The sequence below is a fragment of the Triticum aestivum genome, chromosome 4B (genome assembly GCF_018294505.1).
Source record: "Triticum aestivum cultivar Chinese Spring chromosome 4B, IWGSC CS RefSeq v2.1, whole genome shotgun sequence".
NCBI lineage: Eukaryota > Viridiplantae > Streptophyta > Magnoliopsida > Poales > Poaceae > Triticum > Triticum aestivum.
In genome coordinates, this window is record NC_057804.1 from 438,007,073 (window position 1) to 438,151,251 (window position 144,179).

Consider the following 144,179-nt stretch of genomic DNA (forward strand, 5'->3'; position numbering starts at 1 on the left):
TGTTGACCACACCGCGCTGAGACCACCACGGCGGTGGATGACGGCGAGGCCTAGCAAGGGGATGACGCGGAGCCGGGGAAGACACGGCAGTGGAAGCCCGCGTGGAGAGGAGTACGAGGGTTCACCGGTTCGGTTGCGGTGTGAGGCTGCCGTCGCCACAGAATAACAGGGGTGTGGGTGAGTAGAGGGATGCCCTGGCCAGCGGTGGGAGTAGTAGGGGGCGCTGAGGCTTGCGCGGCAGCACAGCCGGACACGGGAGGCGGGAGCAGGCGGTCCCGCCGATGCTGCTTTGGCGACTGGAGCAAGAAGATCAGAGATTGAAGAAACACGACGGCCGTTGGATTGACATCCAACGGTTACGTCTACTAGAATCGTTTGTTGACGTATATAATAACTAAAAAAATCTTGCATACGCGTCAACTAAACAGGCCCACAAGTCAGACCACTCCCTCTTTTTTTTAATAATTTATATATAGCTCATGGCAACTTCTTATGCAATTTATTGCAGTCGTTTTTTTTTGTTGGCCAGGGCCAATTTCACATATTTCTGTGGGTTCCAAACTATTTTTAATACCGCAATGTCGAGCCAGATTTAAAGTACTTTGAAGATATATTTAAATTAGGTTAATGCCTAGTGAAATAGGAATCTGAAAATGTGAAAAAATTCAGAAATTATAAAGTAATTGCCAATTTGTCATCTGTTTTTATATTTACAACCCATTTCATATTACGTTCAAGATTTGCAGGCGTCTTGAAAGAGTTGCAGCCCATCAGAGTGTAGAAAAATAAGTAGGCCTGGATTGGGTATTCTTCAGAAAAAATAAACTGGGCTCGTTTTCACAAAGAAAAAATAGCTGGGCTGGTCACATGGTGAACACAAAATATAAGCCTGGGCTAGACGGGCCACAGCCCAGTTCAAACCCTGCTCTGTCTCAACAATAACAAAAAAATACTGCTCGAGTAGCTATGTCCCAGGTGTCAGCCGATCTTGCATTGTTCTCTTGTATATTGACTATATACGCTCACAATGTCGTGGGTCCCAGATGTCAGGAAAACACTAGGAGGAAGCATTTTATTTTTCCATACGCTGATGTGGTGGGCCCCTACTGTCATCCTCTCCACGTGCTTCTGCCGATTCCTGTTGTTTGTTGACCATGTTGACAACGTGAGAGGGGGGCGCCGCGGCGAGCGCACCAAAGCGCGCGGAGGACATCGGTGTTAACAATTTAGGAGACGGTGGGGCGGCGATGCGTGCGCTGAGGCGCAACCAGCCGTGGGAGGCGGAAGCAGGCGGCCCCGCCGGCGCTAGTTTGCTTTTGGCGGCTGGAGGAAGACAGGATTGAAGAAACACGACAGACTATAAAAGCAGCAGGAGTACTTAACAAACTTAAACCAGCAGGGGCACTTAACCACCAAAGCTGAAAGCAGTATAAGTACTTATACAGGTTCAACCGTACAAAGCACGCCTCAAATAGTGCTACTTTGCCTACAGTTAACCAAGGGTGAGACCGTCAAGCCCGAGGACAAGGCCCAGGCGCCACCCCGCGCATCCAGAACCTTCTGAAAGCGGCTTCATCTCGCAATGTGGTCAATAAACAGGATATTCGCTTTAGAGCCATGGAAAAGCATGAACATAATCTTCTGTCCTATTCTCCAAGATGGACGGGCCTTCATTATTGGAGACCACCCATGAATAAGTATCTTTTCACCTCCAAGGGGAATTAAGTAGGTCGACATAAACATCTTGTTGTGACCAAGCGCAAGTCTGACCTGACCATGGTCAGGCATTTGTATAGGAACAATAGAACTGGGCAGTTCCTGTTTCAAGAAGATCACAACTATAAAACTGTGTATAAGCAATAGTTTATGAACAACATATATAACAGAAAACAGCTCGTACCACAAGTTTTTTGACATAGTTGGACCTGTTCAACGAGTGCAGCAGTGGCACACATTTCCCACGTGGCCTTCCACCATTGAAATGCCCCACAAGGACCTCAAGACGATCAATAAAGTGTAGGAACTTGTGGATGTCGATCCAGTCAACTTTAGTGCCATCAATAATAGTCGAGTTATTACAGAGTAACAAACAAGCAGACTGCTTAACTCTGAAAAACCTACACGTGCCACAAATTATAAGAAAATATTAGTTAGAAGTAGCATCTTCGTGAGAGATTCATTGCTACTTCTAAAGTTAAATTGTGATTAGTTAGACAGAATAGGTGGATTAAGAAGTAATCGAGGGAACAAGCAAGAACCAGATACAAAACTAACATGGATGAACAATTGGAACGACGTCGGGGTGGAAGATCGCAGTGAAGATGAGACCAGGTTCTACTATTTCCATCAACATTCGTGCGCCAACTTTCAGTCCGAAACACTTGAGAAAGTTTATCCAAGTTCGGCCATAAAAAAGCAGTGATCTTCTTGGTTCATGAACCCAACTCGGAACTTGTATCCATGGCTTGTCTTCACTATGACCATTAAACTAGTGTATTCAGTTATGGCAAGGCCGAGCTTCTTGAGTACATGTGTTCTGGCAGAGCAAATAATACACTGCAGGAAAAATAATATGAGAACACAACATGTTAAAAAAACCACCCTCCTGGATAGAAAAGAGGATTCTAGAAACATAGTGTGCGCGTTTCAAAATGCCGTGTTAGGATGAGAAGGAACAAGTATGGCGTCTTGTCGAGGGCGCGGAAACCTGTAGGGTACTCGCACTTTGGGCACTGCACATGAAACACACTAGATTCAGTAGGAAGAAAAATGCATCAACGGTGGCGGCTGCCATCCTAGGATTACCTGTGACCAAGGGACTTGCATTTATCGGGGATGAATGAAGAATTCGTACCTGGTTCTCCATGAGAAAACCCTATGCAATCGCCGAGAGGGGGTTTTCTCTGAACAAGCAGACGAGGGAGAAGGGGATTCATGCCCAGTGAAATATTGCCGCTTCATCCGTCCAGCTTAATGCTAAAGCTGGAAAGGGGGGTTGTCATTTGACAGCTCATTGGGCATTACTGCAGTGCTATGACCGGGGTGTGTCTACCATGAAGTTGTGCACTCTAATTTGTGCATATGGCACGTGGACCCTGTTGCCGGTTGCCCCACATATCAGCGAAAGGAAGTAGAAAGACAGAAGTAACTACATACACATAAATATATATAATATATATTTTGACAGAGAGATACTCCCTCTGTAAAGAAATATACAAATCTTTTATATCACAGGCTCACCTTGCCGAGAAATATACTCCCTTTGCAAAGCACGGGCATTATGGGTGTTCAGCTTTTTTATGGGGGTTCAGCTGAGAATATAATACTCAGATAGGCTCACGGTTCTAGACTTTGGGCCGCAGGCCGACCCTGCATGTTTGGGGGCCCATGTGTTCTACCTCAGCTCTTTTCCTATTGCAAGCGATCGGTACGGTGCTGGTTTTAGATGTTGTTGAAAGTGCTAGTTATCGACTAGAGGGGGGTGAATAGGTGATTTTTATGAAAGTCTTCAAAACATGAAAGTTTCGAAGACAAACACGAAATCAGGACCTATAAACATGCAGCGGAAGATGAACTACACTAGGCAAACCATAGTCAGACAAGTATGAAGCTAAAGCATGATGACATATAGCAGCTAGGTAGTAGGATCAGGATGGAAGATAGTGTGAAGCCAATCAGAACAAGTAGTCACACAGTGAAGTCAAACAGGCATAGCAATCAGGCAATGACTTCACAAAGACGAACTGCAAGTAAGGAGAGTAAGAGATAGAACCAACACATTGTGAAGACAAGGATTTGTTCGACCAGTTACAGTTGTTGTGACAACTATATGTCTGGTTAGGGAGGCTGAGATTGAACTCGGAAGACCCTGTCTTCACATTATTCCCCTTGAGCTAAGGACACACAGTCCTCGCCCAATCACTCTAGTAAGTGTTCAAGGTAGACTTCCAAACCTTCACAGACTTTGTTCACCGGCACTCCACAATTACTCTTGGATGCTCAGAACGCGACGCCTAACCGGCTGGAGGATTCACAGTCCTCAAGTGTAACAAGTCTTCAAGTCACTCAGACAGAAAGACTTCAGTGATGCCAAACACTCTTTGGGCTCTGGGTGTTTTGGGCTTTATCCTCACAAGGATTTCTCTCTCAAACTCTTCGAAGGTGGGTTGCTCTCAACGACAAAAGCCATGCACTAACTCTGAGCAGCCACCAATTTATGGTGTAGGGGGTGGGCTATTTATAGCCACTAGGCAACCCGACCTGATTTGTCCAAAATGACCCTGGGTCACTAAGGAACTGACACGTGTCACAACGGTCAGATTTCAAACACACACGACAGCTTGACTTGGGCTACAAGTAAAGCTGACTTATCCTACTCTGGATAAGATTTGCTCTCATTGTCTTCGCTCGAAGACATAGGAATTTGGTTGAGCATCACATCAGTCACTTTGACTTTGTTCACTTGGACCCCACTTAACAGTGCGGTGGTTCCAATGACTCAACAAAGAAGAAAGGAAACAACAAAACTACTAAGTCTTTGTGCTCCATAGTCTTCACTCAATGTCTTATTCTGTCATAGTCTTCAATGTGAATATCTTCACGTACCACCATTATCTTCAATGTCTTCATACATTTTTATGGGTCATCACCGGTAGGTAAACCAAATCAAGGAGGGACTACTACCTATGTTATCCTGCAATTCTCACAAACACATTAGTCCCTCAACCACGTTTGTCGTCAATACTCTAAAACCAAACTAGGGGTGGCACTAGATGCACTTACAATCTCCCCCTTTTTGGTGATTGATGACAAACTGGTTGAAGTTTTCAACGGGGATAAAAATATGTGAAATTGTAAAGGATAAGGTATTGTCTTCGTAAGTAGCAAAAGGCTCCCCCTGAAGATGTGCATATAAACAATTTGCTTTTGGAATGCAAATGCACATGGCAGGTTTTACTTGTGGAGACCCTCTTCAACTTATGAAGACAATTCATCATGCATGATCTGATGTAACGAAGATAATGACATGCATAATGAAAAATGGACGTCTGCGAAATGATTTAAGTGCAGAAGTTATCGTCGCACATGCGGAATTTATCATCGCATCACAAAATCGCAAATAAGTAGTAGACGACCATCGAGTTTAAGTGTTACAACTCAGAAAACCAAATGTATCAAAAGCAAGAGTTGTAAACACGTGGCAAAATATAATGCAACCGCCCATAAGAACCCGCTTGAAGACTATCAACTCATAGCTTCTCCCCCTTTTGTCAGTAAGGACCAAAAAGGGTTGAAGACATTGAGCCTCTACTCGTTCCCAGAAGGAGTAGGAGAAGATGCAGGGTTGGTGTCGAGGTTTGGCGGTGCAGACGAACTTGGAGCAGTGGTGATGCGAGTAGGAGGTGGCGAAGTAGCATCGTCTTGATCATCGATCACACGAGCATTTACAATAGCTGCAGAAGAGGAGTACTCAGAGTCTTCAAGAGATGGAGTGCGCCGCAGAACAACATTTCTGGGCGGAGTGGAATCAAACTTGAATCGCTCAGAGAGGCCATCATCTTGAAGATCTTCCTCAGCACACAGAAGTGCCAGCCCTTTCCATGTGCATCGACAGGTTTCATGAGCTACAAAGGCATTCTTGGTTGCAAGAATGCGAATGCGATTGACGTCAGTCATGATGCTCTGCATCTGGTGCTTGAGACAATCATGATGCCTATCCTGTTTTTGGTGCAGGCCAATGAGAAGTTCTCGGTCATTGAGAACGCGAGATCGCTTTCGAGGCCGTTGAGCAATTGTGCTATTAGTGGCTTCAGTTGGGGCACGGTGAGGTGCACGTGTAGTACCAGCCAACTGATAGACACGAGTGGCAGCCAGCACACCTTCAATGGGCTGAGTGAAGCTTTGACGATCAACATTATGAAGATAAAGTGGCTCTTTGTCAAGCTCTGGATAGATGGCTTCAACAGACATATCAACATCTGGCAAGAAGACAATATGGTTGCGTGCAGATGGCTGATAGTTGAAAGCAGTGTGAAGCTTGATCAGACGCATGATCCATGGAGCATAGAACTTTAAGCCAAAAATGTCAGATCCCGATGCAGCAAGTTGGCGGATGAAGAAATCTTGTGCATTGAAGCTTTTGCCATAAAGAATATGGAAGACCAATGTCTTCATTGCACCTTCTAGCTTAGCCTGTCGAGAATGTCCTTTGATAGGCCAGAGAGTTCGCCTTATGATGTGATAGATTGTGCGTGGCAGATACTCAAGGTCTTCAACAAGGAACTCCATAGGATATTCTGCATCTGGAGGCAATGGCTTCATCATGATCAACATCTGGCTCATGTTGGGTTCAGGCTTGTGAAAGATGCTCTCCACTACTGCAGTGTGAAGCTGACAACCAGGCTCATAGAGATCACCTGGAGTGGGCAGGCCAGTAAGCTCATCAAATGCTCTGGCTTCATGATGGACATTGCCTGTCATCCACTCAAGGACCCAAGTCTTCGGATCCCTGTTGTAGCCTCTGATATGCAAAGTGGCGTAGAATTGCAGAAGCAACTCTTCATTGCAGTGCTCCTTGTCAATGACAAAATGCAGTAAGCCAGCCTCTCTGAAGCAATCAAGAGCTTCTTCCAAGCAGGGCAGGCCAGCTATGGCTTCAGTATCAAGACGCATATGCGGAGATATGCGGCCTTGGTTGTACATAATGCATGAATAGTAGCTGCGCTGCTGATAGCTCCAGAACCGATCAGATGAAATCTTGGGCTTGGTGTAGGGGTTCTTGTCGCTATCGAAGAAGGTGTTGTGGGCAATGAAGCTGTTGACATTGAAGGATCCTGGTGAAGAGGCAGTACCTGGAAATCTGGGCAGTCTTGGCTTTGGCTTCTGAACCTGAGGCCTGTGCTCGACATGGTAGTCAAATTGAGGACCAGCAGCAGGTGGAGGAATCAGAATGGGCCATCTGACAGCTACAAGCTGGCCATAGTTGTATGCTTGCTCGATAGTGTGTGGCCTTGGAGGCACAATAGGAGCAGTGGCATTAACTTCAGGCTGCAGATTGACGACAGGTGCGGCATTGACTTCATTTTCTTGAGGGGCTTCATTGGCTTCATTGTCCATTGGTGCATTGACCACTGTAGGCTCCACATTAGCGTCGGCCATGACAATGTCATTGGCTTCAGGAATATCATGTGTGGCAGCCTCAGGGTTCTCACCCTCCACTTGAGTAGCTGGAGGTTCTGGCATGGACTGGTTCTGTTCATTAACTTATGCTTGTGTTGTAGGGGGAGTAGCGACACGCTCTTCTTCTTGTGTTACCCCGGCTGATGCAGCCGAAGGGTCCTCAACAGCATTGGCTTCAGACACAGGGACCGTCACAGAAGGATTGTCTTCAGGGAACACTTGACGTGCCACTGAGCTTGACAAGTTGGAGTCCTCTTCTGTGATGGTGGTCATGGAGGGCTTCAAGCCTTTGCGAAGCCGTTGGTATACAGGCGACGCCTTTGGCGATGGTGAAGTCTCCATGTAGTTGTCATCATTTGACATGGGGCTGATGACGGGCACACTTGACGGCTGGGGTGTACTTGGTGAGTCTTGTGGGGTAGCTTGCAGGGGGCGATCAGCCCATGATGCATCTTGTGATATTGGCGTCAAAGGACGACCAATGTTGATGAGCTCACTGTTTGTCCGAACAGACGATGATACCAATGGGCGCTCGATCTGAGGAAGTACTGCATCATCTTGAGCAATATCTTTAGTCGCGATGGGGTCAACGACTGGAACTTCTTGAGCTTCAGGAGCCTCTGTGGAAGCAGGCTCATGAACAATCATCCGGCAATCTTGGTTTGCATACGGAAGGGGAACAAAGGTAAGGGGTTCGACAACAAGGGGCTCTGTAGGAGCAGCCCGTTCTCTTCTCTTGGTTTTTCTCTTCTTAGAGGGTGGTTCTTCATTAGTGGTGCCCTTGGTTTTCCGCTTCCTGGCTTCGGCTTCAGCTGCCTTGGTTTTCTTCTGTTCAGAAGCCATTGAAGGAGCCTTGGGCTTCAAGCCGCGCATGCTGGCAGGGAAGACAATGCGTGGTTCTTCCTACCGTGGTTCCTCAGTTTGGGCTTCAAATGACTTCTTTTTCTTGGCAGCCATTGAGGGGTCAATGCCAGGGCGGCCAAGTGCCTTGCGCTTTTCAGCTTCATTGTAGGCTTGAACGCATTTGTCAGCGAGTGCTTTCATGCGCTCTCTTGAGCCTTTGGCTTCCTCACGTCTCTTTCGAAACGACTCCTTGAGGTCATTGAGCATCACCTTGAACTTTTGCACATTAGCCACATTCAGCCTGGCGACATGCTTCTTGAACTGTTCCTTCTTGAAGTCGATCTTTCGCTTCAGTTCAATGATGCGCTGAGCCAGAGCGAGTTCAGGAGCTATGGCGCCTTGAAAAGCGACGCTGACGCCAATGGGAAGCTGAAGGTCATCAAAGCTGACCTCCTAATTATCAAACCACTCATCAATGAAGTTCTTCAGAATGTTGACATCAAAGAGGGGCAGATCGTTGAAGATCTCTGCCTCTTGCTTGCTCTTGATCAGCTGTTCCAGAGCATCTTCACCAAATTCTTCATCAGAAGACATGTCAATGGGTTCAGACACATTCCTCAGAATGGCAGCAGGCATCAGTGCTTGACTCAGTTTCTGAACGGGTGCCTTCTGAGGCTTCTCATGCCTCTTGGAGATATGAGAGAGATCTTCAGAGTCATTGCTTGGAGCAGAAGGGGCAGTTGCCAATGGCTTCACTCTTGAAGCTTTTGGAGCAGCAGATGATTTTGAAGCTTTGGACTTCTTTTGCTTCTTAGGCTTTGGAGGAGGAGGTGGAGCTTCGTCAGTGTCAGCATCATCATCATCAGAATGATCCACCTTGGCACCACGAACAGTAATGTGAGTGATGAGGCCAGCAAGATTGTAGAAGGGGCCAATCATGTTTTCATTGGCTTCACGGGTGCCATCACCCGAGGTGCGGAGGGACCAAGTTTGAAGTCAAGACCCAGATCCTTCTTGTTCGCAGCAGCAGAGTTTTTGGCAAACTGGTAATTGCACTTGAACAAACTATCTTCACGACACCTAGTGAGGACGGATCAGCATTCTCAGGCTGTGGTCCGCGCACCATGCAAGGATAGAAGCCTTGCTCAATAGCTTCAGCCTGATTCCTGGGTGGAAGATTTCTGTACAGAATATCATTCCAGGGTGCCTTGATGGCATTCTTCTCTGCATATTCCTTGGTGATGAAGCGGTATATGAACCACTCTTCTGCCCAATATCTTCGAATCCATTGGATTCGATTCTTGCGTTCAGTATAGGTTTCCTCTGGATCAGTTTTGTACATCTCATGCAAATCTGGTGGTAAATCCTTGGAGGTGTCACCACGATGCTGTCTGCCTCCCTTTCTCGCTGATTTTCCAGTTGCCATGAAGTGTAAACTGAAAGGCTTCAGTACTTTCAAAGGCTTCAAACGGCTGGACTGACAGGAACTAGCTTCAGGTGAGTTGATGTGACTTTGCAAGAACTCTGCAAACGAATGCAGACTATGAGAACCAAGGGATTCTCCCATGGACATGTACCTGTGACAGCATTAAAGGTGCGAGGGAAGGGGACGAGGTCATATGCATTCTCAGAAGATTTTGAAGATAAATCAGTTTGAAGACATTGACCTCATAACGCGAAGACATTCACTTATATGATGAGAGTTGGTTCCAGAGTTGTACAAATCCAAGAATAAGTACAAGTGAGGAATCTAACTTGTCAAGAAGCATAAGTGAATATACTAGGCAGAATATGAGATGCAGAAAGAGATAGATCCATGTTCGAAGATCTAGAAACCACTTTTGGTAGGAAGGGATGAATCTATCGGATCAAAAAGACGGTAAAAAGTAAACTTTTATTACCACACGATGAACTGCTAGACGGATCGAAGATGGATGCCGGGCAGTTCGATCTCCCATGCCCTAACTTGGCGACAGAAGACACCTACGGCGACGGCGGAGAAGACGAGGTCCGCAGCCGGCGTCGAGGAGGTCGCGATAGCTAAGCGCTTCATCGTCGACGTCGTCGAGAGCTATCATAGGTGCTAGGGTTTGCGGGAGATGGATAAGGAGGAAGAAGGATTTTGACCAAGATGGGACAGGCATTTATAAGGATAGAGATAGCACAACGCAATTACGCAGGTGCCCCTGGTAGTTCACATCTGATGGACACATGGCAAACATGCAACTTATTGAAACTTGTTCCACGTCTCACGCACACCTGGATTGTCGGGGTGGTCATTCCGAATTCTCCGGGTTCAGGCAAAAAGGATATGTCATTAAAGCTATATATAAATGTTTGTCTCTGTATCTTCTGCTGACAAGGACGCAGAGAAGACATTCGACAGTTTCAACAGAATGCATATGATTTGGATAGATAGAGCTTGAGATAGAAAGCATAGAGGGATTAGGGTCCGATCACATTCACTTAGTTCAAAAGATTCAAACAAGAACACATAGCCATAAGTGAATGCTGTAGAGGATAGAATACAGTATATATATATATATATATATATATATATATATATATATATATATATATATATATAACAGTGTAAAGACAAATCAGTAACCATGAAGTCAAATTAATGTTGAAGTTAAATCATTGCAAAGACTTTGCAAATATGACACCATGAGGAAACACTTCATAAGAGTTTGGTGGTGGCGTTACCCACCGTATAGGAAGTATTAGACCCAGACATGGCGCACAATTATTGTGGCACTCTGAAGTCAATTTCCATGTTAATGTATTCACACTTAGAGTGTATGTCTTCATTGATTGAAGATATACATTACTTTGTGTGTTGCACATCCAAGTCATCAACCTGCATAAGTGTTAGGATGTGTGCCTAATCACAGGACATTCGAGGATTCCAAGATATTTAGCTCACACCGCAACTTCCAAAACCTTTTCTCATCCAAGGGCTTAGTGAAGATATCAGCCAACTAATCTTCTGTTTTGACGTGAATGATATCAATATCTTCTTTCATAACATGATCTCTAAGGAAGTGATGACGAATCTCAATGTGCTTTGTCTTCGAGTGCTAAACTGGGTTATTGGCAATCTTGATAGCACTTTCATTATCGCAGTAGAGTGGCACATGCTTCAGATGAATGCCATAGTCCTTAAGAGTTTGCTTCATCCACAGAAGCTGAGCGCAGCAAGATCCAGCAGCAATGTATTCAGATTCAGCAGTTGAGAGTGATACACAGTTCTACTTTTTGAAGACCAATAGACAAGAGATCGACCCAGAAAGTGACATGTGCCTGATGTGGACTTGTGATCCACCTTGTCACCAGCATAATCAGCATCCGAAAAACCAACCAGATCAAACTCTGAGCCCTTTGGGTACCATAATCCTAGTGTTGGGGTGTAAGCCAAATATCGAAGAATTCGCTTCATAGCTAAGTGATGCGACTCCTTTGGTGCCGCTTGGAATCGGGAACACATGCAAACACTAAGCATGATATCTGGCCTAGATGCACATAAGTAAAGTAAAGAACCAATCATGGAGCGGTATACCTGTTGATCGAAATCTTTACCATTGACGTCGGGGCTTAGATGACTTTTGGTTAGCATTGTCGTCGTGTATCCTTTGCAGTCTTGCATTCCAAACTTCTTCAGGCAATCTTTGAGATATTTTTCTTGAGATATGAAGATGCCGTTGCGTTGCTGACGGATTTGAAGACCGAGAAAGAACTTCAGCTCTCCCATCATGGACATTTGATATTGTTCTTGCATCATGTGAGCAAATTCGTCACTGTATTTCTTGTTGGTGCAACCAAAGATAATGTCATCCACATAGATTTGGCACACAAACAGTTCACCATCATATGTCTTCGTGAAGAGAGTGGGATCTAGAGAACTAGGTTTGAAGCCTTTGCTCTTCAGGAAGTCTTTGAGTGTGTCATACCAAGCACGAGGGGCTTGTTTGAGGCCATATAGTGCCTTATTGAGCTTGTATACCATATCAGGATGTTTTGGGTCTTCAAAGCCAGGTGGTTGTGCAACATATACTTATTCTTCAATCTTTCCATTGAGAAAGGCACTCTTCACATCCATTTGATACAGAAGGATGTTATGATGATTTGCGTAGGCTAGCAGTATGCGAATGGCTTCGAGCCTTGCCACTGGAGCAAATGTTTCATTGAAGTCAATTCCTTCAACTTGTGTGTATCCTTGAGCAAAGAGTCGTGCTTTGTTTCTGACTACTTGACCATGCTCGTATTGTTTGTTGCGATATATCCATTTTGTGCCTATTATGTTGTGCTTGCGAGGATCAGGATTCTTGACTAATTCCCATACATTGTTCAGCTCAAACTGTTGAAGCTCTTCTTGCATAGCTTGAATCCATTCAGGTTCCATGAAGGCTTCAGCAACTTTCTTGGGTTCAGATATTGAGACAAATGCAAAGTGCCCACAGAAATTTGCTAGCTGTTTTGCTCTTGAACGAGTGAGTGGACCAGGTGCATTGATGCTATCGATTATCTTCTCAATCTGTACTTCATTTGCAACACGAGGATGAACTGGACGAAGATTTTGCTCCGGCTGAACATTGTCATCATTTGGAGGATTGTCTTCAGGCTGAGCAATGTATTCAGGTTGATCAAATGCAGAAATAATGAGTTCCTCTTCAGTCTAGGCATCTGATGGTATGATCTCTCCTATTCCCATTAGCTTGATTGATTCACTGGCAGGTACTTCATCTAGCACATTTGGCAGGTGCTCTCTTTGCGAGCCATTAGTTTCATCGAACCGCACATCCATAATTTCAACCACTTTATAGTGAAAGAGGTTGAAGACTCTGTAGGACTGCGAGTCCTTTCCATAACCAAGCATAAAACCTTCATGTGCTTTTGGTGCAAATTTTGAAGTGTGATGTGGATCCTTGATCCAGCACCTAGCACCAAATACTCTGAAGTAGCTTACGTTTGGCTTCTTACCAGTTAGGAGCTCATAGGATGTTTTCTTCATAAGCTTGTGAAGATAAACACGGTTGATGACATGACATGTAGTATCAATCTTCAAGCCAAAATTTTCTTGGAGTCTTGTATTCGTCAAGCATCATTTGAGCCATCTCAATAAGGGTTCTGTTCTTGCGCTCCACGATGCCATTCTGCTGAGGTGTATAGGGAGCAGAAAACTCATGAGTGATGCCTAAGGTGTCAAGATAGAGGTTGAGGCATGTGTTCTTGAATTTTGTGCCGTTGTCACTCCTAATGTGCTTGATCTTGACGCCATAGTTTTTCATGGCGCGGTTGGCGAAGCGTCTGAAGACATCCTGCACTTCAGTCTTGAAGAGAATTATGTGCACCCAAGTGTATCTTGAGTAATCATCAATAATAACAAAACCATAGAGACAAGCAGTAGCAGTGAGAGTAGAGTAGTGAGTGGGACCAAACAGGTCCATGTGGAGCAACTCAAAAGGTCGAGATGTAGTCATGATTGTCTTCGAGGGATGCTTGGCCCATGTCATCTTCCCAGCTTCACAAGCACCACATAGATGATCTTTCTTGAACTTGAAGTCTTCGATGCCATGACGTGCTTCTTCTTGGCGAGAGTGTGTAGGTTCCTCATGCTAGCATGCCCTAGCCTCCGATGCCAGAGCCAACACTCTAAAGACTTGGCGAGAAGACATACGGCCATCTGTGGTCCTGCTGAGGAATCTACCATGTACAGATCATCTTTCCTGTACCCTTCGAAGACTAGAGACTTGTCAGATTCCATTAGTACAAGGCAACGATATTTTCCAAACAGCACAATCATGTTTAAGTCACAAAGCATTGAGACAAACATTAAGTTGAAACCAAGGGATTCAACAAGCATTACTTTGTCCATGTGTTGATCCCTTGAGATTGCAACTCTACCTAGGCCCAATACCTTGCTTTTACCAGTGTCAGCGAATGTGATGTGACTTTTATCACATGGACGTAAGGTTAAGTCCATGAGAAGACTTCGATCACTAGTCATGTGGTTGGTGCATCCGCTGTCCATAATCCATTCTGTACCACGAGGTATAGTACCCTACAGTGCAGTTAGGAGGATAGGCTTCACAAAGAGTGTTGTGAAGCATAAGTATTTGAAGCACAAATAGGATTATCAAAGCTCAGATCCAGGTTAGGACTTATAGTATGACTGGCAAGCGATTCAGATGTGAAATACATAGTATGACTATTTTATCATGCGTCCCTTAACGTGTTTTAGGTCCCCAACAATAGCATCGGACGCCTTGATTACAGGCTGGAGACCATTCTCTGCAAAATAAGATTAATTCTTCTTAACCACCCACATCTTCAGGGGTGGATTAGAAGCAATGAGTCTAAGTGCATCATCTGAGAATTTTGGCTTTGGAGCCCGGGCAAATAGCCTTGTAGGAGAAGCATGATACTCATATGAATTAGCAGAGAAGTTCTTAGTTCTATGAACATAGCGATTTGAAGACACACGCTCATATTCATAAGTCTGAGTATGGTTTCCCTGCAAAAGATTGGCGTTAGGGTGACTCAGGTGAGTCCTGTATCTGTATGAAGCCTTTGGGCCATATGAAGCCATAGGTCTGGGGTTTGTCTTCTTCCTTGGTGGTGTCATGATGACATTCACAGGAAGGTTCTCGATACACTGCTTAGGTACCCAGATCTTCTTCATAGGTGGTCCATTCCTGCAATTAGTACCAATATACCTGGCAAACACGTCACCATTCTGATTCTTAAATAGTTTATAGTTTGCATCAAAGGATTCATCAATGATAGTAGGGTTAGCACAACTGAAACCAGATAGGGTGGATGGATCTACTGAAGGTTCCTTTGCAGCAACCCATGTGGTTTTGGGGTACTACTCAGGCTTCCAATACGACCCGTCAACATTCATTTTCCTCTCGAACCCAATACCCTCTTTTCTAGGGTTTCGGTTCAGAATATGCTTTTTGAGGACATCACATAATGTCTGATGCCCTTTGAGGCTTTTGTACATCCCTGTCTCAATCAGTGTCTTCAACCTGGCATTCTCATCAGCAATAGTAGTGGTATCCTCAATAGAGGGGTTAGTTACCACATCAGCAGTTGAAGATATTGCAACAGGAGCAGTAGAACATCCAGCAACAGAAACAGCATTATCACGCTCAATGCATTTTAAACATGGAGGTTCAAATCCTTCCAGAGCGGGACTGATCTGTTGAGCGTGGAGTGACTCGTTCTCCTTTTGAAGATCTTCATGATCCGATCTCAATTTCTCAAGTTCCTGCTTCCTTTGAAGATAATCGTAGGAAAAGCTTTTCTTGTGTGATGAAGACTTGGAAGAGGACTTGGAAGAAGATTTTGAGTATTTCTTCTTCTTCTTGTCATCAGAATCATATTCCTTGCTCTTCTTCTTTTTCTTCTCATTGTCCCACTGTGGACACTCAAAGATGTAGTGGCCAGGTTTCTTGCACTTGTGACAGGTTCTCTTCTTGTGGTCTTGGGAAGAAGCTTCATCATTTCTTGAGCTGGATCGTGAAGACTTTTTGAAGCCTTTCTTCTTAGTGAACTTCTGGAACTTCTTCACAAGCATAGCGAGCTCCTTTCCAAGGTCTTCAGCTTCACCAAAACTGCAGTCAGATTCTTCTTCATACGAGGAAACAGCCTTTGCCTTCAAAGCACGAGTTCGGCCATAGTTGGGACCATAGATATCTCTTTTCTCAGATAGCTAGAACTCATGTGTGTTGAGCCTATCGAGTATGTCAGATGGATCGAGTGTCTTGAAGTTAGGGCGTTCTTGAATCATGAGAGCTAGAGTGTCAAATGATCTATCAAGAGATCTCAGAAGCGTCTTGACGATTTCATGCTTGGTGATCTCAGTGGCGCCGAGAGCCGGAAGCTCGTTTGTGATGTCAGTGAGACAATCAAACGTGACCTGAACATTTTCATTGTCATTTCTCTTGAATCGGTTGAAGACGTTGCATAGGACACTGATTCTTTGATCTCTCTAAGTTGAAATACCTTCATTGACCTTGGAGAGCCAGTCCCAGACTAGCTTCGAAGTTTTGAAAGCACTCACACGGCCGTACTGCCCTTTGGTCAGATGACCACAGATGATGTTCTTCACAGTAGAATCGAGTTGAATGAACTTCTTGACATCAGTAGGGGAGACACCTTCACCAGTCTTGGGAATGCCATTTTTGACGACATACCATAGATCGACGTCAATGGCTTCAAGATGCATACGCATCTTATTCTTCCAGTAGGGATATTCAGTGCCATCGAAGACAGGGCACGTAGCGGAGACTTTGATTATCCCTGTAGTCGACATAGCCAAACTCCAGGTGGTTAAACCGAATCACACAGAACAAGGGAGCACCTTGCTCTGATACCAATTGAAAGTGCTAGTTATCGACTAGAGGGGGGTGAATAGGCAATTTTTATGGAAGTCTTCAAAACATGAAAGTTTCAAAGACAAACACGAAATCAGGACCTATAAACATGCAGCGGAAGATGAACTACACTAGGCAAACCATAGTCAGACAAGTATGAAGCTAAACCATGATGACATATAGCAGCTAGGTAGTAGGATCAGGATGGAAGATAGTGCGAAGCCAATCAGAACAAGTAGTCACACAGTGAAGTCAAACAGGCATAGCAATCAGGCAATGACTTCACAAAGACGAACTACAAGTAAGGAGAGTAAGAGATAGAACAAGCACGTTGTGAAGACAAGGATTTGTTTGACCAGTTCCAGTTGTTGTGACAACTATACGTCTGGTTAGGGAGGCTGAGATTGAACTCAGAAAACCGTGTCTTCACCTTATTCCCCTTGAGCTAAGGACACACAGTCCTCGCCCAATCACTCTGGTAAGTCTTCAAGGTAGACTTCCAAACCTTCACAAACTTTGTTCACCGGCAATCCACAATTACACTTGGATGCTCAGAACGCGATGCCTAACAGGCTGGAGGATTCATAGTCCTCAAGTGTAACAAGTCTTCAAGTCACTCAGATAGAAAGACTTCAGTGATGCCAAACACTCTTTGGGCTCTGGGTGTTTTGGGCTTTATCCTCACAAGGATTTCTCTCTCAAACTCTTCGGAGGTGGGTTTCTCTCAACGACAAAAGCCGTGCACTAACTCTGAGCAGCCACCAATTTATGGTGTAGGGGGTGGGCTATTTATAGCCACTAGCAACCTGCCCTGATTTGTCCAAAATCACCCTGGGTCACTAAGGAACTGACACGTGTCACAACAGTCAGATTTCAAACACACGCGATAGCTTGACTTGGGCTACAAGTAAAGCTGACTTATCCTACTCTTGATAAGATTTGCTCTCATTGTCTTTGCTCGAAGACATAGGAATTTGGTTGAGCATCACATCAGTCACTCTGACTTTGTTCACGTGGACCCCACTTAACAGTGCGATGGTTCATATGACTCAACAAAGAAGAAAGGAAACAACGAAACTACTAAGTCTTCGCGCTCCATAGTCTTCACTCAATGTCTTCTTCTGTCATAGTCTTCAATGTGAATATCTTCACGTACCACCATTATCTTCAATGTCTTCATACATTTTTAGGGGTCATCACTGGTAGGTAAACCGAATCAAGGAGGGACTACTACCTGTGTTATCCTGCAATTCTCACAAACACATTAGTCCCTCAACCACGTTTGTCGTCAATACTCCAAAACCAAACTAGGGGTGGCACTAGATGCACTTACAGCTGTCGCAAGGTGAATACACAAAATTGAATAAAGCATGGCAGCTATTAGAATGAAATCGAACGATAGTTCCTAACCAGCAATCAGAGTTGCAATTCTATCAGCGATATACCATGTGATAAATAATATTGTCGTACTACTTATACACACAGGACACTTGTTTCACCATGCCAGATTATTACATCAAAATCTCTCGGAGGATATATCAGTTCGGCAGTTGCGTGCTGCTACTGAAGAATTTTAAAGTTGATTTGGACCAGCTCTCCTTGCCGAGAAAGTTTGATTTTGACATCATCCCCTACCGCAAGATATGATTTAGATTTGAACCTTGACCATCCTTTAGCATCAATCATCATGCGACCATCCTTTGTACTTACGGTATATTGAGCAGGTTCATTCACACCAAGGCTGCGCATGGTAAGAGAAACTCGGTCGCGGTCGCCCAGATTGTTGAACGACTCCCTCGTTGCTCTAGGAATTACATGTTTGCAAACAAGAAGACATACCCAAACAGTTAGATCAACACAATGAATCATGTGAAACAACATGGAAAGAAAAAAGAATGAAGCACTTGGGCGGCCAATGCTTACCAACAAGGTGGACAAGTCGGTTTTTGTAAGGACTTTGGTATATGAAGTGTGCACTGTAGCCCAGTCTGTTGTCGGTGCAACTGCACGGGCCGGAGAAGATGCAACTGCAAGTGTTGGTGTAGGTGCAGAAGCCGGTGCTACTGCCGGAGATGGTGCTCCTTGTAGAGTTGGTGCCGGTGTCGGAGCAGGTGCCGGTGTCGATGCCCGATCCTCCGGTAGATCAGACTGATCCGCTGATGCGGTCGGTGCCCAATCCTCAGCTGGATCAGACTGAGTTGCTGCCGCTGTCAGTGCTAGAGCAACTACCGGTGCTCGATCCGTTGCTGAAGGTGGTACCGATGTGCGAGACAGCGGCGATCGTGTCTAGTCTGCTATGATCAGCTTTGTAACTTGACTAGGATCCGTGACCGTGATCCAGTTTTTTTCTTCATTTCTTTTAAACGCGAGAAGGACTAATTGTGGCGTTTTTGTTAAACCAAACTGCAGTTCATCATAGGGATTCAGCTTGTACTCAGATAACAGACTGATCCAATTATTTCCAGTAATATAAGTGATGGACAGTGCCTTTGTTACTGACACGACATAAGAAGTGAAACCTGCAAAAATAGCCATCATAGAGCAAACCAAACGGTTTATTCTGTGATGAATGTCACATGGCAAAACCTGCATCGTAAAATTGCAGGAAAAGAAAGAAAACATGAGATTAAATCAATAAGATTTAGACAGTAAATCAATAAGATTTACTTGATGTGACACGAGTGAATCCTTACCAGGAAATCACTATGTTGAAGTACTAAACAGAAGATTGATCGTCCAACTACGCATGGCATGCAGGGGCCCTGCCTACTCCCACAAGCAGGATAGTCCAAAGGTCGTGACAAATCGTATGGACCGAACATCCATGGGACTGGAAATCCTGGTGGGTGTGATAAACCCTGCAATGCATACAGATATTGGAGTGTAACCATAATTGATAAACCGTCCTCACAAAAAATATGACCTGGATACTTCAAAATATACAGACTGAATTGAGTGGACAGACATTAACATAGACCGTCCTCAGGGCCGACCACACACCAAAAGCGGTAGTACTAATAAACAATACATGGTTCACAAACACAAATCAAGTACTGAACAATAGTACTTACTACAGACAAGCAAAGTTGCACTAACTAAACTCTACAGACTATTTCTTGCCACCGACCTACGGGATGAACCCCGCATAACTGACTAGGCCATGGACTTCATGTGAGATGTCTACATGCACCACCACCATCTTGTCAACCTTGGAGAATCTAACAGAGTGGTCTTTCCACTAATAAACATGATGATGAAGACAGGCCGCATCAGATTTGTTGGGAAGCTTTACAAGAACCACACCCTTCGTAATTGAAGGCACAACCAGGAAATTGGTGTGGTCAAGTACAGCCTCGAGAACACGCCTGACAACAAAGCTACAGGAAAACACTAGTTCAGGACACGTGGCGACAAGGACACAGCAGCTAGATAGTTCAGCAGTAGAACTCATCATCAGGTCTTCCAGTTCACACGGCATGACTTTGAGAACTTCATCTCCACTGCGGACCTAGTTCTAATTCAAACAGAAACCATATTTTATTACTACCTCCATTCAGAAATATAAGATGAATTTCAATATTATAAGCAATATATGACTACATATACGCACAGAAATGAGTGAACAAAGACATTAGAACATGTCTTCAAAGGCATGAGAGCAGAGGGATTACTTGTAATATCCATAACACAAGTTACTGAGGCAAATATACCCTCTTCAAAGGTAGCATTGATGTTCATAAAGTACTCCCTCCATCCCAAAATTCTTGTCTTAGATTTGTCTAGATACGTATGTATCAAGTCACATTTTAGTATTAGATACATCCGTATCTAGATAAATCTAAGACAAGAAATTTGGGACCGAGGGAGTAGTTGAAAGTAATCTATACAAAATTAGTGTCAATCTCTCGCATGTTTTGGTCAAAAGAGGAATTTAGAACCGTCATTTGGCACACCAAAATCACATGCAAGATCACCCAGAAAGTTGTACTACCAGTACTAGTACAGCATGTTAGATGAAAAAACACGATCAAGATCGAGAAAAAGATCGTCAACAAGAGACATTACCTGGACTTGCTTAATGAGGGATCCCGAAGAGGGGGGCTTGGATAGAGCGATGGCTTTGAGCTTGTCTGCAGTAGTCTCGGCGGGGTGCTTGCGCTTCTTCGTACCATGAGCCTCGACGGTTTTCGCCACAGCCATAGACATCACGTTGGCCGGTGCTCCAGCGTCCATCCAAGAGAGGAAGCTGAGAGAGAAGAGTGAAAGGAGGAACGAGATGAGGGAGAAGCGAAGCGAGTGGGGGTTTTCTTCAAGAGAGGAAGCTGAGAGAGAAGAGTGAAATGATGGTTGCTTCATCCGTCCAACTTACTGCTAGAAAGGACGGGGTTTTGTGATTTGGCGGCTCATTGGGCATTACTGCGGCGGTTCGATCGGGGTAGTCTACCATCACTCTACTACGGAGTAATTTAGTGCATGGCTGGTGGACCCAGGTGCTGGCTGTCCCACACGTCGGTGAAAGTGAGTAATTTAGTGCATGACTGGAGGAGGATCCGCATGGTAGAGCGTGTCCACTGTTTTCCTGAAGAAGAAAAATGATTACAGGAAGCATTTCCACTCTTACGACGGAGGAGTGCGAAACACGACAGCCACTTGAACATACACAGTGCTCCTACTACTAGGCATGTGCAGTGGTTCATACGTCAGTACTACACAATCTTGTTGCTAGTGTAGTAAGATATGACGATAACAAATGATGTTGTGCGCATGTCAACTACTCCTATATGTAACATAGTACCGCTTTTTCGACTGTCCGGTCGAGAATGAACGGTGAGATCAATGTTAACAGAACTAGGTCCACAACGCATGGAGAGTACAGTGCTACAGTACTCCATGAAACATGAACCATATGAAGCATGAATAGTGCTAGGCAGGGTGTATGAAGGGTGCACGGGCTGGGAGCAAAAGTTCCCTTCTCGACCCACTTTTGGGTGTTTGGTAGGGTGCATGAAGGGTGCATGAGTCCACACTAGTAGGTTGACAAAAATACACAAAGAGGAAACAACTATATTGAGATGAGAATGCAACCAAACACACCTACACGCTTTGTGCTACAGTGACTGATCTGCACCGTCTGAGTTTGATCCAACGGTCATGTTGCACCGAGACATGGACATGCCCATGCAGAGGGCGCCTAAACCACCGAAGTCCCTCTGCTTCTCGAGGCGCACAACATTGGTGATGCAGGGTGCAATCGCTCGCAGAGCCCGCTCCCGGTCGACGGGAGCCAGCTTGTTAAAGACGGCATCCAATGGCACGAATGGATTCCGGTGATGGAGCCCTGAAAGGATTCGCCCGGCAACGGCGATGGCAGCCCGCAACCCCTCCTTGTCCGTCTCAACCCCCACCATCGCGCGGAGATGGCTCAGCTCCTCAGAGATATAGGTTAAGGAGACCAGGTTAGGAAGCCGCAGCTCGTTGAAGTCGACCGGATGGTCGAACGGGTTTAGCCCGATGGCCAGCATCGTCGCGCTGGCATGACAGTAGGCATCACGCAGGCGCAACACGTGCGTGGCAACTTGGTTCACCAAGTGGCTAAGGCGATCCTGGACCTCGTCACGATCGGCCCGCTCACGCTCCAGCCAGCTCCCCTAACGGCCTATCGTATCTCCCGCTTTCTGTAGCAACGCTGCCGACGCCTCGAGCATCTTTGTGGTGGACGCCTGCCGCTTTTGAAGCTCCATGAACTCCCACACATAACGGAGGAGCATGGCACTCCTCTCCTGTCTCCTCCTTGAGCTCACGGAGCTCCACGTCCTTGGCCCTAAGCTCCGCATCCTTGGCATAGAGCTCCTGTGCCAGGCGCCTCACCTCGGACTCCATGATCTGCTGCGCTGCCATGGCACCAGGTAGAAGCAATGGGGAGAGGAAGCAAAGGGGGCGAAACGGCTGAAAGGCAATGCAATCTACGGGAAGGCGGAGGGAGCCAGCCGAGGAGCGGGGAATCTTTTGGTTTTCACCACGGTAAAACACCAGTCGATGACTTCTCACATCATGGAGCAATGGGTTTTACAGGCGGAGTCATCGTGACTAATTGCTGTCGCGCCTGCTCCCGTCAATCAAAAAATTAAAAATCCTGCCGCGCATGCTCCCGTCAATCAAAAAATTAAAAATCCTACCGCACCCAAACAACCCAAACACCAGAGCAACGCCGCGGTGGATATTTAAATTTACCAGCCAGCAAGTAGATAAAAAAAGGGGTGAAAAAAGAAATGTGGCGGCGGCCTAGCTAATCGGTCGAACTAGCCCAACTAGCTAGCCACCGTGCTTCACTGATGTACTCGGCGGGAAAGGTGGTCTTTCGTGATTTGATGACTCATTTACTTGCTTCAGCGCCAGGACCGAGGAGGACCCAGAAAACGCGCGGTAGGGCGTCCCACGTCAGGAAGAATATATGCGTGCACCACCCGGGAGGACCCCGAAACCGCACAGTAGGGTGTGCCATGTCTCGGCATGGAGGAAAAATGCGCGTGTAAAAATATACTGTATCAGACGTAGTACCTATGGTTCGACCTCGGGACCCAGCCAGTCGGTCGAAAACACCCCACTAGCCACATAGCTTCATCATGCAAACGTGGCACGGAGGATAGATGTGGTTAGCTCCGTCTCGACCAGCCACAACTTCTCTTGTTCTAGGCGATTCTTCTATTTTCCAAGCTTTTTTTAGTTGTAATAACTAATAACACCACGGCAAGCTAGCGCCGCTCTTCGTGTGTGCCCGTGCAAAGGTTAGACGATGGAGAGAAGAGAGATTGAGATCGCAGACCTGGGACCCACCAGTAAGTGAGACAACGGTCATGCACGTGTTGACGAGGCACTCCCTCTACTCTACTCAACGCAAGTACTGTATAAAATCAAGTTATGGGACAAAGCCAACAACTATTTGTTTTTTCAGGCTATCGACTTACGCTTTGTAGTCCAGGTTGCCAGTTCGAATCTCGTCTTTCAGATTTGTTAGTTTTAGGTCCAAATTTGATTAATGACAAGTGGGACCCCCATGTGTTGTTCCTATGTTTCAGTGTAGGATGGTTTTTTTGAACAAACACTTTGTGCGGTTAGACAAGTAAAGGCACGAGTTACACGTATTTTGCAAGTTTACGAACAAAAATGATAGCGGCATAGAATATCACATCCACCCCGCAGCTTAGATACTATGGTGATACGAGTTTTTACAACGTTGGAAGTGAGATCCAATGGCTTGGGAGTAGTCTTTGTAATTATGCGCAAATTTCCAAACTCTCGTGTGTGCCGCTGCATCTTCGATCCAACGGCTCCCTGGTGCTCATATTAGGTGCTCCCCGTAGCTTAATTACCCGCTACGGTGATATGAGCATCTAGGTCGTATGATCAGTGATCAGATGGCGCATGCGTAATACTTGTACTTTTTGCGCATTTCCCAAACTCTATCAGCCGTATATTGCAAAAACATTCAAACCTCCTAGTATGGGCCGTTAGATCTCAGTGAACTCGTATCACCATAGAATCTACGGTGCAGGAAGCACCTCATACTCTCCCGTGCGAGAAAACATAAAGTGCTATCGTAGCTTGGATGCTATGGTGATACGAGCTTGGAGTTCGTTTGATCTAAGATCCAATGGCATCTGAGCAGTCTTTGTGCTTGTAAGCAGTGGCCGAACTCTTTTGGGGCTTTTCTGCAAAAAACCATTCGAACCACCGAGGAGGTGTTGGGTCACAAATCCAACGCCTCCGAAGAGCTTGTATCACCAAAGCATCTAAGGTGTGGTAGCACATGATATTCTTACATACAGGAGAATATGATGTCCTCCTTCATCTTAGATGCTACGGTGATACGAGCTTCGAGGTCGTTGGATATGGGATCAAAGGGCATCTGAGTAGTTTTTGTATAAATTGTGTGCAATTCTCAAACTCATCAAGGTTTCCTGCAAAAATATTAAGATACATCATGTGAGCTGCGATATCTCAGATCTACAAGCTCCAAGCAACTCGTATTGGCATATAGCATCTAAGGTATGGGAGCACATGATATTCTCCCGGGGAGGAGGGGTGGGGGTGCATAACCAATTGGTGGTTGGGAGGGTGGGGACAAATATAATCTAAACAACCCTAAACAGAGCTCCACAATTTTATCTAAGGTCAAGGGGTTGACCCCCGACAATCATAGCTCCGCCTAAACACAACATTTGCATGTACTTTAGTACTAGACTTAATATTCATGTTTCAGTTTCATGTTCATTTTAAATATTGAACTGAGGACCATGGATGTCTTACATTTTACTCCCTTCGTTCCTAAATATTAGTCTTTTTAGAGGTTTCAAATGGACTGGCACATACGGATGTATATAGACATATTTTAGAGTCTAGATTCACTCATTTTGCTCCATATGTAGTCACTTGTTGAACTCTCTAAAAGACTAATATTTAGGAATAGAAGGAGTATTTTTGAATTCGTGCCATACATGCATGGTCTAGAAAAATAGATGCACTATACTTATTGGATTGTTGTTGTGTTCGTGCATGTGTGTTTGTGTGTGTGTGTGTGTGTGTTTGGTCATATGCTTGATACATACAAAGTTTTCTCACCTCCATATTGTTCATCTTTTAAATTTCAATTTGCATTGGAAAACTTACTAGGGATACCATGAAATGTGAAATCCACGTTGAGATCACTATATCACAAACTCACTCTAATTCAACAACTCGTCATAAATCAATTATCACGTTGAGATTAGTATTTGCAAGATAAATACGGGTATTGTAATACACATAAATTTGTTCGGCAATTTAAAAGGTTCCTTTCGTATTCTCGAATGGTAGGACCCAACGGCGTACCAGCCAGACCTTGGCTCATGTTGATCCTAAAAAAATTAAAAAAATAAAAATCGGGCCCGTGTCCTTTGGTGGCGTGCGTGGTACGCACATTAGGCAACCCCAACCAGTCGAGCCTCAGCGTTTCAAGTCGAAATATCTGGTGGCCAGAATTCCAACCCTAGGAAATTCCCCTCATGTCCCCGGTCCATAATGACTACCGATGAACAACGGAGGGATGCTTTAGTAACTAGACAACATTACCTACCATGCCGAGCACGGTTCAATTCCCTCGGTCGTCGCTCGTCAAGGTCACCCGTCAACTGCATTGCCTAGTACTACTACGACTACACCAAGATGAGCACAAAATTGAGCCTGTTTGGTCGTGCCTAGTACTTGAGTTAATATATCAGGCAATGCACTGGTACGGAGGGATTATCCTTTTACTCTGCATATGTAACTTGTCTGAAGTCTAACTAAGCAAAATGTTTGACCAAATCCTTTCTTAAGAAATACAACAAGACATATGTACGGCTTGAAAATTTATTGCATGATGCAGGTTATGATATTGTTTCGAATCCTGGATCTTAAATTTCAGAAAATCCAAAAGTGAGCATAAATTCTTGAAACTGAGCATGGTCACATGATATGGCACAAATATTACTTCGTAAGTTTTTTGTTCAATTTGAGACAAGCTGCTTATGACAAGTTGCACAAATGAAGAGCCAAGGTATTTTGGAACAAAGACCTGTCACGTTAAGGCGAATGCTTTCACTATTGAAACCATGGGCGTTTACGTGCCGCCACGAGTCCCCGCTTCTCATCGGCAGGTGCCGTCCGAGCAAGCGTGTGAGTCAACGGGAGGCATGCGAGCAGACTGCTGCGCCGGCTGTCAGGGAGGCGTGCGAGCAGACCGCTATGCAGGCTCACCGGGAGGCGAGCCCTTTGACCAGGCTCTGCCGCCCACCGTCGTCCCAACTGCTCCCACTTTTAATGTCTCCGGCGCTGCAGTTTAAAATCAACCCTGCACTACCCGGTATCGCTACAATCTTCTCTCTTCCTCTCCGATTTTCCTGTCGTCTACCTCCAACTAGCCTGACCTAAACGTACGCCATGCCGCATCACGATGGTCTGCCCTTAGTGTTCCAGTTTCCTGAGGAAGACACCCAGCCGGAGTCTCAAGAACATAAGGCGCTTTGGGATGAGCTTGAACTGGCCTTGCGGGAAGACGTCGCACCTGTCCCCGCTCCCGTTCTGGCTCCCGTCGCCCCGACTGCGCTAGTGCCCATCCCCGTGTCATTGATGGGATGGGAGCCGCACATTGTCGTCGAGCTTGATCCCATGGGGTTCCACGAGGTTCCCCCCCCCCCCGAGTTTCACGCGCCCGTGCACCTGCCAGTGCATGCGCCTGCGCGTGCACTGACGCGCACGCCCGTGCCGGTGCCCGTGCACCCGCCAGCGCATGTGCCTGCGCGTGCACTGACGTGCGTGCCCGTGCTGGTGCTCGTGCACACGAATGTCGCTGTCGCGCCGTTGATAGCGCCTGTCCCCGCGCGGGTGTTGTAGGACCTTGAAATATGTCTAGAGGGGGGTGATTAGACTACTTTACCAATTAAAAACTTAACCTTTTCCCAATTTTAGAGTTTGGCAGATTTTAGCTATCTTAGGACAAGTCAAGCAATCATCACACAATTAAAGCAAGCATGCAAAGAGTATATAGGTAGCGGAAATTAAAGCATGCAACTTGCAAGAAAGTAAAGGGAAGGGTTTGGAGGATTCAAACGCAATTGGAGATATGGATGTTTTTGGCGTGGTTCCGATAGGTGGTGCTATCGTACATCCACGTTGATGGAGACTTCAACCCACGAAGGGTAACGGTTGCGCGAGTCCATAGAGGGCTCCACCCACGAAGGGTCCACGAAGAAGCAACCTTGTCTATCCCACCATGGCCGTCGCCCACGAAGGACTTGCCTCACTAGCGGTAGATCTTCATGAAGTAGGCGATCTCCTTAACCTTACAAACTCCTTGGTTCAACTCCACAATCTTGTCAGAGGCTCCCAAGTGACACCTAGCCAATCTAGGAGACACCACTCTCCAAGAAGTAACAAATGGTGCGTTGATGATGAACTCCTTGCTCTTGTGCTTCAAATGATAGTCTCCCCAACACTCAACTCTCTCTCATAGGATTTGGATCTGGTGGAAAGAGGGTTTGAGTGGAAAGCAACTTGGGGAAGGCTAGAGATCAAGATTCATATGGTAGGAATGGAATATCTTGGCCTCAACACATGAGTAGGTGGTTCTCTCTCAGAAATGGTAAGTTGGAAGTGTAGGTTTAGTCTGATGGCTCTCTCCACGAATGAAGAGGAGGTGGAGGGGTATATATAGCCTCCACACAAAATCTAACCGTTACACACAATTTACCAAACTCGGTGGGACCGATTCAACAGACTCGGTCAGACCGATTTAGTAAACCTAGTGACCGTTAGTGATTTTCGGTGGGACTGACATGCAACTCGGTGAGACCGATTCGGTTAGGGTTAGGGCATAACGTAATCTCGGTAAGACCGATTACACAAACTCGGTGAGACCGATTTTGGTAATAAGCTTTCCAGAGAGTTGGTCAGGTAAACTCGGTGGGACCGATTTGCTCTTTTCGGTGAGACCGAAATGTTACAAAAGGGAAACAGAGAGTTTACATTGCAATCTCGGTGGGACCGATCGCTCACTTCGGTTAGACCGAAACGTTACGAAGGGAAACAGAGAGATTACAATCCCATCTCGGTGAGACCGAGATCCCTATCGGTAGGACCGATTTGCTTAGGGTTTGTGGCAGTGGCTATGACATTTGAAATCGGTGGCGCCGGGTTGGAAGAATCGGTGTGACCGATTTTGGCTTTGGGTTTAGGTCATTTGTGGATGTGAGAAAGTAGCTGAGGGTTTTGGAGCATATCACTAAGCACATGAAGCAAGAGGCTCATTAAGCAACACCTCATCCCTCCTTGATAGTATTGGCTTTTCCTATAGACTCAATGTGATCTTGGATCACTAAAATATAAAATGAAGAGTCTTGAGCTTTTGAGCTTGAGCCAATCCTTTGTCCTTAGTATTTTGAGGGATCCACTTTCATCATCCATGCCATGCCATTCATTGAGCTTTCCTGAAATAATAGTCTTGGAATAGCATTAGCTCAATGAGCTATATGTTGTTATGAATTACCAAAACCACCTAGGGATAGTTGCACTTTCAATCTCCCCCTTTTTGGTAATTGATGACAACATATAGATCAAAGCTTCGACAAATGATAATAAGATTAAAAACATCGTCGCTTTGAGAAGTATGTGATAAGCAAGAGCTCCCCCTAAATTTGTGCATAGTTTAAAATTTGCTTTGGACTGCAAATGCACAAGGAATTAGGCTCATGGGTTACTCTTCCATGTCACATACATCTTGGTGGAGCGCTCAAAATGATAAGTATTGAATACATGCACTCATCACCAAGCAAAGTGAATGATCACATAAGATAGATAAGATAATATCATCAAACATGCATAAGTGTAGCTTATGATCAAACACATGATCATCAATGTCTCACAAGAATAGCATAGTATCTCAAGCAATCAAAAGCAAACAAGTTTGAACCACCAAAGCAAGAGAGAATAAAAGCAACACACTCTCTCTCTCGAAGCCTATGATCTATACATTTTTCTCCCCCTTTGGCAACAAGTTACCAACAAAGTTCATAGAAAATGCATAGTGCTAGATCGACTCTCAGGCTTGATCTTCAGTTGGTGGTGTAGAGATGGCTCCTTGGACGAAGGCTTCTGTTGATGTAGAGGGTGCTGGAGTTGATGCTGGAGCTGGTTGCACTGGAGCTGTAGGAGTTGTAGCTGGTGCAGATGATGTTGCTCTAGTGTCTGGCACTGGCACATCAGCTGACCTCTGAGCTCTAGGCACTCTCGCAAAGACATTAGTGGTAGTCTTACCCTTCCTCTCCTGCATGTCATCCTGCAGTTTCTCCAGAACTGTCTGAATCTCAGTTACCTTCACATCAAGATCATGAAATTTGAGTTCCATGATTCTCTCCAGGCTCTCCTGATTTTGAGTGAGGGTGGCCAATCCCTTCTCAATCCTCAGAGATGATGCTATCAAGTAACCAAGCTGCTCTTGCTTGTTCTTCAAGAAATACTCAGATGCCTCCTCTTGAGTTGGCATCTTGGCAGCCTTCTCCTTCCTTGCCTTCTCCTTCTTCTCTTGAGCTTGAACTGATGATGGATCATCCTCATTCATGACAACCTCATTGTCTTCAAAGTCTAGATAGAGTGAAAAATGTTCCCTATCCAATAGATATTTGCCAGTTCCCATCTTTGAGTTAATCAACTCCTGAATCTGAGGGGCATATCCACAACTCCTCTTCTGATCTGCTGCAGTCCTCTTAATGGTTTCAACTATAAGGCTCATGACTTTGAATTTCTGTGGCACATCAAATAAATGCAACATATTGATTGCATGCCCTCTGATCATGTTGTGGTCACCAGACTTAGGCAATAGAGTGTGCCTTAGGATCCAATTGATTGTAGGCAGCCCTAACAGAAGAAAGTGGACTGATCCAAAAGAGAAAGTCTCTAGGGCTTTGTCTAGGATATCCTTGTACATATGTGCCATGGTATTGTGTCCCATTTTCTTTTTGGCATATACATCCAGATCATCATCATTTTCCTTTGGGGCATTTATCAGTTTTTCCCACTCCTCAACAGTTGACTGGTACCTTGTACCTTCAGACATCCAAACTATTCTCCCATCTAGATAGAAGTGTGATGTGGAGTAGAATTGCATGATAAGTTCATCATTCCAGTTTGTGAGCTTTTGCCTAACAAAGTCTGCAACTCCACAAGCAACAAAGCTGTCTTGCACTCCAGGATAGTGCTCTTCATTTTCCTTCATGTAGGTCCAGTCGACCCACCTCATATCACACACAATGGGCTTCTTGTCCAATAAGATTGTCTCATAGAAGTCCTGTTGTTCCTTTGTATGGAACCTATAATCAACAGTAGTTCTTCTTCTTGTGGCATATGCATCTGCCATCCTCCATAGCCTCAACCCTGAGTCTTTTCTGATGTTCATGTCCTCAGCCACAGGATGGGCATCATTGTGGTCTGGTATCTTAGGCTTGAGCTTCCTTAGAACTTGTCCTTCTTCATCTTCCTCCTCAGCAACCTCAGGCACTGGGGCCTTGTTCTTCTCAGCAGCTGGAATACTCCTGGTATTCCTCTTTGGTGCAGACTTGGCCTTGGGGGCAGCTTTGGGTGCTTCCTTGGGCTTAGATGTTGCAGCCCCTGATCTAATAGCATCTCCCATAAGCTTTGGTGCCTTTGGTGCTGGTGCAGCAAGCTCTTCTTCTTCTTCCATCATGGAAGGTTGACCAACAACTCTGGCCATGGTCTTCTTGACCCTTTCCTTCCTCTTCTTGCCTTCAGCAGCTGGCTCTTTGGGATCAGGCTTTTCAGGCAGTTGAGTTGATGCTCTGGCTTTGGACATTGGTTGTCTTCCTGCAGGCCTTTTGATCTTCATGCCTGGCTTTGTATCCTTTGCTGAGCCATACTCCTTTTTGAGCACTACCTTCTTGGAGGTAGCCTCATCCTCTTCAGCTCTATAATCCACATCTTCAGAGTCTAAAGTTCTCTTCTTCCTTTTCCTGGTAGCAGCCTTAGGCAGGTTGCTAGGAGTACTTCTGCTACCTTCATCTGAAGTGCTGGAGGGACTAGTGCCCTCACTCATGTGAATCTGCTCTGCTGACCTGTTCTGGCTGTCACTCTGGTCTGACATGCTGCAAACACTGACTGCTGACCCTGTGAAGAGTTATAGATGAGATAGAGTGGATGAGCATCACAAAATGCAGAGATTTTTGCAAAAGAATGATTCAAAAATTTAGTTTTAGTTTTCCACAGAAAGCATTTCAGATCAACCGATTTTCAAACTCGGTGATACCGAAGCAGTTTTGGAACCTAAACTGATGAACTCGGTTGGACCGAGTCACAGTTCGGTGGCACCGAGACTGCTAGGGTTTCACAAAGTCCTAAAATCGGTCGCACCGATTAGCAATTCTCGGTCAGACCAAGAGTTACTAGTGCAATGGCATAAGTCAAATCGGTGGGACCGAGTTTTTCAACTCGGTGGGTCCGAGATGGTTTCGACGGAAACCTAACCCTAAATTTTCAAATCACATCTAATCTACGGATTGCATTGACTGGATAGGAGTGTTTCAATCGTGGCAAGAATCAATAAGAACACAATGTGCTAGGAATCGGACGAGGATAGCACAGTGATCGAGTCCATACCCTAGTGCGGCGATGAACTCGCTACGGCGGCAACGACGGGGTTGAATTCCATTGACGGTGGCAGAGACCAGCGACAGGAGGCGGCTGGCGACGAGGAGACGATTCGGAGACCTTGGAGGCAGAGCGAGCTATTGCGCGGGCGAAGGGGTTCGGAGGAATTTCCAAATTTTTGCCCGTGACTATATATAGCCCGACCCTGTCGGTGTGACCGAGTGGAACAACTCGGTGGCACCGAGATGCATAACTGTGTTCAGTTACAGCAACTCGGTGTGACCGAAAAGTTCAAATCGGTTGCACCGAGATTGAAGACCTAGATCGACTTAGTGATCTCGGTGGGACTGAAATGGAGGAATCGGTCAGACCGAGAATCACAAAGAAGTTTTGGAAGTTTAAGTCTATGACGAATCGGGGACTCCGAGTGCTCCTCACACAGAGTGGTTCGAATCTGACTTGATCAAATTTTGTGATGTAGCATGAATAGAGTTTGAGACGAGAAAAGCATAGATAGCTAGAGAAAGTTCTTAGGCATTCTTGTCCATCCACTTGGCCAAAAGAAGAAAGAACCAAACAATCAAAACAACAAGTGGATGTCCTTGAATGAGTAAAATATGCACCAACATGCTCACACAATAAGATAGCAAATGAAATATGTGGCAAAGCATGCACAACCAATTCTAGCATCTATCAAACAATTGGCGATGACTAGGTCATCTATATATGAGTATATTGACTTAGGAGTCAAATGATAAACATTTGATCATAGGTCATACTCATCGTTTAAGCTCAAGTGGGGTTACCACTTTTACATAATGCATTGATGTGTTCACACCATTAGAGTTGCTTTGACTCAATTCTTAGAGTTAAGCTCCCCCTAGATGTGAGATCCCTTTTAGAGGGATGAACTAACCTTGGGTTTTGTCGATGATGACTTCATGTAGGTGTTGAAGATGTGGATGCTCAATGTTGATGTAGTCCATTTGGAGCAATCCTTTGGAGTGAGTTGCACTTTCAACTTGCCTACATGGGTTAGTCCCACAAGGAACAAACAAGAATATCCAAAGACATAGAGTGATGCACACACAAGATGATGTCTATGAAAACATTAGGTTACCTTGTCCCTTGCCTTACCAACATGAGGGTTTGTGACTCCTTGAACTAGTGCAAGATGTGGAAGTTGATTGCACTTGTCATTGCCATAATGATATGAGTGAAGAATGTTGGCGGAGTCACCCTCAAGAACTCTCTAGTTCTTCTTCTTCGGGATCCACATCATCTTGATGGGAATCCATGGAGTTGTAGTTGTACTTGATGAAGTAGAACTTGACGTAGTCTTGGGAACCCACTTGAACGAGGCTTTAGGTGCTTCTTCAAATGCATCAATCTCTTCTTGAAGCTTGTCCTTGCCTTTGTTCTTGTGGTCTTGTGGTGGAAGATCATCTTGAGCTTGTGTTCCCTTGAAGGAAGTAGGATCATACTTCTCTTGTTGAGGAACAAACTTCGTCTTGGGGTATTGATCTTCTTCCCACTCAACTCCATTGGCATTGAACTTTCGTTCAAAACCAACACCTTGATTCTTCCGGTGTCTTCCTTGCTTGCGTACAATTTCCTCGAATTGCTTACTCCCGGCAAGGCTCTTGTAAACACCTTTCTCTATAATTCCCTTCAATAAGCTATTTTCTTGCTCAAGTGTAACTTGGCTAAGAGAATCATTAGTGGAATCAAGAGAACTACTAGAAGCAACAATATTGGATTTGACATTATTATTGTTACTACTAGAGGAAGTATCTTTCTTGTACTTGTTACTAGACTTGACTTGAGGCATGTAAGTAGATAGGAGTAAACGCTTGGCAATGTAAGAAGAACTTTTCTTACGGAGATCATCATTGATTGCTTTTAAGAACTCATGCTCTTGCTCAAGATTGAGCTTTTCAAAGCGTAACTTCTCATGAGCCCTTAAAAGTTCTCGATGATCTTCGAAGATAGTTTCATGAGCCAACTTAAGAGTGTTTAGTTCTTTAGTTAGAAGCTCAATTTTCTCCTTATCATTGTCATTCGTTTGATTAGCATGATTAATTGACGTTTCATCATAGTATTCATCACTAGAGTTGTCAACAAGTAAATCATCATCCACAAGCAAGTCATCTTCATCACTATTGAAATCAACATACTCAGGATGTGTTACCTTTGGACCTTTGGCCATGAAGCATCTTCCAATTCCTTCATTTGGTGAATCAAATATGTCGTAGGAGTTGGTTGACACAAGTGCTAGACCGGCAACACCTTCATCTTGAGTATATTCGGAGTCGGAGTGATAGCTTCTCTCGGAGTGATGGTCGGAGTCGGAGCCGGATACCCATTCACCAACATGAGCTTGATGTCTTCGTTTTGTGTAGCTCCTTGATGACTTGTCCTTCCTTTCCGAATCCTTTCTTCTCCATGAGGGTCTTCATTAATAACGATCATCTCTACTCCTCCTCTCTCTTGGTGGTGATTCTTCTCTTTTGCTTCTTCTTTTTGGAGAATCTTCTCTTCTTTTGTAGGGTGTCGTACACTCATTGGAGTAGTGTCCAGGCCTTCCACAATTGTAGCAATTGCGCTCTCGACTAGAAGATCTTTTGTCATGATAAGACCTTGACTTGGAGCTTCTTTCTTTGCTTCTGCTCTTGTAGAATTTGTTGAAGTTCTTCACCATTAAGCTCAATTCTTCATTGAAGGTTTGTTTCTCACTTGATGATGTGGGGGCTTCACTTGAGGCTTTGTAAGCACCACTTGACTTGTTGTGAAGTTCCTCCTTATCCTTGAGTGACATCTCATGAGCAACAATTCTTCCAATGACTTCCGTTGGCTTGAGATCTTTGTAGTTTGGCATCATTTGGATCAATGTGCACACGGTATCATACTTTCCATCCAATGCTCTTAGGATCTTCTTGATGATGAATCTGTTGGTCATCTCTTCACTCCCTAAGCCGGCAATCTCATTTGTGATAAGTGCAAGCCTAGAGTACATTTCAGCGACACCTTCACCATCCTTCATTTTGAACTTGTCAAGCTGACTTTGGAGCACATCCAACTTGGATTCCTTGACGGATTCAGTACCTTCGTGCATATCAATCAAAGTATCCCAAATTTCCTTTGCATTCTCAAGACGGCTGATTTTGTTGAATTCTTCGGGGCACAATCCGTTGAAGATGATATCACAAGCTTGAGCGTTGTATTGCAGCATCTTCAATTCTTCCGCATTAGCTTCACGGTTTGGCTCTATCCCATCAAAGAATTCACCTTGCAAGCCAATACAAATAATTGCCCAAACGGCGGGGTTATGTCCGAGAATATGCATTTTCATCTTATGCTTCCAACTAGCAAAATTAGTACCATCAAAGTAAGGACCTCTACGGTGATAATTTCCCTCGCTAGACGCCATACTCTCCTAGGTTGTGAAACCAAGGCTATGACCACCAAAAGCTATGGAAATCAAAGCAAATGGAGACAAAAGCTCTTATACCACTTGTAGGACCTTGAAGTATTTCTAGAGGGGGGGTGATTAGACTACTTGACCAATTAAAAACTTAACCTTTTCCCAATTTTGGAGTTTGGCAGATTTTAGCTATCTTAGGACAAGTCAAGCAATCATCACACAATTCAAGCAAGCATGCAAAGAGTATATAGGCAGCGGAAATTAAAGCATGCAACTTGCAAGAAAGTAAAGGGAAGGGTTTGGAGGATTCAAACGCAATTGGAGACACGGATGTTTTTGGCGTGGTTCCGATAGGTGGTGCTATCGTACATCCACGTTGATGGAGACTTCAACCCACGAAGGGTAACGGTTGCGCGAGTCCACGGAGGGCTCCACCCACGAAGGGTCCACGAAGAAGCAACCTTGTCTATCCCACCATGGCCGTCGCCCACGAAGGACTTGCCTCACTAGCGGTAGATCTTCATGAAGTAGGCGATCTCCTTGCCCTTACAAACTCCTTGGTTCAACTCCACAATCTTGTCGGAGGCTCCCAAGTGACACCTAGCCAATCTAGGAGACACCACTCTCCAAGAAGTAACAAATGGTGCGTTGATGATGAACTCCTTGCTCTTGTGCTTCAAATGATAGTCTCCCCAACACTCAACTCTCTCTCATAGGATTTGGATCTGGTGGAAAGAGGGTTTGAGTGGAAAGCAACTTGGGGAAGGCTAGAGATCAAGATTCATATGGTAGGAATGGAATATCTTGGCCTCAACACATGAGTAGGTGGTTCTCTCTCAGAAATGGTAAGTTGGAAGTGTAGGTTTAGTCTGATGGCTCTCTCCACGAATGAAGAGGAGGTGGAGGGGTATATATAGCCTCCACACAAAATCTAACCGTTACACACAATTTACCAAACTCGGTGGGACCGATTCAACAGACTCGGTCAGACCGATTTAGTAAACCTAGTGACCGTTAGTGATTTTCGGTGGGACTGACATGCAACTCGGTGAGACCGATTCGGTTAGGGTTAGGGCATAACGTAATCTCGGTAAGACCGATTACACAAACTCGGTGAGACCGATTTTGGTAATAAGCTTTCCAGAGAGTTGGTCAGGTAAACTCGGTGGGACCGATTTGCTCTTTTCGGTGAGACCGAAATGTTACAAAAGGGAAACAGAGAGTTTACATTGCAATCTCGGTGGGACCGATCGCTCACTTCGGTTAGACCGAAACGTTATGAAGGGAAACAGAGAGATTACAATCCCATCTCGGTGAGACCGAGATCCCTATCGGTAGGACCGATTTGCTTAGGGTTTGTGGCAGTGGCTATGACATTTGAAATCGGTGGCGCCGGATTGGAAGAATCGGTGTGACCGATTTTGGCTTTGGGTTTAGGTCATTTGTGGATGTGAGAAAGTAGCTGAGGGTTTTGGAGCATATCACTAAGCACATGAAGCAAGAGTCTCATTAAGCAACACCTCATCCCTCCTTGATAGTATTGGCTTTTCCTATGGACTCAATGTGATCTTGGATCACTAAAATATAAAATGAAGAGTCTTGAGCTTTTGAGCTTGAGCCAATCCTTTGTCCTTAGTATTTTGAGGGATCCACTTTCATCATCCATGCCATGCCATTCATTGAGCTTTCCTGAAATAATAGTCTTGGAATAGCATTAGCTCAATGAGCTATATGTTGTTATGAATTACCAAAACCACCTAGGGATAGTTGCACTTTCAGGTGCCAGTGCCCCCCTCGGCGGCATGGATGGCCGCCGTCAACCGCTTCCTTGCACCAACGCTAGTCGCCTCCTCCCGCCAGTTGACTCATTCCGAAGTCGAGAACATTTTGGCCTTCCTTGAAGCTAGGCCAACGTCCAGGAGTATGCCAACAACGGCGCAAGACGCCGCCGTCGCCATCGGTTAGTGGCCCGACGACACACAAAGCATGGCAGAGGAGCCGCTTCCCACCGCAAGACACCCCCGCCATCGCCGTGTAATCTAAATTTGCCATGAAAACGTTCGGACTGCCATGCTTAAAATCCAAACGTTTATCATTTCTGTTTATTTTATATCGATCGTCATATAATTTAAAGTCGGAGTCAGACTGAATGAAATCTATGGTTTGATCGATTGAATGTTCTGCTAGAGCCGTATCAGAATAAATATAAAATGTCATCAAGCCACATGTATTCCTTGTCATCCAACGACCTAGACTGCTTCAATGTCGAGCGCTCAACACGTTTAGCGTGCAGTTAATTTCATGCCAAAAATAGTTCTAATCACATAATAACACGCAAATAATATCCTAGTACTTAATATCCGCACGCACTTAATATACTTCCAAATTAACATGCATTGCACGTACACACTGACTAGTGCTACTAGTACATGAAACTGGTGCCGTGACTTGTGAACGCGTCCAGATATGGTCAACGGCAACATCGCCCGCGAGTTCTTCCTGTTAGCCCGTGCGTCTAAACGCAGAAGGGGAGGAGAGAGAGAGCACACATGGAACCCACCAGTAAGTGAAGGCGAATAGTGATAACCCACAAGTGTAGGGGATCGCAATAGATTTCAAGGGTAAAGTATTCAACCCAAATTTGTTGATTCGACACAAGGGGAGCCAAAGAATATTCTTGGGTATTAGTAGTTGAGTTGTCAATTCAACCACACCTGGATAACTTAGTATCTGTGATGACCCGCAAGTATACGGGATAGTTGTAGCCTCTTTCGATAAGTAAGAGTGTCGAACCCAACGAGGAGCTAAAGGTAGAACAAATACTCTCTCAAGTCCTATCGGCCACAGATACGACTCTACGCACGCTTGACATTCTCTTTACCTAGAACAAGTATGAAACTAGAAGTACTTTGTAGGTGTGATAGGATAGGTTTGCAAGATAATAAAGAACACGTAAATAAAAAGTAGGGGCTGTTTAGATAAAGATGCAATAAAGTAAATATAGCGAGTGTGGAAAAGTGGTGGTAGGAGTTGCGGAATTGTCCCTAAGCAATTGACTATGTTACTAGACCGGTAATCACTATTGCAATTCTATTTGAGGGAGAGGCATAAGCTAACATACTTTCTCTACTTGGATCATATGCACTTATGATTGGAACTCTAGCAAGCATCCGCAAATACTAAAGACTCATTAAGGTAAAACCCAACCATAGCATTAAAGTATCAAGTCCCCTTTATCCCATGCGCGTCAATCCCCTTACTCGGGTTTGTGTTTCAGTCACTCACGCAACCCACTATAAGCGAATCATGAACGCATTGCAACACCCTACAGTGGGAATCCCTTACGCTTGCGCGACACGGAGGGCACCATAGGACAGTACTAATAATAAAACATGCAACTCAAACCAATTATAGCAATTCATCAATCACCGATAGGACAACGAAACTCTACTCAGACATCATAGGATGGCAACACATCATTGGAAAATAATATGAAGCATAAAGCACCATGTTCAAGTAGAGGGTACAACGGTTTGTGGGAGAGTGTACCACTGAATATAGTTGGGGGAAGGTGATGGAGATGTTGGTGAAGATGACGGCAGTGTTGGTGAAGATCGTGGTGATGATGATGGCCCCCGGCGGCGCTCCGGCGCCACCGGAAGCAAGGGGGAGAGAGCCCCCCTTCTTCTTCTTCTTCTTCTTCCTTGACCTTCTCCCTAGATGGGAGAAGGGTTTCCGCTCTGGTCCTTGGCTCCCATGGCTTGGGAGGGGCGAGAGCCCCTTCGAGATTGGATCTATCTCTCTGTTTCTGCGTTCTCAAATTTTACCCCTTCACCGTTTCTTAAATATCTGGAGATCCGTAACTCCGATTGGGGTGAATCTTTTGCCCAGATCTTTCTCATAAAATTAGCTTTCTTGCGCCAAAAGAAGAGCGTCAACAGCCTTACAGGTGGCCAGCGAGAGCCCAGGATGCACCTGCCTCCCTGGGGCACGTCCCCCTGTCTTGTGGCCACCCCGGACACTGTTTCGTGTTGATTTTACTTCCCAAAAATCATAAATATTCCAAAAAAAATCTTCGTCCATTTTTATCCCGTTTGGACTTCGTTTGATATTGGGTTTCTGCAAAACAAAAAACATGCAACAGACAGGAACTGGCACTGGGCACTGGAGCAATATGTTAGTCCCAAAAAATAGTATAAAAATTTGCCAAAAGTATATAAAAGTTGAATAATATTGGCATGGAACAATAAAAAATTATAGATACGACGGAGACGTATCAGCATCCCTAAGCTTAATTCCTGCTCGTCCTCGAGTAGGTAAATGATAAAAAATAATTTTTGATGTGGAATGTTACCTAGCATAATCTTGATCATATGTCTAATCATGGCATCAATATTAAGACACGAGTGATTCAAAGCAATAGTCTATCATTTGACATAAAAACAATAATACTTCGAGCATACCAATAAAGCAATCATGTCTTTTCAAAACAACAAGGCCAAAGCAAGCTTATCCATACAAAATCATATAGTTTGGCCATGCTTCATTTTCGTCACACAAAATGCCCCCATCATGCACAACCCCGATGACAAGCCGAACAATTGGTTCATACTTTTTAACGCGCTTCAGCTTTTTCAACCCTCACGCAATACATGAGTGCAAGCCATGGATATAGCACTATAGGTGGAATAGAATATAATGATGGAGGTTATGTGGAGAAGACAAAAAAGGAGAAAGTCTCACATCGACGCGGCTAATCAACGGGCTATGGAGATGCCCATCAATTGATGTCAATGCGAGGAGTAGGGATTTCCATGCAACGGATGCACTAAGAGCTATAAGTGTATGAAAGCTCAACAAAAGAAACTAAGTGGGTGTGCATCCAACTTGCTTGCTCATGAAGACCTAGGGCATTTGAGGAAGCCCATCGTTGGAATATACAAGCCAAGTTCTATAATGAGAATTCCCACTAGTATATGAAAGTGATAACATAAGAGACTCTCTATATGAAGAACATGGTGCTACTCTGAAGCACAAGTGTGGAAAAAGGATAGTAACATTGCCCCTTTTCTTTTTCTCCTTTTTTTTCTTTTTTTTCTTTTTTCGGTGGGCTTCTTTGGCCCCCTTTTTTATTTAGACTTCTTTGGCCTTTCCTTTTTTTCCTTTTTTTCCTTTTTCTTTTTTTATGGGGCAATGTTCTATAATGATGATCATCACACTTTTATTTACTTACAACTCGATATTACAACTCGATACTGGAACAAAGATATGACTCTATATGAATGCTTCCGGTGGTGTACCGGGATGTGCAATGATCTAGCGTAGCAATGAACCCAAAAAACGGACAAGCCATGAAAACATCATGCTAGATATCTTACGATCATGCAAAGTAATATGACAATGAATGCTCAAGTCATGAATATGATGATGATGGAAGTTGCATGGCAATATATCTCAGAATGGCTATGGAAATGCCATGATAGGTAGGTATGGTGGCTGTTTTAAGGAAGATATAATGAGGCTTATGTGTGATAGAGCGTATCGTATCATGGGGTTTGGATGCACCGGCGAAGTTTGCACCAACTCTCAAGGTGAGAAAGGGCAATGCACGGTACCGAAGAGGCTAGCAATGATGGAAAGGTAGAAGTGCGTATAATCCATGGACTCACATTAGTCATAAAGAACTCATATACTTATTGCAAAAGTTTATTAGCCCTTGAAGCAAAGTACTACTACGCATGCCCCTAGGGGGATAGATTGGTAGGAAAAGACCATCGCTCGTCCCCGACCGCCACTCATAAGGAAGACAATCAAAGAAACACCCCATGCTTCAAATTTGTCACACAACGGTTAGCATACATGCATGCTATGGGACTTGCAAACCTCAAAACAAGTGTCTCTACAATCCACAACCACCCACTAGCATGACTCTAATATCACCACCTTTATATCGCAAAACTATTGCAAGAAATCAAACATATCATATTCAGCGATCTACAAGTTTATGTAGGATTTTATGACTAACCATGTGAATGACCAATTCCTGTCATCTCTCTAAATAGAGATAAGTGAAGCAAGAGAGTTTAATTCTTTCTACAAAATATATGCCCACACTCTAACAAATATAAGTGAAGCAAAAGAGCATTCTACAAATGGCAGTTTTCTATGTGAAGAGAAACAGGCAATCCAAACTTCAAATGATATAAGTGAAGCACATGAAGCATTCTATAAAGCCATACTCAAAACATTTAAGTGAAGTGCAATGAGCATTCTATAAACCAACCAAGTACTAACTCATACCAGCATGGTGCATAAAAGAAAAATGAAAACTAAATGCAAAAGACGCTCCAAGACTTGCACATAATGCATAAACGAAATGAATACGAAAACATACCGATACTAGTTGAAGAAAGAGGGGATGCCTTCCGGGGCATCCCCAAGCTTAGACGCTTGAGTATCCTTGAATATTTACTTGGGGTGCCTCGGGCATTCCCAAACTTGAGCTCTTGCCTCTCTTCCTTTTCCTCATATCGAGACCTCCTCGTTTAGACACTTCATCCACACAAAACTTCAACAGAAAACTCAGTAAGATCCGTTAGTATAATAAAGCAAATCACCACTCTAAGTACTGTTGCAAACCAATTCATATTTTGTTTTTGCATTATGTCTACTGTAATATAACTTTTCCATGGCTTAATCCACTAATATAGATTGATAGATTCATCAAAACAAGCAAACTATGCATCAAAAATAAAATCTGTCAAAAACAGAACAGTCTGTAGAAATATGAACATCCACAATACTTATGGTACCCCAAAAATTCCACAAAAATTAGGAAACACAAACAAGTTCTGCAGAAAGACAGTGCAAAAGGAATCAGAACCATTTGACGTTCCAGTTAAAAACGTAAAATTGCGCACTACAGACAAAGTTTCTGTCCTACACCATACAAACTAACAAACATTGTAAATATCCTTGTCAGTGTCAAAACTGGCGGATCTTGGGTAGGGTGTCCCGAACTGTGCGTCTAGGCGGATGGTAACAGGAGACAAGGGACACGATGTTTTACCCAGGTTCGGGCCCTCTTGATGGAGGTAAAATCCTACGTCCTGCTTGATTAATATTGATGATGTGTGTTACAAGAGTGGATCTACCACGAGATCAAGGAGGCTAAACCCTAGAAGCTAGCCTATGGTATGATTGTTGTTCGTCCTATGGACTAAAGCCATCCGGTTTATATAGACACCAGAGGGGGCTAGGGTTACACAGAGTCGGTTACAAAGGTAGGAAATCTACATATCCGTATCGCCAAGCTTGCCTTCCACGCCAAGGAAAGTCCCATCCGGACACGGGACGAAGTCTTCAATCTTGTGTCTTCATAGTCTTGGAGTCCGGCCGATCATGATAGTTCGGCTATCCGGACACCCCCTAGTCCAGAACTCCCTCAGTAGCCCCTGAACCAGGCTTCAATGATGACGAGTCCGGCGCGCATATTGTCTTCGGCATTGCAAGGTGGGTTCCTCCTCCGAATAATTTATAGAAGATTGTGAACACCAGGATAGTGTCCGGCTCTGCGTATTCTGCGGCATGACATCACACCACTCCCAAGCCTTTACTCAAATTGTTTTTATTGTTCCACCTCAGCATGTTTAGCGAGGTGGTTTCCTTGGCACGTCTTGTCGAAGCAGAGATCGTGTTCCCCTTATTCCGGGATTCCCATCAATACGGACATGGGTAACCCAACCGCGCCATTGATTCTGACGCTTGGGAGATAAGCGAGTTTTACCAGGCCGGTGGGGACACATGTTTTTGTCCGCCCATATAAGGGGATAAAGGTCCAACCCTTTTACCTGCGCCTTCTTCCTCCTTGGCTTATCCATCTCCGCGAACTCGAGCTCCAGCGCCCAAGTCCACACTTCTCTCCTCAACCTTCTCCAACTATGTCCGGAGCGGGAGGCAAGTGGATGGCCTCCTCCGTCACGGAGGGGCAGATCCAGAAGCTGCGCGACGCCGGATACTTGTCCAGCGACTTCGCGCATCGGCTCCCCGACGAGGGAGAGCTCATCTCCACCCCAAGGCCCCATGAGAGGGTAGTGTTTCTTCCCCATTTCCTCCGCGGACTGGGCTTCCCACTTCATCCCTTCGTCCGAGGGCTCATGTTCTACTACGGCCTGGATTTCCATGATCTGGCCCCGAATTTCATCCTCAACATCTCGGCATTTATCGTCGTGTGCGAGGCCTTCCTCTGCATCCATCCCCACTTCGGCTTGTGGCTCAAGACCTTCAGTGTCAAGCCGAAGGTTGTGAAGGGCACCCAAGCGGAGTGCGGAGGCGCCATGGTGGGCAGGATGTCCCACGTTACGTGGCTGGAGGGCACTTTCATGGAAACCATCAAGGGGTGGCAATCGGGGTGGTTCTACATCACCGAGCCGCGTGACGCTGATTGGGCAGCGGCCCCCAAATTCAGATCCGGCATCCCTACACGGCTCACCTCCTGGAAAGAGAGTGGCCTGATCTGGGGGGATTCGGAGGAGCTGACGGACTCCAAGCCTGCATCCAGAAGCTGGTGGACAAGAAGCTCAAGCTTGTCAACGTAGTCCAGGTCATGCTCATCCGCCGGATTCTCCCGTGCCAATGACGGGGTTTCAACATGTGGGAGTTCGATCCGGCGCAGCACCAGACCCTAAGCGGGCTCTTCAACACTACGTACGAAGATGTCTGGAAGGTGCTGTTCAAGGGCGCCGAAGCTCCTGCATCCGCTATCGAAGATGGCGGATTCCGCTCGCAGCGTCCGGCTGACGAGGTAAGTGATTTTGCCACTTGTTTTCCATAGTTTGACTCTATGCGGGATCTAAACTCCCTTTACCTTTGACAGGACTGGCTGGCGAAGGCCGAACGGACTATCTGTCTGGCCCCATTGCCAGAGGACCCAGCGGACGCCCGCCTAACGGGGCTGCTGGCTTCAGCACCCCACGTGGTGCCGGAGAAGAAGGCCAAGAAGAAGGCCACGGGGACTCGGAAGAGTTCCCGTTTTCAGGTGCTATCGGATGATGAATCCGAGGCCGACTCCTCCCACCAAGGCGAGGAGGAGAAGAAGAAAGCCTCTCCCCAGCAGGGGGAGGGAAGAAAAGGAAGGCCTCCCCAACAAGGGAGGCCGAAGGGTCCAAGAAGGGAAAAACTCTTCCACCGGACTGCTCCGCCAACGCCAGTGATGACGACGAGGACTGGCCTCCAAGGGCCAAGCCCCTGGCGAGATCGTAAGTATCCGGACTCCCGAATAACTTCAAGGTTTTTTCTTTTCGCCACATAATGTCTTTCTAATGCCGCATACAACCCTGCAGTCCGCCCAAGGATGATCTTCCCGCTTCGTCGAGCGGGTCCTTGGGTGCGTCGGATATGGATTCCCTTCCGACTGCCTCCACCCCCCGTGCCGCGGACGATGCCAAGGTGGGATCCCAGGAAGGGACCCACCAGGGGGAGGAGGCCCCGGAGGTGTCACAGGACAACCTCCCGGACTTTGCACCGGACTCAGCCCCGGAGGCCACAGTGGCTCCGGAGTCCGGCGGGCGACTCCTTCGTAAGAAGGGCAAGACCGCGACGCCGGCTGCCTCCGTCCAACCGGAGGTGCCGGATAATTTGCTGGAGGCGCTCAACGGCGCCTCCATCGAAGAGGAACACCGCACTGTTATGAGTGCGGTGATTCAGAAGGTTCAGCTCGCCAAGAGAGGGCTGACCGAAGCCTGCAGCAGCCTTATAACAGGCTTTGAGGTAAGAATTTCAATATATGTAAAATGGTACCGCATAGACAGTAGCCCCTGATGCTCGGTTCGGTGTTCGGAAAGAAAAGCCGGACTGAGGATCTTTAGAAAGATAAACGCAGGAGTCATAAAAATATGTCAATATGGGATTGCAGGCTGTGCTGCTGACCTCCGCCGCACTGACTACGGAGGTCAATACTTTGAAGGAAAACCTCGAGCGGTCCGAGAACGAGCTCGGCCATGCCAAGAAGTAGCTCGAGGAAAAAGAAGGTGAGTAATACCTTATGAAAATTGTACCTTACAGAAAAGGATTTGGTTGCAAGAAAAATGACAAGGATAACGTGGGTATTGTAGGGTCCACTAACAAGGTGGCGACCCTGAAGGAGGCAGTGGCCACGGCCGAACGCAATGCGGCCGCGGAGCGCACCGAGCGAGAGAAGCAGGAGGCGCGGGTGGCGGAGGTACAGCAAGAGCTCCAGGATCTCGTGAAAAAACATGAGAGCTTGGAGCGTGACTCGAAGACTCGAGAGTCTGAGCTTGCAACGGCTCTTGAGAGTGCCAAAGCCGCTAAGGCCGAAGCCTACAAGGCCCTCCAGGAGATTGAGGCGGTGAAGAAAATAGCAGCGGGTAAGGCATTTTTCATGCAAAGTAAGCATGTGAGTGTTAATTACCTGTTGCTTACCCGAATTCGGAGCTCTCCAGGAGCGTTCGCAGATCTTCCTCGCAGCATGTCCGATGCTGCCGCATTCTACCGGCCAAGGAGGGGAGCTCGACGGAGAAGGCCTTCTGGTCTCAGTATGCTGAGGCCGGACATCCGGTGCCCCTTATCGACCAGCTGACGCAGCTGGTCGAGCTCCACAAGGCGGCCGAACAGGCCATGAAGGGCCTCATAGTTCGGTTGTGGCCTAAGGAGGCCATGCCTGGGATCTACTTCGGCCTGGTGCGGCGGCTGGTGGATGCGTGCCCATGGGTTGAAGTCATCAAGCATTCCGCTTGTATTGAGGGTGCCCGTCGGGCCCTTGCCCGCGCAAAGGTGCACTGGGGCAAGATGGATGCCCAGAAGCTCATGACGGACCCGCCACCAGAGGGCAAGGAGCATCGCACGCCCGAGATGTATTATAAGAGTGTGCTGAAGGGCGCCCGCACTATTGCGGGTGAGTGCTCCAAAGATGTAATATTTGAGTAGACTCCCATTTTGTTATCCTATGCGCTGAAAACTTAGTTCATATGCGCTAAGCAACGCTTGTTAATTTAAAGTATTACCTTCTGTGTGGCTGTTTATCAAATCTGAGAGATGGCAAGTCGTCGGCTTCAGCCCCCATGCCACGAGTGCTGGGGTGTTCGGGATAAATTTGAGCGCTCTTGTTCCCATTTTTGGGTCCATCTAGGGAGGCGTTCAACACAGCGAACAAGGCAACCGGACTTATAATGCTTGAACACTCTCACTTAGCCATAGAATTCTATAATTTTAAATTTCGGCGAAGCCCCTAGTCTTCGGAAGGCCGAATTTGGGGCGCTATCCACGCCTTGGCCGGACAGTATCCGGCTCCTCGCTCTAAGCGGCATAAGTCTTTAAGGACTCGCAAAAAACCTCTCGAACAGCGACCGGCTCTCGCCTCATCATGACGGTCAGTTTTAGCTTTCTCCACTGAGGCATTAACCTAGCTCAACTGGGGCGCAATCGCAGTGGTTCTCCCAGTGCTACCTTAGCCGATATAACGGAACGTAAGGTACCAAAACATGGGAGCCGGGCAAACCCAACTATTGACCCAAGACATGATTCGGAGCCGATGCATATAGTGCTATAAGTTCGGGGTGCCGCACTTGTGAAAGTGCTCGGACTTATCACACCATAATGCGGGAAACATAAGCCCCTGGTGTATATTAGCCGTACCAAAGTGTACGGATGCAACATGCCGTGAATGAACATATGTATGAAAAAGAAATGCAATTATAAGCAAAAAGGTGTTGCATTGTTTTATTCAATAAGTGCTGCTACAAATGCAGAACGATACAAATAGTGCGATAAGCAAGGTATGGGACTGTTAAACATGTCCCCCTCCAGGGGTAGGCTGCAGATTGGTGTATAAAAATGCTCGTAATGGAGACCACCTGTATATTCGTTGTAGCCTTTATCCTTCCCTAGTTGTTGCATCGTGAGTTCGGCAGGTCTGCTGCCGGACAGGGCCTCTGACAAACGGAGTCCTGTGGGTAAAAAATAAAAGGTAAAAAGAAAAGAAAAAAGAAGGACACACTTGAGAGCCCCTGGTGTGGTTGAGCCGCAGTCTGGGTTTATCGTGGTCGTGCCCCTCTCCCCATGCCCATGGTATCTTCAGAGCGTAATGGTGTACGCGAAGGACCTGCTTTGACGTTTCGCAGGAGCTGGGGTTGGGGCCGCACTGCTACGCGTGCTCGGAACGTGCCAGGTGGTCTTGTTGTAAGTTACTCCGGGCGCGCTTAGCTGTGTCCGGCCGCTTAACGGCCAGACTCGAGAATTGCCTTAAGAGGTTGCATTGTACTTCTGCCGCGAGAGCCGCTGTATGTTCCTCCGTGCGGAGAGAACGTTCAGTGTTTCCGTTGACCGTGATGACTCCTCGAGGGCCTGGCATCTTGAGCTTGAGGTATGCGTAGTGCGGCACCGCATTGAACTTTGCAAACGCGGTACGTCCGAGCAAGGCATGATAGCCGCTGCGGAACGGGACTATGTCGAAGATTAACTCCTCGCTTCGGAAGTTATTCGGGGATCCGAAGACCACTTCTAGTGTAATTGAGCCTGTACAATTGGCTTCTACACCTTGTATGACGCCTTTAAAGGTCGTTTTGGTAGGTTTAATCCTTGAGGGGTCTATGCCAATTTTGCGCACTGTATCCTGGTAAAGCAGGTTCAGGCTGCTGCCGCCGTCCATCAGGACTCTGGTTAGGTGAAATCCATCGACGATTGGGTCTAAGACCAGTGCGGCGAATCCGCCGTGGCGGATGCTGGTGGGGTGGTCCCTTCGGTCAAAAGTGATCGGGCAGGAGGACCATGGATTGAACTTCGGGGCAACTGGCTCCATCGCGTAGACATCCCTGAGTGCACGCTTCCGCTCCCTTTTGGGTATGTGCGTTGCGTATATCATGTTCACCATCTGCACCTGTGGGGGGAAACCCTTCTGTCCTCTATTGTTCGGCGGTTGGGTCTCGTCCTCGTCATCTCTATGCAGCCCCTTGTCATTATTTTCGGCAATTAACTTGCCTGCCTGCTTGAATACCCAACAGTCCCTGTTGGTATGGTTAGTTGGCTTTTCAGGGGTGCCGTGTATCTGGCACAAGCGGTCGAGTATTCGCTCCAAATTGGACGGACCCGGAGTAGTTCGTTTGAATGGCTTTTTCCGCTGACCGGGTTTAGAGCCTCTGAATCCGGCATTGACTGCCGTATCCTCACTATTATCGCCGTTAATGCGGCGTTTGTTTTTGTTATCACGCTGCCTGCCATTTCGGTCCTTGAAATCCGGACTGCCAGAATTTTTGCTGAGGTTGTTGCTGCGTGCTAGCCAGCTGTCCTCACCCGCGCAGAAGCGGGTCATGAGTGATGTGAGGGCTGCCATGGATTTCGGCTTTTCCTGTCTCAGGTGCCGGGCAAGCCACTCGTCGCGGATGTTATGCTTGAAGGCCGCGAGGGCCTCCGCATCCGGACAGTAGACGATTTGGTTTTTCTTGGTTAAGAACCGTGTCCAGAATTGTCTGGCCGATTCGTCTGGCTGCTGAATTATGTGGCTTAGGTCATCAGCGTCTGGTGGTCGCACATAAGTGCCCTAGAAGTTATCGAGGAATGCGGCTTCCAGGTCCTCCCAACTCCCAATTGACTCTGCTGGCAAGCTGTTGAGCCAATGCCGGGCTGGTCCTTTAAGCTTGAGGGGGAGGTATTTGATGGCGTGAAGATCGTCACCGCGGGCCATGTGGATGTGAAGGAGATAATCTTCGATCCAAACCACGGGGTCTGTTGTGCCATCATAAGATTCAATATTGACGGGTTTAAACCCTTCGGGGATTTGATGATCCATTACTTCATCTGTGAAGCATAGTGGGTGTGCGGCGCCTCTGTACTGGGCGATATCACGACGGAGCTCAAGGGAGCTTGGTCTATTTTGTTCGGCCCGGCCGGACTTACTGTGTCCGGCGCGACGGTTGTCGTCACATATCATGGGACGCCCACGTGATCCATAGATCGATCTTGATTGTCTTGCCTTATCCTCCAATATATCTCGCAAGTCCGGAGTGTTCCCCTGTGGCCGTGTGCTTTTCGAGCGATGCCGGGGTACGGGTCTAGTGAAGGGCCTAGAGGCCTCTCTGTCGCGACCACGGGGTGGTCGGTCAGCCGTATTGTCTCCTGGTGATGCGGGTCCATAAGCTTCCTCCTCTAATCGGGGGAGCAGCTTGCGTTTAGGGTAGCTTTTGGAGGGGCGTTCGAGCTCATGCTCTTCGGCCTCGAGGAGTTCAGTCCATCTGTCGGCTAGCAGATCCTGATCAGCTCTAAGCTGTTGCTGCTTTTTCTTGAGGCTGTTCGCCGTGGCCATAAGCCTGCGTTTAAAACGCTCTTGTTCGACGGGATCCTCATGCACGACGAATTCGTCATGGTCGAGGCTCGCTTCGTCTCCGGAGGGAGGCGTATAATCCTCTGCCTCTTCTTCTGCCGCTCCTTCATAAGGGTTGGTGTCTCCGTCCTCCTGCGCTGCATCTTGCTGGAGTGGGTTGTCTTCGACACTGTCCGGTGTATTATTGTCTCCGGTGCCGGAGTCTTCATTCTTGCTGTGGCGGGATTTAGAGTGGCGCCGCTGACGTCGGCGCTTGGGCTGCTTTTTGGAGGGGTCATCCTCCTCTGTTCCTTCGCCATTCCCATCTTTTGGGATATCCACCATGTATATGTCATATGATAAGGTGGCTGTCCAGTGCCCCGTAGGCGGTGGTTCTTGGTCGTCTCCGGCATTGTCGTCCATACCGTCGATGTCCTCGGAGTCGTAGTCTAGCATGTCGGTTAAATCGTCGACATCGGCTACCAAGTGGGTGGTGGGTGGGCTTTGAATTTCTTCGTCGTCCGCATCCCAACCATCCTGACCGTAGTCCGGCCAGGGCTCTCCTGATAACGAGAGATACTTTAGCGAACTCAAGATGTCGCTGAAAGGTGAGTGTTGAAAGATGTCCGCCGCGGTGAACTCCATGATTGGCGCCCAATCAGATTCGATCGGGGGGGCGCGGGAGGTTCGGAGTCCGGCGAGGAGTCCGGAACTTCGGAGTCACGAGCTTTATGAGGGACAAAGTCAGTGTTCGGCTCTATCGCCGTAGAGGTTGCGGCCGCCGAGGTGGTGTCTAGGCATCCATCCTCGATCTGCGCAGCCGGCTCCGAATCGAAGATCGGAGCGGTTTCGAGTGCGGCCTCCAGGGTACTGTTCGGCTGTAGAGCTAAATCATGCTCGCCGTGACAGTGCGGCATGCTCGGCTGTGGCTCGAATCCATCGAGGATCAAGTCCCCGCGGATGTCAGCCGTGAAGTTCAAACTTCCAAATCTGACCTGACGGCCAGGGGCATAGCTTCCGATCTGCTCCAGTTGGCCAAGCGAATTGGCCCGCAGTGCAAAGCCGCCGAATACGAAGGTTTGTCCGGGGAGGAAGATCTCACCCTGGACTGCATCGTTGATGATGATTGAAGAAGCCATCGAGCCTATCGGTGACGACACTGAGGAACTCTCAATGAAAGCACCAATGTCGGTGTCAAAACCGGCGGATCTCGGGTAGGGGTTCCCGAACTGTGCGTCTAGGCGGATGGTAACAGGAGACAAGGGACACGATGTTTTACCCAGGTTCAGGCCCTCTTGATGGAGGTAAAACCCTACATCCTGCTTGATTAATATTGATGATGTGTGTTACAAGAGTGGATCTACCACGAGATCAAGGAGGCTAAACCCTAGAAGCTAGCCTATGGTATGATTGTTGTTCGTCCTACGGACTAAAGCCATCCGGTTTATATAGACACCGGAGGGGGCTAGGGTTACACAGAGTCGGTTACAAAGGTAGGAAATCTACATATCCGTATCGCCAAGCTTGCCTTCCACGCCAAGGAAAGTCCCATCCGGACATGGGACGAAGTCTTCAATCTTGTATCTTCATAGTCTTGGAGTCCGGCCGATGATGATAGTTCGGCTATTCGGACACCCCCTAGTCCGGAACTCCCTCAATCCTAAAGGCAAACCTTGGCACATTATTTTTATAATACAATGGAATTATACAAGGGGATAGTTATTTTTGATGAAAAGTTTCTGTAATCAAGATTCACAAAGTTTCCGTGAGTATGAACAAAGTTCAAGGAGCTCTCCCACTTCAACAATGCTTGTCTCTCTCACTTTCACTTTCCTTTTTGAAAAAGTTTTAGGTTCCCCTCTTTATTTTTATTTTGTTTTTAAACTATATAAAAGAACTCAACAGAAATAAATGACTCTCTAAAACTTCCGGGTTGTCTCCCTGGCAGCGCTTTCTTTGAAGCCATTAAGCTAGGCATATAGTGCTCAAGTAATGGATCCACCCGGATCCCAAGGTATATCAAAGCCAATTTTAATTAACAATGATTTGTAATTTAGTAGTGAGCACAAAGTAACATATATCATGCAACAACGAAGTCTAACTCTCTTCCTATGCATCGGCATGTCATCAAAGAACAATTCATGCACACCAAGTAAAGGCCAATGCATAGTATAAGCAGTTTCTTGCAATTCTAGCGTATGGGAAACATAGAGAGGCGGAGATATAGTTCCTCTCTCATAATAATTCCAAGTAGGAGCAGCAAGCACATGCATATTACATTCATCAAAATCATCATATGCAATGGTAAAAGGCAACCCATCAATATAATCCTTAATAAGCACAAACTTCTCCGATATAGTGTAGTTTGGAGAATTAAAAAAGATAATAGGACTATCATGTGTGGGTGCAATAGCAACAATTTCATGTTTAACATAAGGAACTATAGCAAGTTCATCTCCATAAGCATAATTCATATTGGCATCTTGGCCACAAGCATAGCAAGCATCATCAAAAAGGGATATTTCAAACAAATTCAAGGGATCATAGCAATCATCATAGCAATCATCATTCGGTAAGCACGAAGGGGAATTAAATAATGTATGAGTTGGAGGGTTACTCTCATTAGAAGTTGGGCACGGGTAGCTAATCCGCTCTTCCTCCTTTTGTTCTTCGCTCTCCTCATCATCTTTTTCATCCAATGAGCTCATAGTTTCATCAATTTCTTCTTCCATAGCTTCCTGCAAAATATTAGTCTCTTCTACGACAGCGGAGACTTTCTTCATAAAAGCATTAATATAATAATTGTATTCATAATTTTCATAGCAAAATCTAAGTATAGCAAGATTTTCAGGCCTATAACCATCATCATCAAAAGCTTCATACTTTTCAAACAAAGCTTCAATTTCATAAGCAGCCTTAAAAGCAACAAATTCTTCTATTTATTCCACATCATAGTAATCATATATACCATTAGCATAAGAAGCTAAGGTTTCATTATCATTAAATTTGCATGAAAAGGGAAGGTGTGGAGCCTCCATCTTTGAGCAACAAGTAATATCATATCTCAAGCATAGATTCCAGGCATACCAACGCAACATAATAAATTGATCCCATAATAGTTTCCCCTTTTGTGTCGAGCGATAATCCCTAAAGTATTCACGTTGATCCAACGTGTCTCCCATTATAAAGTTGAATGGGGTTTTCTCAGGATTATCAAAGTAGTACATAATATCTTTCACATAATGAGAATCGGGGGTTTTAGGAGTTACCCCATCTACATGAGTAGCAAGTACATCTAATTTTTTTGGTATTTTGCGTTCCATATCCATAACTAAAGATAGTGAACAACTTAGAGCAGCAAAAATAAAAATTACTTAGTGATAAAGAAAACAAGCACACACGAGAATATTCACCCCACACTCTGACTCCCCGGCAACGGCGCCAGAAAAAGGTCTTGATGACCCGCAAGTATACGGGATAGTTGTAGCCTCTTTCGATAAGTAAGAGTGTCGAACCCAACGAGGAGCTAAAGGTAGAACAAATACTCTCTCAAACCCTATCGGCCACAGATACGACTCTACGCACGCTTGACGTTCGCTTTACCTAGAACAAGTATGAAACTAGAAGTACTTTGTAGGTGTGTTAGGATAGGTTTGCAAGATAATAAAGAACACGTAAATAAAAAGTAGGGGCTGTTTAGATAAAGATGCAATAAAGTAAATATAGCGAGTGTGGAAAAGTAGTGGTAGGAGTTGTGGAATTGTCCCTAAGCAATTGACTATGTTACTAGACTGGTAATCACTATTGCAATTCTATTTGAGGGAGAGGCATAAGCTAACATAATTTCTCTACTTGGATCATATGCACTTATGATTGGAACTCTAGCAAGCATCCGCAAATACTAAAGATTCATTAAGGTAAACCCAACCATAGCATTAAAGTATCAAGTCCCCTTTATCCCATACGCAACAATCCCCTTACTCCGGTTTGTGTTTCAATCACTCACGCAACCCACTATAAGCGAATCATGAACGCATTGCAACACCCTACAGCGGGAATCCCTCACACTTGCGCGACACGGAGGGCACCATAGGACAACACCAATAATAAAACATGCAACTCAAACCAATCATAGCAATTCATCAATCACCGATAGGACAATGAAAATCTACTCAGACGTCATAGGATGGCAACACATCATTGGAAAATAATATGAAGCATAAAGCACCATGTTCAAGTAGAGGGTACAACGGGTTGCGGGAGAGCGGACCGCTGAATATAGATGGGGGAAGGTGATGGAGATGTTGGTGAAGATGACGACGGTGTTGGTGAAGATCGCGGTGATGATGATGGCCCCCGGCGGCGCTCCGGCGCCACCGGAAGCAAGGGGGAGAGAGCCCCCCTTATTCTTCTTCTTCCTTGACCTTCTCCCTAGATGGGAGAAGGGTTTCCCCTCTGGTCCTTGGCTCCCATGGCTTGGGAGGGGCGAGAGCCCCTCCGAGATTGGATCTATCTCTCTGTTTCTGCGTTCTCAGATTCTACCCCTTCACCGTTTCTTAAATATCCAGAGATCCATAACTCCGATTGGGGTGAATCTTTCGCCCAGATCTTTCTCATAAAATTAGCTTTCTTGCGCCAAAAGAAGAGCGTCAACCGCCTTACGGGTGTCCCACGAGAGCCCAGGGAGCGCCTGCCTCGTTGGGACGCGGCCCCATGTCTCGTGGCCACCCCGGACACTGGTTCGCGTTGATTTTACTTCCCAAAAATCATAAACATTCCAAAAAAATCTCCATCTGTTTTTATCCCGTTTGGACTCCGTTTGATATTGGGTTTCTGTGAAACAAAAAACATGCAACAGAAGGACCTGGCACTGGGCACTGTATCAATATGTTAGTCCCAAAAAAATAGTATAAAAAGATGCCAAAAGTATATAAAAGTTGAATAATATTGGCATGGAACAATCTAAAATTATAGATACGACGGAGACGTATCAATCTACAGCAAAGTATTTAGTAGCAAAAGTGGTATGATAATAAAGGTAACGGTAGCAAAAGTAAAGATAATAGTTTTTGGGGTTTTGTAGTAATTCTAACAGTAGCAACGGAAAAGTAAATAAGCGAAAAACAATATGTGAAAAGCTCGTACGCAATGGATCAGTGATGGATAATTATGCCGGATGCGATTCCTCATGTAATAGCTATAACATAGGGTGCCATAGAACTAGCTCCAGTTCATCAATGTAATGTAGGCATGTATTCCGTAAATAGTCATACGTGCTTATGGAAAAGAACTTGCATGACATCTTTTGTCCTACCCTCCCATGGCAGCGGGGTCCTAGCAGAAACTAAGGGATATCAAGGCCTCCTTTTAATAGAGAGTCGGAACAAAGCATTTGCACATAGTGAATACATGAACTCCTCAAACTATGGTCATCACCGAGAAGTATCCCGATTATTGTCACTTCGGGGTTGTCGGGTCATAACACATAATAGGTGACTATAGACTTGCAAGATAGGATCAAGAACACACATATATTCATGAAAACATAATAGGTTCAGATCTGAAATCATGGCACTCGGGCCCTAGTGACAAGCATTAAGCATAGCAAAGTCATAGCAACATCAATCTCAAAACATAGTGGATACTAGGGATCAAACCCTAACAAAACTAACTTGATTACATGGTAAATCTCGTCCAACCCATCACCGTCCAGCAAGCCTACGATGGAATTACTCACGCACAGTGGTGAGCATCATGAAATTGGTGATGGAGGATGGTTGATCATGACGACGGCGACGAATCCCCCTCTCCGGAGCCCCGAACGGACTCCAGATCAGCCCTCCCGAGAGAGATTAGGGCTTGGCGGCGGCTCCATGTCGTAAAATGTGATGAAACTTTCTCTCTGATTTTTTTCTCCCCGAACGTGAATATATGGAGTTGGAGTTGAGGTCCGTGGAGGTCCAAGGGGGCCACGAGATAGGGGGGCACGCCCAGGGGGAGGGGGCGCGCCCCCCTATCTCGTGGATAGGGTGTGGGGGCCCTGGTGTATTTCTTTCGCCCAATAATTCTTATTAATTCCAAAAAGTGCCTCCATGGATTTTCAGGACATTCCGAGAACTTTTCTTTTCTACACATAAAACAACATCATGACAGTTCCGCTGAAAACAGCGTCAGTCTCGGTTAGTTTCATTCAAATCACGCAAGTTAGAGTCCAAAACAAGGCAAAAGTGTTTGGAAAAGTAGATACGTTGGAGACGTATCAACTCCCCTAAGCTTAAACCTTTGTTTGTCCTCAAGCAATTCAGTTGATAAACTAAAAGTGATAAAGAAAAACTTTTACAAACTCTGTTTGCTCTTGTTGTTGTAAACATGAAAAGCCAGCATTCAAGTTTCAGCAAATATTATGAACTAACCATACTCGCAATAACACTTAGGTCTCACAATTACTCATATCAATAGCATAACCAGCTAGCGAGCCATAATAATAAAACTCGGATGACAACACTTTCTCAAAACAATTATAACATGATATAACAAAATGGTATCTCGCTAGCCCTTTCCGAGACCGCAAAACATAAATGCAGAGCACCTTTAAAGATCAAGGACTGACTAAACATTGTAATTCATGGTAAAAGAGATCCAGTCAAGTCATACCCAATATAAACCGATAGTAATGAATGCAAATGACAGTGTGCTCTCCAACGGGTGCTTTTAATAAGAAGGGTGATGACTCAACATAAAAGTAAATAGATAGGCCCTTCGCAGAGGGAAGTAGGGATTCGTAGAGGTGCCAGAGCTCGAGTTTAAAATAGAGATTGAATAACATTTTGAGCGGCATTCCTTTGCTGTCAATGCAACAACTATGAGATGGCTATATATTCCATACTACATGCATTATAGGCAGTTCCTGAACAGAATGGTAAAGGTTTATACTCCCCCAACCACCAACAAGCATCAATCCATGGCTTGCTCGAAACAACGAGTGCCTCCAACAAACAACAGCCCTGGGGGAGTTTTGTTTAATTATTTTGATTTGCTTTGGTCTTTTTGGATCATGGGACTGGGCATCCCGGTTACCGGCCCTTTCTCATGAATGAGGAGCGGAGTCCACTCCTCTTGAGAATAACCCACCTAGCATGGAAGATATAGGCAGCCCTAGTTGTAACATGAGCTGCTCGAGCATACAAAACAGAATTTCATTTGAAGGTTTGGAGTTTGGCACATACAAATTTACTTGGAACGGCAGGTAAATACCGCATATAGGAAGGTATAGTGGACTCATATGGAACAACTTTGGGGTTTAAGGAGTTTGTATGCACAAGCAGTATTCCCGCTTAGTATAGGTGAAGGCTAGCAAAAGACTGGGAAGCGACTGTTGGTGTCAAAACCGGCGGATCTCGGGTAGGGGGTCCCGATCTGTGCGTCTCAGGCTGATGGTAACAGGAAGCAAGGGACACAATGTTTACCCAGGTTCGGGCCCTCTCGATGGAGGTAAAACCCTACTTCCTGCTTGATTAATATTGACGATATGAGTAGTACAAGAGTAGATCTACCACGAGATCATAGAGGCTAAACCCTAGAAGCTAGCCTATGATGATTATGATTGTAATTGTGATCGGCCTTCTAAGGACCAACCTCTCCGGTTTATATAGACACCGGAGAGGGCTAGGGTTTACACGGAGTCGGTTACAAGGAAGGAAATACAATATCCAGATCGCCAAGCTTGTCTTCCACGCAAAGGAGAGTCCCATCCGGACATGGGACGGAGTCTTGAGTCTTGTATCTTCATGCTCCAATAGTCCGGACGAAGTATATAGTCTGGCTGTCCGGATACCCCCTAATCCAGGACTCCCTCGGCGACCAACTAAGAGAGCGACAACAGTAATAAACATGCATTAAAATTAATTCACACCGAATACAAGCATGAGTAGGATATAATCCACCATGAACATAAATATCATGAAGTCTATGTTGATTTGATTCAACTACATGCGTGAACATGTGCCAAGTCGAGTCACTTAGTTCATTCAAAGGAGGATACCATCCCGTCATACCACATCATAATCATTCTAATAGCATGTTGGCACGCAAGGTAAACCATTATAACTCATAGCTAATCAAGCATGGCACAAGCAACTATAATCTCTAAATATCATTGCAAATATGTTTACCTCATAATAGGCTGACTCAGAAATGATGAACTCATCATATTTACAAAAACAAGAGAGGTCGAGTTCATACCAACTTTTCTCATCCCAATAAGTCCATCATACATCGTCATTATTGCCTTTCACTTGCACGACCGAATGATGTGTATAATAATAATAGTGCACGTGCAGTGGACTAAGCTGGAATCTGCAAGCATTCAACTCAAGAGAGAAGACAAGTAATATGGGCTCTAAGTTAAATAAACAATCATGCATATGAGAGCCACTAAGCATTTTCAATATGGTCTCCTCGACCCCCAAAGGAAAGAAAAGAAAATAAAGCTATTTACACGGGAAAGCTCCCAACAAGTAAAAGAAGAATGAGAAATCTTTTTGGGTTTTCATTTTAATTTCTACTAGAAGCATGGAAATTAAACTGACTAATGTTTTTGTTTTTTCTTAAGGTTTAACAAACACACAAGAAGAAAACTAGAAAAAGAAATTTAAACTAGCATGGATAGTACAATGAAAGAGTATGAGCACCGACGACTAGTGTGTGAACATGAATGTAAAGTCGGTGAGAAATATGTACTCCCCCAAGCTTAGGCTTTTGGCCTAAGTTGGTCTAGTACCAAGGACCGCCTGGCTGATATCCGTAAGTGAAACTAGGGTCGTACTGAGATGCAGCGGCAACTACCTCCTGAGCTGCAGCGTGTTGGTGAGCTGCCTCCGCTCTCCCCTCGTGTTCAGTTGCTTCCTCCCTGGTGACAACATATCTTCCTTTCGCCTGATAATCAAAAAGGTAGGGAGCAGGAAGAGTAACATGGATGACGTTGCATCTGTCATAGATTAGTCGATATTGGAGGAATTGTTCATTCCTCCCAAGAAATTGATGATTTACCATAGCTTCATAATCCAAATAAACAGGAGGTATCAACATATCTCCCTCTCGTGGGGCTATACCAAGATAATTAGCCACACGGGTTGCATAAATTCCTCCAAATAAATTTCCCTTTCTACTATTATTCTGCAACCTACGTGCAACTATTGCCCCCAAGTTATAACCTTTATAACCTAACACAGCACTCTTGAGGACACAGAGATCAGGAACACACATGTGACATGCTTCGTCTTTACCGTTAATGCATCTACCAATAAAGAGAGAAAAATAATGTATAGCAGGAAAACGAATGCTCCCTATGGTAGCTTGTGCTATGTCCCTAGATTCTCCCACAGTAATACTAGCAAGAAAATCTCTAAATTCAGATTTGTGAGGATCATTAATATTTCCCCCCCTGCGGGAGTTTGCAAGCAGTTGTGAAATCCTCAAAATCCATGGTATAAGATGTATCATAAATATCAAATATGACACTAGGAGAATTACGCGCACAATTATATTTAAACCTCCGCACAAAAGAATCAATCAATTGATAGTACTGCGGACACTTATCTTGTAAGAAATCCTCCAGCTCGGCATTACGCACTTACGCGTCAAATTCCTCCTTGAAGCCTGCTTCAACCATAAAATCATCGGATGGCCACTCACAAGCTCGTACATCCGCGTCCCTCGGTAATTCAACATCTTGCTCACGTATAGCAATCCTGGGCCCTTTCTTCACCGAGGAACCACCTTGGTACATTCTCCTAGACATAATTCTTTTTCTAAAAAAATTCTGAAATTTTAGTAACTTCAAAATAAAAGTGAATAAAACTAAACAAGATTGATAGCAACTACTCCTACAAGTGCCTAGAGCCTATATCATGCATTAGAATTGCTTGGGACCTCATAAATTTAACATGCAAGCTCAAGAACATGGTCACCTATGCAGCAAAAATTTGCAATGAATAAAGCACTAGAACAAAAACTAATTGGACCAATGGAGGAGTCACATACCAAGCAACAATCTCCCAAAGCAGTTTTGTGAATGGAGCTTTGAGCAAGGAGATCGGAAATCGCAGCAAAATGAGCTAGAACTCATGCTTGAGCTGGATGGGGATTTTCTTTGGGGTAGAAGATGAAGTGTGTGGGTGCTGGCATAAGTGGAGGGGGCCCACCAGGGGCCCACGAGACAGGGGGCGCGCCCAGGTGGGGTGGGCGCGCCCTCCACTCTCGTGGCCTGGTGCTTGCCCCTCCTGCAGTGTTTTCAGTGCCTAAAATCCTCAAATATTCCATAAAAATCATACTAAATTTGCAGGGCATTTGGAGCACTTTTATTTTTGGGATATTTTTTAATGCATGGACAATTCAAAAACCAGACGGATAATACTATTTTTGCTTTATTTATTCTAAATAACAGAAAGTATAAAAGAGGGTACAGAAGGTTGTGCCTTCTAGTTTCATCTATCTCGTGATCATCAAAATGAATCCACTAACAAGGTTGATCAAGTCTTGTTAACAAACTCAGTCCGAATAACACGAAACCGGAGAAATTTCGAATAACACTAAGTTACCTCAATGGGGATATGAAAATCCCCAACAATAAGAATATCATACTTTTTCTTGACAGTAGGAAGAGGAAATTCAAAACCTCCAAAAATGATAGTTGGAACTTTTCCAATAGAATTGATGCTATGAACTTGAGATTGTTTCATCAGAAAGTGTATCGTATGCTCACTACCATTAACATGAAAAGTGGCATTGCCTTTGTTGCAATCAATAACAGCCCCTGCAGTATTAAGAAAAGGTCTGCCAAGGATAATAGACATACTATCGTCCTCGGGAATATCAAGAATGACAAAGTCCGTTAAGATAGTGACATTTGCAACCACAACAGGCACATCCTCACAAATACCGACAGGTATAGCAGTTGATTTATCAGCCATTGGCAAAGATATTTCAGTAGGTGTCAACTTATTCAATTCAAGTCTACGATATAAAGAGAGAGGCATAACACTAACACCGGCTCCAAGATCACATAAAGCAGTTCTAACATAATTTCTTTTAATGGAGCATGGTATAGTTGGTACCCCCGGATCTCCAAGTTTATTTGGTATTCCACCCTTAAAAGTGTAATTAGCAAGCATGGTGGAAATTTCAGCTTCGCTATCTTTCTTTTGTTTGTAATGATATCCTTCATATACTTAGCATAAGGGTTTACTTTGAGCATATCAGTTAAGCGCATACGTAAGAAAATAGGTCTGATCATTTCAGCAAAGCGCTCAAAATCCTCATCATCCTTTGACTTGGATGGTTTAGGAGGAAAGGGCATGGGTTTCTGAACCCATGGTTCTCTTTCTCTACCGTGCTTCCTAGCAACAAAATCTCTCTTATCATAACGTTGATTCTTTGATTGTGGGTTATCAAGATCAACAACAGGTTCAATCTCTACTTCATTGTTTTTGCTAGGTTGAGCATCAACATGAACATTATCATTAACATTATCACTAGGTTCATGTTCATCACCTGATTGTGTTTCAGCATCAAAAATAGAAATATCATTGGGATTCTCAGGTGTGTCTACGGTAGGTTCACTAGAAGCATGCAAAGTCCTATCGTTTTTCTTTTTCTTCTTTTTAGAAGAACTAGGTGCTTCTAAATTATTTCTCTAAGAATCTTGCTCGATTCTCTTAGGGTGGCCTTCGGGATACAAAGGTTCCTGAGTCATTCTACCGGTTTTAGTAGCCACTCTAACAGCAAAGTCATTTTTATTATTTAATTCATCAAGCAAATCATTTTGAGCTTTCAGTACTTGCTCATCTTGAGTAGCAACCATAGAAGTATATTTGCTAATGAGTTTAAGTTCACCTTTAACTCTAGCCATATTATCGCTCACGCGTCGCATCTCGAAAGCATTATTCTTTAACTCTCTACCAACATAAGCATTAGAAATTTCTTGTCTAGCCATAAAGTCATCAAATTCATCTAAGCATGGGCTATGAAATTTAGTAGAGGGAATTTCAACTTTATCATATCTATAGAGAGAATTTACCTTTACTACCCGTGTCGGGTTATCTAGACAATGTGGTTCTTCAACAGGCGGTATATTAAGACCATGTATTTCTTCAATAGGTGGTAAATTCTTAACATCTTCAGCTTTAATACCTTTTTCTTTCATTGATTTCTTTGCCTCTTGCATATCTTCAGAACTGAGAAATAAAACACCTCTCTTCTTTGGAGTGGGTTTAGGAATAGGCTCAGGGGTTGGCTCAATTGGTTCAGGAATTGCCTCAGGAATTGGCTCAGGAAGAGTCCAATTATTTTCATTAGTCATATTATTCAATAATATTTCAGCTTCGTCGATTGTTCTTACCCTGAAAACACAACCAGCACAACTATCCAAGTAGTCCTTGGAAGCATCAGTTAGTCCATTATAAAAGATATCAAGTATTTTGTTTTTCTTGAGAGGATGATCAGGCAAAGCATTAAGTAACCGGAGAAGCCTCCCCCAAGCTTGTGGGAGACTCTCTTCTTTGATTTGCACAAAATTATATATTTCCCACAAGGCAGCTTGTTTCTTATGAGCAGGGAAATATTTAGCAAAGAAGTAATAAATCATATCCTGGGGACTACGCACACAACCAGGAGCAAGAGAATTATACCAAGTCTTAGCATCACCCTTTAGTGAGAACGGAAATATCTTAAGGATATAAAAATAGTGAGACTTCTCATCATGAGTAAACAGGGTAGCTATATCATTCAACTTGGTAAGATGTGCCACAACAGTTTCAGATCAAGGCCATAAAAAGGATCAGATCCTACTAAAGTAATAATCTCAGGATCAATAGAGAATTCATAATCCTTATCAGTAACACAGATAGGTGAAGTAGCAAAATCAGGGTCAGGTTTCATTCTAGCATTAAGAGACTGCTGCTGCCATTTAGCTAATAATTTCTTAAGATCATATATATCATTGCAAGCAAAGATAGCTCTAGCAGCTTCTTCATTCATAACATAACCCTCAGGAACAACAAGCAATTCATAATCATTGGGAGAACTTTCATCATCACTATCATCAATAATAGCATCTTCAATATTTTCATTCCGCCTAACTCTAGCAAGTTGTTCATCAAGAAATTCACCTAATGGCAAAGTAGTATCACGCACAGAAGTAGTTTCATCATGCATAGCAGAAGTGGCATCATCAATAACATGCGACATATTAGAATTCATAGCAGTAGCAGGTTTAGGTGTCGCAAGCTTACTAATAACAGAATGAGAATCTAGTGCAGAGCTAGATGGCAGTTCCTTACCTCCCCTCGTAGTTGAGGGCAAAATCTTAGTTTTGTCATCTTTCAAGTTATTCATAGTGGTCAACAGATATAAATCCCAGGTGACTCAGAGAACAGAGCTATGCTCCCTGGCAACGGCGCCAGAAATTAGTCTTGATAGCCCACAAGTGTAGGGAATTGCAACAGCTTTCGAGGGTAAAGTATTCAACCCAAATTTATTGATTCGACACAAGGGGAGCCAAAGAATATTCTTGAGTATTAGCAGTTGAGTTGCCAATTCAACCACACCTGGATAACTTAGTATCTGCAGCAAAGTATTTAGTAGCAAAAGTGGTATGATAATAAAGGTAACGGTAGCAAAAGTAAAGATAATAGTTTTTTGGGTTTTTGTAGTAATTGTAACAGTAGCAACGGAAAAGTAAATAAGCGAAGAACAGTATGTGAAAAGCTTGTAGGTAATGGATCAGTGATGGATAATTATGCGGGATGCGATTCCTCATGTAATAGCTATAACATAGGGTGCCATAGAACTAGCTCCAGTTCATCAATGTAATGTAGGCATGTATTCCGTAAATAGTCATACGTGCTTATGGAAAAGAACTTACATGACATCTTTTGTCCTACCCTCCCGTGGCAGCGGGGTCCTAGCGGAAACTAAGGGATATTAAGGCCTCCTTTTAATAGAGAACCGGAACAAAGCATTAGCACATAGTGAATACATGAACTCCTCAAACTATGGTCATCACCGAGAAGAATCCCGATTATTGTCACTTCGGGGTTGTCGGATCATAACACATAATAGGTGACTATAGACTTGCAAGATAGGATCAAGAACACACATATATTCATGAAAACATAATAGGTTCAGATCTGAAATCATGTCACTCAGGCCCTAGTGACAAGCATTAAGCATAGCAAAGTCATAGCAACATCAATCTCAGAACATAGTGGATACTAGGGATCAAACCCTAACAAAACTAACTTGATTACATGGTAAATCTCATCCAACCCATCACCATCCAGCAAGCCTACGATGTAATTACTCATGCACGGCAGTGAGCATCATGAAATTGGTGATGGAGGATGGTTGATGATGACGACGGCGACGAATCCCCCTCTCCGGAGCCCCGAACGGACTCCAGATCAGCCCTCCCGAGAGAGATTAGGGCTTGGCGGCGGCTTCATGTTGTAAAACGCGATGAAACTTTCTCTCTAATTTTTTTCTCCCTGAACGTGAATATATGGAGTTGGATTTGAGGTCGGTGGAGGTCCAGGGGGCCCACGAGATAGGGGGCGCGCCTAGGGGGAGGGGGCGCGCCCCCCTGTCTCGTGGACAGGTTGTGGGCCCCCTGGTGTATTTCTTTCACCCAATAATTCTTAATAATTCCAAAAAGTGCCTCCGTGGATTTTCGGGACCTTTCGAGAACTTTTATTTTCTACACATAAAACAACATCATGGCAGTTCTGCTGAAAACAGCGTCAGTCCGGGTTAGTTTCATTCAAATCATGCAAGTTAGAGTCCAAAACAAGGGCAAAAGTGTTTGAAAAAGTAGATACATTGGAGACGTGTCAAATAGTACTAAAAATAATATTACATGTTATCCATTAATTAGGCTGTGGTAATATAAAAACATTATGTGAACAAAGGGGGTTACAACAAACATTGCTATTCTATGTATGTTGCCTATTGACATGCGGCTTGAAGGCCCGGTTGTTGGAAATACTCCCTAGAGGCAATAATAAATTAGTTATTACTATATTTCCTTGTTCATGATAACCGTTTATTATCCATGCTATAATTGTATTGATAGGAAACTCAGATACATGTGTGGGTACATAGACAACACCATGTCCCTAGTGAGCCTCTAGTTGACTAGCTCATTGATCAATAGATGGTTACGGTTTCCTGACCATGGACATTGGATGTCGTTGATAACGGGATCACATCATTAGGAGAATGATGTGATGGACAAGACCCAATCCTAAGCCTAGCACAAAGATCGTGTAGTTCGTATGCTAAAGCTTTTCTAATGTCAAGTATCTTTTCCTTAGACCATGAGATTGTGCAACTCCCGGATACCGTAGGAATGCTTTGGGTGTACCAAACGTCACAACGTAATTGGATGGCTATAAAGGTACACTACGGGTATCTTCGAAAGTGTCTGTTGGGTTGGCACGAATCGAGACTGGGATTTGTCACTCCGTGTAACGGAGAGGTATCTCTGGGCCCACTCGATAGGACATCATCATAATGTGCACAATGTGACCAAGGGGTTGATCACGGGATGATGTGTTACGGAACGAGTAAAGAGACTTGCCGGTAACGAGATTGAACAAGGTATCGGTATACCGACGATCGAATCTCGGGCAAGTACAATACCGCTAGACAAAGGGAATTGTATACAGGATCGATTGAGTCCTTGACATCGTGGTTCATCCGATGAGATCATCATGGAACATGTGGGAGCCAACATGGGTATCCAGATCCCGCTGTTGGTTATTGACCGGAGAACGTCTCGGTCATGTCTGCATGGTTCCCGAACCCGTAGGGTCTACACACTTAAGGTTCGATGACGCTAGGGTTATAAAGGAAGTTTGTATGTGGTTACCGAATGTTGTTCGGAGTCCCGGATGAGATCCCGGACGTCACGAGGAGTTCCGAAATGGTCCGGAGGTAAAGATTTATATATGGGAAGTCCTATTTTGGCCACCGGAAAATGTTCGGGATTTTTCGGTATTGTATCGGGAAGGTTCTAGAAGGTTCCGGAGTGGGGCCCACCTGCATGGGGGGACCCACATGAACGTGGGTAGTGGGGGCAAGGCCCCACACCCCTGGTCAAGGCGCACCAAGATCCCCCCTTAGAAGGAATAAGATCATATCCCAAAGGGATAAGATCAAGATCCCTAAAAAAGGGGGATAACAATTGGTGGGGAAGGAAATGATGGGATTTCTTTCCTCCCACCTTTGCCAACGCCCCAATGGACTTGGAGGGCAAGAAACCAGCCCCCTCCACCCCTATATATAGTGGGGAGGCGCATGGGGGCTTTACCCAAGTTCTGGTGCAGCCCTTCCCCTCTCCCAAGTCCTCCTCCTCTCCCACGGTGCTTGGTGAAGCACTGCAGGATTGCCACGCTCCTCCATCACCACCATGCCGTTGTGCTGCTGCTGGATGGAGTCTTCCTCAACCTCTCCCTCTCTTCTTGCTGGATCAAGGCATGGAGACGTCACCGGGTTGTACGTGTGTTGAACGCGGAGGTGCCGTCCGTTCGGCACTAGGATCTCCGGTGATTTGGATCACGACGAGTACGACTCCTTCAACCCCGTTCTCTTGAACGTTTCCGCGTAGTGATCTACAAGGATATGTAGATGCACTCTCCTTCCCCTCGTTGCTAGTCTCTCCATAGATAGATCTTGGTGACTCGTAGGAAAATTTTGAATTTCTGCTACGTTCCCCAACAGTGGCATCATGAGCTAGGTCTATTGCGTAGATTCTTTGCACGAGTAGAACACAAAGTAGTTGTGGGCGTTGATTTTGTTCAATATTCTTACCGTTACTAGTCCAATCTTGTTTCGACGGTATTGTGGGATGAAGCGGACCGGACCGACCTTACACGTACACTTACGTGAGACAGGTCCACCGACTAACATGCACTTGGTGCATAAGGTGGCTAGCGGGTGCCAGTCTCTCCCACTTTAGTCGGAACAGATTCAATGAAAAGGGTCCTTATGAAGGGTAAATAGCAATTGGCATATCACGTTGTGGTTTTGCATAGGTAAGAAACGTTCTTGCTAGAAACCCATAGCAGCCACGTAAAACATGCAAACAACAATTAGAGGATGTCTAACTTGTTTTTGCAGGGTATGCTATGTGATGTGATATGGCAAAGAAGAATGTGATGAATGATATGATGTATGAGATTGATCATGTTCTTGTAAAAGGAATCACGACTTGCATGTCGATGAGTATGACAACCGGCAGGAGCCATAGGAGTTGTCTTTATTTATTGTATGACCTGCGTGTCATTGAACAACGCCATGTAATTACTTTACTTTATTGCTAACCGGTAGCCATAGTAGTAGAAGAATAAGTTGGCGAGACAACTTCATGGAGACACGATGATGGAGATCATGATGATGAAGATCATGGTGTCATGTCGGTGACGATGATGATCATGGAGCCCCGAAGATGGAGATCAAAAGGAGCAAAATGATATTGGCCATATCATGTCACTTTTTGATTGCATGTGATGTTTATCATGTTTATGCATCTTATTTGCTTAGAACGACAGTAGTAAATAAGATGATAACTCATTAAAATTTCAAGAAAGTGTCCCCCCTAACTATGCATCGTTGCGAAAGTTCGTCATTTCGAAGCACCACGTGATGATCGAGTGTGATAGATTCTTACATTCACATACAACGGGTGTAAGACAGATTTACACACGCGAAACACTTAGGTTGACTTGACGAGCCTAGCATGTACAGACATGGCCTCGGAACACAAGAGACCGAAAGGTCGAGCATGAGTCGTATAGTAGATACGATCAACATGAAGATGTTCACCGATGATGACTAGTCCGTCTCACGTGATGATCGGACACGGCCTAGTTGACTCGGATCATGTAATCACTTAGATGATTAGAGGGATGTCTATCTTAGTGGGAGTTCATAAGATGAACTTAATTATCCTGAACATAGTCAAAAGATCTTTGCAAATTATGTCGTAAGCTCACGCTTTAGTTCTACTGTTTAGATATGTTCCTAGAGAAAATATAGTTGAAAGATGACAGTAGCGATTATGCGGACAGTAGAAAGCTTATGTCCTTAATGCACCGCTCAGTGTGCTGAACCCCAAATGTCATTTGTGGATGTTGCGAACATCAGACATACACGTTTTGATAACTACATGATAGTTCAGTTAAACGGTTTAGAGTTGAGGCACCAAAGACATTTTTGAAACGTCGCGGAACATATGAGATGTTTCGAGGGCTGAAATTGGGATTTCAGGCTCGTGCCCACGTCAAGAGGTATGAGACCTCCGATGATTTTCTTAGCCTACAAACTAAGGGAGAAAAGCTCAATCGTTGAGCTTGTGCTCAGATTGTCTGAGTGCAACAATCACTTGAATCGAGTGGGAGTTGATCTTCCAGATGAGATAGTGATGTTTCTCCAAAGTCATTACCACCAAGCTGCTAGAGCTTCGTGATGAACTATAACATATCAGGGATAGATATGATGATCCTTGAGGTATTCGCGATGTTTGACACCACGAAAGTAGAAATCAAGAAGGAGCATCAATTGTTAATGGTTGGTGAAACCACTAGTTTCAAGAAGGGCAAGGGCAAGAAGGGATACTTCATGAAACGGCAAATCAGTTGCTGCTCTAGTGAAGAAACCCAAGGTTGAACCCAAACCCGAGACTAAGTGCTTCTGTAATAAGGGGAACAACCACTGGAGTAGAATTACCCTAGATACTTGGTAGATGAGAAGGCTGGCAAGGTCGATAGAAGTATATTGGATATACATTATGTTAATGTGTACTTTACTAGTACTCCTAGTAGCACCAGGGTATTAAGATACCGGTTCGGTTGCTAAGTGTTAGTAACTCGAAATAAAAGAGCTACGAAATAAACGGAGACTAGCTAAAGGTGAGCTGACGATATGTGTTGGAAGTGTTTCCAAGTTTGATGTGATCAAACATCGCACGCTCCCTCTACCATCAAGATTAGTATTAAACCTGAATAATTGTCATTTGGTGTTTGCGTTGAGCATAGACATGATTGGATTATGTCTATCGCAATACGATTATTCATTTAAGGAGAATAATGGTTACTCTATTAATACCTTCAATGGTCTTGCACCTAAAGGAATGGTTTATTAAATCTCGATCGTAGTGATACACATTTTCATGCCAAAAATATACGATAGTAATGATAGTACCACTTACTTGTGGCACTGCCATGTAAGTCATATTGGTATAAAACGCATGAAGAAGCTCCATGTTGATGGATCTTTGGACTCACTCGTTTTTGAAAAGTTTGAGACATGCGAACCATGTCTATTGGTGTATACGCATGAAGAAACTCCATGCAGATGGATCGTTTGGACTCACTTGATTTTGAATCACTTGAGATATGCAAATCATACCACATGGGCAAGATGACTGAAAAGCCTCGTTTTCAGTACGATGGAACAAGATAGCAACTTGTTGGAAGTAACACACTTTCATGTGTGCAGTCCAATGAGTGCTGAGGCATGCAGTGAATATCGTTATGTTCTCACTTCACAGATGATTCGAGTAGATGTTGAGTATATTTACTTGATGAAACACAAGTCTGAATTATTGAATGGTTCAAGTAATTTCAGAGTGAAGTTGAAGATCATTGTGACAAGAGGATAAAATGTCTATGATATGATCATAGAGATGAGTATCTGAGTTGCGAGCTTTGGCACGCAATTAAAACATTGAGGAAATTGTTTCACAATTAATACCGCCTGGAACACCATAGTGTGATGGTGTGTCCGAACATCATAGTTGCACCCTATTGGATATGGTGCGTACCATGATGTCTCTTATCGAATTACCACTATCGTTCATGGGTTAGGAATTAGAGACAACCGCACTCACTTTAATAGGGCACCACGTAATTCCGTTGAGACGACACCGTTTGAACTATGGTTTGGAGAAACCTAAGTTGTTGTTTCTTAAAAGCTTGGGGCTGCGACGCTTATGTGAAAAGGTTTCAGGTTGATAAGCTCGAACCCAAAGCGGATAAAATGCATCTTCATAGGACACCCAAAACAGTTGGGTATACCTCCTAATTCAGATCCGAAAGCAATAGGGATTGTTTCTTGAATCGGGTACTTTCTCGAGGAAAAGTTTGTCTCGAAAAGTTGAGTGGGAGGATGGTGGAGACTTGATGAGGTTATTGAACCATCACTTCAACTAGTGTGTGTAGCAGGGCACAGGAAGTTGTTCCTGTGGCACCTACACCAATTGAAGTAGAAGCTTATGATAGTGATCATGAAACTTCAGATCAAGTCACTACCGTACCTCGTAGGGTGACAAGGATGCGTACTACTTCAGAGTGGTACAGTAATCCTGTCTTGATGGTCATGTTGCTAGACAACAATGAACCTACGAGCGATGGAGAAGCGATGGTGGGCCCAAATTCCGACAAATGGTTAGAAACCATGAAATCCGAGATAGGATCCATGTATCAGAACAAAGCATGGACTTTGGTGGACTTGCCCGATGATCGGTAAGCCATTGAGGTAAATGGATCTTTAAGAAAAAGACGGACGTGGACGGTAATGTCACCGTCTATGAAGCTCGACTTGTGGCGAAGAGTTTTTCACAAGTTCAAGGAAGTTGACTACGATGAGATTTTCTCATCCATAGCGATGCTTAAGTCCGTCGGAATCATGTTAGCATTAGCTGCATTTATGAAATCTGGCAGATGGATGTCAAAACGAGTTTCCTTACCAGTTTTCGTAAGGAAAGGTTGTATGTGACACAATCAGAAAGGTTTTGTCGATCCTAAGGATGCTAAAAGGTATGCTAGCTCCAGCGATCCTTCCATGGACTGGAGTAAGCATCTCGGAGTTGGAATATACACTTTGATAAGATGATGAAAGATTTTCGGTTTATACAAAGTTTACGAGAAACTTGTATTTCCAAAGAAGTGAGTGGGAGCACTATAGAATTTCTGATGAGTATATGTTGTTGACATATTGTTGATCAGAAATGATGTAGAATTTCTAGAAAGCATATAGGGTTCTTTGAAAAGTGTTTTTCAATAGAAAACCTGGATTAAGCTGATTGAACATTGAGCATCAAGATCTATAAGGATAGATCAAAACGCTTAATGGTACTTTCAAATGAGCACATACCTTGACATGATCTTGAAGGTGTTCAAGATGGATCAGTCAAAGAAGGAGTTCTTGCGTGAGTTGTAAGGTACGAAGTTAAGACTTAAAGCTCGACCACGACAGAAAAGAGAGAAAGGACGAAGGTCGTCCCCTATGCTTTAGACGTAGGCTCTACAGTATGCTATGCTAAGTACCGCACCTGATGTGTGCCTTGCCACATGTCTGGCAAGAGGGTACAAAGGTGATCAAGGAGTGGATCACCAGACAGCGGTCAAAAAAATTGTCCTTGGAGTAATAAGGACATGTTTCTCGATTATTGAGGTGATAAAGAGTTCGGCGTAAAGGGTTACGTCGATGCAAGCTTTAACACCTATCTGAATGACTCTGAGTAGCAAACCGGATACGTATAGTGGAGCAACCATTTGGAATAGCTCCAAGTGGAGTGTGGAAGCAGCATTTACAATATGACCTAGAGATTTGTGAAGTACATACGGATCTGAATGTTGCAGACCCATTGACTAAAACCTCTCTCACAAGCAAAACATGATCAAACCCCAGAACTCATTGAGTCTTAATCACATGATGATGTGAACTAGTTTAGTGACACTAGTAAACTCTTTGGATGTTGGTCACATGGCGATGTGACCTGTCAGTGTTAATCACATGGCGATGTGAACTAGATTACTGACTCTAGTGCAAGTGGGAGACTATTGGAAATATGCCCTAGAGGGAATAATAAATTAGTTATTATTATATTTCCTTGTTCATGATAACCGTTTATTATCCATGCTATAATTGTATTGATAGGAAACTCAGATACATGTGTGGGTACATAGACAACACCATGTCCCTAGTGAGCCTCTAGTTGACTAGCTCATTGATCAATAGATGGTTATGGTTTCCTGACCATGGACATTGGATGTCGTTGATAACGGGATCACATCATTAGGAAAATGATGTGATGGACAAGACCCAATCCTAAGCCTAGCACAAAGATCGTGTAGTTCGTATGCTAAAGCTTTTCTAATGTCAAGTATCTTTTCCTTAGACCATGAGATTGTGCAACTCCCGGATACCGTAGGAATGCTTTGGGTGTACCAAACATCACAACGTAACTGGGTGGCTATAAAGGTACACTACGGGTATCTCCGAAAGTGTCTGTTGGGTTGGCACGAATCGAGACTGGGATTTGTCACTCCGTGTAACGCAGAGGTATCTCTGGGCCCACTCGGTAGGACATCATCATAATGTGCACAATGTGACCAAGGGGTTGATCACGGGATGATGTGTTACGGAACGAGTAAAGAGACTTGCCGGTAACGAGATTGAACAAGGTATCAGTATACCGACGATTGAATCTCGAGCAAGTACAATAGCGCTAGACAAAGGGAATTGTATACAGGATCGATTGAGTCCTTGACATCGTGGTTCATCCGATGAGATCATCGTGGAACATGTGGGAGCCAACATGGGTATCCAGATCCCGCTGTTGGTTATTTACCGGAGAACGTCTCGGTCATGTCTGCATGGTTCCCGAACCCGTAGGGTCTACACACTTAAGGTTCAATGACGCTAGGGTTATAAAGGAAGTTTGTATGTGGTTACCAAATGTTGTTCAGAGTCCCGGATGAGATCCTGGACGTCACGAGGAGTTCCGAAATGGTCCGGAGGTAAAGATTTATATATGAGAAGTCCTATTTTGGCCACCGGAAAATGTTTGGGATTTTTCGGTATTGTACCGGGAAGGTTCTAGAAGGTTCTGAAGTGGGGCCCACCTGCATGGGGGGACCCACATGAACGTGAGTAGTGGGGGCAAGGCCCCACACCCCTGGTCAAGGCGCACCAAGATCCCCCCTTAGAAGGAATAAGATCATATCCCAAAGGGATAAGATCAAGATCCCTAAAAAAGGGGGATAACGATCGGTGGGGAAGGAAATGATGGGATTTCTTTCCTCCCACCTTTGCCAACGCCCCAATGGACTTGGAGGGCAAGAAACCATCCCCCTCCACCCCTATATATAGTGGGGAGGCGCATGGGAGCTTTACCCAAGTTCTAGTGCAGCCCTTCCCCTCTCCCAAGTCCTCCTCCTCTCCCACGGTGCTTGGCGAAGCCCTGCAGGATTGCCACGCTCCTCCATCACCACCATGCCATTGTGCTGCTGCTGGATGGAGTCTTCCTCAACCTCTCCCTCTCTTCTTGCTGGATCAAGGCATGGAGACGTCACCGGGCCGTACATGTGTTGAACGCGGAGGTGCCGTCCGTTTGGCACTAGGATCTCCGGTGATTTGGATCATGACGAGTACGACTCCTTCAACCCCGTTCTCTTGAACGCTTCCGCTTAGCAATCTACAAGGGTATGTAGATGCACTCTCCTTCCCCTCGTTGCTAGTCTCTCCATAGATAGATCTTGGTGACTCGTAGGAAAATTTTGAATTTCTGCTACGTTCCCCAACACCGGTCGCATGTTCGATCCTCGTCCTTTATTTTTTAATTTGTATATGGGTCAAATTTGTTTCATGACATGTGGGCCCCTCACTGTGTAGTTTGTAGCACTTTAATTTGTGGATCGAAATTTGTTCCATTCCAAGTGGACTATCGGTGTGTAGTTTTGTAGCTTATTTATAATAATTAAAGAGAACAACATAGTTTTTTCAATAATACCATGGTGCAGCGTTGAAGACGAGAGAGGACGTGCGAGAGAGCGATGACCGAGCCAGAGGGAAATCAACTAGGGGAGTTGCATCGGTTGCAACGGTGTTTGGTGTAGTTGTGGACCGGATGCTACGAAAATATAATCTAAACCGACCGGAATAAATGCCTACACAATTTAATCCAAGGTTGGAGTGCCCCTCGCAATGTAAATAGCGTCGGCTTTGCGAGGGATGGAGAGGTAGTAGCTTCAACGCGTGGAAGATACGGTGTGAGAAAGCGAGGTCAATCGAGAGACATATAGATAGAGAGACAAAGTGAGTGTGGTCCGACATTCATTGAACAAATATATATGCTCTGGAGAAATATTGTCCGATTGAGCTTTTGGTAAGGGTGAGGGCTATAAGATAGAGCTTGAGAGATGATCCAGTCATAGACGTGTAGATATATTTTGTGTGTGGGAGGAAGCAAGGTCAACCGATCACATAGGGTCGTCGTGCGATCGGAAGAGTGAGACGGGTTGGAGAGAGTGACCTAGATAGACAATGTGCGTGAGAGAGTATACAATGTGAATAGGTTGAATTGGGCTCAAACATGGTGATATATCGTTTTTGTCCGAGAAAGAGTGAGGTCAATCGAGACATACAGAGAGAGAGAGAGAGAGAGAGATTGAGTGAGCATGGCCCACCATGAGGTCGAAAGAGTGGTGACAGCTTGGATGGACTGACCTAGATAGACAATCTGTGTGAGAGAGTATAGAGTGTGTCGATCGAGGCCCGAACAGGGAGATATATCATTTCTGTGTAAAAGAAAACAAGGTTAAACGAGACTCGGATAAAGAGAGCGAGATTGAGCGGGTGTGGCCCGCCGTGCGGAAGAAAGAGTGAGACAGTCTCGAGGGAGTGTCCTACATATACAACGTGCGTGCGTGTGCACGAGAGGTTGGGGGGCTAGATAGGCAATTCATGTATTTAGCGCGAGAGGGTGAGAGGGATAGGGAGAGAGAGAGAGCTCGGCATGGGGTGCAATGGCGGGTGTGTGAGGTAAATACATTTGGTAACAGAGTGGGAAAAGGGGTTGTGTAGTTGAGAGACTTAGAGATCGAAACATGGAGAGAAAGAATGAACGTGTGTTGGAAACCGATAGCTTCCTAAGGTGGTTAGGGGAGGAAGATTGACCGATACAGGAAGTATGTAGCATTTGTGTGGGGGGGCTAAAAACAACATTTGAATGTACATAGTATGAGACTTAATATCGATGTTTCAATTCGGTGTACATTCTATGATTTGAACCGAGGACCAGGCATACGGGTAATTATTTCGAATTCGTGCCATACTAAGTTTCGAAAAGTTGACATTGACTCAATTTGTTGTGCTTTTTTGTAGGTCATATGTTTGAATCCATCCAAAGTTTTCTCACTACCATGGTGTTCATCATATACATATGAATTTGTATTAAAAAGTAGCATGGATACAGTGAAATGCGAAATCCACGTTAGAATTGGAGATCGCTACGTGACACACACTCTAATTCAAATAACTAACTACGTGACACACACTCTAATTAAAATAACTAATTATGTGACACACACTCTAATCCACGTTAGCGTGGGTACCGTTTCGATATTTTTTCAAATAACTCCTCATTAATTAATTTATAGTACTGCCTCTGTTCACTTTTGTAAGACCTTTAAGACATTTCAGACAATGTGCAAAATAGTTCATTTTAAGTTGTCTGAAATGACTTACAAAAGTGAACGGAGGGAGTATCTCGTTTCGAATGACTAATTATTGCAAGGAAAACACGGGCATGGTAATACATACAGATTCGTTTGCAAATGAAAGAAGATTCATTTACATTCTCAAATGTAGGCGCACCAGGCAGACCAGGGTCGTGTCGGGGTGGACGCTGCTTCCGTGCCTTAAAGGCAACTGCCTTTGGGTCACTGACATGTGGGCCCACATGTCAGTGACCCAAAGGCAGTTGCCTTTAAGGCACCGAAGCATAGTCCTGTCGGGGTGGTCGCGTGTGTCGGACGGACGCGTAGCACCCAGCCACCCCCCCCCCCCCTCCCCCCAAAAAAAGGACGACGACAAAATAAGTTCGCGCTTCCACATTTCGGATTGAAATATCTAGCGGCCCCAAATCCAGCCCTGCAAAATCTCTCTTCTCCACCGTCCCCTTTCGTGCCCAGATTGCTCAAATCCCTAATTCGCCGCCAACCCAAGCAAAGTTCAAATCGCCCCTCATCTCATCTCTTTCCCCACCGTTCCCCACCTCTGTGTCGGACGACGACGACAACGGTCGTGCTTCACCACCGCACCGGAGCTACCTCATCTACGCCCTCGTCCACCGCACTGGGTAGTCCACCGACAATGTCGGCCGCCGCAACCGACGTGCCTCACAGACACCGAGTTCCACCGCATCAGGTGTGCTTCACTGACGCCATCTCCCAGCTCACCGGGGCTACTTCACCGAGCACATCGTTGCACCTCCGCCCCCGAGGCCGTTGGGGCGTCACCAAAGGTCTCATCCACCGCATCATAGCGCTCCGCTGCCACTCAAGAACTGCATCCGTGTGCGACCAGCCAACGCTAGCACATCACCCTCAACGGCTCTAAAGTGACCCGCACTCTAGCTAGGCGGGCATGCCCAAACGCCGTCCCGAACTAGGTATCCACACATCACTCCCTTGTGCACTATTCCGACGATGTTTGGATATCCTTTCACTGCTCCCTTAGCTTACACGCCTATGCAACTCTGACTTTAACTCTTATTTCTTCTAGAGATATCATATGAAACAAGCAAATCCATTTTTTAGCGAAGCATGACAGCGCTACGGGATCTGGTACACATCCTGCACACCCATATAACCTTGTAAGTATCTGTCCTCCGGTACAACATCAAGGTCAATTTCTCTTATTTGGTCAACCATTCGCCGTGTCAAAAATGCAGAGGGGGATGCAAGGAGCACAAGGCCTACACATCCAAGCAAGTGGTAACATGGACTTGTACATGGAACATCCCAAGCGCAAGCAGAGCTGCAGTGAGCCTGTACAATGAGCTAGCGTAAGTCCCTGCATTTCATTTAATTTGTACTAGCATTCATGTATGATTTGTGTGCAGTGGCTAATCCACGAATTAAAGTTACCAAGAGCGAACAGTTAACTTAAAAAATACGAAGGCACTTGCACTCCAGAAATCAACATAACTTGAGAAATGTGAAGCTACATGCACTTTGAAAACCAGCTAATGATCCAAAGTAGTTCAGATTATAAACACTAAATGATGCAAGCACCAAAAAACACAAAATGCAACATGGTGTACAAGGACTACAAACATGGGATGTACCTTCTTGAATTATTCGTTCTCTGGCTGAAAATATCGAAGTGTAATTGCACGTATAACCAGTGCGCAAACTGCATATCAATATATCTATCCTGCACAAGTATGCCAATAGTTTCAAACAACAGATTAGAAAAGTATTTATGCTATGTTGTCATGATACGGGGGCTTTCTAGTAGATGGCCTCGACGTTTCCTCAAGCTATGAAAATGCACTATAATTTGCTTGTCATCAATGCCTGCAAATCTCTGTCTCTCTCAACATAGTAGATCATCATTAGACACTAAATCCTTCAATGAGCTTGCAAAATGCTTGCATTAGATCCCTCATTAGACACTATATGTTCATCACCAGAAGCATGTAAAATGTTTGCATCAAATCCTTCATTAGTAGTCTGTTCATTAGACACTTTAGGCTCAAGAACAACATGAGCTTGTATATTTGCACCGGAAACTTGATTAGATACATCAGATTCAGTCAGTTCAGTATTGATTGGGGGAGTTATAAAATAAGTAAAAATTGGTTTCATTTTCTCATAGATTCCCTACATACAAGCAGTTTTACAACACCGTCAGGTTTAACTATTGGCCAGAAATTGAAGAGTTGAATTAGATATAATCAGGGATGTGATGTACCTGCTCGTTGCGCATGCTACTCTTGCAAGCTGCGACTGTCCGTTTGTGCAAGCTCGATGCCATGCTCGTGCTGCCGCCGCTGCCTCCCACGCAGACTACACCTAGGCTTGGATCTTCATCTTCTTGTCCTTCTGTTCGCTTGAATCCCGGCGACCGCCCTCCAACGAGGGCACGAGGAAGTGCTATGCCGGTCTGTCCAGCGGCGGCTAGGTTAGGAGCAAACTAGACTGGAGGCTGGAGCGAATGAATTGGGATTTTTCCTGCTGTCGATCGATATGGGAGGCGCTCGTTTGGGCCGCGAGCCTGCTATAGGGCCTGCCTTGCACTTATGTTATTGGCCCATCCAAATTGAAACATTTGTCTTCATTTTTTACATTGCCTGCTCGTGCGTTGGGACGAACAAAACTAGCGTGGGCCAACCTGGACGACTCAAACTAGGTGCACACTTTCCAGCCATCTGAGGCGGCCGCCCATACCAGCCCCTATGGTGGTGTCACCCCTTTTTGCGTGTATGATTGGATAGTGAAAAATATTCCAGTGGTGCTTTTGATTTACCCACAGAATGGTTGAATTGCTTGTTTCTATGAACTGAGTTCGCCACTAATGTGAAGGATGCCAGTCTTTTCATCCTATTGTAGATTGCTTAGATCTCGATATGCCAAAAGTAATCGCATGAAATATACAGTAAAAGCCAGTGTGATGTGTGTGGCTACAACTAGTCTGACTACACGTCCTCATATAACATATCAAGGACGCACCATCTTACCAGATTAACCATTCTACTTACCCATGCAGTGTGGGAAGAAAGAAGTATTGGGACTGCGTATCCAAGCAATTGATGCAATGGAATCCTTCGTACAACCTTGTAAGCGAAAAAGAAGTTGCAGTGTGCCTGTACAAAGAACTAGCATAAGTTCAGTTACCTGCTTCTCGGAATTTTAGTTAGCCACTTATTGCAAAATTGTTCAATTACGTTGCTTGGCTTAATTTAGTTTGCTACTGATTACATAATGCCACAACTAGTTAATCATATTGTAGATTGCGCCTATCTATGTGTTTGATACTTATTGTTAAGAATTGCCTGTTTGCCTAACTTAAATATCTACTTGTTTGTTTAACTGCTTTGTTGCTGCAACAGCGGGTTACAATGATGTTAATAACTACTTTTTAGCATCCAATTGAAACTCTTTAATTCCTTGTTTGTTTAACTAGTTTGCTGTTATAACTCCCAGTTGAGATGTTTTGCTAACTTCAACTTTTCTGAATCCAATCGGAACTTTAATGGCAAAACAGGTTAGCCCAAGATCAAAGAGCGAGGTCCCCATGGATGTTGCATCATCCCACAGTAGTGGCACCGGCCCAATCGTGCATTATGAATTGCCAACTTCTGATGCTCTAGAGGCTAAACTAGTGGTAGAAAGAGATTCTTCTTTTGCACTTAGAGATGAAGGTTACATGTTGAGGAAGCAAACAGCACAATCACAAGCAGTACTCAAGACAACCATTAAATATTTGGTGGATTTCAAAACGAAGCAAGCTGAGACTTACCAGATTGTTAAGGTCCTGAAGGAAAAAAGGAAATTAAATTCCTACTTGGTAAATCATAGGTGCATTGTTCTTTCCATCGTTGAATAACCTTTGTGTTGTCTGTTCATGTAATCAATCAAACCATTTGTTTTAGAGATCATGTAATAATTGTTTTTTTTGGTTTGTAATTTTATTTGAGCACAACTCTGTATCAATTGATAAGACTCGGAGACATTTCATTTTGATTGCTGTGCCAGACGTACAAATATGCCAATCGGGCTGAATGTGCATTCAACAATAGTAGTAGTATAGATGGACCATAAGTGGCACGCATCAGAAAGGGCCAAGATGCTGGCTAAAAAAAGGATGTTGTTGTAGCCAAAAAAAAGTACAGTGGCCTGGCTTATGTATGTTAGTTGATATTATTGATCCATATACTCTATAAGTGTTTATATGTTTGTTAGTTCTGTACATTCTTGGTTGATTGATTCGGTATTTGAATCTTGATATATCGCTTGTGTACATATCTAAATGGGAGTACACATTATGCTGCGTGTGACATTTGAGTTGGACATGAAGTGTTCCAAATATTCGAATTCACCTTAAACTGGATTCTAGCTTCTGAATTTGAGTATCGGCATTTGTAAACCATGTTCATATATGATAGTGGAATACATCTTTGTCATCCTTTTGAAGATATATAAAAACACATAGAATGATTTATAAAGATTCATATAGGAATACAAAATGGATTCGAATTTAGTTGCCAGGGTAAACGTGGATGCTTATTGTCCCAAAATTCGAAAGAAGCGGCAAAATGTCCACTCCCACGTCGGATGCCCGAAGCCAAGTGTTTGCGAGATGGAAATTACTGTCTACCCATTACACGGACAATCCATCGGCCTGATTTCCACTGCTCTAAATAGGGGTAGGTTAGTAACTTCAATTAGACGTGGCACGACCGCCTCTGAGCCCATTCCGACACGGTGGGCGTCAAACATGGGTGGCAAAACACATTTGATTCAAGCTCATTCGAAAGACCCCTGTTTCTCCCTCCATTCCCCATTCATACACGGTGGGCAGCAAAACAAACTCGACTCGGCCGAAATCGATGTAGTCAAATATTTTCAATAGGGGCAGGTTTGTAACTTCACTCAGATGTGACACAACCGCCCTACCTATCAGCCCCGTTCATACACCATGGGCGCCAACCATCGGCGCCAACCACCCTCTCCTTGCCCGAAATCGCTCTGGGCAAATATTGGCGAGATGTGAGATTACCGTCCTATCCCCAACAGACGAGACGTCCAAATTTTAAACGGGGGCTAAGTTCGTAACTTTCCCATATTTCAGACAGGCGCGTCCCAAAAACATGGTTCCCCGTACCTCTCCCTCCATTTTCCCATTCATACAATGTCCGCGCTAGAACACCCCATCCCCACACCAGCCTCCGTCCGCCACCCCATCCATCGCCGCCGTCCTCCACCACATCCATCACCACCGTCCTCCACCATGCCGGAGCGCCTACCAAGACCGCGTCGTCCACTGCTAGAGATGGACGTTTCTCATCCACAGCGACAGACCAATAGCCTTGCATCGCGTCCTCTCGCTTCATCGGCGCCGCGGTCCTCTTTGTCGGGGCCGCTCACATGACTTTCTCTTCCACCGCAACATGACTTATCCCCCGATGCACCCATCTACCGTCGCAGATCTGCTTCAACACCACCGACAGCCATCGCACCCCCGATGCCTACACGGGGCCGCAAGAGAGGTGGTACTTCATATCTCCTCAACTTTTTGATCTCAACCAGAAAATAGATCTTAACTTGGTTACTATACTTTCTTTTTAGCTCTTAGAATTTAGTTCTTAGTTCGAAGCAAACAATGGATGCTAAATATCATTTCTCCGGTTTGCAGTTCAAATCTGCCATGGCACAGCCATAATATGGTTTAATTGATCTTGCTTAGGGTTTAATTGATCATGTTGGTTCCGTGGTGGTTTCTTTAATAGAAATCAAAGGGGAAACCCTCTTTTGCTAAAAAAATATGCTTAGAGTTTCCCCCTTTTATGATCAATATACGGTCAGAATACGTGCTTCGTGTCATAATAACACTGCTCCACCCATCAAGCTAAACAGGCTTAGTTGTTCAAATACGACTCTGATATTATTAAAATAGAGTTGTTTAATTGGTCAGCTAAATGTTCCTAAATTAGTTTCGAAAAAGCATGTTCGCCGCTCGGGTGTGTATCTCTACAGGGTGCCCACGGTGGGCCGGCCCATCCTGGGATTTTGGGTCGTCCCAGGCCCCGATTCCCCTCTATTTTGCTGCGCGCTTCCGATCTCTCTACTCGCCCCCAGCCGCCTGCCTCACCGGCGACTTGCCGTCCCCGGATGGCATGACTCTCGGAGGAGACGCTGGACTAACAGGAGGCCAGGAGCCGCTCGCTCAACAGCGTCACCGCTGCCCAGGCGCGCCGCCGTGCCTACCTTCCCAGTCCGTTCAGGGCTCAGGCGTGCAGCACCCACCAAGCCAACCCGATTTATCCTGAGATACGTCCTCAACACTCAGTAGCCACTCCTCATCACCCATTTTCTAATTGATTCATTACTCATTAGGCAGGACTATCATTAGGGTTTGTTGTGTGCTTAGTGCTACCTACACTTAATGGTTCAGATGTATTTTGGTAATCTTTAGTACCTCTAAAGTTCACAGGGTTTTCAAAATTCCAGCCCTCGGAACAGACACTAGTCATTTTGTATTGTTGGTCATAGTGACATTGACCCAGATTACTACTGTAAGCCAGGTTTGTTGACAATTTTACTTGTCTTTCTTACTCATTCGATATAATATCCAATTATTCACGTCGATTAGTTGCAAACAATAAGTGCTAGACAAACTTCTTCATTCAGATTTTGGACGGTCTCTTACTGCAGTTACAATTCTGCATACTTGTCCTAGTAAGCTCACAAGTAAATGATTGATTCACTACATCTATGCTTGCCTTGTCATATTTGTTGTCAATATTCTTTTAGGGTGGACCACCCTATTTCTAAATACTGGAACCGTAGACATGAGTGAATAGTATTTCTCTATGTGATCTCTTCCATCATGTGTGGGCGACGAACACTGCATTGTACAGAAAGAAAGTGTCATTTCCAGCTTTTACATAGGTTTTGATCTTTTACATGGAATACAATCTGCCTACTTGCTTTGTGTCGCACTACCAACACACTACCCTTGAAGCTAAACATTATGCCACTCATAATTGCTTAGTTTATTTGTTCAAATATGAATTTCATATGATTCTAATGTTCCTACTTCAGTTTTGAAATGTGTGCCTGTCTGTTATAGAGACATAAGGGGTTTGTATTTCTGTGTGTGGTCTGGTCAGCACGGTTTTTTTTGACACCTGAAACAGTAGGAGGCTCCTACTGTGTATATTAATTAAAGTATCAAAAAAGTTCTTACAAGATCATAACCTTACATCCATGGCCATGATTCAAGACAAAGTATTAAGTGGTGTGAGTAAGGTACAATACTACCCTACGGATGTACAAAATTCTCTAGGAAAGAAGTTATAAACCCTCTATGTCTCTCCTTGGCCCTATAAACAAGGAGAGAGAAGTCTTCTCTGAATCTTGTTGCCCATGAGCTGATAGAGGGAGCAATGCCTCGAAAATGTTTGTTATTCCTTTCTTTCCACAGACTACAGGAGGCATATAGTAAGATCTCCATGAACATTGGGTTGTTCCAAGCAGTTTTGGCTTCCTGAATCCAAAATAATCTATCTTCTTGTGTAGCCCAGTGGATATGCAAAGTGTCCCAGCAAGACTTGCTGAATGGGCAGTGAAAAATCATATGTTCAAGCGTTTCCTCATCATTACTACCACAGAGGATGCATCCATAGTTGTTTCCAATGTTATAGCTTCTTCTCTTGAGCATATTCCTTGTGTTAAGCCGATCAGAGAGAAGCAACCACCCAAAGACTTTGATTTTCATTGTGGCAGAAGATTTCCAGAGCCATTTAAAAGCTTTATGAGCTGACACATCTCGAAAATAGAATCTGTAGTAATTTTTGCCCGTGTAGACATCAGATCCCCAGGCATAGCACCACTGATCCTTCTCAACTTCATCCACCTGGTTACCAACATGGGCTGTGATTTGCTGGATATGTCGCAGCTCATCATGGGCTTGCATGGAGAGGGGTAAGTGAAAGGTTTCATTGAGATTTTGGCTCCCAAGGAAGTTTCTAACTGAGATATCTTCAAGTTTGGCATAAGAAAATGCACGTGGGTGTGAATCTGGTCAACACGGTTGGGGAGGTGAACTTTGCATATGTAGGGGTTTATAGGGAGACACTCTCCGAGTTGAATCCGCAATGCATTCCATAGATAATCTGACTACTTATTATGTTTTCATGAATCTCAGATTCTGAACAGCATCATAATGATTATGAGCTTGCGCGCATGAAAAGAATAAAGCAGAACAATGCCATGGCTGTCAAACTTGGCATTAAGGGACTGAAATCAAGTCTGGATGCAATGCAATGCAAACGCTCTCCACCTACAGATTCATGCTCAGAATATGATCCTAACAGTGATTCTGAGCTAGAGGGAGACCTAAGTCAATGTAGCTCCCTAGTGGAGGAGTCAGATGAAGATGCCCTATCTTATTCACCCATCAAGGTACTTGCTCTAACTTTCCAAGGTTACATTGCTCGCACATATCTTGCAACTGATGCTTTGCATTGCTTCTACTTTGTTGAACTTCCATTAGCTTACACATCGTGTATGTGAATACGCCCTGCCTATCCATTTTCAGTACATATTCCATCTGTCATCATACCATATTTATCCATTCAAATGATGTTCTTGTGTATCAGACGTTCAAAAGGAAGAGGGTGATTGCTGATCGTGGAGGAGCACAAGCAAAGTATTTGGAAAAGGTAGTGGCACCTGATAAATCAAATAGCCCATTAGGTGTAGTTGAAATATCACCTGACCCACAAAACACCCCAACTCTAGCAGACTCTAGCCCTACTACACTGGTCATTTCTGATGCACCAACTCAGCAGACCCCAACTGCAGCAAACAGTATGATTATGCCAGTTGACATAGCACCAGCTGTACGATGCAAAACCCCCATTCTAGCAAAGAGTACACCAAATCCAGTTGCCAAATCCCTTTTCGAACCAGAGAGAGTCCCAATTGCTGCTTGGTTGCGCTTTTCAAGCACTCGTTGATGAAGTATCGTTCCTACCTAAGGCAAGCTCACTTCGATGGCAAGCCTCTGAACAAAATTTCTGTAAAGTCTCCGGTGCTACATTTATCCGACGGTGACTGGAATAATCTTGTTACACATTGGTCTCGGCTGCAGCGTAAGGTACTGTCTATGATATCACATCACAATTTGAACTACATTTCTGCATTTGCCTTAATGTCTCACTTGTATGAAAACTGTTAGCAGAAGAACATTCATTCTCAAGGGACCACAGAATCTCGCAACTATACTGCACGCTGCATTGCTCTTGTGAGTACCTCTTTCCCTATATGACCATACTTACTTTCATAGATGTTTGATTATGTAGCATCACTACACATGTTAGCCTTGTATTCGTCCATTTGGTGGACATTATAAGATCTGTATGGACTCTTACATAAATTTAGAATCAACCCAATGCTTTTGAAGAGGTTTAGCTCTACAGTCCTCTTGTAAGGACTAAATGTGGTCTATCACTGTACTTACATTAACAGCTACTCCCTCCGTCCCATAATATAAGAACGTTTTGTATAGTACACCAGTGTTCAAAACACTCTTGTATTATGGGAAGAGGGATTGGTTCATTTGGTAGCATTCTACATCTTATCTCCCTCGCCCACCATTTACTAAAAAAGATCATAACTATATTTAATCTTACCAACAAGTAGAATACACAGACAATGCCAGTGCAGAAGTGTAGCCCATTGCTCTTGTCAGTACATTTTGTCCTGTAACGCTTGTACTTCCAGGGATTTGTAGTTGATTATGTAGCATCAATCTGCATCTTATCTTCATTATCCTCTATCCCTTCCAGTATTATCATATCTATAATTACTCTCTACAAAATGTAGAGTACAGGCAATGCTTATGAAGAAGATTATGTGCTGAAATTCTTGAGTTATCCTTCCCTTGACATGGAGAAGGGCATTATAAAGCCGGTGTTAACTGTTAATGTAAGTCAGTCCTTCTAAAGCCTTTATCCTCAACTGCTGTTTAATTTGCTCATACTCCCTATCGTTTACTGCTGTTTAGTTTGTTGTTTCTACCAAAATGCATGTTTGCAAGAACCGTAAGTTCTAAGTTTTACTTGTAAAACCAAATTCCTTATTCATACCATGCACATTACTTAATACTCCCTATATGTATGCTTGTTTTTGTGGATCTATAATCCAGTGTGTGGTGAAGCAGCCCACGTTTGCACCTTGTCATCTCCTGTTTTATCTTACTGATGTGGATGATGATATGAACAACATGCCATGCACATTATCCAAAATAGATACAATGATTTTCTTTGCCCTTCATCTATGCTTGTTATGTTGACATGGTAATCCAGTAGTGTGGTGAAGCTCCCCGCATTATGAACAATGCCAAATTATGCTATTGATATTTTGAACTTACTCTTTATTTTCTAATTTGAAATTGGATAGAATTGACAGCACAGTTATCATCTTTGTTTATACATGTGCAAAACCTGTCATCTCTCCGCTTTGTTTCAGGGTGATATGCCTGATGGCATGCACAAGCCTGCTGAAGGTTGTGAGACAAACCCAACATATATTGCAGCAAAGAAGGCAAAACATCTTGCAGATAGCAAGACAACCCCAAAGTCTTGTCTTGATGCAATGTTCAAGTTACTTGAGACTAACAGTTAGACAAGCTCACCGAATTCATTGTCTGAATCAGTTCGACTTCTTTAGTCCCAAGTTCTTGCAGAAAGGCATTCTACAACTCAACTTCGACTTGAAGTCCTATCTCTAAGAAAGATTGCGGAGAACACCAATGAGAACCTCATCGCTAAATAGCTACACCTGGAAGCTATGACTGACATGCTAGGCCGGTCTCACAACCTTTCTCAGCAACTTGCGCAGCAGTTCCCCCACAAGGCTAACCTTTCTTGAATTGTCTTGGAAGTGGTCTCAGTTCAGTATTATTTTGTTACGCTGCAATGGTGCCCAGTTTTTGTAATCTGCTTCTTCATTGCGCTTTATGATCACTGGTGGCGAACTTCGATGCCCAGTGGATGTAATATACCTTAAATCCTTTATTGTATAGTGTAGGTTTATTCTTAGTTACTATGTCGTAATTTCTTTATTGTATAGAGTAGGTTTGTTCTTAATTCCTACTAGTTACTGCCATCATTCGCTATCTGGAAAAAAATCAGATCTAGTCGACCGGGCTGAAACATTCGACTCTAACGGGCCAGGTTTTTAGCGGGCCACAATTGGGTCGGCCTGCGTCTTTCTTGGGAAAGAATGATTGGGGCCTTCACACATTGCGCCAGGCCCAAACTTACAATGGCCTATATTTTAGTTGGGCCTTTTATCGACCCAGCACTTAGTTTGGCCCAGGTAACGTTGGGCCATTAACAGGCTGAATATTGTAATGGCCTGTTATGGCCGAGATGAAACCACGGGCCTTTAGCAGGCCAAAATGCATGTTGGGCCTCAATTTTCACTAGTCGTTGATGGGCCTTCAGCAGGCCAAAATGTAGACCAGGCCTTTTTGGGCCCAGTTAGCTCACGGGCCGTTACCAGGCCAAAACATATCTCGGGCCTTAGTTAGCCCACTGATATCATGGGCCTTTAAGAGGCCGAAAGCTTAGTACAGGCATCAACGGGTCGAATTACGCGACAGGCCTTTAACAGGCCCAAAGTCACGTTGGGCTTAACTGTTGCCACCTTTAGCACAGGCCGTTAGTGGGCCCGATGTCCCGTCGGACCATATATGGCCCATGGGCAGCACGGGCCATTCCCAGGCCGAAAGTCACACCGGGCTGAAATGGGCCCATGTCTACATCAGGCCTCTAACAGGCTGAAAGTCACTGGGCTGTAGTTGGGCCCAAATATTCGGCGAACAATTAACGGGCCAGATCTGGCTTCGGGCCGCAAATGGGCCCAAATATTGGGCGAATAGTTAACGGGCCAGATCTAGCTTCGGGCCGTAAATGGGCCCAAATATTGGGCAAAAAATTAATGGGCCAGATCTGGCTTAGGGCCGTAAATGGGCCTTTATTAAGCAGGCCGTTATTGGGCTGGCCCACTAGTACCTGATTAAGTACTATGGGCCTTTGATTGGGCCGGCCTTTTTAACGTATATGGGCCTCTGTTGGGCCTAGCCACGTGTCGACGTATCATAGGCATGTCTCCTCCAGTGGACGGGCGACATCTGGCCCACTGACGAGCTGACAGGTGTTCCCTTCGGCCAATCAGAATTTTACACGTGGAAATTTCCCATTGGTCAGGGTTGTTAACGGGTTACCGGATCCAAAATCCGACCCGATAGCTTAACGGCGTTCCGTTACGGTGGATGTCGCGTGTCGGTCACCCTTGACGAAAGCACTTCTGTGACGCGCGATTTATCGTCATGGAAGTGGACACTTGGTAATGTCATGGAACACTTCTACGACAGCACAGGTATGACTATCTTGATTCTGTCATAAAATCGTCATGGATGTACATGTATGACAAAAAACATGACCTACTGTGACAAACACGTATCATCACGGAAGTGTATTCTTTTTGTAGTGTAGGGTTCATACTTTCACTAGTGCAAGTTCTCTCAACAATAATAACATAATTGGATCATATAACTATCCCTCAACATGCAACAAAGAGTCACTCCAAAGCCACTAATAGTGGAGAACAAATGAAGAGATTATGGTAGGGTACAAAACCACCTCAAAGTTATCCTTTCTGTTCTATCAAGAGTCCGTAGTAAAATAACATGAAGCTATTCTTTCCGTTCAATCTATCATAGAGTTCATACTAGAATAACACCTTAAGAAACAAATCAACCAAAACCCTAATGTCACCTAGATACTCCATTGTCACCTCAAGTATCCGTAGGCATGATTATACAATATGCATCACACAATCTCAGATTCATCTATTCAACCAACACAAAGTACTTCAAAGAGTGCCCCAAAGTTTCTACCAGAGAGTCAAGACGAAAACGTGTGCCAACCCCTATGCAAAGGTTCATGGGCGGAACCCGCAAGTTGATCACCAAAACATACATCAAGTGGATCACGTGATATCCCATTGTCACCATAGATAAGCACGGCAAGACATACATCAAGTGTTCTCAAATCCTTAAAGACTCGATCCGATAAGATAACTTCAAAGGGAAAACTCAATTAATCACAAGAGAGTAAAGGGGGAGAAACATCATAAGATCCAACTATAATAGCAAAGCTCGCGATACATCAAGATCGTGCCATAGAGAGAACACGAGAGAGAGAGAGAGAGAGAGAGAGATCAAACACATAGCTACTGGTACATACCCTCAGCCCCGTGGGTGAACTACTCCCTCCTCATCATGGAGAGCGCCGGGATGATGAAGATGGCCACTGGTGAGGGATCCCCCCTCCGGCAGGGTGCCGGAACGGGCTCCCGAGAGGTTTTTGGTGGCTATAGAGGCTTGCGGCGGCGGAACTCCCGATCTATCTTCTGTTCCGATGTTTTTAGGGTATATGGGAATATATAGGCGAAAGAAGTCGGTCGGGGGAGCCTCGAGGGGCCCACGAGGGTGGAGGGCGTGCCCAGGGGGTGGGCGCGCCCCCTATCTCGTGGCTACCTTGAAGCTTCCCTGGCTTGTACTCCAAGCTCCTTGGATTGCTTCCATTCCAAAAATAACTATTCCGAAGGTTTCATTCCGTTTGGACTCCATTTGATATTCCTTTTCTTCGAAACACTGAAATAGGCAAGAAAACAGCAATATGGGTTGGGCCCCCGGTTAGTCGGTTAGTCCCAAAAATGATATAAAAGTGTAAAGTAAAACCCATAAACATCCAAAACCGGTAATATAATAGCATGGAACAATCAAAAATTGTAGATACGTTGGAGATGTATCAAGCATCCCCAAGCTTAATTCCTGCTCGTCCCCGAGTAGGTAAATGATAAAAACAGAATTTTTGATGTGGAATGCTACTAGCATAATTCTCAATGTAATTTTCTCTATTGTGGCATGAATGTTCAGATCCAAATGATTCAAAATAAAAGTCCATATTGACATAAGAAATAGTAATACTTCAAGCATACTAGTCAAAGCAATCATGTCTTCTCAAAATAACATGGCTAAAGAAAGTTCATCCCTACAAAATCATATAGTTAGGCTATGTTTCATTTTCATCACACAAAATACTCCCATCAAGAATAACCCCGGTTTCAACCAAGCAATTGGTTCATACTTTTTAACGTGCTTCAGCCTTTTTTAACTCTCACGCAGTACATGAGCGTGAGCCATGGATATAGCACTATGGATGGAATAGAATATGATGATGGAGGTTGTGTGGAGAAGACAAAAAAGGAGAAAGTCTCACATTGACGAGGATAATCAACGGGCTATGGAGATGCCCATCAATTGATGTCAACATGAGGAGTAGGGATTGCCATGCAACATATGCACTAGAGCTATAAATGTATGAAAGCTCAACAAAAGAAACTAAGTGGGTGTGCATCCAACTTGCTTGCTCACGAAGACCTAGGGCATTTTGAGGAAGCCCATCGTAGGAATATACAAGCCAAGTTCTATAATGAAAAATTCCCACTAGTATATGAAAGTGACAACATATGAGACTCGCTATATGAAGAACATGGTGCTACTTTGAAGCACAAGTGTGGAAAAAGAGATAGTAACATTGCCCCCTTTTTATTTTTCTTTTTTTCTTTTTTCCTTTTTCCTTTTTTTGGGCCTTTCTTTTTTCTTTTTGGCCTTTTTTTTCTTTTTTTTTCTTTGGCCTTTTTTTTCTTCTTTGGGGACAATGCTCTAATAATAATGATCATCACACTTCTATTGATTTACAACTCATGAATTACAACTCAAGACTAGAACAAGATATGACTCTATATGAATGCCTCCGGTGGTGTACCAGGATGGGCAATGAATCAAGAGTGACATGTATGAAAATTTATGCACGGTGGCTTTGCCACAAATACGATGTCAACTACATGATCATGCAAGGCAATATGACAATGATGATGCGTGTCATGATGATAAACGGAACGGTGAAAAGTTGCATGGCAATATATCTCGGAATGGCTATGGAAATGCCATAATAGGTAGGTATGGTGGCTGTTTTGAGGAATATATAAGGAGGTTTATGTGTGATAGAGCCTATCGTATCACGGTGTTTGGATGCACCAGCGAAGTTTGCACCAACTCTCAAGGTGAGAAAGGGCAATGCACGGTACCGAAGAGGCTAGCAATGATGGAAAGGTAAAAGTGTGTATAATCCATGGACTCAACATTAGTTATAAAGAACTCATATACTTATTGCAAAAGTTTTATTAGCCCTCGAAGCAAAGTACTACTACGCATGCTCCTGGGGGGGAGGTTGGTAGGAGTTAACCATCGCGCGCCCCCGACCTCCACTCAAGGGAAGGCAATCAAAAGAGCACCCTATGCTATAAATTTGTTACACAAGTTTTACCATACGTGCATGCTACGGGACTTGCCAACTTCAACACAAGCATTCTTTAAATTCATAATCACCCAACTAGCATGACTTTAATATCACTACCTCCATATCTCAAAACAATTATCAAGTATCAAATTGATCATAGCATCCAATTCACTTCCTATGATAGTTTTTATTATACCCAACTTGGATGCCCACCATTCTAGGACCAATTTTATAACCATAGCAAATACCATGCTGTTCTAAGAGACTCCGAAAATAATATAAGTGCAGCATGAGAGACTAGCAATTTCTACAAAATTAAGCCACCGTCGTGCTCTAAAAGATATAAGTGAAGCACTAGAGCAAAAACTATCTAGCTCAAAAGATATAAGTGAAGCACATAGAGTATTCTAATAAATTCCAATCAAGTGGGCTTCTCCCAACAGGTGTGTACATCAAGGATGATTGTGGAAAACTAAATAGCAAATACTAATATCATACAAGACGCTCCAAGCAAAACACATATCATCTGGCGAATAAAAATATAGCTCCAAGTAAAGTTACCGATGAACGAAGACGAAAGAGGGATGCCATACGGGGCATCCCCAAGCTAAGGTTCTTGGTTGTCCTTGAATATTACCTTGGGGTGCCTTGGGAATCCCCAAGCTTTGGCTCTTGCCACTCCTTATTCCATAGTCCATCGAATCTTTACCCAAAACTTGAAAACTTCACAACACAAAACTCAACAGAAAACTCGTAAGCTCCGTTAGTATAAGAAAATAAAACAACCACTTAGGTACTGTAATGAACTCATTCTAAATTCATACTGGTGTAATATATACTGTGTTCCAACTTGTCTATGGTTCATACCCTCCGATACTACTCATAGATTCATCAAAATAAGCAAACAACACATAGAAAACAGAATCTGTCAAAAACAGAACACTATGTAGTAATCTGTATCAAACGTATACTTCTGGAACTCCAAAAATCCTACCAAATTAGGAAGTCCTAAGAAATTTGTTTAAAAATCCAGAGCAAGAAGAATCAGATCATAATCACGTTTCTGTGAATTAAAAAAACTAATTTAGTGGGTGCAAAAGTTTCTGATTTTCAGCAGGATCAACACAACTACAACCATAAGCTATCCTAAAGTCTTACTTGGCACTTCATTGAAACAAAAGCTATAAAACATGATTACTACAGTAGCATAATCATGTGAACACACAAAAACAGTAAGGATAAATATTGGGTTGTCTCCCAACAGCACTTTTCTTTAATGCCTTTCTAGCTAGGCATGATGATGACAATGATGCTCACATAAAATATAAGGATTGAAACATAACAGGAGCTTCATGAAGCATATTACTAGCACATTTAAGTCTAACCCACTTCCTATGCATAGGGATTTCGTGAGCAAACAACTTATGGGAACAATAATCAACTAGCATGGGAAGGTAACACAAGCATAGCTTCAAGATTTTAAACACATAGAAAGGAAACTTGATATAATTGCAATTCCTACAAGCATATGTTCCTCCCTCATAATAATTTTCAGTAGCATCATGAATGAATTCAAAAATATAACCAGCACCTAAAGCATTCTTTTCATGATCTACTTGCATAGAAAATTTACTACTCTCCACATGAGCAAAATTCTTCTTATTCGGAATAGTGGGAGTATCATAAGAGACTCGAATACTAAAAATTGTTTCCACATTAAAAGAGTAATGTTCAGAAAAAGGGTAATCATAATCATGACAAGTTTTATAAATATAATCATCAGTACTTTTTATAGCATAAGTTTCATCACAATAATCATCATAAGTAGCAACTTCATTCTCATCATAATCGATTGAAACCTCTTCCAAGATAGTGGAATCATCACTAAATAAAGTTGACACTCTTCCAAATCCACTTTCATATTCATCACAATAAGATTCAACATCCTCCAAAATAGTGGGATCACTACTTCCTAAAGTTGACACTCTTCCAAACCCACTTTCATCAATATAATCATCATAGGTAAGAGGCATGCTATCATCATAACAACTTTGCATATTAAACTTGGGAGACTAAAAATATAATCTTCATTAAACATAGCATCCCCAAGCTTGGGATAAACATTAATTTCAGCAAATATATTCTCAAATATGTCATCCTCATCAAACATAGCTTCCCCAAGCTCGGGCCTTTTCATATCATAAGCATAATCACTCTCATCATTAATAGTATGGATAGCACCAATAGTATAGCAATTATCATCATCACAATGAGTAGTAGGGGCAACATCATTCAGAAGGGATACCTTTTTACCTTTGTTGCTCCTTCTTTTCTTTTTCTTCTTCACATTATGTGTGGGTTCAACCTTCTTCTTTGAGCTCCTTATAGATGAAATTGGTTGAATAGAAAGCTCCTCCTCGTTACCTGATTCATCATAAGAAATAATAGGAGGATATTGGGAAGTCTCTTCCCTTTCATTAGTATTCTCTTCATATTCTATTTGCTTCCTTTTCTTTATGTAATTTGCAATATAAGGATTTTCAACGCAATTCACCGCACAATACAAATAAATCTTCTCTAGATCAATATCAAGAAAATGCTCAAAATTAAATTCTGGAATATGCTTAGTTGCACGTTTCAATTCCTCATAACCCAAAAGCAAACTAAGTTCATTATGTTGTGAAAGGGAAATCAAGTCATCACAATTTTTGGACACGATTTGATCATGAAACAATTTGCATCGGAGATTTAAATGACCATGTTCATTGCAAAGTTCACAACGGTAAAGATATCTTCAATTTTCAGCACTAACATTAAGCCTTTCTTGCAACCCTTTAGTTTCTAAATACTTATGCCTCTTGCAATATCAATTTTCCCAATTTGGTGTGTACTTGCAAACCCAATCTACTCCACAAAAATCGACATGCTTATAAGAGACATTTTTATCATAACTAGTGCAATCATCATTAGTACTATGGATATTCAAAGAGTTCATACTAACAACATTGCAGTCATGCTCATCATTCAAAGAATTAGTATCAAGCATTTTATAGATTTCTTCTTCTAGCATTTGAGCACAATTTTCCTTTTCATCATACTCACGAAAGATATTAAAAACATGAAGCGTGTGAGGCAAACTCAATTCCATTTTTTTTGTAGTTTTCTTTTATAAACTAAACTAGTGATAAAACAAGAAACAAAAAGATTCGATTGAAATATCTAAAGATATACCTTCAAGCACTCACCTCCCCGACAACGGTGCCAGAAAAGAGCTTGATGTCTACTACACAACCTTCTTCTTGTAGACGTGTTGGGCCTCCAAGTGCAGAGGTTTGTAGGACAGTAGCAAGTTTCCCTCAAGTGGATGACCTAAGGTTTATCAATCCGTAGGAGGCGTAGGATGAAGATGGTCTCTCTCAAACAACCCTGCAACCAAATAACAAAGTGTCTCTTGTGTCCCCAACACACCCAATACAATGGCAAATTGTATAGGTGCACTAGTTCGGCAAAGAGATGGTGATACAAGTGCAATATGGATGTTAGATAAAGGTTTTTGTAATCTTAAAATATAAAAACAGCAAGGTAACTAATGATAAAAGTGAGCGTAAACGGCATTGCAATGGTAGGAAACACGGCGTAGGGTTCATACTTTCACTAGTGCAAGTTCTCTCAACAATAATAACATAATTGGATCATATAACTATCCCTCAACATGCAGCAAAGAGTCACTCCAAAGCCACTAATAGCGGAGAACAAACGAAGAGATTATGGTAGGGTACGAAACCACCTCAAAGTTATCCTTTCTGCTATATCTATTCAAGAGTCCGTAGTAAAATAACATGAAGCTATTCTTTCCGTTCAATCTATCATAGAGTTCATACTAGAATAACACCTTAAGACACAAATCAACCAAAACCCTAATGTCACTTAGATACTCCATTGTCACCTCAAGTATCCGTGGGCATGATTATACGATATGCATCACACAATCTCAGATTCATCTATTCAACCAACACAAAGTACTTCAAAGAGTGCCCCAAAGTTTCTACCGGAGAGTCAAGACGAAAACGTGTGCCAACCCCTATGCAAAGGTTCATGGGCGGAACCCGAACATACATCAAGTGGATCACGTGATATCCCATTGTCACCATAGATAAGCACGGCAAGACATACATCAGGTGTTCTCAAATCCTTAAAGACTCAATCCGATAAGATAACTTCAAAGGGAAAACTCAATTCATCACAAGAGAGTAGAGGGGGAGAAACATCATAAGATCCAACTATAATAGCAAAGCTCACGATACATCAAGATCGTGCCATAGAGAGAACACGAGAGAGAGAGAGAGAGAGATCAAACACATAGCTACTGGTACATACTGTAAGGGCATTCTTGTCCCTTAGTAGTTTTGGTGATTGATGACAATGCTTTTGCGGACTAATCGTGTGTATTGAGCTTTTCAGATATATCATGACTAAACACAAGATGATTTGATGCCCCTCAAAGATTATTGAAGATGGCGTTTCTCTATGGCTCTTTTCGGTGGAGTTGAGTCGTAGGAAAGCCATACTATTAAGAGGGGGACTGCTTTGGAAAGGTTTGGGTGGAATCTCACGTACACGTCCCTTTTGCACCACCTTTCCTTTGGCTCTTTGGAGTTTCCTCTGTCTCACCTTGTCTCTGCGAAATGAAGGACTCCGAGTTGGTCTTCTCAGGCTGGCGGTAGTACCGCTCCTCTGAGCGGTACTACCGCAGGAGCCAGCGGTAGTACCGGGCTCTGGCACGGTAGTACCATGGGCATCCATGGTAGTACTGCTCCTTCTAAGCGGTATTGCCGTGTGCTCTGGCCTGGCGCTGCTGCGCAAGCGGTAGTAGGGGCGGATGTAATTTTTTACATCCGCGCCCTACGCGGTAGTACCGTGCTACGGCGCGGTAGTACCGTGTCGCTGGCAAGGTACAGCAGCAGGAGCAGAGGTAGGGGCAGATGTAATTTTTTACATCCGCACCCTTCTCGGTAGTACCGCAACCCTGGTTTGCGGTAGTACCGTGTCGGATTTTCGCATCGATAAAATCTCAGTGGAGGTAGTCACGGATGTAATTTTTTACATCTGTGCCTACCGTGCCTAGACTGTGGCTGCCCTGCGGTAGTACCGCACAGGGACGCGGTAGTACCGTACCCGCGGTTCTACCACGCCCTGTCTGTGCTCTTCTGTTCAAGTCCAGGCTCTGTCGCGCCCACGGTAGTACCGCAGGCCCGTGCGATAGTACCGCCCCTATGGTGCGGTAGTACCGCGGGTCACGGGCTGAGTGGTGGGTAATGGTTGGAATTGCCCCCCCCCACCCCCTCCCCGCACTATATAAGGGGGTCTTCTTGTCCAAGAAGATTCACCTCTTCCATCCCCAAGCTCCATTGTTGCTCAAAGCTCCATTTTCGCCCGATCTCTCTCCCTAGCCAATCAAACTTGTTGATTTGCTCGGGATTGGTTGAGAAGGCCCCGATCGACACTTCCACCAAGAGAAATTTGATACCCCCCACTAATCCCTAGTGGATCTTGTTACTCTTGGGTGTTTGAGCACCCTAGATGGTTGAGGTCACCTCGGAGCCATAGTCCATTGTGGTGAAGCTTCATGGTGTCGTTGGGAGCCTCCAATTAAGTTGTGGAGATTGCCCCAACCTTGTTTGTAAAGGTTCGGTCGCCACCTTCAAGGGCACCAATAGTGGAATCACGGCATCTCGCATTGTGTGAGGGCGTAAGGAGAATACGGTGGCCCTAGTGGCTTCTTGGGGAGCATTGTGCCTCCACACCGCTCTAATGAAGACGTACTTCCCCTTAAAAGGAAGGAACTTCGGTAACACATTCTCGTCTTCACCGGCTCCACTCTTGGTTATCTCGCGCCTTTACTTTTGCAAGCTTACTTGTGTTATATCCCTTGCTTGCTTGTGTGGTTGTTGTTGTTGCATCATATAGGTTGTTCACCTAGTTGCATATCTAGACAACCTACTTTGATGCAAAGTTTAATTTGGTAAAGAAAAGCTAAAAAAATTAGTTGCCTATTCACCCCCCCCCCCTCTAGTCAACTATATCGACCCTTTCAATTGGTATCAGAGCCGCGTCTCTTTGTTAAGGACTTTGCCGTCCGAAGAGTATGGTTGACACCATAGACGGTGAGGAGGAGCACTCCGGTGTGAATCCGATCTCGTCTACGGGTGATGGGGAAACCACGGTGTCCCATGAGGAATTCAATGTAACCTTGGACACATTGAAAACCTCCATGACAACCAAGGTTGAAAGAATGTTTAATAAATTCTTAGAAGGACTTAAACTATCTACCTCGCCATTGAAAGTGGGTGATCCCACAGACAAGGTGACGGATGCTAACTCCGACAAGGGGGAAGCTACTAATGAAAAGGAACCTTCTACTAGTGGTGGAAATGGTACCGGCATCTTTGCCCATGTGGCACCTTCGGTTTATGGAGGACCGATTCCTTCTACTCATTTAAATCATGTTGGGCCTCCTCCTAAGATTGTGAAAAATGAGGACTTTGATTCTTGGGTGTATCGCTTCAAGCGTCACTTAAATCATGTGAATACTAACCTTTGGAGAATCATTGAAGAAGGTTTTCATCCACATGACCGAAGCAACTTCACCCCTAGAGAAGTCGTGGACCATCAATTCAATGAGAATGCTCTCTTCATCATTCAAGATGTTGTTCTTCCCGAAGATCTCCCTCATCTTCGACCCTTTGCCATGGCCAAAGACGCATGGCATTGTGTTGTTTCCCTCTATAAGGGAAGTGCAAGCATTCAACGCTCCAACTATGAAGTGGTGCAAGATGAAGCCGATGAGTTTGCAATGAAAGACGATGAAGAACCTCGTGAGCTCTTTTGGAGGGTAACCAAGCTTGCGGTCTCACTCCGAGATCATGGGAGCAAGGACACGGATGACAATTGGATCAAGCGCAAGTTCCTCAAAGCAATGATGCCTTACCACAAGGCCTTGTCCTCCGTCATTCGTCAAAGGCTGGACTTCCACTCCTTGACCTCAAACGAAGTGTTGGATGAGTTTGTGGCAATGAGGATCTTGGACAAGACCGCCGACAATGCGGTGTTGTGCTCCCAAAGGGTAAAGAAGCCCAACCTTGCCTTGAAGGCCAAGGTTATTGTGGAAGAAGAAGAAGAAGAGGAAGATGAGGAAAGCAACCCCGAAGATACAAAATATGATTATCATGAGCACATGGCTCTTGCTTCAAGGCAATTTTGGAGCAAGAAGAACACAAGGCCCAACTTCAACAAGAACAACTCAAGTGGGTTCAAGGGAAAGAAACGTGTTAGAACATGTTACAATTGTGGCAATGTGATCCATTTTGTTGTGGATTGCCCTTACGAGAAGCGGGAAGACAATGGTGGCAAGCTCATTCGAAGGGACAAAGCCAAGTCCTTCCCCAACAAGAACAACTTCACCAAAAAGACTCCTACTCGAGGGTTAGTGGTTCAAGAAGAATACCATGAGGATGACGATGATGATGAAGATAGTGAAGCCATGGCCATGGCCTCCGTTGCCATTGCCACAACTCCATGGGTGTCCCTCTTCGACTCACCCAATGAGAACATCACCGCCAAGTGTCTCATGGCTAAAGCCACCAACAAGGTAACCCCCAACATCAAAACCACCATCATTACTAATCCCTCCTTGATGGATGGCATTGATGAAAGTGAGGGGTCTAATGAGGAAGTGAATGAATTCAAGTCTTTTATGAGTAAGCTTAAGGGAAAATCCAAGAAGCACTTTGTTGCTCTCTTGGAACAACTTGGTGAAGCCAATGACATGATCGAGGCTCACGAAGAAACCATCTCTAAGATGGAAGGTCATAGTCATGACTATGCTGATGAGATATCGGATCTCTCTAATGCTCTTGAGGAAGAGCGTGGGCATCATTTGGCTCTTGAGGAGTCACACAATGATGACCATGCTAAGTTAAAGAAAGATGTTGATCATGCTCTTGTTGTGTCTCGTGTGCTAACTTCCGAGAAGGCTAAACTTGGTGTTCATCATGCTAGACTCAAGGAGGAGTTTGATTTACTTGACAAGGCCCACAAGGTCTTGAAGGGTGCTCATGCTAGCCTCAAGGAGTCTCATGCTCAACTCCAAGTTAAGCTAACCAAGGAAATAGCCACCTTTCCTCATATGGTATTAATTGATAATGCATATGCCACTAACCCGTGTTGTGAGCATGTGCATCTTGTGGAGGAGAATGACAAGTTGAAGGATCAACTTGAGAAAGGCCTTGTGACATGCATTCAAGGTGAGAAGAACCTCAACGATCTTTTGAGCAATCAAAAGGAAGTTGTGGCCAAGGAAGGAATTGGGTTCGCACCCAAGTCCAAGAACAAGAAGAGGAACGACAAGACGAAACGACCTCCTCCTCTCAAGCAAACTTTTGTGAAAGGGGGAGAGGGTGCTCCTAAGGAGAAGAAGAACAATTTGAAGGGTGTTGATGTCAAAAAGGGCAAAACCACCTCCTCCAACAAAGCCAGCGACTTTAACCCTTCTTATATGTTGTGTCGTGCTAGTGATGGGCATGTTTATGCTAAATTTGTTGGTTCTCCTTATGAGTACATTGAATGGTCTATTTGGGTTCCTAAGACCCTTGTTACTAACATCAAAGGACCCATTGCAAAATGGGTACCTAAAACCAAGCATTGATCTCTTGTAGGTGTTTGCTTCTGGTGGGGGGTCATGGTTGCTCGATAGTGGAGCAACGAATCATATGACCGGAAGCAAGGACTTGGTGGTGGACGTGCACAAGATTCCTTCTATGCCCACCAACGTCGAGTGGGGTGATGCCTCATCTTCTAAGGTATTGGGTCTTGGCAAGGTTGTCATTTCTCATGATCTAACAATCAAGAAAGTCATGCTTGTTGAGTCCCTTGCATTCAATCTACTTTCTATTCATCAACTTGCACTCATGGGCTTTGCCACTTTCTTTGATATTGATACCGTGGCCCTCTTGTGGAGCAAGACTCTTAAAGTAGCCTTTGTTGGGCATGTCGAGAATGGTCTTTATGTGATTAACTTTTCGGAGCGACCCACTAAGACCGCGACATGCCTAATGGCTAAAGTTGATATGGGATGGCTTTGGCATCACCGTTTAGCCCACATCAATATGAGATCTTTGCAAAGTCTTCTCAAGGGGGACCATGTTCGTGGACTAACAAATGTTAGTTTTCCCAAAGATCGTGCTTGCAGTGCTTGTATTGAAGGAAAGCTTCATGAGAAGGCTCACCCTCCCACGACTATCATCTACTCGAAGAGACCCTTGGAGCTCCTTCACATGGATCTCTTTGGGCCTCCATCCTTTGATAGTCTTGGAGGTAGAAAGTATTGCTTGGTGATTGTGGATGACTATTCAAGATACACTTGGGTATATTTCTTCAAGAGGAAGAGTGAAACTCAACAAACCGTCATCGGCTTTGCAAATGAAGCTCAATGTCAACATGACGCAAAGATCTTGACAATAAGAATTGACAACGGCACCAAGTTCAAGAACTACACCTTGGATGAATTTCTTAGTGATGAGGGGATCAAGCATCAATATGCCGCACCATATACCCCTCAACAAAATGTGTCGTGGAGAGGAAGAACCGGACGTTGATGGATGTGGCAAGGACCATGATGGCAGAGTTCAAGTCTCCATAGAACTTTTGGGCTGAAGCCATCAACACAGCATGTCATGCATCCAATCGGCTCTATCTCTGCAAAGGCTTGAACAAGACTCCTTATGAAATACTTACCGGTAACAAGCCCAACCTCAAGTACTTCCGGGTGTTCGGGTGTAAGTGTTTCATTCTCAAGAAAGGTGTTCGTTTGTCTAAATTTGAGGCTAGAGCTTTTGAGGGCATATTTGTTGGTTATGCTACAAACTCTCATGCTTACCGTGTCCTCAACAAGTCCACCAGACTCATTGAGGAGACGTGTAACATGGAGTTTGACGAAAATAACGGCTCCCAAGTGGAGCAAAGTGGTACTTGTGATGTAGGTGATGAAATTCCTCCCCAAGCCATAAGAAGAATGGGTATTGGTCATATTCTACCCATTGAGGAACCCCTTATGGCCGAAGGAGAAGGACAATGCTCCACTCAAGTGGAGCCATCACCTCCCCAAGACCCACACGCTTCCGAAGAACAAAGTGAAGGCCCTCAACCTCGTGAACAAGACCAAGGGCAAGATCAACCTCAAGATGGTGGTGAACCACCAAATGATGCCCAAGGTCAAGTTCTCCCCCTCGAGCAAGTTTAAGATCAAGAGCAAGCTCAAGATCTAGAACAAGCTCAAGACGGCGCTCAGGATAATCAAGTTAATTCTCCTCCTTCCACATCCGAGGAGGAATTAGAGCGTTGTGCCGTGAAGATTGCTTCCAAGCTCACCAGCCAAGGTCACCTCATGGAGAATGTGGTTGGAAGCCTAAGAAAGGGGGTAAGCACTCGTAGACAATTTGCAAGCTATTGTGAACATCACGCGTTTGTCTCTTGTGTTGAACTCCAAAAGGTCTATGAGGCGCTCGAAGATTCGGATTGGCTCAATGCCATGCATGAAGAACTCAACAACTTCGAGTACAACAAGGTGTGGAGATTGGTACCAAGGCCATCGAGGAACCACAACATCGTTGGAACCAAGTGGATATTCAAGAACAAGCAAGATGCTCATGGGAACATCATTCGCAACAAGGCAAGATTGGTAGCACAAGGCTACTCCCAAGTCGAGGGTATCGACTATGGTGAAACCTTTGCTCCCGTTGCTTGCCTTGAATCCATTCGTTTGTTGATTGTTTATGCTTCCCATCACAACTTTAAGTTACAACAAATGGATGTGAAGAGTGCTTTTCTTAATGGTCCTATTAATGAGTTGGTTTATGTCAAGCAACCCCCTGGGTTCGAGGATCCCTACTTCCCGGATCATGTGTATCAACTCGATAAGGCACTCTATGGCCTTAAGCAAGCCCCACGTGTGTGGTACGACCACCTTACCGAGTTGTTACAAAATCGTGGTTTTGAGGTTGGGCAAATCAATCCCACTCTTTTTACTAAGAAGGTCAAAGGGGAGTTGTTTGTATGCCAACTATATGTTGATGATATTATCTTTGGTTCCCCTAACAAAGCTTTCAATGAGGAGTTTGCCACTCTCATGACCTCTAAGTTCAAGATGTCTTCGATGGGAGAGTTGAAGTTCTTCCTTGGTTTCTGTTGGGGATATAACTATTTGTGTAAGCCGCCAAGGAGGGGCCGGGTTACCCAAAGAAGACTCATCAGGAAGAAGCCCAAGACCAAGCATGAAGATGGCGGTTCAATAAAGGGTCTAAGGCCCACAGGCGGCTTAAGGCCCATAGTGGAAAAACGCCATGATGACATGACTTGTAACATAAGGTAGAATTAACTAGTCACCAAGCCGGACACTGTCTATGAACTGGCAGGGACTCTGTAGGCCGCAGGGCTTCAACCCGTGTATATAAGGGGACGACCCGCTGGCGGTTTAGGGACAAGAAACAACTCATCGAGAACCGGGCAAAGCGTATCTTGCTCCCTGGTTATTGAAACCTCAAGAAATACCAACCCAACTAGACGTAGGCCTTACCTTTATCGTAAGGGGCCGAACTAGTATAACTCTCCCGTGTCCTTTGTCCCAATTAACCCCTTTAAGCTTCCTAGTTGCAATGGCTCCACGACTAAGTCCTTGCAAGAGGACATCTGCCGTGACAATTCCATGACAGTTGGCGCCCACCGTGGGGCCAGCGCATGGTGGATTTGAGTTCTTGAAGGGCAGCTTAGAAGGGCTCAAGGGATACGTAGTTGGCCGGATGACCAAGAGTCGCCGCGGCAAGATCTACATCAATGATGAAGGCTGGGGGCCCGACACCGGCTCAATCGAGTACGGGTATCGAGTCCCCTTCAGTGGAATCCACGTCTTCATCGGCCGGATTGGTGAGCCGGGCCCTGAGCCGGACAACTGCACCGACCTCGTTGAGATGGCACAGCATGCGAGACCCGCCCGAGTTCAACCCATCATAAAGCGTGCCTTGCGGGCTGCATCCATGGAGAGGAACTTTCTGAAGGATCTGAAGATGGTGGTGAGATGGCCGTCCTCTCTGACGGTGATTCGTCCGCCGGTTCAACAGATTCGCTGTATCAAGTGCAAGATGGCGTGCTTGGGGGCTGTTCCTATGGCCCCAGTATTCTGGACCCCTATGATCCACCAAGCTGGGCAGGAGTCTTCATGGCTGGGACTCAACCCGGCCAAAACTCTACAACTGCTGCAGCAATAACGTCCGGGTCAGGAGCGGCCGGGGCAGGAGGCCATGTGCACCCGCCGGCTCAGATACTGATGGATCTCATGGATAAGCTTACGGCCCTGTTAACCATCACGGTTATTCCTACAAATCAAGATGAGCATAACACGGAGGTGGCATAGGTGCGCGAGGAGATAGCTCGGGCCAAGGAGGCCTTGGCAGCTGAGGACACCAGGTTAGCTACAGAACGGGCGGCTTTGGATGCACAGGCGCAGCAGCTCCAATCAGAGGCTTTCCAGCTTATGATGAACCTGAACGCATCTAATGAGGTGATGAGAAGGAGGCACCAGAAAACTCAATCCCGTTTGCCTCCGATTTACGACCCTCGGAACCTTTTCACTACACCCGGTGCCGGCCCTAGCAACCCGCCTGAAGCAAATCAGTTCATGATAGCCGGAGCGGGAGGACCGGCTCAGCCTCGAGAGATGGCACTTCCTCATGGGAGTATGGCTCCGCCCCGTTATGTACCAATACCACCGGGTCACTTTTCCAACCCCATGGAGAACTTAATCACAGCATCGGCGCATTTGGCGGCTCTCCCAGTGGACGGTGATGATCTGACAGCGGTGGAGACCCGGAGGATTAGAGAACTTGTCCAGACGGCCCTGGCTCAGCAAGAGACTTATTCTTATAGCCGGGACAGGATTCATTCGACTCCTCCGCCTTGGTTAGCACCGCCTCGTCAAAACCGGAGTCCAAGTTACAGCAGGCACATGGAGTCAGAAGCTTTGTCAAGCAACGCCCAGCGCCGTAACCAGCCCGGTGGCTATAACTCGGTACAAGACCGAATACGTCAGGAGAACGAGCGGGCGGCTCAGCTAGCGGCTCAACAGATGGCTCATCAAGATTTCGCAGAGTATCCGACGACTTCCGTTGAGACGGGAGTGGCTACTAGAACCGGTGGTGTTCCTTGTTTGGTGTCGGCTCTGCGTAATGTACGCCTACCCAAGGACTTCAAGGGACCTTGAAAGGTGCCAAATTACATGGCCGACTTACAGCCCGGAGCGTGGATCGAAAGTTATGAGATGGCCATGGAGCTGTTGGAGGTCAGTGATGCAGCGATCGCTAAGTACTTCACCATGATGTTGGATGGAACGGCCCGGTCTTGGTTAAAGGGCTTGCCGCCCAATTCCATTAGTTCATGGGCAGAGCTAAAGGCCCGATTCATCCGGAACCTCAAAGACACTTGCAAGCAATCCATGTCGATTGTGGACTTGACAAATTGTAAGCAGGAGGAGGGTGAATCCACAACTCTTTGGGTGCGCCGGGTCAAGGAGATAATACATTCGTCTAATAAGATGGATGCCGGCTCTGCAGTCCTCATGTTGGAGAAGAATTGCCGCTTTGAGCCGCTAAGACAGAAACTGGGGCGCCTTAAGCGTGATTGCAATGATATGGGTATGCTCATGGCAGCTTTAATCAAATACGCCGACTCTGATAGTACCAAGGATCTCGCGTCTGATGAGGAAAAGACAGGGAAGGGAAAGAATAACGGCAATGGAAAGGGTCAGCAGCATAACCCGATGAATCAAGGAGGCAACAAGCGTAAGGCTGAGGGTAACCTGGAGTTTGTGGCCAATGCCAATGCGCAGGGTAACAATCAGAGACGTAAGGGAAAACCGCCCCCTCGATCTAGCGAGTCAGGCCCATCTCTTGAGCAGCTACTCAATGAGCCTTGCTCGAGACACGGCACCCAGGAACGACCCGCCACCCACTTATGGAAAGATTGCGCAATCATGAAGGCTTTCAAGAATTCCAACACGTTTGATGGCAATCATGGATCGGGCGGCGGCTCAGGAGCCGGTGGCTTTCATGGCCCGGGCGGCGGTTCAAGTTCCGGCTTTCAGGGAAATCAAAGAGGCTATAATCAATAGCAGCCTGGTCAAGGGGGACAACAGCAGCAGCAGTCGGGTTATCAAAGCCATCCGAAGTAGCTGAATAGTGGGCAGTATCATGTGTTCACCACTAGCTTGTGCAAGCATGACCAGAAGGTTCATAAGAGGGTCATGAACTCTGTTGAGCCGGCATTTCCCCGATACTTGAGGTGGTCAGAGCAGCCTATTGTATGGAGGAGGGAAGATCACCCGCCCCGGGTTGATAATCCGGGTCAGTTAGCCTTGGTGGTGGCACCTCAGGTCGGTGGATATAAATTTACCAAGGTACTCATGGACGGAGGTAGCAGTATCAACATCCTCTATCACGAGACCTTTCGACGCATGGGTTTGACTGACAAAAATTTAAGGACATCCAACACCATTTTCCATGGGGTGGTGCCTGGTAAGTCGGCATACCCGGTCGGTAAGATTGAATTGGAGGTGGCCTTTGGAGATGAATATGATTCCAGGGCTGAGAAATTGACGTTTGAGGTGGTCAAAATCAAGAGTCCATATCATGCTCTATTTGGGCGGCTGGCTTATGCCAAGTTCATGGCACGGCCATGTTATGTTTATCTGCAGCTCAAGATGACGGATCACAAGGGCACCATCCCTGTGCATGGGAGTCGAAAGGTAGCCTTGGAGTGTGAAGAAGGCGACGCGGCTTATGCTGAGTCTGTTTGTGCAGCAGAAGAGCTAAAGTTTTATCAAGATAATGTTGACCCGGCGGATATGACCTCTCTGAAGAAGCCAACTACAGAGCATGACCCGGCGTTGAAGTTTAAATCGGCCGCTGAAATGAAGCTTGTTGACTTTACTCCAGGCGACTCTTCTAAGCAGTTCAGCATCAGTGCCAACATGGATCCTAAATAGGAAAGTGCGCTCATCGAGTTCATCCGTGAGAACCGGGACATCTTTGCATGGAAACCTTCTGACATGCAGGGCGTCCCGAGAGAACTTGCTGAGCACACTCTTAATATTGATCTGAAGTATAAGCCGGTCAGGCAATTTCTTCGACGGTTTAATGAGGAAAGACGGAAAGCTATTGGAGAGGAGGTCGCCCGGCTCTTAGCGGCTGGGTTCATTGTTGAAGTTTTTCACCCGGAGTGGTTAGCTAACCCGGTGCTCGTGCTCAAGAAGAACGGCACCTGGCGGATGTGTGTGGATTACACGGACTTAAATAAGGCTTGTCCGGCAGATCCCTTTGCCCTCCCCCGTATTGATCAAATCATTGATGCTACGGCGGGTTGCAAGCGATTGAGCTTTTCGGATGCTTACTCTAGCTATCATCAGATCAAAATGGCAGTTAAGGACCAGGAGAAGACGGCTTTCATCACTCCATTCGGAGCCTTCTGCTATGTATCTATGCCATTTGGGCTCAAGAGTGCCCAGGCGACTTATCAGCGATGTGTACAGAACTGTCTCCATGATCAAATTGGGCGCAATGTTCATGCTTATGTGGATGACATCATGGTGAAATCCAGGGAGAAGGAAACCTTGATATCTGATTTAAAGGAGACCTTTGATAATCTCCGGGTTTATAAGATGATGCTTAACCCGGCCAAGTGTGTATTTGGTGTACCTGCAGGCAAGCTTCTGGGTTTTCTGGTCTCAAATAGAGTCATTGAAGCTAACCCGAAGAAGATCAAGGAAATCACCTCTTTGGCTAAACCAGCGTGCATCAATGATGTTCAGCGACTGGCGGGTTGTGTTGCTGCTTTAAGCCGATTCATAAGCCGGTTAGGTGAGAAGGCCCTACCGCTGTATCAGACAATGAAGAAAATGGACACTTTTATCTGGAGTGGTGCTGCTAATACTGCCTTTGAAGATTTAAAGAGACAGTTGTCTGAGACGCCGGTCCTTGCGGCTCCCATTGATAGGGAGTCGTTACTATTATATGTGGCTGCTAACGCACGAGCCGTCAGTGTTGCCATCGTGGTGGAACGCAAGGAGGCTGGCAAGGAGCATCCGGTTCAACGGCCGGTTTACTACATCAGTGAGGTGCTCATTGAGTCTAAACAAAGGTATCCACATTGGCAGAAACTTGTTTACGGAGTGTTCATGGCAAGCCAGAAGCTGAAGCAGTACTTCCAAGGTCATCCTATCACTGTGGTAAGTTCTGCCCCCTTAGGAGACATCATACAGAATAGAGAGGCCACGGGACGAGTCGCCAAGTGGGCCATTGAGCTTGGGCCTCATGGTTTGAAATACATGCCTCGGACTGCTATCAAGTCTCAAGCCCTGGTGGATTTTATCAATGATTGGACAGAGTTGCAGGCACCTGAGGAGAAGCCAGATAACACATATTGGACTATTCACTTTGATGGGTCCAGGCAGTTAGAAGGCTCGGGGGCTGGAGTTGTTTTAACTTCCCCTCGAGGTGACAAATTTTGTTATGTGCTCCGGCTTATGTTTCCTTGTACTAACAATGCAGCTGAGTACGAGGCCTTACTCCATGGTCTCCGGATGGCCAAAGAGATGAATTTGAGCCGGGTAAGGTGCTTGGGCGACTCAGATCTCGTGGCTCAACAGGTGTCAGGCAAGTGGGACTCCAAGGATCCCCTTATGGCGGCTTACCGTCGTGAAGTAGATGCTGTGGCTGGGCACTTCAAAGGTTATCAAGTGGAGCACATTGATCGAAGGAAGAATGAGGCGGCTGATGCTTTAAGCCGGTTGGGATCTCAGCGTAAGCCGGTGCCGCCTAACACCTTTCTCGATGTTTTGCATAATCCTTCTATCAAGGTACCTACAGAGGAAGAACTAGCAGTGCCAGACCCGGAGGCACAGCTGGTGGCAGCTCTTCACGTCATCCCGGATTGGACAGTGCCATATTTGGCCTATATGACCCGGGGAGAGTTGCCTGAGGATGAGACCTTGGCGAGACAAATCATCAGGCGGTCCAAATCTATGACGATTGTTCATGGCGAGTTACATCACCGCAGTGTCACTGGGGCGTTTCAACATTGTGTGTCGCCTGCGGAGGGTCAGGAGATACTTCGTGAGATCCATGAAGGAGATTGTGGTCATCATGTCGGTTCAAAATCTCTTGTGGCCAAGGCTTTCCGTCATGGTTTCTATTGGCTGACGTCTCATGCTGATGCAGAGGATCTAGTCAGCAAATGTGACGGATGTCAAAAATTCTCACGACGAGCTCATGTGCCGGCTCAAGAGTTGAGGATGATTCCAATTACTTGGCCGTTCGCAGTCTGGGGGCTTGACATGGTTGGACCTTTCAAGAGGTCTAAGGATAAAAAGACACACCTCCTGGTGGCAGTGGATAAGTTTACAAAGTGGGTTTAGACAGAGCCGGTCAGTAAGTGTGATGCAGCCACGGCGGTTCAGTTCATGAAAAAGGTGATCTTTCATTTTGGTTTTCCACACAGCATCATAACTGATAATGGCACTAATCTCTCCAAGGGTGCCATGGAAGAGTTCTGTCAACGAGAACATATCCGGCTTGATGTTTCGGATGTTGCTCATCCTCAATCCAATGGTCAAGCAGAAAGAGCTAATCAGGAGATCCTGAAGGGTATCAAACCCCGGCTCTTGATACCCTTACAGCAGACTCTGGGTTGTTGGGTGGAGGAGTTACCCTCTGTACTATGGAGCATCAACACTACGCCTAACAGATCTATAGGTTACACACCTTTCTTCATGGTATACGGAGCAGAGGCAGTCCTGCCAAGTGACATCCGGCACGACTCACCCCGCGTGGCAGCTTACGTTGAGGCTGATAACGAAAAAGCTCATCAGGATGCACTTCACTTGTTGGATGAGGAGCGAGACTTGGCAATAGCCCGCTCGGCGATTTACCAGCAAGACCTGCGCCGCTATCACAGCCTCCGGGTTAGAAGCAGAACCTTTCAGGAAGGCGACTTAGTGCTCCGGCTCATCCAGGATCAGTCTGATATGCACAAGCTATCCCCTCCTTGGGAAGGACCCTTTGTGGTCAGCAAGAATCTGAACAACGGGTCATACTACCTTATCGATGTTCGAGAGCACAAAGACTCACGTAAGTCGGAGGAGGAGACCCGCCGGCCGTGGAATATCGCCCATCTTCGGCCTTACTATACTTGAGCCACCGGCTCTCAAGATGTATATATTTTTTGACGATGTATATGTTATATGAAGCAATAAAGCAGGACCTCTGTTCTTTTCACCCTCAAAGGTTTACATGTCTTCTTTATCAGGTGGTGGAAACAACCAACAGGGAGCGGATCATATCTGAATCCGGCTTTCCCTTTGGTCCGGCTTATGATCATATCTGAATCTAGCCATGATCACTTGGGGGCTTCCTGTTCAAACATAGGTCGTATTCGAACCAAAGAGAACATAGCTGTCGATACCCACTTGATCGGCATACTGCCAAACCCACTTGGGGGCTTCTTGATCATATTTGAATCATAGCTTAACCCCTTTGGGTCTGACGTGGATCGTATTCGAATCAGCGTCATTAAACAACTCTTATGGTCACTTGGGGGCTTCCTGTTCAAACATAGGTCGTATTCGAACCAAAGAGAACATAGCTGTCGATACCCACTTGATCGGCATCGCCAAAGCCACTGGGGGCTATATGATCGTATTCGAATCTTAGCTTAACCCCTTTGGAACGGTTCACTGATCGTATTCGAATCAGAGGCCTTTTAAATTTTGTTTATTATTCATCATACTTTCTAAGTGTAAATTTTTGACTATCGTGAGGCCTTTCTCGAAAGTACTATGGGGTTCTCGTTCCACCGGTTTAATATTGGTCACTTCAGTTGTTAAGGGCCAGGTGAACATCATATGTGCCAACTTTCAGGAGTTAAACTTACCCTCATGATTTAGGTCACATAAACCAGCAAGATTACCAAAAGGATCGCAGGTATGCTATTGTGATTATGTTTAACAAATATAATCATAAACCGGCCTTTATATGATGTTTTGGTTCTCACTCCGGGTTATCAATACCTTATGTGACCCCCGATGCGATAAGTCGCCAAGGGAATTCTGCTTGTTTTATATGCAGGATAAGGCAAGCAAATTTTTAACATCAAGGAAATAAAAGATCAACATAAGTTGGAAGTGTATAGCGATGGCGGCTTACGAAAGTATTAAGCGTCGTAAACATGCGCGAAGGCATGACAAAAATCGAGAGGTTTTTCTACCCTATTACAAGACTCCCTGATTCTGAATAATGAAGCATTGTTTTCGCAAAGTCATAAACGCCTGGCGGTTCACTCCTTTGGTTGGCTTGAAGATTCCGGGTTATCCTTCTCCGCCTCTCCATCGGTTGCCCTGTCCTGGAAGGTTGACGAGGCCCAGTCAATGCCACTCAAGGCTTCAAACTCAGCATCATCATCTATTAAACCGGCTGGGTCCACTTCAGGGGCAAAGGTATGCTTACGAGTTGGAGGGATCAGGTTGACTTCATCATAGTGAGGTGTTGGAATTCTCCAGTTCTCACTGTCATAGCTCGGCTGATGTTTGGTAAGGTCAGTATCGTTCCCAATGAGAGTAGCCACAGGACGTATGTCTTTCACACAGGCGGTGAAGTCTGTCTCGTTGAATAAAGAGCCGTCTTCCTTCAAGCTGGGATACCCAAGAGCAATGTCTGCTGGGTCTAACTCTGGAAGCCACGCCTTGGCCCGGCTCAATGCGGCTATAGCCCCGGCTCTGGCAGATGCCCGTCTTAGCTCTTGGACCCGCTGGGGTAGCACGGCAAGCCGCTTTAGCACATCTTGCAGGAGATGGGGAACATCATTTGATAAAGCCACAATGGCCAAAGCACGTTGTGACCCGGTGTACAGTTGCTCCACTAGAGTGTAAACCGCTTTCAGTTAGATCAACATGTTCTGCTTGAGGTTTGTGTTCCTAGGGCCTGCGTTCATAAACATAAGGTGAGCCGGAGATAACAATTAAAATAGTCATCAAAGGAAGGATTGCAATATTTGAGGTTATATATAGTAGCTTACCGAAGATTGCTGAGACCATTTGAGATATCTGGCGCTTTAAGCCAGACAGCTCGATTGTTGCTTCTGCAAGTGATGTTTCTGTTGTCTCGACCCGAGTTACTAGTGAGGCCTTCTCATCAGCCCAGATTTTCTTTTTCGCCTCAAAGTTTTTCTTCAATTTCTCTTGTTCAGAGACGCTGAATTCAAATTTGGAGTTGGCCTTTTGAATTTCAAGTTCTTGAGCTGCCAGGCGGCTCTTCAGGTCAGCAATCTCCGACTCAAATTGACTTATGGTGGCCTGCATTGATGTCGGGTTATAGTCAGAATCATGGTAAGATAACATTAAGTCCCAAGCACTTTGCAAGCAAAGGTACTTGACACTTGGGGGCTAATGTATGCTGAAGAATTTTAACTTACAATGCCGGTTCATGGAAATTAAGTCCCAAGCACTTTGCAAGCAAAGATACTTGACACTTGGGGGCTAATGTGTATCGCAAGTTCAAGGTATCATGTTACAACCGGGGTAAATATCTTCTTTCTAAACCGGACAAAGCAGTGCTAAGCAGTTTTCTAAGTCTACAACATATTTATTCATAAGCAATAGACTTGGGGGCTGATACAGTAAGTACGATTAAGAAAAGTAGCATAAGTTATACCTCAGATTTTTGCTGTATTTGCTTCACCATGTCAATTTGCAGGTCACGGCTGCTATGTACTTGATTGAGATAGCCAGAGACTATCTCTCCAATGCTCAAATGAGTATAGTCAGCAATGTCTAGCTTGGCCTTTCGGCGTTCCAGAAGCTCCTCCTTAGCAGAGCACTTGGCAAGGACAGTGGGCTGCCCCGGCTCAACAAACTGAGTCTTCAGAATCTCAACTTCCGGATCAATTGTCTTGGCCGGGCTAGGAGCTTCCGGGTTATCAGAGCTGTTGAGAGTATCTTCGGCTGGTGGATCAGAGGTTGGTGCTGGAATGTCATAGCCTGGTTCAGGCGGCAGCTGATGGGTAGAAATGTCAGGAGCAGCCGTGCCAAGCTCCGGTTCAGTCGCGACCGGGTCTTGGGACGGCTTACTCTTTTTTGCCCTCTTACTGGGTTTCACTTGCACACTGTGGACAAAGGCAGAAGGATGAGTACAGAAGCATGAGTAAGGTAAAGCATAAGGTAAACAAAATTACATTACCCAGGGGCAGTTTTGAAAGCCGGCATGTTAGATTGCATAGACTCGCCGCAGGAAGGAGATGTATCCTGATAATTGGAGTCAGATGAATTGAGAGGTTGACGAATTAAACCTACCAAAGGTAAAATAGAACATAAATCGGAAATAGCCTCAGTCCGACGCTTCCTGGTTACGTCAGGTAAGCTGTACGAGAGCTCTACATCCTTGCTGGTCCGGGTCTGCCTCCGGCTTTCAAATTGTTGTTGCTTCAAAAGAAATTGAGGATCTTGGTAAGCCAAAGGATGTGAAAATCTTACTTTCCGGGTTACTCTTTGAATTTTCTGATGCGGCAGGGGCTTGGAGTCGGAGGAGATTAAAGTTACCTCTTCCTCAACGGCTTGGTTGTTCCTCGTGTCTTCCTGGAAAGATTTAATGTCAGTAAGGTGATGATAAAGAGTCAAGGGAGTTAGAAGTTACCTCTTCTTCATCATCATTAGTATCGTCAAGTTTAAACATATCTGAAGCGCTTGGTTTCCTCTTCTTTGAAGTTCCAGTCTTGGCGGCTTTCCTTTCGGCTCTTTTTGCCGCTCTGGCTTGTTTGGCCGCCTCATGGTTATACTTGACCTTCCAGAAGTTGTCATCGGCCTGTAAAAAATGATAAGGGGTTATGAGTAAAAGCAAGGCGTAATATAGTAAAGAGTATTCATTGAGGTTGATGACTCACTGCGGGGGGCGGGTTCTTCTTGCAGAAGGGAAGTAAGCCAAAGGCATTACTAGTCATCGTGCCTTCTTTCAACAAAGTCTGGGTCGTAACTTCAACCATATCATCTGGTAAGTCATCAGAACTGTGGCGCAGCGGGTCATCCTTCTCGCCAGTGTAAGAGCACATTAAGCCGGGGCGGCGGCTTAACGGGATCACCCGCCAGGAGATCCAGACTCGCGCCAAATCAATACCGCTCAAGCCATTGCCTATGAGGGCTTTGATCTTCTTGATGGTAGGGGAAAGTGATAGACGTTCAACAACGGTTAGCTTATCCAGCAGCGGGTGATTTGATTCAAGGCGCAGAGCGCGGAAGCCGGGCAGAGGTTTCTCGTTAGCCGGAGAAGTGTCCTGGCAATAAAACCATATCTGGTTCCAGTCCTTTGGGTGGCTGGGCAGTTCGGCATAAGGAAAGAGGCAGTCTCTCCGCCGCTGAATTGAGATGCCACTGAGTTCTAGACTGGGCCCATTGGCACGTTCATTCTGCTGATTTAAATAGAATAGCTCTCTGAACAAAAGTAAATTGGGCTCTTCTCCCAGGTACACTTCGCAGAAAACTTGGAAGTTGCAGATATTTGACACGGAATTGGGTCCAATGTGATGAGGTCTAAGGTCAAAGAAATGCAAAACATCCCTGAAGAATTTTGAACCGAGTGGAGCAAATCCCCGGCTCATATGATCCGTAAAAACTATCACCTCCCCTTCTTTGGGCTGAGGTTTCTTCTCGGACGGGTCAGGGGCACGATAAAACATGACCTCCTTCTTGGGCAGGTGGCCAGATTTCACAAATTCAGACAATTTGCTTTCTGTGACAATGGATTGGACCCAATTACAGGTCACAGGAGCCTTGGGAGCCTTAGGTGCCATGGCGTAAGTGGAAGCCTATGACAAAATAAGAAGCTCTGGTTCAATTTTAACCCGGAAGGAAAGTATTCTTAAGTCTATTCAAAATGGCGGCTTAAGACGGGGCGTAATGACATATAGGTAACTACGCAATGATATTTAAGCCGCTACAGGTATCGGAGGCAGTTAAATTTTCTTAAAGTCGCCGAAAGCAAGCAAGGCTGACAATCGGTGTTGTTATAAACCGGCTACGTAGATTACCATGGTTAAACAAATTCAACACAGGCAGTTTTTTGACTAAGTGTGGAACAAACAGATTTCACAACCTGCAGTTATTGTTTTGGATCAATCAGTCGTTCTAAAAAGAAAAATTTCTAGACCTAAAATCAGTGCAGAGAAGTTCATCCACTCGAAGGAAGCTTCTGAACAAAAGAAAAGAGATCTGTATATGTTCGAGATAAACGTAAAACAATCACCGCAGCAGTTTTTATTATTCAACGATCTGAACAGGGCATCGAAGGTGAAGAACATAAAGGGTTCGCTGCGGGCAGCGATGAACACCGACGAACTCGAAGAAGCTCCAATGCAGATCTAAGAAAGGGAAAGAAGGGAACTTACGGATGTGGACGGGCTGCAGAAGTTCGCCGTTGATTTCTGGTCAGATTCGGGTTGATGCAGCGGCCTGAGTCGGTGAAGACAAGGAGCTCAACGGCGGCGGCGATGGAGCTCGCGCGGCAGAGACACAGCGAGAGGAAGAGGATGACCGAAAGGGGGGAGAATGGAAGACCTAGGTCGTGCTTATTTATAAGGGAAGGCCGACTGAGATGGCGCGAGAAACGAGGAGACCAAACATCATTATCCAACGGCCCCGACGCCTCATTTTTCGGAACGGTCAGTAAAAGCAAAGATCAGTTGGAGGATATGGCGGAGTAAAATATGAATTTAAGTAAAGATGACATCACGGAGGGTTAACGCGAATCCAAAAGATGACGTCATGACGGGTTAAAAACCTTTGCACAGGCAGAAGGCAGAAGATCTATTTCTTAAGGTATTTTAAGATTGACATGAACCGGTTCAAATCAATCTGGGGCCTAATGTTGGGGATATAACTATTTGTGTAAGCCGCCCAGGAGGGGCCGGGTTATGCAAAGAAGACTCATCAGGAAGAAGCCCGAGACCAAGCATGAAGATGGCGGTTCAATAAAGGGTCTAAGGCCCACAGGCGGCTTAAGGCCCATAGTGGTAAACCGCCATGATGACATGACTTGTAACATAAGGTAGAATTAACTAGTCACCGAGCCGGACACTCTCTATGAGCCGGCAGGGACTCTATAGGCCGCAGGGTGTCAACCCGTGTATATAAGGGGACGACCCGCTGACGGTTTAGGGACAAGAAACAACTCATCGAGAACCGGGCAAAGCGTATCTCGCTCCCTGGTTATCGAAATCTCAAGCAATACCAACCCAACTAGACATAGGCCTTACCTTCATCATAAGGGGACGAACTATTATAACTCTCCCGTGTCCTTTGTCCCGATTAACCCCTTTAAGCTTCCTAGTTGCGATGGCTCCACGACTAAGTCCTTGCAAGAGGACATCTTCCATGACAATTCCACGACAGTTTCGATATCAAGCAAAGAAGAGAAGGTACCTTCATCAACCAAGCCAAATACACTCAAGACATGCTCAAAAGATTCAAGCTAAGTGATGTCAAGCCGGCTTCTACTCCAATGCCTACCAAGTGCGAACTTGACATTGATCCCAATGGTAAAGCGGTGGATCAAAAGGTATATCGCTCCATGATTGGCTCCTTGCTTTACCTTTGTGCATCTAGACCGCATATCATGTTGAGTGTGGGAATATGTGCACGGTTTCAAGCCGCACCGAAGGAAAGTCACTATGTGGCGGCCAAGCGAATCTTTCGATATTTGGCTCATACCCCAAACTTTGGCTTATGGAAACTTGTTGTCTAGTTTAGTTGTAGGCATGGACATAGGGGGAGTGTTGTTCTCTCAATGAACTCTCCCTCCCCCCATTATGCATAAATTGATCAACTCTTTCACATTAGCCATTTTTTATGGTACATATGCTTCAAAGACGAGTTTTGATCATGGGCCCAAGGATAATTCTTCGCGGTGCCATACCAATCAACTCAAACATAGGTGGCTCCGGCCACCGCCCCCTCCTTGGAGAGGTTGTGTCTCGTGGTTGGTATTCATTGTCTTGTGCTTTCCTCTTCTCTGTGTCGTGTTTGTGTCGTCGTTTGTGTTCGCCTCTTAGTTGCTCGGTGTTTCCGAAGGTTGTTTTGCTTTTGCTCTCTTTCTCTCATGTGAAACTTGCACTTTCTTGGGTTGCGGTACTACCGTGGCGAGCCACGGTACTACCGCAGGAGTTGGTGGCTCTATGCTTGCTCAGTTTCCTCCCAGGGGCACGGTACTACCGCTACCATAGTGGCAGTAATTTTTTACTGCCGCTGGAAGAGCGGTACTACCGCCCAGCGCGCGGTACTTCCGCCCGGGCGGAACTACCACGATGACCCCCAGTACTTCCATGCCCACGCGAGCGGGTGGGGGTTAAGAGCGGGACAAGGGAGTTCTAACTCCCCCATACCCATTCATCTCTATTCCCCACCCCGTCTCTCTCTCTCCTGCCCAAGAACGGCGCCGGAGGCCTTCGCCGGATCTTCATCTCCGGCCACTCTTCTCGGATTCCGACCAGTGGGATCATTCCCCACCTCGCCCTCTTGCCATGGACCAAGGTTTTTGCCAAGTTCCTCTCCTTGTTCGTCGTTCCTTGTGCTTTTAGGCCTTGGGGAGATGCATGTGGTGTTCTTGAGATTTTTGGCTAAATCTGTGCAAGTGGGATTCGTAGGAGCGTGGTAGTGTAGTAAGCATGCTCTTTGGATAGTCAAAATAGTTCCGGTTGATCAATGGTAGTATCGATGTAGTCATGCGGAGGTTCTAGATCCAGATCCGTGACTCTTGTCGTGGTTTTTGATCCACGCAGTACTACCGCAGCCTCGCCTGTAACTGGCGCCATGCGGCACTTTCGCACCTTGGTGCGGTACTACCGCTTGATGCTCGGAAGTAAAAAATTACTTCCGCCCCAGGCACGGTACTACCGAGCCACCCCGGCACGGTACTACCGCGGGTGGAGTGGATGTAATTTTTTACATCCGTACACCGGCCCGGTACTACCATAGATTTATCCAACGCTCTTTTTCTGTCCAGATCTCGTGCTTATTTGTTTCCATCAGCTTTGGCCTTTGTCTTTTGCATTGATCCATCTTGTTTCTCGTGCGTGTTCTTGTGTTTTGTGTCTAGGTGGTGGCTCTGATTCTCTTGCTCGTCGCTCGAATCCCAGCCGTGACATAGGGTCAAAGCGGCTGCGCAACCTAGATGAAGCTCCAGAGGGGTCATCTGCTTCCCAACGCAGGACCAAGCACACCACCAAAAAGCAAAAGGAGCCCATCATGGGCATGGATGAGATGCCCCATGCCGAGTTTGTCCTTCAAAGGAAGCTCAATCCTTATGCGAATCCCCGGGCTAACTTGCAAGGCAATGATCTCTTCTGGACCAAGCAGCAGAATCTGATTTATCTGGATGTGATCAAGGCCAAGCAAAACCTCTACGTGGAAGTTCACTGGATTGACATGCATCATATGAGGCAGGACAAGCACCGTGGGTACTTTGGAGAGGCCTTGGATCTAGTGGAGCAGTTCGGCATTGAGCACATGCTCACCTTCCACAAGGATTTTGATCCAGAGATCATAGCACAGTTCTTTACTTCGGTCTACTTCAGCGTTGATGAAGCCAGGACCATGACTTGGATGACCAATGGTCGATGGATGTCTACTACATGGAGGGAGTTCATGGAGTTGCTTAACGTTCCGGATGAAGGGCTCGACACGCCAGTTGGAGTTCGCCCTCATGCCAACTCTGAGTCTGCCAACAAGAACAAGCTCATGCCATTCCTTGTTCAGAAGACTCTTCCCAGCAAGAAGAAGGTGTGGGTGCTTAACCCCTTCCTTGACATCATGCATCGGCTCTTCCGGAACACCCTCTTCTCGCGCATTGGTGACATGGGCCAGGTGCATGCTTACCTCGTTGACATGATGCTCCTTTGTGAGGAGGCCCGTCAGGCTCAGACTCAGCCACTTGATGTCTCACATATCATGTGGTGTGAGCTTTAGTTCACCGTGTTCAACCGTAAGGTCCCCATCTATGGGCCTTACCTGTTTCACCTGATCTCCATGTCTTGGGAGAAGCTCTTTCCCAATGATGAGTTTGAAGCTCCAGGCTAGATTCGTCATGAGCCCATCAGGCTCCGCATCAAGCACCACTGGGCTAACACCACCACTTCTGCTGAGGCTGCCAGGATGGCTGTGGATGAGGAGGAGATTAAGGAGGAAGAAGCTGTTGAGGACCGTTCTGCTTTCACTACTCCCTCTGCTGAGCCCTCTTGGGCGAAGAAGCTGAAGATCAAGATGAAGATGCTTTTCTGCATGCAGGTCCAGGGTCAGTACAAGGCCCATGTTGCTCAGAAAGAGGGTCGCCGTCGCGACAACAGGATCTTGAGGGCGTGCGGCGAGGATGTGGCCAGCGGCTCTGAGAGGCACATCACCCCCGAGGCTGCCTAGATGGCTAAGCAGTGCTACAAGTGGACCGTTTTTGAGGAGGAGTACATTCCTGCTGCGGAGTTTGGCAACGAGGAGTCGTTTTCCGCCTGAGCTACCACCTTTGTTGTAGGTGCCCTCTCTGCCTTTTTTGGTGTCTCGATGCCAAAGGGGGAGAGAGTGTAGGATTTGCGTGTCGTGTGTTGTGTGCTTCGCCGTTCGCTTTGCTTTTCGTCTGTTGAACTTGTTTGCTTTGGTTTGGTTGTGCTCGTGAGACTAAGTTTATCATATGGTGTAAGACATATGCACTCTATCATACCTTATTACCTTATTGAGCTTATGTTATATCGTGCTATTTATGTTATACTCATATTTACTATCTTGTTTAATGTTAGCCTTATCATTACAAGATATGCTTTGTCTCTAAAATATAGGGGGAGTGGTGATCCTAGTATTCGTGCCATGCAGTCCAAAGCACTTTACTCTCTAGCACGAATCTAGGGGGAGCTTGTCTATATTCTAGATATGTGGGGTTTGCTTGTGCTATATTCTTTCCCTTTGTGCAAATGTATTGTCAACAATCCACCAAAAAGGGGGAGATTGTAAGGGCATTCTTGTCCCTTAGTAGTTTTGGTGATTGATGACAATGCTTTTGCGGACTAATCATGTGTATTGAGCTTTTCAGATATATCATGACTAAACACAAGACGATTTGATGCCCCTCGAAGATTATTGAAGACGGCGTTTCTCTACGGTTCTTTTCGGTGGAGTTGAGTCATAGGAAAGTCGTACTATTAAGAGGGGGTCCGCTTTGGAAAGGTTTGGGTGGAATCTCACGTACACGTCCCTTTTGCACCGCCTTTCCTTTGGCTCTTTGGAGTTTCCTCCGTCTCACCTTGTCTCTGCGAAATGAAGGACTCTGAGTTGCTCTTCTCAGGCTGGCAGTAGTACTGCTCCTGTGAACGGCACTACCGCAGGAGCCAGCGGTAGTACCGGGCTCCGGCACGGTAGTACCATGGGCCTCCATGGTAGTACCGCTCCTTCTAAGCGGTATTGCCGTGTGCTCTGGCCTGGCGCTACTATGCAAGCGATAGTAGGGGCGGATGTAATTTTTTACATCCGCGTCCTACGCGGTAGTACCATGCTACGGTGCGGTAGTACTGTGTCGCTTGGCCAGGTACAGTAGCAGGAGCAGAGGTAGGGGCGGATGTAATTTTTTACATCTACACCCTTCGCAGTAGTACCGCAACCCTGGTTCGCGGTAGTACTGTGTTGGATTTTCGCATCGATAAAATCTCAGCGGAGGTAGTCACGGATGTAATTTTTTACATCTGTGCCTATGCTACCTCTTGAGCACTTCGTTGGATTTCCCCGAAGAGGAGAGGATGATGCAACAAAGTAGCGTAAGTATTTCCCTCAGTTTTTGAGAACCAAGGTATCAATCCAGTAGGAGACCACGCACAAGTCCCTCGTACCTACACAAAACGATAGCTCCTCGCAACCAACGCGATTAGGGGTTGTCAATCCCTTCATGGTCACTTACAAGAGTGAGATATAATAGAGATGATAAATAATATTTTTGGTAATTTTTGGTATAAAGATGCAAAGTAAAAAGTAAAAGGCAAAGTAAAAACAAAGCAAGTAATAAAGTAATGGAGATTGATATGATGAGAATAGACCCGGGGGCCATAGGTTTCACTAGTGGCTTCTCTCAAGAGCATAGATATTCTACGGTGGGTGAACAAATTACTGTTGTGCAATTGATAGAATTGAGCATAGTTATGAGCATATCTAGGTAATGATCATGTATATAGGCATCACGTCCGAGACAAGTAGATCGAAACGATTCTGCATCTACTACTATTACTCCACTCATCGACCGCTATCCAGCATGCATCTAGAGTATGAAGTTAAAAACAGAGTAACGCCTTAAGCAAGATGACATGATGTAGAGGGATAAATTCATGCAATATGATAAAAACCCCATCTTGTTATCCTCGATGGCAACAATACAATACGTGCCTTGTTGCCCCTTCTGTCACTGGGAAAGGACACCGCAAGATTGAACCCAAAGCTAAGCACTTCTCCCATTGCAAGAACTACCAATCTAGTTGGCCAAACCAAACGGATAATTCTAAGAGACTTGCAAAGATAACTCAATCATACATAAAAGAATTCAGAGAAGATTCAAATATTGTTCACAGATAAGCTGGATTATAAACCCACAATTCATCAGTCTCAACAAACACACCGCAAAAAAGAAGATTACATCGAATAGATCTCCACGAGAGAGGGGGAGAACATTGTATTGAGATCCAAAAAGAGAGAAGAAGCCATCTAGCTACTAGGTATGGACCCGAAGGTCTGAAGTAAACTACTCACACTTCATCGGAAGGGCTATGGTGTTGATGTAGAAGCCCTCCATGGTGGATGCCCCATCCGGCGGAGCTCCGGAACAGGCCCCAAGATGGGATCTCGTGGATACAGAAGGTTGCGGCGGTGGAATTAGGTTTTTGGCTCCTATTCTGATTGTTTGGGGATACGTAGGTATATATAGGAGGAAGGAGTACGTCGGTGGAGCAACAGGGGGGCCACGAGGCAGGGGGGTATGCCCCCACCCTCGTGACCTCCTCTGTTACATCTTGGAGTAGGGTCCAAGTCTCCTGGATCACGTTCGGTGAGAAAATCATGTTCCCGAAGGTTTCATTCCGTTTGGACTCTGTTTGATATTCCGTTTCTTCGAAACCCTGGAATAGGCAAAAAACAGCAATTCTGGGTTGGGCCTCCGGTTAATAGGTTAGTCCCAAAAATAATATAAAAGTGGAAAATAAAGCCCAATATAGTCCAAAACAGTAGATAAAGTAGCATGGAGCAATCAAAAATTATAGATACGTTGGAGAGGTATCAGGCATCCCCAAGCTTAATTCCTGCTCGTCCTCGAGTAGGTAAATGATAAAAAAGAATTTTTGATGTGGAGTGATACTTTGGCATAATTTCAATGTAAATCTTCTTAATTGTGGCATGAACATTCAGATCCGAAAGATTCAAGACAAAAGTTCATATATACATAAGAAATAATAATACTTCAAGCATACTAATCAAAGTAATCATGTCTTCTCAAAATAACATGGCAAAAGAAAGTTCATCCCTACAAAATCATATAGTTAGGCTATGCTTCATTTTTGTCACACAAAGATGTTCCCAACTTCTATACCCCGATGACAAGCCAATCAATTGTTTCATACTTAAATAATCTCAAACTCTTTCAACTTTCACGCAATACATGAGCGTGAGCCATGGGTATAGCACTATGGGTGGAATAGAATATGATGATAGGGATTGTGTGGAGAAGACAAAAAAGGAGAAAGTCTCACATTGACAAGGATAATCAACGGGCTATGGAGATGCCCATCAATTAATGTCAACATGAGGAGTAGGGATTGCCATGCAATGGATGCACTAGAGCTATGAATGCTCAACAAAAGAAAACTAGTGGGTGTGCATCCAACTCGCTTGCTCATGAAGACCTAGGGCATTTGAGGAAGCCCATTGTAGGGATATACAACCCAAGTTCTATAATGAAAAATTCCCACTAGTATAAAAAGACAACTTATGAGACTCACTACATGAAGAACAAGGTGCTACTTTGAAGCACAAGTGTGGAAAAAGAGATAGTAGCATTGCCCTCTTCTTTTTTTTCTCTCTCTTTTTTCTCTTTTTTTTGGGCCTTTCTTTTTTTTTTCTTTTGGACTTCCTTCTTTTTTTGGGCAATGCTCTAATAATGATGATCATCACACTTATATTGATTACAACATAAGGATTACAACTCGAAACTTAGAACAAGATATGACTCTATATGAATACCTCCGGCGGTGTACCGGATGGTGCAATGAATCAAGAGTTACATGTATGAAAAATAATGCATGCTGGCTTTGCCACAAATACGATGTCAACTACATGATCATGCAATGGCAATAAGACAAAAGTAATGTATGTCATGATGATGATGATGGAAGTTGCATGGCAATATATCTCGGAATGGCTATGGAAATGCCATGATAGGTAGGTATGGTGGCTGTTTTGAGGAAGATAAAAGGAGGTTTATGTGTGATAGAGCGTATCGTATCACGGGGTTTGGATGCACCTATGAAGTTTGCACCAACTCTCAAGGTGAGAAAGGGCAATGCACGGTACCGAAGAGGCTAGCAAAGGCGGGAAGGTGAGAATCCGTATAATCCATGGACTCAACATTAGTCAAAAGAACTCATATACTTATTGCAAAAATTTAGAAGTCATCAAAAATCAAGTACTACGCGCATGCTCCTAGGGGGGGTAGATTGGTAGGAAAAGACCATCGCTCGTCCCTGACCGCCACTCATAAGGATGCACAAGCCAGGTACACTTCATGTTTCAAATTTGTTACACAACTTTAACCATACGTGCATGCTACGGGACTTGCAAACTTCAACACAAGCATTCTTTGAATTCATAATCACCCAACTAGCACGACTTTGATATTATCACCTCCATATCTCAAAACAATTATCAAGCATCAAACTTATCTTAGTATTCAATTCACTCAAAAGAAAGTTTCACATATCTTGAATACCAAGTATATTAATATTAAGCAAATTACCATGCTATTAATGACTCTCAAAATAATCTAAGTGAAGCATGAGAGATCAATAGTTTCTTTAAAAAAATCCACCACCGTGCTCTAAAATATCTAAGTGAAGTACTAGAGCAAAAATTATCACGCTCAAAAGATATAAGTGAAGCACTATGAGCAAAACTATCAAGCTCAAAAGATATAAGTGAAGCACGTAGAGTATTCTAACAAATTCCAATTCATGTATGGCTCTCTCAAAAGGTGTGTACAGCAAAGATGATTGTGGTAAACTAATAAGCAAAGACGCAAATAATACAAGACGCTCCAAGCAAAACACATATCATGTGGTGAATAAAAATATAGCTCCAAGTAAATTACCGATGGAAGTGGACGAAAGAGGGGATGCCTTCCGGGGCATCCCCAAGCTTTGACTTTTTGGTGTCCTTGGATTATCTTGGGGGTGCCATGGGCATCCTCAAGCTTAGGCTCTTGCCACTCCTTATTCCATAATCCATCAAAAGAGTTCACCCAAAACTTGAAAACTTCACAACACAAAACTCAATAGAAATCTCGTGAGCTCCGTTAGAGAAAGAAAACAAAGACTACTTCAAGGTACTGTAATGAACTCATTATTTATTTATATTGGTGTTAAACCTACTGTATTCCAACTTCTCTATGGATTATAAACTATTTTACTAGCCATAGATTCATCAAAATAAGCAAACAACACACGTAAAACAGAATCTGTCAAAAACAGAACAGTCTGTAGCAATCTGTAACTAACTCAAACTTCTGGAACTCTAAAAATCCTACCAAAATAGGAAGTCCTGGACAATTTGTTTATTGAACAGAAGCAAAAAGAATCAACGCAAAAGCACGTTTCTGTTATTTAACAAAATTATATTTGTGCATGCAAAGTTTCTGTTTTTCAGCAAAATTAAATCAACTATCATCGTAGGTTATCCTATAGGTTCTACTTGGCACAAACACTAATTAAAACATAAAACCACATCCAAATAGAAGCTAGATGGATTATTTATTCCTAAACAGAAGCAAAAACAAAAAACACAAATGAAATTGGGTTGCCTACCAACAAGCGCTATCGTTTAATGCCCCTAGCTAGGCATAAAAGCAAGGATAGATCTAGGTATTGCCATCTTTTGTAGGCAATCCATAAGTGACTCTCATGATATATTCATATGGTAATTTTATTTTCTTTCTAGGGAAGTGTTCCATGCCCTTCTTCAAGGGAAATTGGAATCTAATATTCCCTTCCTTCATATCAATAATTGCACCAATCGTTCTAAGGAAAGGTCTACCAAGAACAATAGGACATGAAGGATTGCAATCTATATCAAGAACGATAAAATCTACGGGCACATAATTCCTATTTGCAACAATAAGAACATCATTAATTCTTCCCATAGGCTTTTTAATAGTGGAATCCGCAAGATGCAAGTGTAGAGAGCAATCATGAAAGTCACGGAAATCTAGCAAATCACACAAAGTTTTGGGAATAGTAGAGACACTAGCACCCAAATCACACAAAGCATGAAACTCATAATCTTTAATTTTAATTTTAATAGTAGGTTCCCACTCATAATAGAGTTTTCTAGGAATAGAAACTTTCAACTCAAGTTTTTCTTCATAAGATTGCATCAAGGCATCAACAATGTGTTCGGTAAAGGCCTTATTTTGACTATAAGCATGAGGAGAATCTAGCACGGATTGCAACAAGGAAATACAACCAATCAAAGAGCAATTTTCATAATTAAATTTCTTGAGATCCAAAATAGTGGGTTTAGCAACATCTAGGTTTTTATTTCTTTCAATCCCACTTTCATCAATTTCATCATCAAGATCTAGAAACTCTGAATTCTTAGAACGCCTTCTAGGTAAAGGAAGATCATATTCAGTTTCATCAAGATTCATATTGCAAAACAAAGATTTAATGGGGGACACGTCAATAACTTTTAGATCTTCATCTTGATTTTCATAGGAATTGGAAGAACACGCTTTAATAAAGGCATCTTTGGAAGCACACATCCTAGCGGTTCTTTCTTTGCACTCATCAATGGAAATTCTCATGGATTTGAGAGACTCATTGATATCATGCTTAGGAGGAATAGATCTAAGCTTTAAAGAATCAATTTCAAGAGAAATTCTATCAACGTTCCTAGCCAAATCATCAACTTTAAGCAATTTCTCTTCAAGCAAAGCATTAAAATTCTTTTGTGAATTCATAAACTCTTTAACACTACTCTCAAATTCAAAGGGCATCTTATTAAAATTTCCATAAGAGTTGTTGTAGGAATTAAGAATAGTAAAACTGAGCCGAATCCCTGCCCTCTCATGCCCTCTGCATTTTCGTCCGTTGGATCGAATGGTCTGGTCGTCGTCGGCCATCCGGTCGCTAACTGGCAGGTCTATCATTGAGGGAAGCTGCTCCCGTCGAAAAATCTGAGCATCCTGGTTAATCGGGCCTGGCACCAGACTATCGGAGGCACAATCCAGAGCCTCAACAGAAAAAAAAACTATACGAGAGCCACACGCACCCAGCTAGCCCAATCTGAGCGAGCGTGGGGAAACATAAGGTACGCCACCGCCGCCGCCGCCGCGAGACCGTGTGACGTCGCTCCAGTTCAGGAGACGACATCGAAGGGGCAGCGATCCCTTTCCCTTCAATCCCCCTCGCTAGCTGCTGCTGATGAATCATGCCCCCTCCGCTTTGCAGCTTCCTCGCTCTGGTTGTAACACTCCATTCTTATGCTCCAATCTCAGGCCACCGAGGCATCATGGAAAGACTCGCCGCCTCCACCGACGATCACCTCAACCGGGAGGTCCTACCGCGATTTGTCAGCTCTACTAGTGGCGGTGGCAGCGACCCTAGAACCCAAGGAGAGCCCAAGAGCAGTCGCTCAAGATGAACAATGTTGTTCTTTTATCTGCAGGTGCACCCCCTCCCCCCTAAGGCCATGTTCGTTAGTTGGAGTTTGATTCTCCAAGTAGAATCAACACCCGCGGGGTTTCAATTTCTAATCCCTGTATAATCTTCCTGTTGAAAATTTGTTCGGTTATGGGAGGGATCGAAGTGGATCTAAACAGTGGCAATGCTAACTGCAATCATCCATGGCTAGCAATTTGACAGTAGTCCAAATAATCCATGACACCTCCAAGAAAGACAATTCTACACAACTACATACATAATCTTCTGGCCGGAAAAACATAAATCAGAAAGGTGAATATTGCGTACAGTCTGGGCTTTGCTACCCCTCCTCCCCATTAAAAATCATGATCTTTCTTTTTGTTTGTGTCCTACTGCCAATGTGTGCCACGTTCAATGTTGATTTGTGCTGCATTTTTTGCAAGAAAAGAATATGTTTCATCATGTCACCGGTCTGCATCTATAGGTGAAGTCAATGATCTGGAGCACTTGAACATGTGAGGTTGGCATGTCCTTGAGTGCAAGAGTTTAGCCACCAAGTTATGGTCTCTAACGATTAGTGGTATTTTTGTCAACTACTTAGATAAAAATCTAGGTAATATCACATATGTCGTTCGCTTACACATCTTTGTTCCTTTATATTTCCTATTCAATTAAATGTATTTGTATGTTATCTGGAGAGTGTACGTAGAGGCGGTGATGTAGGTTTTACCGATTAATGATCAGATATTCTCTCTGGAAATATCTCAGCCAACTATTTGAGACATTGGCCTTTATTGAAGGTGCCATGGTGTTTCCTCTCTGGAGATATCTCAACCAACTATTTGCGACATTGGCCTTTATTGAAGGTGACATGGTGTTTTCTCTTTAAAAATATCTCAGCAAATTATTTCCGACATTGGCATTTATTGAAGATGCCATGGTGTTTTCATGATCTTTGAACCTTGGAGAAACATATGTTGTCTTCGACTATTGCCAGGTGCATGCCTATTTCTACTATTTGATTATTACAATTACTAAATGTATCGCAATTGTTGTAAGATGAACTTTTTGAGAATATGGCACATATAGGAATTATGAAGTGTGTTTTGATGGATACATCAAAGGAAATAGCGATGTCTAATTTGTGCTGAATATTACTTTGTATTAGTTCATACCTAAGCATACCTTTTTATTTGTACAATAAGAAATTTGTAACTAATCAAACCACTTCATACCGAAGTTTCTTGTTGTCGGTATTGCTCCTGGATCAATTTGCTACCATTCAGTTGAGCAGTGTGTAGTCCTTTTGCTCTGATGAAGACACAAGTGTATAATTTTCTCTTATAAATCATATGTTTGCATTGTAACTAAGACTAAGACCATCATTAGTAAAAAAAATTCCAGGATTGATGTTATGCGTGACCATACATTTATCATATAAGTTTCATTGGATAATTAAAATATGTTTACCCCTCCAAGATTTTTTGTTTCACTGTATCATGTAGTTGATCAAGTTATGTCTGTGGTTTTGGTCCCTCATCCCTGCGGCGTGAGGTGAAGCTCTAGCTCAAATCTTCCTCCAGCAGCGATGGGAAAATTTATGCATTCATGGTCATATCAGTACTTTTGGCAGAAAGATGAACAGTACAACATTTTGTCACCTTTAGTGCTTCATGTTGTGAGTGAAATTATATTGTTGATTTGCTAGAAAAAATGTCCTTCCAATAAATTTGACAGAGAGGGAGGGAATTTTCCTATGCAAACTGTACTTAAAGTCCCGTTTTATTGCTACTTGGTAATATATCCAATACGTACCCAATTTGTCCAACCATGCTGTCATGTCACAGTAAAATACTACTACAGCTTGATGTGTTCAAACTAGAGATATATCAAAAAAATAAAACTACGTGAGTGAAAATGCACTCACTCTGATAGGAGCCATTTTGATCAATATATTTATCATATATGTTATTAGTGCAATTGCAATTATAACAAAGCTTCCTAATGTCAAAGGTTTGTCAGAGAGATAATGGTCTCCGTACTACTGTACTATAGCTCCCAATGTATGACATATTATTCATTTTGTGCTACAAACTATTTCTCTAAATACCGACTATGTTGCTTCCATGCTTCCTTGCACTTGCTTTTTTTTTGTCTAATGATTAAGGAGATTGTTTTTTTACTTTTGTCTAATGGTTACTTTACCACTCATTCCTTGGCCTCCTATAGAAATATGTGTTGTATTCTCTTTACCATTGGCTCCTTGGAAGCACTATGTTGCTAGCACCATGCATCCCATGACAGCAATGAAAAACCTATTGCCTAAGCACATGGGCGCACAAATAAGGTACTGTTAAAAATCACATCCTTGTCTTCATCATCTATTGATTATTTCCAATCTAAAGATAGAGAACAACTTCTGGGGCAGCATGTGAGAGGCTAAATAAGGAGAGATAGTCCCCTCAGAAAATTTACTTTGCTTTGAAAAAGACAAAGAGTAAAACTTATATTCTAAATCTATGTTTGTTTTGCACTAAGCTAATAACCAGCATTAGTGATTTTGTTCTAGGATCCATGCCATTAATTCATGCACATACATTCGTGCCCATGTTATTGATACTTAATATATCCTGCCTCCAAGTTTTACTGTAGACACATTGCCACATTTAGTACATTATACATAACCTTCTTATGTGTAGTATATTTTAACATGTACGTTCATGTCCATGCCTTTTTAAAAGTAGACTGAAAATCATATTTCTAACACTCCTCAAGAGATTGTCATGTTGATTCTTTGATAACTTTCACATGCGGGCATATTATATATGTAATCTAGGGATGGATCTCTGAGTTGTTTCTACTTTTTTTAGCAAACTCAGTTGTTTCTGTTGTATGTGGAAGATTTGTGCATGTGCTGTATAACTTGTGTTGTTGGGTTTTCTTGGTGCTTCGGCAATACACGCACCCTCTTATGGCTCAATCTGTGAACATCACTTCATTATGTTGATGCCATGCCAAAGAATGTTTAATGTACATGCAGTCTTACTACAGTAAAACGATAACTAGGCCGACTGTCAATCATACATACAAAACACAATCTGGATCAAACTGACTTATCAGTTATAAGAATATACAAGTTTCCACAGTTGTGACTATTTTTTGGAAATTCTGATTATTCTATTGTCAAAATGGACGGGCGCAACAATGCGCGCCATCAAGAATCTAGTTTCCATAATTATTAGAAGGATTACTAGGATAAGACTTAGGATTAAAATTCCCTCTATACGGGTTGTTTCCAAAACTATTCCTACCAACAAAATTCACATCCATAGATAAATTATTATTCTCAATCAAAGTAGACAAAGGCATATCATTGGGATCAAGAGAAGTATTTTTAGTAGCAAACATCTTCATAAGTTCATCCATCTTTCACTCAAAACATTGATTTCTTCTATAGCATGCACTTTTTTACTAGAAGATCTTTCGGTGTGCCATTGAGAATAATTAGCCATAATATTATTAAGCAATTTGGTAGCATCTCTTAACGTAATTTCCATAAACAGTGCCTCCCGCGGCCGAATCTAAAAGATTTCTAGAAGCAAAATTCAATCCGGCATAAAAATTTTATATGATCATCCATAAATTCAAACCATGAGTAGGGCAATTGCAAAGCATCAATTTCATTCTTTCCCAAGATTGGGCAACATGCTCATGATCAAGTTGTTTAAAATTCATAATATCGTTCCTAAGAGTGATGATCTTAGCGGGAGGAAAATACTTAGAGATAAAAGCAACTTTGCACTTGTTCCAAGAATCAATACTATTTTTAGGCAAAGATGAAAACCAAACTTTAGCACGATCTCTAAGTGAAAATGGAAATAACTTCAATTTGACAATATTATTATCCGTATCTTTCTTCTTTTGCATATCACACAAATCAACAAAATTGTTTAGATGAGTAGCGACATCTTCATTAGGAAGGCCGGCGAATTGATCTTTCATAACAAGATTCAGCAAAGCGGTATTGATTTCACAAGACTCATCATTATTAAGAGGAGCAATCGGAGTACTAAGGAAATCATTATTATTGGTATTCGAGAAGTCACACAATTTGGTATTATCTTGCGCCATGGCAACAAGTAATCCAACACACAAGCAAATAGAAAGGCAACGGGAAAAAGGCAAACGGGAAAGAGAGGAGGAGATTGGGAAAGAGAGGGCGAATAAAACGACAAGGGTGAAGTGGGGGAGAGGAAAACGAGAGGCAAATGGCAAATAATGTAATACGAGAGATAGGGATTGTGATGGGTACTTGGTATGGTCGACTTGCTTGCGTGAGCCTCCCCGGCAACGGCGCCAGAAATTCTTCTTGCTACCTCTTGAGCACTGCGTTGGATTTCCCCGAAGAGGAGAGGATGATGCAGCAAAGTAGCATAAGTATTTCCCTCAGTTTTTGAGAACCAAGGTATCAATCCAGTAGGAGACCACGCACAAGTCCCTCGTACCTACACAAAACGGTAGCTCCTCGCAACCAATGCGATTAGGGGTTGTCAATCCCTTCACGGTCACTTACGAGAGTGAGATCTGATAGAGATGATAAATAATATTTTTGGTAATTTTTGGTATAGAGATGCAAAGCAAAAAGTAAAAGGCAAAGTAAAAACAAAGCAAGTAATAAAGTAATGGAGATTGATATGATGAGAATAGACCCGGGGGCCATAGGTTTCACTAGTGGCTTCTCTCAAGAGCATAGATATTCTACGGTGGGTGAACAAATTATTGTTGAGCAATTGACAGAATTGAGCATAGTTATGAGCATATCTAGGTAATGATCATGTATATAGGCATCACATCCGAGACAAGTAGATCGAAACGATTCTGCATCTACTACTATTACTCCACTCATCGACCGCTATCCAGCATGCATCTAGAGTATGAAGTTAAAAACAGAGTAACGCCTTAAGCAAGATGACATGATGTAGAGGGATAAATTCATGCAATATGATAAAAAAACATCTTGTTATCCTCGATGTCCACAATACAATACGTGCCTTGCTGCCCCTTCTGTCACTGGGAAAGGACACCGCAAGATTGAACCCAAAGCTAAGCACTTCTCCCATTGCAAGAACTACCAATCTAGTTGGCCAAACCAAACGGATAATTCAAAGAGACTTGCAAAGATAACTCAATCATACATAAAAGAATTCAGAGAAGATTCAAATATTATTCATAGATAAGCTGGATCATAAACCCACAATTCATCGGTCTCAACAAACACACCGCAAAAAGAAGATTACATCGAATAGATCTCCATGAGAGAGGGGGAGAACATTGTATTGAGATCCAAAAAGAGAGAAGAAGCCATCTAGCTACTAGCTATGGACCCGAAGGTCTGAAGTAAACTACTCACACTTCATCGGAAGGGCTATGGTGTTGATGTAGAAGCCCTCCATGGTGGATGCCCCCTCCGGAGGAGCTCTGGAACAGGCCCCAAGATGGGATCTCGTGGATACAGAAGGTTGCGGCAGTGGAATTAGGTTTTTGGCTCCTGTTCTGATCGTTTGGGGATACGTAGGTATATATAGGAGGAAGGAGTACGTCGGTGGAGCAACAGGGGGGCCACGGGGCAGGGGGGCGCGCCCCCCACCCTCGTGACCGCCTCTGTTACATCTTGGAGTAGGGTCCAAGTCTCTTGGATCACGTTCCGTGAGAAGATCACGTTCCCGAAGGTTTCATTCCATTTGGACTCCGTTTGATATTCCGTTTCTTCGAAACACTAAAATAGGCAAAAAAAACAGCAATTCTGGGTTGGGCCTCCGGTTAAAAGGTTATTCCCAAAAATAATATAAAAGTGGAAAATAAAGCCCAATATAGTCCAAAACAGTAGATAAAGTAGCATGAAGCAATCAAAAATTATAGATATGTTGGAGACGTATCAGCCTACCGTGCCTGGACTGTGGCTGCCCTGCGGTAAGTACCGCACAGGGTCGCGGTAGTACCGCGCCCGCGGTTCTACCGCGCCCTGTCTGTGCTCTTCTGTTCAGGTCCAGGCTCTGCCACACCCACGGTAGTATCGCGGTCCACCGCGTTAGTACTGCAGGCCCGTGCGATAGTACCGCCCCTGTGGTGCGGTAGTACCGCGGGTCGCGGGCTGAGTGGTGGGTAACGGTTGGAGTTGTCCCCCCCCCCACTATATAAGGGGGTCTTCTTCTCCAAGAAGATTCACCTCTTCCATCCCCAAGCTCCATTGTTTCCCAAAGCTCCATTTTCGCCCGATCTCTCTCCCTAGCCAATCAAACTTGTTGATTTGCTCGGGATTGGTTGAGAAGGCCCCGATCTACACTTCCACCAAGAGAAATTTGATTCCCCCCACTAATCCCTAGCGGATCTTGTTACTCTTGGGTGTTTGAGCACCCTAGACGGTTGAGGTCACCTTGGAGCCATAGTCCATTGTGGTGAAGCTTCATGGTGTCGTTGGGAGCCTCCAATTAAGTTGTGGAGATTGCCCCGACCTTGTTTGTAAAGGTTCGGTCGCCGCCTTCAAGGGCACCAATAGTGGAATCACGGCATCTCGCATTGTGTGAGGGCGTGAGGAGAATACGGTGGCCCTAGTGGCTTCTTGGGGAGCATTGTGCCTCCACACCGCTCTAACGGAGACGTACTTCCCCTCAAAAGGAAGGAACTTCGGTAACACATCCTCGTCTTCACCGGCTCCACTCTTGGTTATCTCGCGCCTTTACTTTTGCAAGCTTACTTGTGTTATATCCCTTGATTGCTTGTGTGGTTGTTGTTGTTGCATCATATAGGTTGTTCACCTAGTTGCATATCTAGACAACCTACTTTGATGCAAAGTTTAATTTGGTAAAGAAAAGCTAAAAATTGTTAGTTGCCTATTCACCCCCCCCCCTCTAGTCAACTATATCGATCCTTTCACATACCCTCAGCCCCGAGGGTGAACTACTCCCTCCTCATCATGGAGAGCGCCGGGATGATGAAGATGGCCACCGGTGAGGGATCCCTCCTCCGGCAGGGTGCCGGAACGGGCTCCCGAGAGGTTTTTGGTGGCTACAGAGGCTTGCGGCGGCGGAACTCCCGATCTATCTTCTGTTCCGATGTTTTTAGGGTATATGGGATTATATAGGCGAAAGAAGTCGGTCGGGGGAGCCTCGAGGGGCCCACGAGGGTGGAGGGTGCGCCTAGGGGGGTGGGCGCGCCCCCTATCTCGTGGCTTCCTCGAAGCTTCCCTGGCTTGTACTCCAAGCTCCCTGGATTGCTTCCGTTCCAAAAATAACTTTTCCGAGGGTTTCATTCCGTTTGGACTCCATTTGATATTCCTTTTCTTCGAAACACTGAAATAGGCAAGAAAACAGCAATATGGGTTGGGCCTCCGGTTAGTAGGTTAGTCCCAAAAATGATATAAAAGTGTAAAGTAAAGCCCATAAACATCCAAAACCGGTAATATAATAGCATGGAACAATCAAAAATTATAGATACGTTGGGGACGTATCAACGTTGCAGCCCGAAACGGGTCAGCACATGGAATATGCTGGCATAGTTACACTGTAAAACAATTGAATGCAAGAACTCTATCTACATGCAATATTTGGCTGGTGGAGGCTGTAAGTTTCATGATTTTGCACAAAGCTAGTTTTTCCCTACAACAAAGGAATAAATTTATTTAACTACTCCCATGTTGCCCATTATTTGAGAAGGTAACCCCAACTCAAATCCCAATTAAAAATATAATCATTAACCCAACTCAATTAAATTAAAGTAATGTGATGAGATCACATCAATAGATTCAAGTACTAGATACTCAAGACGTCCATAACCGGGGACATGGCTAACCATGATTAGTTTATACACTCTACAGAGGTTTGCGCCCTTTTCCCCACAAGACTCGACCGCATCCATGATCGGATGATCGAGACATAGCCTTTCTGAAGCATTAACTCTCTACTCCGGATAGACGGTACCACCTACATCCCTCTACATCTGCTAGTCTACCTCTTCAAGAGCTCACACAACTTACTCAACTATGCCAGAGCCCATAATGGCTTGTGGCTGCACACGGAAGTTTCCAGCATGAATAATCTTATGATCCCTTTGAGCCTGGGTGGCATTCCATAGGATAATCACATGGGTACTCCGGGATTTCCAAAAACAGGCAACACTGGGTTCCCCAGGTGCCTCAACCAATCCACCCAGATGTATATTAAAGTTGCCACCTTAATGTTATCCATGATTAAATAACTCTCAAACTTCCATGTGTGAATCACGATCCAATCCCCGTCTACGAGCATGACTAAGCAATAATAAGCATAACGTATATTCCTGGGGTGATCAAAAGGTATTAGGTTCCTACCACAAGCACTACAACCAAAAGCACATGTTCCCAATCCTACTCATGCAAATATTTTGAGGGGCAATACTAATGCATAGTAAAAACTGGGTATAAAAGAGTATGATCAAAGTGTAACTTGCCTTGCTGACGATGTGCAAACTCTAGAGATTCGTAGTAACAAGCTTCGCACTCCGGGGTAATCTAGCGTAAACAAACAATAGCATACATAAGCAATCACTCAAACGAACCACGAGAAAAACCGAGAAAAGATCCAAATCGAACACGAAACAAGCAAGCGGCTTAGACTAACAAGAGTCAAAACCTAACAGCATTATTAACATGTGAATTAGAAATTGGCAGTAGGTACATGTGATCAGCTACGATTTGCAAAAAGATTCAACTCAAACAGAGTAACGAAACTCAAAATACAAACGAAACAAGATCGTTTACTAATCTGGACTAAACTCAAATTTTACAGTACCAAAATCGTGTTCAAGTTGGTTAACTAGAAAGAACAGAACGATACGAAGATTTTGGCGCTAGTTTCATCAAATTTGGATAAACGAGAAAAAAATTATGCTAGTTTAAAGATCAAGGGCTAATTCGCGATAAAAATAATCGTGGATAAGTCCCTGGCCGAAAATAAACTAAAATAAAAAGACTATCGAACGAACGTTCGCTGTCTGAACTAATCCGACGAAAAACGTTCGCCAAAACGAACGAACGAGCGAACGAACGTCCGCTAATTAAATAAGCTGAACGAAAAACCGATCTAATAAAAATGAACCAGCTAAAGTAAAAAAACGTGCAAAAACTGAAGAAAATCGACCGGTCAATGGCGGTGATGTCGGCAGCGGCAGCGACGACGCGAGTGGCGGCATGGGTGGTGGGGGGCGACGGCGGCGACACCCGGCGGCAGCTTGCGCGAGCGGCAGCGACACTCGGTGGCGGCTTGCGCGAGCGGCGGCGGTGCAGGTGGCGGCGCGGGTGGCACGGGGCGGCGGCGGTGTCGCGAACAGCGGCGGCGGGGTTCGGCAGCTGCGGCGGGACGAGGAGGAGGCGGCGGCCTCGGGCGGCTTATAAAGCCACCGCCCTCGGGCTCTCTGACTTGGAGAGGGGGTCGGCAGCGGCGACAACGAGTCGGACTCCTCCAGGAGTCCAGCCTCTCCACGGTGGCGCGGCTTCGGCTCGCTCGGCTGGGCCTTTGGCCTAGTCGAGCAAAGGAACTTTTTTTAATAATTTCGCCCGAAGAAAAATTCCTAATAAAGTATAAAACAATTCTAAAAATACCAAAAACAATTTTCACCGTCTAAATAAAATATTTAGAACAAAGTGAACATTTTTCTGGCCTAAGAATGCAATTTTCAAAAATGCATATTTTTCTAATTCAAATAAAATAACAATAAAATGAAAATAAAATCATAATTTGATTTTAAAATTCTTTCTCCAATATTTCTATTAATTTGAATAAGTCATATTATCTTCTCTCATTTATTTTTAATATTGGAAATAATTGGAGAGAAAATTAATAAAATCAAATTGATCCTTTCTTCAAATTTAAAATAAATTCAAATATGAATTTTGTGAAACCTCCAACTCTCTGCTTGGGTCCTTGAGTTGCTTAAGATTTCTAGGATCACACCCAAATGCAAGAATAAAACATGATACGCATATGATGATCTATGTATAACATCCAATTGAAAATTGGGATGTTACACCATCTCATTGATTTGATGGCCAGAGAAGCCCCTGCCTCCTATAAAATGTACCCCGGCCCTAGGGTTCCCTCCTCGACCCACTTCCTCCCTCTCCAACCCTCGCTGCCGCCATGTAAGGTCGCTCCAAGCCCACATCGTCACCATGGCCGAGAGCTAGGGAGCTCCATCTACCAAGTCTCTCCCTTCCTCTTCTTCGACCTCTGCAAGGCCGAGGAGGACGACGACCCTTGCCACCGTCTCGCTCATCCACACCTGCGTCCACACAGTCTGGGAACTTGTTGCTAGCGGTATCTCCCTATTTCTGACTTTATAGAGTTATTTTAGAACTACAAAGTTTTTTTAAATAGAGTTGCTTTTTTAGAATATGTTCCTCCTAGTTTTTTTAAAAAAAATTATGAAGTTCCTTTTTAGGGGAAATTATAGATTTTTTAGGGTAGGGGAAATTATAGAGATTTTCTACAAGTATATAGAGTTTTTTTGGACAATTCATAGAGCTTTATTTAAGAGAAATCATTCCTAGGACAATCAGCCAATAAGCTGGTCACTAGAAACCTTGGTGTTTCCTCGAGCCAGCTTTCGGGTACCAACTAATCAGCAAGTACTCTTTTGGGAGCCGCGCAACGGTCACTTTTGGTGGGCTAAGAGCGCGTCACGTGACGCGCTTTCAGCCGCCGCCATCTGTCGCGCTCTAGACGCCCCCTCCAAATTTTGTTTTTTTGTTTTGTATGTGTTTTCTACTTTTAGATGATTTTTTCGGTGTTTTTTGGCTTTTCGGTTTTACCCCCGTTTTCTTAGGTCTTGGAGAAAAATATGCATGGAAAAACGTGTTTCTTTCTTTCATGAGAGAGACATATTTACTTATCGTGGAGGCATGAATTTGCTTTCGTGAGCCTGTCGGCAGGGATTTGCTTCCGCGAGGGCATGGTAGTGCCTCTCGATAAAATGAAAAAACGCGTGTTTCCTTTTGCGAGAGGCATAGATTTACTTCTCATGGGAGGCACAGATTTACTTCTACGAGAGGCATAGCCATGCCTCTTAAAAAAGAAAAAAAAGTTTTTTTCCTTCTATGAGAGGCACAAATTTACTTCTCATGGTGGCACAGATTTGCTTCTGCGAGACACAATAGTGCCTCTCTGAAAAGAAAAAAATCAAGTTTTTTTTCCTTCCCCAAGAGGCATAGATTTACTTCTTCTGGAGGCACAGATTTTCTTCCGTGCGAGGCACAGTTGTGCATCTTTGAAAAGGGCGAGAATGTGCTTCCGATTTGGGTTTTTTCGTACATTTTTTCATGAAAAAAAGATCATCAAAATCTATCAACATAGAATCTAGTTTCAAAAATCTTAATGTGTGGATTCCAACTGTGAAAACGGTTCATGATTTGGACGCACGGTTTTAAAAATAAAACACTTTGGATAAATGAATTAAAAAACGAAAAACTCTTAAGTTGCGACAAGTGGTGTACAATGCGCCACTTGTTGTAACCTGGGGAGGTAGGAGTGACCTTTACAAAAAGTACTTTCTTTTTAGTAACTACAAATAGTACTTCTTAATTACAGTTGCTTCTAGTTCTTTTTTGAGACAATATAGTTGCTTATAGTTTTTTTCTTAGGCAACAGTTTTTTGTTTGAGCCAATTTTGAGCAACAATTTTTTTGAGAAAGGCTCGCCAGGTCTTTATTGATCAACTGAGATGTTCATAGGTATTACAATTGGATCATGCTGGATACCCAACCAAATATGCCTCCCAGCAGGGAGCAAAACACCAAACCTAGCTAGCCTATGAGCCTCATAATTCGACTCTCGAGGTTCAAAAGAAAAATTACAAGCCATGAATAAAGTAGAAGTTTGTAAGATCTCTTTGATAATAATGCCATGATCTCCTCCCGCTCTTTGATGGATATGATTTACTACCTGCTTACAGTCAGAAGCAATCTGTAGATGATTCATTCCCAGATCCTATGCCAAAGACAAGCCCTCTCTGCATGCGATTGCCTCTAGTGTAGTTGGATCCGTTAGCCCTTCGATTACCAGCATGGATGAGCCCAAATAAGCTCTGTCCCGGTCTCGGCATACGGCTGCTGCCGTTCCCGTGCTTGTTCCTTCCGAAACTCCCGCATCTACATTGATCTTCGCACATCTCTGGTGGTGGAACCCATTTGGAAGCTTGCCTAGCAAGTGGCTGATTTGTCCTTCTTTGTGTCTCCTGCATCGGATTGATCTGATCTAGGTCAGCTATGAAAGCAAGCACGAACCTGTGTGTCTCATATGGGCTTTGGTGTATTCCCTCATAAATAAGCTATCTCCAAGCATACCAAATCGCCCACATGGTAACTATCAATTTTGTTAGTTTCTCACGATCTAGAGTTTCCATCATGTAGAAAAGCCAGGCTCGTGCAGATGGCTCCATTGTAGCAATCACGTGGTCCAGCAAATCATGATCTACAAGAGACCAGACACACCTCACCATTGTGCACTCGAGCAAACTATGTCTCCAAGAGTCCTGGGCTCCGCATGCATAGCACTGGTCATGATGTGCCATTTTTCTGTTCTTCCAAACATCTTCAGTGGGTAGCGAATTTTTGGCCAGTCTCCAGAGAAAATTTTTCAACTTCGCTGGAACCTGCACTTTCCATAACGTATCCCAGGCCTTCTCATTTGCTACTGTGTTAGAGGATCCACCTCTACCTTCCAGCCAGTCCTCACGCCTTCTTTTTATATCCACTATCATCCTGTAGGTCGAGCGAACGAAGAAGATTTTGTTCCTTTCAAAACCCCATGACCAAAAATCTTCCATATTTCTTGTACAAACAGGCACTTTCAAGATGGCTGTTATATCATATGGTAGGAAAACTTCACCGAGCAAAGTTGTATTCCAGCATGCATTATCCCGATCCATTAGCTCCGCCACAAGCTGTGGTGGATCAGCTTTTAAAGCAACAATGGGCCTCATATTTTCCTTCCTTGGCAGCCAATTCATATTCCATATATGGCTCGTATTTCCATTGCCTATCCTTCTGATGAGTCCAATTTTCAGGATGTCACGACCTTCTATCAAGCCCCTCCATACCTTGGAAGGATGTCCCCCCAGATTGGCTGTCAGGAGTTCCCCCTCCGGGAAATATACCACTTTGAGAATTCGAGCACTTAGTGAACTAGGGTTTTCCAAAACTCTCCATGCTTGCCTTGCCAAGAGCGCCAAATTGAATATTTCAAAATCACGGAAGCCTAGTCCCCCCATATACTTCGGCATACTCATAGAATCCCAAGACACCCAATAAGGTTTCCTCTGGCCTTGTTTACTTCCCCACCAAAAGGCATTAATCATTTATGTTAGTTGTTGGCATAACCCTCTCGGAAGCTTGAAGCAAGACATTGAGTACACCGGAATTGCCTGGGCTACTGATTTTATAAGCACTTCCTTCCCAGCCGCTGAAAGTAGCTTCTCCATCCACCCTTGTATCTTGTTCCATAGCCTGTCTTTTAGATACTTAAAAGCACCATTCATTGAACTCCCAACATCAGAAGGCATGCCAAGATATTTTTCATTCAGTTTCTCATTGGGAATTTGCAGGATAGTTTTTATAGCCTCTCTTGTGGACTCAGGACATCCCTTACTAAAGAAAAGTGAACACTTATCCTTATTTATTCTCTGGCCAGATGCTCTAGTATATGTCTCCAACAATTGGGAAACCTCCTCAGCTCCCTCAACATTTTCTTTAAAAAACAACAGGCTGTCATCTGCAAACAGCAAATGGTTCACCGATGGAGCTGGTGAAGCCACTTGTATTCCACCCAGATTAGATGACTGAACTCTAGTTTTTAAGAGGCACGAAAGGCCCTTTGTTGCAAGCAAAAAGAGGTAAGGCGATATAGGATCCCCTTGTCGAATACCACGAGTAGGCTCAAATTCTTCTAGTTTATCACCATTAAAAAGAACTGAGAACGAGACTGAGGTGACCATACCCATGACAATGTTCACCCATCTGCTCGTAAAGCCCAACTTAAGCATGATTCCCTTCAAATAACTCCACTCAACTCTATCATAGGCCATCATCATCTCAAGCTTTAGTGCACAATTCCTGCATTTCTGTGCCTTATTTCATTTCATAAAATGCAAACATTCATATGCAGCAATTATATTATCAGTTATGAGACGGCCCGGTACAAAGGCAGATTGCTCCTTAGAAATGATGTCTGGCAGAACACTCTCCAAACGGTTAGCAATCACTTTGGATGCTATTTTGTACAGAACATTGCATGCCAAGATATTTTTGATTCAGTTGCTCGTTGTGAATTTGCAGGATAGTTTTTATAGGCTCTCTTGCGGACTCAGGACATCCCTTAGTAAAGAAATGTGAACACTTATCCTTATTTTTTCTCTGGCCAGATGCTCTAGCATATGTCTCCAACAATCGGGAAACCTCCTCAGCTCCCTCAACATTTGCTTTAAAAAACAGCAGGCTGTCACCGATGGAGCTGATGAAACCACTTGTATTCCACCCAGATTAGATGACTGAACTCTAGTTTTTAAGCGGCACAAAAGGCTCCTGCTGCAAGCAAAAAGAGGTAAGGCGATATAGGATCCCCTTGTCGAATACCACGAGTAGGCTCAATTTTTTCTAGTTTCTCACCATTAAAAAGAACTAAGAACGAGACTGAGGTGACCATACCCATGACAATGTTCACCCATCTGCTCGTAAAGCCCAACTTAAGCATGATTCCCTTCAAATAACTCCACTCAACCCTATCATAGGCCTTCATCATGTCAAGCTTTAGTGCACAATGCTTGTGTTTCTGTGCCTTATTTCGTTTCATAAAATGCAAACATTCATATGCAACAATTATATTATCAGTTATGAGATGGCCCGGTACAAAGGCAGATTCCTCCTCAGAAATGATGTCTGGCAGAACACTCTTCAAACGGTTAGCAATCACTTTGGATGCTATTTTGTACAGAACATTGCATAAACTGATGGGACGAAACTGCGTAAGAAGCGTGAGATTTTTTACCTTGGGTATTAGCACCAAGACTGTGTTATTGATCTCACGAGCACTTTTCACACCTTCCACAATTCTGAGAACAACTTTAGTCACCTCGTCAGAACAAATCTCCTAGTGTTTCTGAAAGAATTGCACATGAAAACCATCGGGTCCGGGAGCCTTCTGAGGTGACATTTGAAACAACACAGTTTTTACTTCCTCACCTTTGTAGGGAGCATTCAGAACATCATTCATTTGGCGCGTCACTTTGTGCGGCACTGCATTCAGAACCTCCTGCATATTATCTGTACCTTCAGAAGTATATAGGGTGTGTTTGGTTGCGGAACAAAGTGGAATGGAATGTCATGATTCAATTCCACTGGAATAGGTCGGTTTCGTTCCTGTGTTTGTTTGGAGACAATAGATGGAATGGAATGGTTACATTTCAGTGTTTGGTTGGAGGGATGGAATATAATGGAATTGGTTCATTTTGACAAGGTACATTAACAAAGCATAATAAAAGTGACATAAAAATATCTACAACCATTTCCTCTTGCACCAAAGCCACGGTCAAACTCCTCAATGATTAATGATTACTCTGCCTCCATTAGCTATCTCCCACTGCTCCTCTGCCTCCATTAGTCTACTGAAGTAAAGCTTCAAATCGGAGGAAGAACGAGAAGTTGCTCGCCTGCTAGTCTTGATGAACAACAGCACACCAGGCTCCTCTTCCCAGGTCCATGCCTGTCGCTACCAGCAAGGCAGCAGGTCAGTCACCGCCCCCAACAAATCGGTCGCCCACTCACCAGCAGGTCAGTACGCCGTCGCCCACGAGCAGATCAAGCCGTCGCCGCCCACCAGCAGATCAGGCCGCCGCCGCTTGTCGAAAGATCTGGCCTTCGCCTGAAAAAATTGCAGCCGCCCCCCTGCAGGTCAGGCCGCCGCCAGCAACCACCGGCCCCCGACGGTTGTTGCCACGTCCGCTACCTAGATGGGAGCGTTGCGGCTGTGAAAGAGCAGAGGGAGGGAAGGGAGAGACGAGGGGGAGGCGAACCCAGAGAGGATACGCGACATGGTTTCCGCGGAGGGAGAAGAAAGAGCGGCCGGTTCCGCGTGATTCCTCCGATTTGGAGGTATCGACGTGTTCCGGATGTCGGCGGAATATTCGCTCGGTGGGAACGACCTGATTCCCGTTCCAGCTATGTACCAAACGCAGGAACGAGGCCCAGTCACGGGTCCGACCCATGCCATTCCACTTGGTGATTGAAACCAAACACACCCATAGGGTTTCATAAAACACCTTGGTCATCTCCTTCATACCAACAAGTTGCTTCTAGTGATTTGGCGGTCTATGCTATTGGGCCAAACAAGAGAAGAGGAGCCCATGATTTAGCGGTCTATGCTATTGGGCCAAACAAGAGAAGAGGGGCCCATCCTCGTCCTCCCCTGCGGCCCTGCCCGTCCTCGTCCCGTCCTCTCTCCCTCCGCCTGCGCAGGGGAGCTCCTAGTTGGTGCTTCAGGCGCCAGCTAAGGGAGCTAGCGCTCACAGCCGCCGAATCATGGGCCGGCCCATGTGGCGACCACGCCCAGTCGCTCGCTAAACTCGCCCCGCCTGGTCCCTCGCTCGATGGAGAGCCTCGAGGGCTGTTCGTACGGTCGCGGTTGACCAGTTGACTGACTGGTCAACCATTGACTTCAGAAAAAAGATGAAAACGTAAAACAAAAAAATCACAAAAAAAAGAAAAAAAATGAGATTTCAAAAAAGTTCACAGATTTGGAAACCTACATCCATTTTTTAAATCATCAAATTTGTGAAAAAGTTCACAAAAATTGAAAAAAGTTCATCAAACTGGGAAAGAGTTCATCAATTTTTAAATAAGTTCACCGAATTTAAAAAAGATCATCAATTTTGAAAAACAGTTCATCGATTTTGAAAAGGAGTTCATCAATTTTGAAAAAAAGTTCATCAATTTTGAAAAACAGTTTATCGATTTTGAAAAAGAGTTCATCCATTTTGAAAAAAAGTTCATGGATTGTGAAAAGAGTTCATTGATTTTGAAAAAGAGTTCATCAATTTAGAAAAAAGTTCATCCATTTAGAAAAAGAGTTCATCGATTATGAAAGAAAGTTCACCGATTTTGAAAAATAGTTCTTTCAAATTAGCAAAAGAAATATAAAACCATTCCGAAAAGAAGAAAAAAGAAAAAGAACAAAAAACATAACAAAACCGTTTCGAATAAAAAGGAAAAAGAAATATGAAAAAGGAATCGTTGTAAGAAAAAAGGGTGAAGAAGCAGTAATTTAGTCATCTAATACGAGTTAGTGTGGTGGTTAGTGCAACAGGCGAAAGACCATGAGGTCGCGGGATCGATTCCCATCCAAGGCGCGCCTTTTTTTTGTCCTCACGACAGGAAGGAAAGGAAAAGGAAAAGATGGGCCACGCCCAGTTAACGAGGCTGCAGGCGCCGGTTGCTAGGCAGCGGTCTGGACTCTGAAGCATCCTCTTTCTTCTTCCGGTCTTCTCCCTCTTACTGTATCCAACTGCACGAGATCTGAAGCATCGAATCATGAACGGAGGAGGTAGCGCGACGCCCTTCTCCCGCACCACCACCACCCTCAGCACCACTTCTTCTTCTACCTTGGTATGCTTTTTATATTCTCTTGACCCATCTCTTTGCAAAAGCTGCCTGCGTTGTTGAATTGGTTTCTTGGGGCGACAGAGATCCCCAAAGAAGAAGTTCTTGTCGAACTTGAATTTCCGTATTTATTTTTTCAGATTTGCTAAGGCTCTCTCATCTAGATGAGAATTAACAGTCTCATCTAGATTTCCGTATTTATTTTACGCGGAGATTCGAGCATTTTTTTCTTTTATTTTTATGTTTGATTATTTTTTAATAGTGATGTTAGTTAGATGAGACTTAGTTAATTTTTGTATAGATGAGAACTAGCCACATATTTTCTTCTTCTAGTTTTCCAGATAATTGCAATGATTAAAAATCTATTTTCCTTTTTCTTTTTTACTAGCAAGCAGGTGAGTCGGGACAAGGGGACAGGGAAGCTGCTATTCAAGCCGAGATGGCCAGGGTTAACAACCTGCCAGCCAATAGTTCCTACGCGATTCACCGCATCAAGGTGCTGAACAAACTTCGCCATCTTTTATCTATAAAGGTAAGATTTACGTAATTCTGTTTGTCGTGTGAGAAATTTGCAGTGGTTGTCACCAATTATGTTGCTGTATCTTCCTCCTTTTTTTTTCTGAACTACTCCCTTGTCCCCAAATAGATGGCGTATAAACCGAGTCAAAAAATACTGCTTTCTAAGTTTGGCCAAGCATATGTAAAAAAATATGAAGATAAAAGATACCAAATCAACATCAACACCATTAGATATATTTTTCAGAATGTGTTTATTCAGTTGTTAATAGTTTCTTCTATGTATTTGGTCAAACTTAGAAATAGTTGACTTCTTAATTGAATTTATATGCCATCTATTTAGGGACGGAGGCAGGATATGCCTTTTTTCTCCGAGAGCTAGGATATGCCTTTGTCGTGCCAATTTCTGTTGAACCGGTATGGGCCCTAGCCCATCAAGATCTGTCTCTTGGGCCCAAGCCCATGAGAGGTGCTGACCTAGAAGAGGAGCCCCTCTTCCCCCTGCCCCGGTGTGAGCCGCCAGACACGAGAGGAACTACTCGTGAGTCACCAGACACCACCTGCCCTCCTCTCTGTAGGTACTCCCCCTCTCATCTCAACATGGT